This window comes from Mercenaria mercenaria, chromosome 11 (genome assembly GCF_021730395.1).
Source record: "Mercenaria mercenaria strain notata chromosome 11, MADL_Memer_1, whole genome shotgun sequence".
Taxonomy (NCBI): Eukaryota; Metazoa; Mollusca; class Bivalvia; order Venerida; family Veneridae; genus Mercenaria; species Mercenaria mercenaria.
Genome location: NC_069371.1, coordinates 51,732,727 through 51,856,986, shown reverse-complemented (window position 1 = coordinate 51,856,986; position 124,260 = coordinate 51,732,727). Strand labels below are relative to the sequence as shown.

Genomic DNA, 124,260 nt, shown 5'->3' with positions numbered 1-124,260 from the left:
GACAAAAAGAATCGGATCTACCAAAGTATAATTTTTTATAGCTCTTTGGATCTACTTATAGTGCAAAAGAACTCAGAAAACCTCTGGAGATAACCTCAAAATTAATGGGAAATATCTGGATTCTTGATGGTTATGTTATATGATACATTAATTTCTAATTTCTATATGAAATTATCCGAAGTTCGCCTGGTAATTGTATAGAATAAGTACCTGTTATAAAACTTTTGATGATTTTATTGATGATTTTATGATTAACTTGCAGATTTTTTTTTCGACAACTAACTATACTTTGGAAAGAAAACCATTTTTTCCAGATATTTTTGTAACATATTCTATCACTCTTGAAAGAAAACCATTTTTTTCAGGTATTTTTGTAACATTATATTTTATCTTCATTTCTGATCTTAAACATAAAGAAACTACAGTCAAACCTGTGTCAAAGACCACCTCTGAACAGAGACCACCTGGCTCTAAAGACCACATGTTTTGTTTCTCATTTTAACCTATACAGTGTATTTTAATCTGCAATTAAACACCACCTCCCAATAAAGGCCACATTTTGGCTCTTTTGGTCTTTATAGATATAGAGAGGTTCAGTGACTGTAAACAAAAACCTTGATTAGTTCTACTCTACAGAAAGACAGCCCAGGATGCTTTAAGAGCTCAAAACAAAGAAGATCCAGCAAATTATTAACTACAGACTTATTTCATTATTCTATGTAAAGTTCTTGTATGTATCGTTTCATCAAACATAGCAACTCACCGCCCGCTTAGCTCAATAGGGAGAGCGCCGATCTACGAATCGCGGGATCGTGAGCTTGATCCTCGGACAGGCCGTAGGTTCTCCGTGACATTTTGATAAAGTACATTGTGTCTGTCACCTCTGATTCATGTAGGGAAGTTGGCAGTTACTTGCGGAGAACAGGTTTGTACTGGTACAGAATCCAGGAACACTGGTTATGTTAACTGCTCACCGTTACATAACTGAAATACTGTTGAATAAACGGTTTTAAACTCAAAACAAACAAACAAAACGCTTTAACAAATACAACACGGTTTTAGGGGACGCCGTTTCTGTGAAACGCAACTTATACTGGTCATCGACAACCTGCAAAATTTGACAGAAGTCCAACATTGATTTTATAGTAATATATTCTTTACAATTACTTTTCAAAATCCTTTGGGATCATTTTAAACAGAATTCCGCTTAAGTCGTTGCTATAGGTGTGATTATGATTATTCGGAGGCATATGTCCCTTTAAAGGTTTTATCTCGGTATTACCCGTGATTTGCATTTAATCAAGAGCTGTTTAATAATATAATCTATAATACAGCTGTTTGGCATTGTCTGTACGTCTCTTGCTTTGCCTAAAATAACTTATTCTAAGAAAGGTATTCGAGCTTATATTCTTATGTTCTTTACGTGGAATAAAGCAGAGTTCCGTTACATACATAAAATAAAAATAACTTATACTAAGAAAAGTATTCGAGCTTATATTCTTTACGTGGAATTAGACGGATTTCCGTTAGGTTATAAAAAACAAAGTACTGGTCAACTTTAGTTCAAGGGCAACCGTATAATTTCTCTTAAAATTATATGAGCCGTGCAGGGAAAACCAAACAGTGGTTTGCGACCAGCATGGATCAGACCAGCTGGCATCCGACCAGTCTGTACAGACTCATGCTGTTCGCTCTTTAAAGCTATGGAATCAGAGAACTGTTAGCGAACAGCATGGATCCTGACCAGACTGCGCGGATGCGCAGGCTGGTCTGGATCCTTGCTGGTCGCAAACCCACTATGTTGGTTTTCCCATGGCACGGCTCATATTATATTGTCATGTTAGAAAGCGAACGCTCATTCAAATGGCTAAAACATATAAAGAGTATTTTTGACACAAGTTGTCAAAGCGGAATATTTAAAAAAAAAAAAATGAAACAATGTGCATTTGTTAATAAAACAATTCCTTATTGACCAGTACATTACAGATTGGCATGGTAGGATGTAGGCATCTAATAAGGGAATTTAGGCATTTTTAAAGAGAAGAATAAGCGTTAACATCCCATTTGCTGGCAGGAAGTGCCTCTTGTACCCAAATGACGAATAAAAATTGTTGTATATATGTAAGATCGGCCGTATAAAAAGCTCATTAGAGTTGGTTGTTTTCTTTGATATCCAACTTGTGACTAAAAATGCATTAGATAACTTCATGTAAATAGACATATCAATATATTATATTATATATAATGTTATATAATGTAGTAATTGTATATATATATATATATTAATTTATTGTTATTGGAAATAATGTTTAACGGTTTTCTTTAGAGGCTCTAACTCTATTCGACAAACTATGTATTTACGGAACAAATTTGCTGTTTTTAATTCTTTTTAGACGAAAAAACTGTCTGTTATACAGATCTATTTTGGAAGTCAAAATTACTAATTTTATATCCTTAGGTAATAAAAATTCTTTATTGATCGGCGGTCGGGTGGATTCACGACGCGGTTTTCTTGATTTGGACTTTTTAAATATTTTAAACTAAAAGCTCAAATTCTAATGTTCACATATGACCAAACTCATTTGAAAGGAAGATATTTTCAGCCAATCTGAGGAATGCTTTAAATGGAAAATCAATGGTCAAATAGCCCGCGCCATACTGATATTCGTTTTTATACGAACTGGTTCTGTGAATATTAGTTTTTTATGCTCCCCTAAGGGAAATCATATAGTCGCCACCTTGTCCGTCCGTCTGTCCGAGCCCACATTTGCATACTTAAGTGGCTATAGGAACAATAGGTAACTGTTTTTTTTCTTTGATGTCATTCATTCCGTAAGTCTTTTATGTGGCTATTTTTCTTTTACGTGGCTAAAAGAACAATAGAGAGAACAAAAGAGAAGCCACATAAATACCCATATGTAGGTACGCTCGGCCGTCCGTCCACCACATTTCTTGTCTGGACCATAACTCAAAAAGTATTGAAGGTACTTAGTTGTAACTTCACACAATGAGCGTTTTGAGAGGAAGAGCAAATCACTGTTTGAGATATAAATCTCGATTATAACACATTATCAACGATTCACCAAATATGTTTGCCTGTTTTGTGTGGGTTTCTTTTCTTGCTCGCCGATATGACGTTCAACGCTGTTCAAGAAATAATATTGTTACGCTCCTGCCCTTGTGCGACGCTTCAGTAATTAAATATTTTTATATGGCCTATATGCTAAGTCAGTGGTCAGTCGCTGCTGCACCTATGCCAATAAATACTGACAGAATCCCTTGGGACTGGACTGGACTTTAATTACTGTTGGTCGGGTATCAAGTACAATATATATGTATATTAATGGTGTTGGCACTTGAGAAGTATAAACCTGAAGCTAAATTCTCATTAATCAATACGCCTTACGATTCACTGAAGTTCGGTAGACGTGATTGGACACACAACAGTCTGCTCAAGGTAGACCGAAACTAAATAGACTGTAGAATGGCCAGCTTGACTGGCACTCTATATGTTACCCACCATGGCTGGAACTATGTAGATTGGACTCTATGGACCGGAATTATAGTAGACTGCTGTAGGCTGCTAACGTGACTGGAACTCTGTAGGTTGCTCGCCGTGACTGGAACTCTGTAGGTTGCTCTCCGTGACTGGACCTCTGTTGGCTGTTCGCCGTGACTGAGCTACGTAGGCTGCTCGCCGTGACAGTAACTATGTAGGTTGCCCAACGTGACCGGACCTCTGTAGACTGTACACTGCTGGGCTGGCGTCGAGTGGTTCTACCCTATAAATATCTAGTGTTTGGACTCCAACATTGTTTTATTTAAGAACAAGAGCTGTCAGGTGACAGCGCGCTCGACTATTCTCAGTGCTTGATAGTATAATATACTGTAAAATCATTTAATTTCGTGGGCATGAAATTCCGTGGTTTTGGTCAAAACGGCAATTTCGTGGGGATTAATTCGTGGATTTCAACATCTGAACATAAAATTAATGGGATTTTTACTTGTTCGTTGGGATTGACTCAACCACGAAAATTAATCCCCCACGAATATAAATGATTTCACAGTAAGTTATGAGTAAAACTTTAACATTAAATAAACATATTCTAAGTCGAAAAGGGGCCATAATTCAGTCAAAATGCTTGATAGAGTTGCCTCGTCCTTTTTACAGACTGGGGTCATGATGGTAAACAAGTATGCAAAATATCAAAGCAATATCTCAATGGATTTTGAAATATTTGGGGTGGTACGCAAACTTCAACATTAGAATAAGCATATTCTAAGTCGAAAAGGGGCCATAATTCAGTCAAAATGCTTGATAGAGTTGCCTCCTCCTTTTTACAGACTGAGGTCATAATGGTAAACAAGTATGCAAAATATGAAAGCAACATCTCAATGAACTTTGAAAATATTTGGGGTGGTACGCAAATTTTAACATTTGTGTGACGCTAACGCTAACGCTTACGCCGACGCCGGGGCGAGTAGGATAGCTCCCCTATTCTTCGAATAGTCGAGCTAAAAATGACCCTTGAGAAATACTTATAACTAGGAAAATACCACAGAAGATTATTAAAGGTTTTCTAAAATTTATTCTGTGTAACCTTAACAACTTCTGTGTAAGATACGGTGAAACTATACGAATAAAACAATTAAAGATGCACGGTAAAAACAGTCGCGATGCAACCACAAGAATGACGCGAACTGTCAGCACCCGAGATAAATTGACTAAGTGGATTACACTAAAATATATACTAAAAGAATATTCTATGTAATTAATTTTTTTTATTTAATAAATTTACTGCCAAAGATGGAAAATAAACCGTTATTTCCATCTTGCAGTAAATTTATTATAAAGAATTATTACATAGATATTTTAGTAGATATGAATGCACACTTTCAGATCTAATTTATAGCAAAACGGTGGCAAGTGCGAATTTTGAAGTTGGAGACCACGACTGAAATCGTGGGAGCCTATTTATACCCCCACAGAATCAGCCCACAACCCACAGCGTGTCTCTGGAAATGAATTACAGACGGTAGAGCGGACATGCCCGACTCCAATACAGGCTTGTATCTATGGGCATTGCAATATTCATTATAATGACCAACAACTTTTGGAGTGATATTGCTACAGCAGCAGTTTCGGAAGCCCCGATATATCCAGGTCAAATTTCAGACTTTGTCTTCTTTTTTCTGTCATGTATTTTCTCATGCTTGACAAGATTACTTTTCGACTTGAACCTCTTCTCACAAATCCTGCACATGTGATCACGCGCATCCGAGTGAAATGTCATGTGACGTTTCACTTCCTGTGGTTTCCTGAAGGAACGGTTGCATATTGTACACGTGTGGGGCTTTTCACCTGCAATTATACACAAACGTTCAAGTTTCTGCAAATACAAAATCAACCTCACCACCACTCCACCTACTCGAACAAATTCCCTCCTGCTCAATTTGATAAGGGTGGAGAAAACCCTCTTTTGAATCTGTTGAACATAAGCTTTAAAATTAAAAAAGATGAACAAAAATGAAAAACAATACAACTGTAAATATAATATTACCGGGACTAGCGAACATTCGGATAAACATGTACAGGAAAAACTGAAACTGGGATTTTGTCCGCCTATGTCAAACAGAGCAGGCTGATTTTGTCCAGGGGGATTTTGTCTGTATCCCGTGAATTCCATCTTCCCAATTTACATATAAGTTAGGGCTAAAAACCTCGCAAATTATTATTCTAGCTAATCAACAGTAATAAACTGAACATTCAAATCCCAGTTATAAAGGAAAGAAAGAATGATATTAAAGTATTTACATCTTGGAGAGTTTTCATAATTATGTATAGGTGACTTTTTCCACAGGTTCAGTTGAGATAAAGTGATAGTAAGGTGATCGATCCCCGCAAAGAAGTATTTATTTTTATAGCTCTTTGATCCCCGTAATAACTGAGAATTTATAAGTAAACTTTGTCACGGAACCTGTGATGTATGCTTGATACGGTGTTTTATAACCATTTTAATCTAATAATTAATCTCGAGGAATCCTGGCCATTCCCTAAGGTTCAGATAAATCAAAGAACTTCCAAGATTAAACAGCCGTTCCTTCAGATTTATGTTAAATTATCAAAAACCTTTAAAACTGATACAAACCGTAACGTATACTAGCTTTCAGTGTCAGAAATCATAAATCAGTAAAATTAATTATCAAATAAGTTTAAGCAAATGTGTTATCGGAATGAGAAAGTATACTATAGTAAAATGCCCTCTGATCTACATATCATTTATATTGCATGAGAAACACTTTAAATATATTTTCTTCAGTAGATTTTACAGACTATATGATTATTTTTGTGTATACTACCCGAATTTTTATATAATACTTAACCAATTGAAACAATACACAAATTTCGAAACGTTTGGCATTAATCCGGTAGCGCGTCTTTTAGACAAAAATGTCACATTTAATGTTCGAAAGGTGGCATACCTGAATGTCTTGATACGTGATCCTTAAGGACATAATTACTTCCGAACATCTTTGGACAAAGCGGACATTTGAGCGTTCTCTCTCTTGTGTGGGATTTGATGTGCTGGCGGAGATTTGGCCCATTGTTGAATTGTTTACCACAGAAATGGCAAATGAGATCCTTCTTTGTCCTATGGTGTAGTTGGTGTCCATGTAAGCTACTTTCTGTTCTGAAAACCTAAAAAATGATCAATTATGAATGGCTGGAAGTGTATGAGGGAGTAATTTAGAGGTCGCAACTATCCAAAGGCTACCAATATTTTTTAACGTAACGTCATCATAAGAAAAACGTGCACCTTCCTCGAAGATGCCTATGGAAAGCATTGCGTTGTGATGTGACGTTGGGCCGTTCGCTCCTCCAACATCCGCCGTTTGTTTAGTTAAGTTAATTGCTGTGAATGTATGCAACATTCGAATGAATAAATCAGTGAGTAAGGAAGGGAAATATGCAGAATGAATTGTGACTATGCTGTTACCATCTGGATGTAAATACATGGGGCTGTTTGAAGTACACATTCTTCAGATGGAAACGCTCTACGGACATGGGTCAGGAATCAAGGGACTGAGAAATGTTAGTCTTTACTGGTAGCTTATATCACAGGTGAAAAAATTTCTAAAAATGAGACTTAAATGCTAATCTGCTTCCTGTAAAAACTTTAACTATGAATTCATACCTTTTGACAAATTTCACATGTAAACTCCTTCGTGGTTGCGTGACTTTGCATATGTCGTTTAAGGTTACGCTTTTTAAACACGTGACCACATATATCACAAGGTACCTGGAAGATAATTATTAACGTATGCAGTTGTTGGAACATAATTTTATTTCAGACACAACTAGAACCTATCAAAAATGGCCAAATTGCTCTTTTTTTCTAAGTTACCATACAGAGCAACCCTACTTCAACAGCTCCCGTGAAAAGTGAAAGGCCTCCAAAGTAAAAGAAAAGCATGAACATGATAAAGATGCGTTGTTGTGCAAGTTGAAAGCAAAGTTAATATTGTGTGGTACTCAATTTAATATGGTAATACATCTGTCAGGGCTAGATCATTTTGCTTTAATTTCCCCCATCCTTTCTTTTAACAATTATTTGGTAATTGTTATTGAATTGACCAAACACTACTTTACCTTTCAAAGAGTACGGCATATACATATATTTAACTTTGTTAGTGGAAAAAAAGCATTAGTGCCTACCTTAACAGCCAAATAATGTTACGAAAGGAAGGCAAATATAAGGGTTTACAAATGCTTTAATAAACGTAGCATATCAGCAAATAGTATGTCCAAACCTTTATATTACTCGATAGCAATTTACCACGTTTCAGTCCTTCTGTGTCCTTCATTTTCTTTGTTGTGCGACTATCTGTAGACAAAATAAAACACTTTAATGAAATGCAATAAACAATGAGAAGTTAGCTTTCGTGTAATATCTTTAAAAGCGACTAGCAAGTTTTTCTTTGAATACCTAATGGAGTCAACAATCGATATGTCATAATTGTTACAATTCGACTCATTTTAACATGTAACATTTCTAATCTCAATCAAGTATAACAGCTAAATATGGGAACAGTGAATGCAATTCCATCGGTGTCTTTTCACTTGGAGTATATGTTTTTTTTTTTTTACAAATTACTGATATCATATTTAATGATCTAGATAATTTAGACTTGGATTTTCGAAAAGGCAGTGGCTAGGGGTCCAGTAACCAGGCAGAGTCTGCGGAATTATGTTTGAATTTTACACAATTACAAACGATAATGAAAGGATATGCAGCAGCAGTGTATAAAAGTCACCCCTCTACCTTGCTTAATTTTAGAATTAATTCTTTATATTAAAAACATATTGGCATGAGTACATTTAATTTGAATGTACGCGTACCAGTATGTCCAAAACTGTCTGACAGAGTTTGTCGACAGAAGATGTGCTCGCCATGACTCTGAAAGGACTGAAGGATACACACAAAGATAGAGGACATTCAGAGAAAGTGTAGTACACAGTAAATGTTCTCAATTTTACTTAAGCACATAAGGCCTTCACCGAGAAACACATCTCTGTCTGTCAGCTGACATTTATCTTATTTGGCCTCAAGTCCATCCAAGGTCTTTCATCTCACAGAATTTCTACTTAACAGTGCAAGAATATTGATTACCGGACCTAGAGGTCCGGTTACCGGATCCCTCCCTAGCCACTTCGAAAAAGTACCTTTATAACTGGACTCTTCATTACATTGTCCCTCTGCGGAAGCTGGCCATTCATTACCTTCTGAAATAGTTTCATCATCTGCGTCATGCTTTGCTTGTTGATCGACATTATCAATGTACAAATGGTCTTTGATACTGCTGACACTGCGAGATATTTCTTCCGGGTTTACCACGCGGGTGTTTTTGCTAGTTTTCTCTAATTCATCGCGGTATTCAAGTGGCGAAACAGTATCAGGAACAAAAGAATTATCATCATCAGTAGATCCATCCACTTTGTGTAAATCCAAACATCTTTCTGTGATTTCTGAGTTAGCCTCTCCGATTTCAATGTATTGTTTTGATACAATTTCTGCTTTACAAGATCCTACATCAATTAAATACTTACGCACATTTTTATCTTTTATGAAATGTATATGAAGAGAACATACACACGAGAACTGAATATTACAACAACTGCACGTAATCTGGACATTACACACACTGCTACACGGCTTTCTCATTTTCCCGAGCAAAAATACCTCTCCGATATACAAATTGTATAATGTAAACAGAAACACTACAAATGGCGTTCACTATATAAAGGGAGACAACTCTTCTATTTTGTAGACTTTTAATAACATAAAACAAAATAAATGAATATATTTTAAAACACTACAGGTAGACATAAAGATATAATTTATTGAAAACATAAAACTCAGTTCAAGACAGAGCATTTACACTCTAAATTTTAGATGATTTTCCAGCCATTGTGCCTACCGGAATTTCTTTTCTTTTTTTTACGAAAAATATAACGTTTAGAACAAAAAGAAAAAAAATCAAGAAAACATTCTGTTCAGCCATATAATAGAGATAAATGATTTTTTGATATCAAAACAAAGGAACATGATATTCAGAAATTGTTATTGCAGGATCATTATTAGTAATCTTCTTCTTCTTCTCCTTCACATTATTATTAGTATAATTATTATTACTATTATTATTATTATTATTATTTGTTGTTGTTGTTGCTGTCGTTGTTGTCAAACTACCTCGACACAGTTCAGGTAACATGGCGACCTTCGAACTTTACATGTTGGCGACAGACTCCTGATACTCCTCCGGACATATTTTCAGGTACGGGAGGGCACCTGGACAGCACGGCCGACCTTTCAGCGGACTGCACTGCAGACGTGTTCTGTCTGAAGTCGGTCCCGATGGTCATATCGTTTAATCCTGATGTGACAAGATCACTGCCGGATATCTTATTTCTTACGGCTTGAATCTGTAAAAATAGGCAAACACAGTTAATTGTATTTAATTTCGACGAAATGTTACGTACGACATGTGATGACCTAGGGATATACGCATTAAAAGGGCTTTGAAGGTGGTAAATTAGGGCTCTGTCACGAAGTGGATAATTCAAAACTTTAACATCTTGTCGTTTACACTTACTTTTGTTCAAAGATTGCTAAATACGTGTTAGTTTTTCACTGGAGATATTTTTAAAATTTGATTTTCCTACCCTAGATGGTTGCTCAAGCAAGATAGAAATATTTGAGCACAAGTATAATTCAACAAACATGCTTTGTCTTAGGGTTAATATAATTATAAGAACTATAGAGACTTCCTTTCACGAAAAACGTATGTCTCCCAGACATTTTAAAATGCCAAACCAGAAATCATAAACTAATTCACGTCATATAAACAGCAATCCGCAACAGCACATTTTTTATACACGGTATAAAGTAACTAGCACTAGACGAAAAACATCCATATTCCTTTGAAAATCAATTCTAGGACAAAGCCATCTATCAAGATTTCACACAGACTGATTGAATAACTTTTCCGCACATCAGGAAAACATCTTCTCTCCTATGTCGTACAGTATCCTTATCATTATGACAACCATAGATGTATCTTTCAGATTTTCATCTACGCATACAATACTGAGAAGGAATTCATTCTGATAAATTCAATAAGGACCTCATTGTTAAATCCGCTACCAGTGGTCTCAATAAATGCATAAACATGTACAGTAAACATGATCTTCAGTAAGCGCAGTCTGACATGAGATACAAACAAAGAGTTGTAAATTTCGGATGTACAGACTATATATGACACGAATAGTGCCGTCATACATCACATAAAATTAAAAAGATTCAAGTCTAGAGTATCTAGGTATAAAATATAAGGCATTGTTGTTTCAGTAATGAAAATCTGAACGAGTGAATACAAACAAATTTTCACATGCGTCCTTGGTGAAATGTAATATGTTCATAGTGAAACAATTTCTTTTATCAGTTTGATAATTTTATCCATTTTCTAGTTTCTTACGAGTGAAAAATATATTTGATATTTTTCAATGTGAAAGTACCGGATGTATTTCACTATAATATTTCAACAATTCACTGAAAATATGTAATAAAACGAGATAACAAGCGTACATCCTGCTAGAGAGACATATATAAGCATTGAATATTCACCCATGAATGATATACATTTATGTATATATATTCGTCCGTATACCTTAGGTATGAAAATCACCAGTTGCGTAAGCAAGGTTCCAATGATGAGAAAGCTTGACGTTACACCATACATCACAACTTCTTCATCTTCTAAAGCCAAGGATAGGGTAAGACCAACCACGCTTAGAATAACAACATTGTACACGGAAAGTCCTATCTGTCGTGAATCATTGAGAGCTTGAATTGTAACCTGTAAGAAAATATAAGCTTCTTTTGTTTGATTTTAGTCACAGCTATACAATTAATGTCACGTGGTGACTTTTTATCTTTGTTTTTAGAAGAATACCACAGGCAGTTATCCGGGCATTATTTCGGGCAAAGGCGGGTATATGGGTAGAACCATTAAAATTCTTTATGCCAGCTTGATGGTTTCATTACAACAAAGTATTTCATATCCATCGCGGTGTTTCGAACCCAAAGTGATGAAGGGCAAGTGATCCGACCGTGACCACTCAGCCACGGATGCCTCTAAATATGACTTAAAGATATGAATTATATTTGTTACATTATTTTCAAGAACATTTACAATTTATGCGTGATTTTGAATTGGTAAGCAATATTCTCTGGACAGTCTTTTTCACATGCTAGCAAACTGACTTAGGTCTGAAAAGAACTGTTTTGTATAAGTATATATTGCATTTAATTCACTTTTTACTATCTTTTTATCTTTTAAGGACTTTTTCATATCATGATCTTTTGAGAATTGATATCATTAAATAATTAATAATCAATGTACATGTTATATAAGCGAAACAAAGTATTGTGTAACTTCTGTTTTTGACACACCCGTAATAAATCTCGGTAATGTCCGTGTGTAAACGTATTCTCGTACGCTGCTCCGGCACTCTTCGGCTGCTAAAATTAGCCAACACCATTCTCATCCACCAGTTGTCCTTCATAATCCCGAGACGTCCGTTCAAAGACTATTGAATCATGGTAAACATCTTGAATGCGAGAATGAGTCCTGACAAGCATGTGACTTTCAATGCCTGCCGGAGACTGCCGGGGAATGCCGAGGAATGCCGAAATCGCAAACGGAGAAAACGACTTCGGACGGAAATAGCCGACATCATTACAAAGAAATATAAAGAACGCTAAAACACATAAAAGAGAGTTACGGTAAAAAGATACTAACATTTCTTGTCTCCCAAGCCAGAAATGCGCCAAAACACAACAAAACTCCCTCAGTAATGAACAGTGACCATCCGAAATACATGGAGTAATCCGACTTGCAAACTCGTACATACGGACGAACTTCAGCATCATTTCCATTCATATATATCTGTAACCGGAGAATGAAGTTAAAATACAAGGTAATGTTGTTTATGGACATGAAAACAGTACATATAGCACATATTTTCCTTAATTAAAGGGCATTTCACATATACATCGAGACCGAAACTACACAGAACGGAAAAATATGCATTGCGCCCAATGGGCCATTTCATATAATATAGCCTATGCAGAAACCGAAAACATCTTTCTACAAGACCGTTTCACATATACGCGAAACCGTTTTTGTTGTTCCGGAATCGGCTAGTGCGTTCACATTTAAATGCCGAATTATACTGAATTTCCTCCATCGAAGAATAAGATGGGTACAAGTAAACAAGGAGAGCAAGAATACGGAGAACACCACGACTTTGCTGCGGACTGACTGGCGATCCTGATACTTGTTGCATTACTGGTTGCCGACCCAGATTTGGACAATTTTATATCATTTTCATCTGTCATAATTTTTAATTCAAGATCCATGACATGATACCTGAATCAGGTTCAGTTCTTTGGTGTCGCTAAACACAAATTTGTTTGTATATAAAAATAAACTGAACACGTCACTGAGGCCCGAAAGAGGGTACGTAAATTTAACGTTTTCAGCGTGTTGCAGGACCCAGAAATCGGACAGTAGGAAAGTACTAATTATCATCACTTCTGTTTAGCAGAATCACGTATAGGTCGGTTTTAATGATAAAAAGACATTTTTAGTATCGTTTTACCTTGTTTACATTCAACTGTAAATGTTTTATGCTGTTGAGAGTTTGAAAAATCCAGCTGGCCTACATACGACACAAAATGTTACGTAAAACAGTTTGGTTTAAACGCATTTAACTCGTGGTGTTAATGGGAAAACACTGATACTTGTTTTATAACACGCAATTTTCTCGTCGGCATTTAGCAGATTGTAGATGAATTCCCCTTGAATAATGTTGGGGCCCCAAAACATGTATGCACATGCATATGTATACTGAAAGCACATGCAGTTTCCCCCAGCGAGAGCTGTCACAACATTTCGTGAAGAAATGTAAATATTCCATTTTTGAAAGTTTAACTTACTGATTTGCAACTATTGCAGATGATGTTGCACATAATGCAAACATCTATGTACTTGTCAAGAAATGATAAAAAATTACGCCAAAATAAGCGTTTACGCGACTGTTCGATTTTCTGGGTCGTCCGAAATTCTGGGTCGCCAACCCTTATCAAAATGAAAAGTTTGCGGCAAATTTGCCGCAACGTTGCGGTGCCGCAAACATTTTAGTTCACCAGAACAAAGTAATTAATGTTTGCAGGAGTTCGCCGGTAGCGGCGACCTTTCGGCAAACGTTTCGGTGACTTTGCTGCAAACTCACCACAGACTTAACTGAATTAAGAGTTTGCCATAACATCGCCAGAAATTTTTTTACATGATTTTGTTCACCAAAACGTCACCAGAATCTTTTATCTATATTTTCTTCTCCAAAACATTCGCCATATGATCTTTTAATTATCTGACCAGATGTGAAAGTTCGCCAGAGGATTGCCAGAACAGTATCACATGACTTCTTCTTTGTTTTTACTGGCTGCATAGAGTTTGGCTCCATTTTCAAGCTGCCAAACAGTAACTGAACATCGATGTATTAACATGAATTATTTATGTTTCTTTACTAAACAAAAACTTCCACAAAAGGATGGACAAATCACCGAAGTATACTGTGTTTAATTCCGTGGATAAATGTTGCGATGTAAGGTTAGTTTTCACATTATTACGCATGCAAAACCTGTATGATTTTTATACGGTTAGCCTTTGATTATTTCAGACATGTGTCACCTAAATACCATTAGATAAATAGATAGCAATAAATAATTTAGTTAATCTGCAAATTTATTAAGACATTTGCACACAGAGGAAATTTTTGCAAATCAGTTATCAGCTTTCACAACGGTTCCTTTGAAATATTTAAAGAGTTTCAAACCCATGTAAGCATAAAATATATTTACTACCGACATACTTTATCATAATGATCTCGTGCATTTGTATTTTTCTTTATAATTTTTTAGAAAGAAAAATCATTATTAGCAGATGATATTTTGCTAATTAAATAGACCTTTCTTACTTTTCTTGAAAATATATCCTTTGTTCTTCAAAAACAAAAGGTCTGTTACTTTAGCGCCAAAAGTTTGCAGCAAATTTGCGGCAAACGAATTTGCATAATTGTTTGCTGCAAAGTCACCGCAAACTAATTTGCATAAATAGTTTGCCAAAAGCTCGCCAGAACATTGCCAGAAGTTCGCCAGAAAGGTTTTGGCGAATATGCGGCAAACTTTTACCATGCAAATTTGGTTTGCCGCAAATTTGCTGCAAACTTCATTTGCATATCCGTTTGCAAAAATTGTTTGCGGCAAATTTGCCGCAAACTAATTTGCATGGTGAAAGTTTGCCAAAAGAAAGTTTGCGGCAAATTCACCAAAACGTTTGCGGCAAATTTGCCGCAACGTTTGCCGGAAGCCTGATATTTTGGTAAGGGAACCTGTAGCAACGAAACTTTTGATAAACATGTTGAAGAAACGTGACATTTTCTTTTTACTTTTTTTCTGACTGAATTCGCTAACTCATTTGTGTAAGTTGTCGTGTAAGTTTCATTTCCATTTCTGTTTCTGTTTCGGCGTATATGTGAAAACTCTAGTTCGTTGTAAAACGTTCCAATAGTTTTCGATATTTCGTTTCGAGTCTGGAGTATTTGTGAAATGGTCTTTGATTTACAAACAGAGAAATTAGTTTCAAGAACGCCACAAACTTGTTGAGGACCTGCATAAGAATATTAGAGAAGTTGTTGACATATTTTGTTCAAATTTGCAAGGTAAATTCGACTAACTTGTGGAACAGATGACACCAGTCACCCTTTCCAAACTGAAAACGCACTTTAGTCACCTATAGCTTTTATTTTGGAAATTATCTTCAACAATTAAGTATGCGCAGGTTACTCTTTTTACAAAATGGAAAGAGCGTTCCTATGCTTTTCAAATCTGCAATACTAGTTTCAGAACTGCAGACACTCAGAGACAGATGTTTTCATCTACTTGGTCTATAGGCCGGAATATTAATTGCCATTGACATTCTAGAATGGTAAGGAGAAGTATACCATCAGCTTCTTCGTTTAAGGTAATGAACCTGTGATGACAATCTGCCTTTTCCATTTGTTTATATAATCTCCACATGCCATTTCGGTAGACTTCGGCTGTTATGAAAAAGGAGTTATCGATAAGGGCCGAAGGAAGCCGAAATAACATGCCAGAATACGAAATAGCACGGAAATTACCGATTGTCATCACGGGTTTACTACCTGAAATGTGCCTTACCTCTTTTTCTAGGTATTTGGTTTCAATTCTGTGTGGCCCGACTGATTCCCAAATAACTAATACAACGACAACAATTGCTACCATACCGCCAACAATCGCAAACAGCTGCCTGTCCTTGATAGTCTAAATTGGAGAAATATTTGGTTTATTAAAGAGTAAAAGGTTTAGTAAACGTGAGCCTAAAATGCCCATACAACCTTTATAAAGAAGACTGCATATACTTTTGGCTACTTATACAAAATATATCTTTTTCCAGTTATTTCCTGTTTCGGTTGTATTTTAAAAAAAATTCTATGACTAGTTTGAGTATTTGATCAATACATTGGATTAAGAATAATTAAATCTATTCTATTTGCTGTAATTGTTTTTTCGTTACAGTTCTCACTGTATAAATTCATGTATAACGTTATAAAATAGCAAGAATTTGTTTTTAGAACTACGAGGGTATTCATAATGTCTTTTTGAACAATTCATTTATATCTATATAAGCATTATGGAACATTTAAATATTTACACAATTTTATGGTTTGTGAACGTGAAAATATACACACGATAAAAGAAAACAAATTTACAACTGCACGAATATCTCGTGTTGTGAAATATTCAAAACGTTCGTACTTGGTACTAGGTTAAGACGTTAATGACTGATACTTAGTAGCATATTGTGTTTCATCATTGTATTGTTTCAATGTTGGTAACCTTAATGTAAGTATATCTCTCTTAAAATCAACTCACGAATCTTAGCAGCTTTTTGTTGGTGAAAATACGGTAAACTCTCCAAGTCTTAGAAAACAGCGCACCAAATGCTGACGTGAAACCCAGGCTGAAGCAAACTATTCTTGCCTGTAACGACAAAAGCAACAGCGAATTGATTTCTCTTGCCACATCTTGTAAAATAAGTATATGAAATAAAATTACTGTACCGTTCTACATGTAACTATGCAAGGCAGACGTACACTCAAAAGCTTTATTTGTCAAAAATTCAAGTTGTCGGAACATTACTTATGTCGTTTTTTAAAATGCATCTTTACTACAGATATTTACATATTAGTATAATTTATTTCAAGCAAAGTTTCTTTAAAAAACTCAATTAAAGTAATAAAGATGTCAGAGCAAATTGAAAATAGACCATTTAAAAGTAAACGCATTGATCATTCGGAATACGGATCCTAAAAGGTGGTAATCTACTCGTACTTTGGTAATTTTGAGGATAATTATGTATACATGGTATTATAAAAGGACAGAAAATCATATCTATTGATACATCGTGTACCTAAATCACATACAAACAATCAAAGTTACAATCAAAATAGTGCCAAGGATCTGAAAACAGCCTTCAATGAAAATTTATACTAATTCATTCCCTTACAGAAAATCTTACAGAAAGAATTCAATAAACCGACCAACCGACAGGTCCACCGACCGACCAACCGGCCGATCCGTCGATCGATCGATCCAGCGGGCCAGCCCGCCCGCCGACCAGCCAGCCAGCCAACAAGTCAGTCAGTCAGTCAGTCAGTCAGTCAAACTTACCTTACAAATAACGTCACTGGTGATTCCAGTTGTTTTAAAGAAAACAGTGCAGTAACACAATACACATCCAAGTAATAAAACATTGTTGATGTTTGGTGAGGACATCTTCACATAGCTGGAGAATAAATATGCTTATCTATTATATGTGTCACTTTATACATGTAACGCTTGGGATATATTTCTGATGCATTATTCTACAGAACATTATTTTTGACAAATGTAAGTCATAAATGTCAAACTATTACGTTTACATTTTTATTTTATGTAGCTAAACATAAATGGGGAATTATTTCATTTACGATTTTACTTTCCATAACTAGAGAATAAACGTAGAATTATTGCATTTGAAATTTTATTTTTATTTCGCTAAAGGATATATGTTGGGCTATGACAATTACAACATTATTTTATATATAGTTAGAGAATAACTTTTACAACATTGTCTTATGCAATTTTGATTATATACAAAAAGTCCTAAAATCATATCGAAGAAAAGTTCTCAAATAATCGAAGTCGCGAGTCCTCAAATCGTGTCATATAGAAGAGAGGTCCTCAATTTTTCGACAAGGTCCTAAAACTATTTTCGAGAGCTTTATTCGAGTTATCGGCTTATATATGCATAAACTGGCACACTACGGACACCCTCCGTGTTTACCATTAATGTTATCAGCAGTTTAAATCCATTAAAATTTGTACTTGTAGCGTTATTTTCGTTTACCTGTTTTTCCTGTAGAGGACATTGAACGCAAAGAAAGCTAAAGTAAGACAATTTCCACACACCGCTAATACTATCATAGACACGCTCAGCACCAGTGGTATTTGGATTTCTTCGTAAGTAATCAGTGTCGAGTCTCTTGGTATAGCGTTATCTATAAAGCACAAATAGCTATATATAAAACAGACATGAAACTCTCATCAGAAAATGAAGCTCGCCCAATCTCGTGATAAGTAAAGGTCTTGTGAAATAACATACCTTTCCATATAATACCATCTTGAAATCACTCAGCTAAAGATACGTGGAACAGCACACCTTTCTATCTAATACCATCTTGAAACCACTCAGCTGAAGTGAAATAGCATATCTTTCCATCTAGTACCATCTTGAAACCATTCAGCTAAAGATAGCTTTCCATCTAATACCATCTTGAAACCACTCAGCTAAAGATACCTTTCCTTCTAGTACCATGTTTAAACCATTCAGCTAAAGATACCTTTCCATCTAATACCATCTTGAAACCACTCAGCTAAAGATACGTGAAATAGCATACCTTTCCATTTTATACCATCGTGAAGCCACTCGAAGTACACAGGATTTTTGTCTAGTCTGTAGAAACCAATATGTACTCTCTTGCCATCTGTTGTATAAAACAAGTATTTTGTTTACAACAAAACTGGGAAAATATAACCACATGATCTTCGGTTGTTCACTATTTATACTAACGTTATCATATCATGTTGTATTGTATTGTACAGTATTGAATTGCACTGCACTGCACTGCACTGCACTGCACTGCACTGTACTGTACTGCACTGTACTGTACTGTACTGTACTGTACTGTACTGCACTGTACTGTACTACATTATCTTTACTGCTACTGTATTCTATTTTCAATTATTACCAAGGCTATATTCCTTTGACTTTCAGAACAATGTTCTAAAAACTTTAGAGCAATCTTCTAGTTATTGCCAAAGAAATGAAACAGTACACTCTTCTGATCTAGTATCTTGCTAGGTTGAGATTATCCAAAAGTGATAGGAACCAAGGCGGCTTTCCGCTGTTGTAAATATTTATCACGTGTCTGTTCTGTATGCACCAGGATTTGTTTAGAACAGTCCGCACACGTTCTACACATTTGGGAACACTATTCTTTTTTCGTTTCATTCACTTAGGGAGTGTTTGCAGAATGTTCGGAGTAGCCAAAGGAATATGACCCATTTCATATGACACAATTACGTGTTCAAGGTTTGAGTACGGCCGTCACAATTTAATATGACAAGTTCAATTTAGTTCTAATAACAATAGAGGCGTTCTATTTTCTCTATTTTCAGATTCCATTGAGTCTGTTCTACTTACCTTGAATACGTTCTAATTTGATCATTTTGTCAGGATCTCCTTTTTCAAACACAACATTTCCACTTACGCCCGTATATGTTGTGTTTTCTAAGCAATCAAATAATATGTCGTTTATGTCACCATCCGCGTATGTGAAACTGTCCAAAGTTTTTTGATGGCCTGTAAAACGACGTAAAACATGAAATGTAAAGGTAGACGCAAATGTAAGCTTTATTCTAATGCCGCATTATGTACCATATTCAGCATACAACGTGAGCTTAAAAACTCTTCTGCGACAAAATAGATATGCAGTAACAAATACATTTTCCTATTTTACCTTCTGGTAAAGCCATTTAAATTCTAAGTGCCAAGCAAGGGAACTATCAGTACCAGTTTTGCGTTGAACTCCCGTTTAAATTATCTGCGGATATACTCAATTTCAAAAATAACACAAAATTAATTTACATACATTGGGAGGGGCCTCCGTAGCTAAGCTGTTTCGGAACACTCCCGCCCGCTTAGCTCAGTAGGGAGAGTGTTGGTCTACGGATCGCGGGGTCGCGAGTTCGGACCCCGGGCGGGGCGTATGTTCTCCGTGGCGATTTGATAAAGACATTGTGTCTGAACTCATTCGTCCTCCACCTCTGATAATTCATGTGGGGGAGTTGGCAGTTACTTTCGGAGAACAGGTTTGTACTGGTACAGAATCTAGGAACACTGGTTAGGTTAACTGCCCGCCGTTACATGACTGAAATACTGTTGAAAAACGGCGTTAAGCCCAAAACAAACAAACAAACAAACAAACATATTTTTCACTGGGTTACGTGGGTTAGAAACCTACGTAGGGGTGTGTAGAATGCTTTAATGCATGAGATATGATATCACAGTTTAGAATAAAATACATAAAAACATAGTCGTGTTTAAAGTATTAATGTTTGTGGGTTAATAACAAAAATATGCCTTATTTACAGGTTATAAGTCCCTTAAGGCGATATTTGCCGCCCACCCCCTCACCAATCTCCCCGGGTTTTGAGCTGCACCATTATAGATCCGTCAACGGCAGTCATAATAACCGTACTTTTTATAGTAATGTATAAGATAATTTTAACCCAACATACCGAGTTTTTGCATATTCTGAACAGTACAATCCAGTGCAGCTGCTGCAACCCACATTGTGTCATAGCATTGTGGAGCGATAAAATCAAAGTTATTCGTATCCATGTTATATTCTGGATGACTGAAGTACGCGTCATCAAATTCGTTTGCTGAAAAATTATTTTTCAATATCTTAACAACTACGATAATATTAATGCAATTCATTTCAGCTATGTATTTAGAACAGTCGTCACACTTTGCAGTAACAGTTAAAACGGCGAATGTTGTGAACAACTTCCTGTTAGAATCAAAGGAGGAATGCTTTTCAAAGCGACACATACATTACACTGACGTTTGTATGCGCTAAAACTTATATTCTGGTATCAAAATCCCTTAAAATTTAAAGGATATGGAAGTTACATTGACATTTGTTTAGGCTTCCAGTTTTTGTTTTTGGAATATGCGAGATTAGTACTGATTGTCGTTTAATTTCATTTATTTTCAAGAGAATTTACTAACTCATAACTAAATTCGTCTGCTCTCCTGACAATGTCTCGTACACTGATTGAAAAAAGAAGCAATCCTTTTATGAGATCTGGAGCTTCAGAAAACGAACTGCCAGTTTGTTATTCTATACATTTGTTTTATTTTACCTTAAACTATGGTTTGTACTAATTTATTTTCGCTGCTATAAAGCTAATTTGAATCACTCTCGAGTCTGCTTTCTGGAAAAAAAAACAGTACTAGTGTCTTATGAGAAGGGGTGGTCGTGATCCCACTGGGGATCGAACCACCGATGTACGGGTTGAGCAGACGACACCCTCACCACTATATGAACGCTTTCCGTGTATGTATATTTTCCAAAGAATCTATGGCTTAAATCTTATAAAGGCGATGTCTAACACCCCCACGCTTTTTCTTGTATTCGTTCAGATTAACCACGTCTTGGGTCTCTGTCATTAATGGTCTCATTGTCCGTAACAGTGACCCATTTTCAAAAGTGTATGGATTTTTTGGCTAATACTCTACGATAATTGCGTAGAGGTAAATTATCTTCATCACTTTGGCTTCAAAGATTCTCTTTCACGGCATGCCTGGTGACATGCCGTGGGTATGTACTCTTGCATAGCGTAATGCTATACTGTGCCTGACATAGCAGAAGGACCCTTAATCAAATTTAAAGACTGATTGAGCGATGCATTTTTTCACTTGAGAGACTGAAATCATTTCACCTTCTGCTACGGTTATTATGTCATAATGATAGCTATGTTAGGAGTACCTGTGATGTTTGCAATGCCTTTTTCATCAGTGGGGTTTCGAATTACTCCCCTTGAAAGAAATGCGCCTTCAACAGCCAGTACCATTTCTTTCTCTGTACAATCGATATTCTCGAGTTTTTCCTTCCAAAAGTTCTGAGAATACCATCCAGTAAATATCCAGACGATCTTAGGTCCATACAGTCCAACTTTAAAAGCCTTTCGTCATGAAAAAACAAAACAAAAACGCTTACATATTTGTTATTCTGCCTAAAACTTGTTTAACTGATGATAAATATTAGGAAAATACAAGGACTTAATTAAATACAGGTTTTTTAAAAATTAAATTCGAGAACTCTTAAAACCAAATTATTTTAAATAGCGATTGCAAAGCTACACATTTACACTGACAATTCAAGCATAATATACGTAAAACTCGAATATATCACGCTAGCATGTATATTACGTACCCCCATCTTGTTTCAAAATCTCGGGAAAAATGCTTACATTGGAATATATCACGCACCGAAAAATCAGCCAAAACGTTGTTTACAAAGTCGAAATCGGCCATAAGCGGCATGCGTAAAAACGATTTCTCGTGAAAATCGCAATTGCTGCATAATCGGTTACAGACAACAGTGACAATAACTGACAGACAAATTCCTTCTATAGTATTTGAGAACTTTCTCAAGCTGTCAACACCTTGGTACACTTTAACAGACATGCGAACAATCTCATAATTATGGCACATCAAACGAGAAAATCGCGGCTAATTAGCGTGTTTGTTAAACAATGTACGAGCTGCTGTATTGATCAGTAATAATTTGCTGGAAATAAAGAAATAACAATCGATCTGTTTTAATTGCAATTTATTTGAGCATCCTTGAAAGATAATGATTTTAATGATCAAACACCTACAACCCGGAACCGCGAAATTTTGTATTTTGCCTAATTACTAAACTGACACATTATCCGGTGCTCTGGATATGTACGATACTTATTAATTAAATTTACAAATACAAACAATTTAAACTCACAAGTAAAATCAACTTTACCATATATCATCAGAGGTTCTGTTCCGTACGTGTTTTTAGACCCACCGAATAAAACGCTCTTCAAGAGGAGGTTAAAATAGCACGGCCCAAAATGTAAACACATGGCAGTTAACAAAATTGTCCGATTTTCGCCGATAATTTCGGGTTTTCAAACTGGAAAAAACTGTTTGAAGCTCTACCTTGGTATATATTACGCATCCCTTTGAGAAAATGAAGAAAAAACGTAAAAAAACTGCGTCATATATTCGAGTTTTTACGGGTACTTAATATATTGTAGAGATAAACTTTAGTAGTAGACGGATCAAATTAAGTAAAAAAATAATAAAAATATTTACTTATATAATTAGTAAAATTTATGATCCTCTGACATGAACATAGACATGTCAAGTCTGCAGGGGTTTTATGGACCCTTATTAGACTTGACCGTACAGGATCCTGTTTACTGGGGATTAAAATGTATGGCATTTATAGGGGTTAGAGGTTGGGGGTCTTTGCCTTTAAAGCCAAATTTGTAGAATTTGCTTAAATATTAAAAATATAGTTTACTTACGGCACAGAGAAGTGCACGGGCTTTATCTTCGTACATTGCTGTTACTATAATTCTTGCATCATGGTCCTGTGAAAACAATAGATTAAGGTCAACATTTACACCACTTCTCACACAAATTATCACCATTTTGTTTTATCTTATTACTATTTAGTTTAGTTTTTGCGCTAACACCATCAAAGAAGCTTGTTTACCAAAAATTATACGTTATAAACGTTTGCATGCAAAAAGCACGGTTTTATCAAAAGGAAATATAAGTAGACATTTGGAGCAGCATGCCTCCAGATTTGGCTAAAAAATAATCTTTCTTCCAAATTGAAGTTTGATCATATTATGAACATTAGAATATGAATTTTTGTTTCTAACATATGTTAAAAGTTCCAAATAAAGAAAAAAAGATAACCGCGTCGGGAATCGAACCCGGGACCGCCGCGGCAATAAAAGCATTTTCCCGCCGTGTTAACCAATGGCGCTATAGCTGAAGTAGTGAATACTGTCTTCAAAATATAGATATTTATAATCGAGACAGTTTACCTGGAAAAGCATGACAAACGCTTTACAATTTTTATCGTAAAAAGTAGTAAAAACAGCAAGTTCTCAAGTGTTTCCGTAACAGAAAGTTTGTAAGTAATTAAGTTTTAAAGCCTTCTTAAGAAATATAGCATTTATTTCAAGATATCTTATAAAAAATTAACGAACGATCTGGAGGCATGCTGCTTTAACATGTAACATCACAAATGACCGATTTCTATTTTATTACTCGAACGTATTACAACAATGGTTACATACCTTAAGGTTTTGCACCCGTGTCATCGGATCTGCTGTAAATATTTCTTGTGAAAGTATGGTTATGTCTGTTTCATGAACCCTCTTTACAAAGTCTTCTATAACCTGACATGAAAAATGTGCATAAGATTTTCATGAAATGTAAGTGTTTCGAGGTACAAATCGAATAACATTAACTAGAGCTATGACAAAAATGGTTAGCTCATGAAATGCCACCTGGATACAGGGAAGTCAATGGCACTGTACGTCGTCTTCATGAGGTAAATAACTGATGCTGGTTCAAGTGGTTTCGATACGAAATAAAGCTATTTGACATTTGACCTCGGCCTTGACATTGAACGTATTAGCATTGTTTCAAAATATGTTTGAGCAAAACATTGAGCGAAACAACTTTATCTCGTAACATCGTTGTGTATGGTAGTAATATAAAGTATCGTGACATCGTTGTGTACGATAGTAATATAAAGTATCGTAACACCGTTGTGTACAATAGCAATATAAAGTATCGTAACATCGTTCGTATTGTATGATAGTAATATAAAGTATCGGAACATCGTTGTGTGCGATAGTAATGTAAATTATCGTAACATCGTTCTTATTGTATGATAGTAATATAAAGTACCGTGACATCATTGTGTATGATAATAGTGATATAAAGTATCGTAACACCGTTGTGTACGATAGAAATATAAAGTATCGTAACATCGTTCGTACTGTATGATAGTAATATAAAGTATCGTAACATCGTTTTGTACGATAGTAATATAAAGTATCGTAACATTGTTCGTATTGTAAATAGTAATATAAAGTATCGTGACATCGTTGTGTATGATAGTAATATAAAGTATCGTAACACCGTTGTGTACGATAGTAATAAAAAGTATCGTAACATCGTTCGTATTGTATGATAGTAATATAAAGTATCGTAACATCGTTGTGTACGATAGTAATATAAAGTACAATGTATCGTAACATCTTAGAGTATGATAGTAATATAAAGTATCGTAACATCGTTGTAAGCGATAGTAATATAAAGTACAATGTATCGTAACATCTTTGAGTATGATAGTAATATAAAGTATTGTAACATCGTTGTAAGCGATAGTAATATCAAGTACAATGTATCGTAACATCTTTGTGTATGATAGTAATATAAAGTATCGTAACATCGTTGTGCACGATAGTAATATAAAGTACAATGTATCGTTACATCTTTGAGTATGATAGTAATATAAAGTATCGTAACATCGTTGTAAGCGATAGTAATATAAAGTACAATATATCGTAACATCTTTGAGTATGATAGTTATATAAAGTATCGTAACATCGTTGTGTATGATAGTAATATAAAGTATCGTAACACCGTTGTGTACGATAGTAATATAAAGTATCATAACATCGTTGTAAGCGATAGTAATATAAAGTACAATGTATCGTAACATCTTTGTGTATGATAGTAATATAAAGTATCGTAACATCGTTGTGTGCGATAGTAATATAAAGTACAATGTATCGTAACATCTTTGTGTATGACAGTAATATAAAGTATCGTAACATCGTTGTAAGTGATAGTAATATAAAGTACAATGTATCGTAACATCTTTGAGTATGATAGTAATATAAAGTATCGTAACATCGTTGTAAGCGATAGTAATATAAAGTACAATGTATCGTAACATCTTTGTGTATGATAGTAATATAAAGTATCGTAACATCGTTTTGTATGATAGTAATATAAAGTACAATGTATCGTAACATCTTTGAGTATGATAGTAATATAATGTATCGTAACATCGTTGTGTGCGATAGTAATATAAAGTACAATGTATCGTAACATCTTTGAGTATGATAGTAATATAAAGTATCGTAACATCGTTGTAAGCGATAGCAATATAAAGTACAGTGTATCGTAATATCTTTGAGTATGATAGTAATATAAAGTATCGTAACATCGTTGTGTGCGATAGTAATATAAAGTACAATGTATCGTAACATCTTTGAGTATGACAGTAATATAAAGTATCGTAACATCGTTGTAAGCGATAGTAATATAAAGTACAATTTATCGTAACCTCTTTGTGTATGAGAGTAATATAAAGTATCGTAACATCGTTGTGTGCGATAGTAATATAAAGTACACAGTATCGTAACCTCTTTGAGTATGATAATAATATAAAGTATCGTAACATCGTTGTGTGCGATAGTAATATAAAGTACACAGTATCGTAACATCTTTGAGTATGATAGTAATATAAAGTATCGTAACATCGTTGTGTGCGATAGTAATATAAAGTACAATGTATCGTAGCATCTTTGTGTATGATAGTAATATAAAGTATCGTAACATCGTTGTGTGCGATAGTAATATAAAGTACAATGTATCGTTACATCTTTGAGTATGATAGTAATATAAAGTATCGTAACATCGTTGTAAGGGATAGTAATATAAAGTACAATGTATCGTAACATCTTTGTGTATGATAGTAATATAAAGTATCGTAACATCGTTGTGTATGATAGTAATATAAAGTACAATGTATCGTAACATCTTTGTGTATGAATAGTCCACCAATGATGTTTTATATAGTTACAGCATTTATCTTGTAGGATAATGCATATAACATGTAGTTATTTTTAGAATAACAACACAGTTTGTAACATATATGAACAAAAAAGCTATTTTAGCATAACAAACTTTTGTCGTAACATTTTTTGAGTATCTAGTAGTTATAGAAACATACCGCTGAGAAGAAATCTAGGGCCTGGTTAATTGTTGCCACTTTCTTCCAGTTATATTTTTCCATTAGAGCTATCCTTACGGCGTTGTGTTTCTGATCTGGTGTGGACAGACGGAAGAACTTCGGGAACCGTTCTCGATCAGCTAATACAGGTGACACTGAACCGTATGATAGCTGTTTATTGAAAGAAATTACGACAATGTAGTTCATGCAAGCTGTGATAATGCTGTGCAATGTGTAAGAAACATATGACTGAATAACATAGTTTTTGTTTGTTTTTCATGTCTGTTTTAACGACAACTAACAGAAAATTATAGAAAAAAGTTTCTTTTAAGCTGGGATTCAGTATGTGTAGCAAAAGTGATGTAGCTTGCATTTTTATGTAACATTAAAATTATATGAAAGACTTATATGCTTGATTATGTATTGTCACACCAACGCAATCGCGGTCATATGGCAATGTCTTTGGTAGACTCGAGATGCCTCTGTAGACAGTTACTTCAGGCACGAGTGGGAACCATATGACCTGATGTGAGTCAGTAGAATATACCTCACATGAGCATTTCTTCATCTCTAGTCAATTATCGAACTCAAGGCGGCGAGCGGTAAGTGATTAAATCTACATTTGAGCCTCGCCATGAGAAAACCAACATAGTGGGTTGCGACCAGCATGGATCCAGACCAGCCTGCGCATCCGCGCAGTCTGGTCAGGCTCCATGCTGTTCGCTTTTAAAGCCTATTGGAATTGGAGAAACTGTTAGCGAACAGCATGGAGCCTGACCAGACTGCGCGGATGCGCAGGCTGGTCTGGATCCATGCTGGTCGCAAACCCACTATGTTGGTTTTCTCATGGCGCGGCTCATTTTATTTTACTTAACTATATAATTATGACTGTTACCATTGTCAAATGAATGTTAAATCTGAAAATAATATCCATATATATGTAACATAGAATGTCAAGTGAAAAAGATGGATAAATAAACATTTCAACAACGGACCTGGGTAAGGTTCCATAGATGAGTCACTTGTGCCGTGACTTCAGATACAACGGAACAGCCATCACCGATAATCATGACAAAAGCTTGCTCCTCGTTCAGTTTATCAAACATCCGGTAAAGGGCGGTACCTGCGCTGCACTATAGAAGTACAATCATATTAAACTTTGTATTCCCTGGTAGAATATTCGTAAACATTACATTTCCTCATAGATGTTTTGTCTCACAAGTCACATCCTTCACACCACAAATTTGTGACATTTGTGATCCATGCTAGTGTTTTGTATGACACGAAAGGTCACATTAAAAAGTCAAATAAAATGTGCATTTTTTTCAAAAAATGTTTTAGCTGAATCACATTATTTCACAGTTAGTTAGCTTATGGTCCCGAAAATGTTTTAATTTCTGTTGGACGTGTTTACCAGTTGATGCATAAAATAATGCTTTGATTACCTTCTAAACGCAAAATTTCAAGACGCTACTCGAAAGTACGCAAAGTGTCGCGTTCTACCTTAACCTTATTAAATACACTAATTATTGTTTATATGGAACTACATTCTAAATTAAATGTCATGCAATAACAGACGATTGCTAAAAAAAATAATCTACTAGGTTTTAAATGGTAGTACACATTTGTAACGTGTTTACTTATACATGTACTAATGATAGGCCATTTAAAAAGTTGAACTCAGACCCAATTTTTAACAAGGCAACTTATATACAAAAATGTTCGTAAAGGGCTGAAGTTTATCAGGCTGCCAGCATAAACTGGCATAAATGGTGGCGATCTGAGAAACCCAAGATGGCGTCCAAGATGACCGCCACAAAAATAATGATGACTACAATGTTTAAACACACCATCATGTCTACATTTTCATATGAATTTTAATTATTTTGCTGTTTAATATTTTACTACGATATGTCAGATGTATCTTTTTAACATAAATTGCTAAAAATATTTTGCAGATTAAAGGTCAAAAGGTCAAATGATCATAAAACTCAAATATCGGATAGATAAAAGTATTTAGCATATGAATTCAGAACCTTTTTCAGATTTCAAATGTATTTATGCATAAAACATGTCCTTAGGTTCATTCTCAGTAACAGTACTCAGAGTATCGTAAATACTCCTCAGTAAGCAGTACTCACAGTACCATGAACACTACTCAGTGAGAAATACTCATAGTACCGTGAACACTACTCAGTAAGCAGTACTCACAATACCGTGAACACTACTCAGTGATCAGTACTCATAGTACCGTGAACACTACTCAGTAAGCAGTACTCATAGTACCTTGAACACTACTCAGTGAGCAGTACTCAAGGTACCGTGAACACTACTCCGTAAGCAGTACTCACGGCGCCGTGAACACTACTCAATGAGCAGTACTCATAGTACCGTGAACACTACTTAGTGAGCAGTACTCATAGTACCGTGAACACTACTCAGTGAGCAGTACTCATAGTACCGTGAACACTACTCAGTGAGCAGTACTCAAGGTATCGTGAACTTTAAGAAGTACTGACGGCGCTGTGAACACTACTCAATGAGCAGTAATCAAAGTAACGTGAATACCACTCAGTGAGCAGTACTCACGGGGCAATGAAAACTACTTAGTGAACAGTACTCAAGGCGCCGTGAACACTACTCAGTGAAAAGTACTCATAGTGCTGTGAACACTACTCAGTGAGCAGTACTAACGGTGCCGTGAACACTACTCAGTGAGCAGTACTCACAGTACCGTGAATACTACTCAGCGAGCAGTACTCACGGTAATGTGAACACTACTGAGTGAGCAGTACTCACAGTGCCGTGAAGAGTACTCAGTTAGCAGTACTCATAGTACCGTGAACACTACTCATTGAGCAGTACTCACAGTACCGTGAACACTACTCAGTGAGCAGTACTCATAGTACCGTGAACACTACTAAGTGAGCAGTTCCCATAGTACCGTGAACACTACTCAGTAAGCACTACTCATAGTACCGTTAACACTACTCAGTGAGCAGTACTCACGGCGCCATGAACACTACTCAATGAGCAGTACTCAAAGAACCGTGAATACTTCTCAATGAGCAGTACTCACAGTACCGTGAACACTACTTAGTGAGCAGTACTCATAGTACCGTGAACACTACTTAGTGAGCAGTACTCATAGTACCATGTACACTATTCAGTAAGCAGTACTCATAGTACCGTTAACACTGCTCAGTGAGCAGTACTCAAGGTACCGTGGACACAACACCGTAAGCAGTTCTGACGGTGCCGTGAACACTACTCAATAAGCAGTACTCAAGTAACGTGAACACTACTCAGTAAGCAGTGCTCATAGTACCGTGAACACTACTCAGTGAGCAGTACTCAAGGTACCGTGAACACTACTCTGTAAGCAGTACTCACGGCGCCGTGAACACTACTCAATGAACAGTACTCATAGTACCGTGAACACTACTCAGTGAGCAGTACTCATAGTACCGTGAACACTACTCAGTGAGCAGTACTCATAGTACCGTGAACACTACTCAGTAAGCAATACTCATATTACCGTTAACACTACTCAGTGAGCAGTACTCAGGGTATCGTGAACACTCCTCCGTAAGCAGTACTGACGGCGCCGTGAACACTACTCAATGAGCAGTAATCAAAGTAACGTGAATACTACTCAGTGAGCTTTTTTGGCCGAAGCCACCCTACCATAAGTTTGTTAATGAATAGTACTGTTTTAAAATGCAAATAAAGTTAACTTTTATGTTTACACAAACTATATGTAGTAATTATTCATATTTTTCTTTTTTTTTAAATGTGAAATTTTTATACCTTTAAGATTCAATTATCTCTTCTTTCAGAAACTTTTCCGGAAATCAAATATGTATATGTAAATCTCTTAATCCAACCATTCAGGGCCCTTACCTTGGTGTTAATGTAGTCTAACTTCAACTCGAAATCTGTAAGAATATCTTCGCGCGCATTTATATCGTTGAGCGACATCTGGAGGGCTTGTAGACACGGTCCACCTCCACTCCAACCGCCAGTCATTGGCATGAACCCCAAAAGTCTCAGCTCTTTCGCATAAACGTTTTTAAGAGAAAAGTCAACAAAGCACAAAATCGTCAAAGCAAATAATTTCATCCTCGAATCAGCCTTACAGGCATGCACTAACATTAACATTACACTTTTGTAAATATTTGTAAAAAACTCAAATACAAATTACTGAACTGGAATCGCTGGTAAAATGAAACTGTGTATATAATTACATGCGTAACTTTATGCGTAATGGTAGGTTATTACAAGACTCAAATTAATCTTATTGATTTTTCTAGGCAGATTTGTTATCATTTTTAATTAGCAAACATATAGACATCAAATGGTTGCTAATGTGGTTTATCATTTCTGATTTAAGTAGATTTCCCAAGGGTTTGAATCGTGTTTTGACATCATATTTCATAAACAGTCAAGTGAATATGCGAACATTTACCATAACGAGAGGAAAACCTAAACCTTGAGAGGCACAGAATCATATTTATCCCTATCAAATGGGAATCATCCGGGATATTTACAGACGAACTAAACATGTAACAGTTAAAGACTCATAATGTCTCTTTTGATATCGTGGCTGCCACATTTTTTGTTATCAACATGAAATATGAACTTCTTGTTAAATCAAAGGTGTGAATACTTATTAACCTAGAAATAATTTTTTTATTGAAATACATTTTATATCACATCCCTTTTTTTACTAAAATTGTATAAAGTCATGTACAGTATTGAAAGTTTTGTTTTCATGACCAAGAAATTATGAATAATGTCTATTTGGACAGCTGTTTTAACAGTTTTCAACATCAAATACATGTATAAAGCCTTACGGGGCTTTAAAACTGTAGTTCTACAAGCTGTCCCTAAACTTCTAGAAATGCAAACCATCAATTGGCTATTTTGTAAAAAATATTGAAGGACATATATAAGCATATAGTTATCAAGGAAACCGAGAGTAAATTGACTTTGTGGTTTATAATATCAAAATCCCTATGTAATACAGACAACGATATAGTCTGTGGAATTGTGTATATTCCCCCAGAGTACTCTGATTTTTCTATGGAAAATTCTTTTTGTGAAATTCAAAATGAATTGAACATGTTTTCAAGAAAATATGATACCATTTGCTTATTTGGAGATTTTAATTCGAGATCCAAAAGTTTACAGGATTACATAATACTTGATACAGAATTTTTGAAAGTCAAAACTTAGATGAACTCTGCTCTGAATATAATCTAGAGATGAGTATGTTTGATAGGTGTTTAAACGTAAATAAAACACGTATAAATAGCGATAACATTTCTAACAATTATGGAAATTAACTTGTTGATTTCCTAAAACTAAATTACATGTATATTTTAAATGGAAGAACCACTAGGGATATTCCTGGAAAGGTCACGTGTAAAGGAACGAGTGTTGTTGATTACTATGTTTGTACATCAAGTCTCTTTAAAAATGTGTTGTCTCTTCAAGTATTGGAATTTTGTCCTTTACTCTCTGATGTTCATAACCCAGTCGAACTTAATCTACGATTCAATTTAATTGATACCACTCCTGCTCAATCTGATGAACAGCCGTCAGTTAAATTATGGGATAGAAACAAGGCAAATGAATTTATTAATAAGATTGATAGATGTAAAATACAACATTTACAGCATACACTTGAAATTTTTGTACACGATACTAATATTAACCAATAGAGCGTAGATACAGTAGTTAACGATATATCGTCCCTATTTATAAATACCGCAAGTGAAGCCTTTGGCTATACTAAAATTAATAATGAAAAGGAAACCAACAATAGTAAAACAGCCCCCTGGTTCGGGCCGAAGTGTAAAAAGGCAAGGAAAAATTTTCATTCTGCAAAATATCTTTATAAATTAAGAAAAAGTAACGAAACAAAAGAAAATCTTAAACGAAACGCATCTATTTATAAAATCACAATGAAACAGTTTTACAATAAACATAAGCACTCAAACATTAAGAAATTAAGAGATGTTAAAGGTAAAGACCCGAGAAAGTATTGGAAAATCCTAAACGGAAAAAAACACGAATAAAACTGAAGCTGAATTAACGGATCTTTACAATTTTTTCAAAGAAATAAATTACAGTGAGGATAATAATTATAACACTAATAATAATAATATTATTAATAATAATAATGGTAATAATAATAATAATAATAATAATAATAATAATAATTACATTAACGCGGATATAAACAATCCTATTAGTGAAAATGAGATAGAATGGGCAGTGAAATCGTTAAAAAATAACAAAGCCGGTGGGTACGATAAAATAGTAAATGAACAAATAAAAGCATCTTTGCCTTTGATGAAAACTATATACGTTAAGTTGTTTAACTTGATTTTCGATACTGGAATCATTCCTGAACAGTGGACAATAGGAATCATTAACCCAATATATAAAAATAAGTGTGACATTACAAAGCCAGAAAACTATCGACCTATTACATTGTTAAGTTGTTTAGGGAAAGTATTTACGAGTATTTTGAACAAAAGAATAACCGATTATGTTGAATCAAATGATATTTTAAATAATACACAGGCAGGATTCAGAAAAAGTTTTTCAACAACAGATAATCTTTTTATTTTGCAACATATTATTCAATATCTAAATAATAACAGAAAAAAAATGTTTTGTGCATTTATAGATTTAAAAAAAAGCGTTCGATACAATTTGGAGAAATGGCCTCTGGATTAAATTAATAAATGCTAATATAAATGGAAAATGTCTAAAAGTAATAAGAAATATGTATAATGGAATAAAGTCTTGTATAAAAGTAAATTCAAATTTTACAAAGTTTTTCTCGTGCATCATTGGAGTACGTCAAGGTGAAAATTTGTCACCTTTGCTATTTTCATTATATTTAAACGACCTAAGAGACTTTTTTCAGAATAACAGTAATGTACAAGGAATATTATTGCAAAATGAACAAAACACAAATGAGCTTTATAATTTGCTAAAACTTTTTATTTTGCTTTACGCAGACGATACAGTAATAATGGCAGAAACTGCAAAAGATTTACAAGAAGCATTAAATACCTATGGATAATATTGCGATACATGGAAACTTAAGGTAAATACCACAAAAACTAAAATTGTAGTTTTCTCAAAAGGTAGACAACCGAATTATAACTTTACTTATAAAAACGAAACAATAGATGTAGTAAACGAGTATAAATATCTTGGTATTTATTTCAGCAGAAGTGGGTCTTTCTTTAATTGTAAAAAAAACATTGCAAATCAAGCAACTAGGGCAATGTACAGCCTAATAAGAAACTCTAACCGTCTAAACCTCCCAATAGATTTACAAATAGATCTCTTTAACAAAACGATCAAACCGATTCTTCTGTATGGATCCGAAATTTGGGGATTTGGAAATATAGAGATAATAGAAAGGGTCCAACTAAAATTTTTAAAATATGTCCTGAAATTAAAACGGTCTACCGCAAGTTATTTTATTTATGGTGAAACAGGATGTAAGCCATTATCATTAGATATCGAAGAAAGAATGATCTCATTTTGGTCAAAAATGTGTACCATCGAAGAAGGTGATACACCGAAGAAATTGTCGTATTTTGTATATAAAAAGTATTTTTCAATATTCCCAAAATATACCTGATGGTCTTCTCATGGTAAAATTCCCATGGCTTTATAATGTTAAATCAATTTTGACAAAATGTGGTTTCATAAATATATGGAATGAACATACTTTTTCAAATTCAAAATGGTTAAAGTTAGCAGTAAAACAAAAACTAAATGATTTATTTTTGAATAACTGGTATTCTCAAGTAGATAACTCTAGTAACAGTACGTTTTACCGTGTATTCAAAAGATCATTTGGAATCGAACTGTACTTATCAAATTTACAAAACTCTTCACTATATAACATGATTAAATTTAGAACAAGAAATCATAGGTTACCAATAGAAACGGGAAACTGGACAAGAATACCATGAAATGAACGTTTATGTAATTCATGTAGAAACAAAATCGGGGACGAATTTCACTACCTTTTCGAATGTGATCAATTTACAAATGAAAGAAGACAATATATTAAACCTATTTATTATAGACGACCAAACATGTTTAAATTGGAAAAACTTATTTGTACCAAGAATAACTCAGAATTTCAGAAATTGTGTAAGTTTGTCATGATAATATTGCGGAATATAAGAATGTAGCTAAATATATTCATTTTTTCTGTATTCGGTATTATTTGATACATTATTTTCTTAAAATGTTGAAAATGTCCGATTTTTATAAATGAAAACCACATATAAATGTATAAATGTGATTTTGTATTGCAGCCTCGTTTACATGTATTATTGTTGTAAATACCTCATATTGCATGTTTTGTACATGTTTGAGAGAATAAAAGAGATGTTCTGTTCTGTTCTGTTCTGACATTAAACTCAGAAATTATGTTACTGTCGGTCATTTTAGTCAACAACAAAGTAAACAAAGGCACATGTGTTTCAGCATGATATATTCGGTCTTTCTATCTGTTTGTGTCACCCCAGTATTGAAGTACTTCCGGGTCGTTGTATCCTAGGAAGCAGTTCTTTGAAATTGTGATGTCTTCAATTTGAAGCCATCCCTATTGTGATTGCTAACATTTTAAATGTGTTTATTGACATTGTGTACATTTTTTGTAATTTCTGATGTCTGTAATAGTTGTTTCGTCTGTTTTCTACAAGAATACATTTCTATGCGGACGCTTGACCAGATGACCTTGACTGATGTGTATGGAAATGTAAACAGTGATTGTAAACATTGTAGTGTATTAAAAAAGTTCATTGTTTATGACAGTTGTTTTCTAGTCTTGATTGACTTGGATAGTGATAAACGTTAGAAATACAGAGCTGCCGCTGCTGAAATTTTGTTGTGAAATTCACAGTGTATGTCCAAACCTACTTATTCTACTATACAGCAAAGAAGGAGAAATCATACCGGGCCGGTACCTGTGACAAAGAGGGGAATCTGTTTGATTCCGGGTAAGATCGAAATACATTTCATCGGTTGAACTCTAGATGTTTTACATGTTTTACATGTGGCATAGGTACTAGTGAAACTGTTAGAGCTGGTGTTAACGGGTGAAAATAGTAAGAAATACTGAATAAAAATTTAGTCTACGCTTAGAACAATATGCTGTTGATAAGTTTTCACAATTTCAAAAAAATCAAATAATGCTATCATATGAATTCACTCATTTATCAACTTCAACCCTTTTTCAGATCTAATTTAGTTAATTTACCAGACATTTACAAGCTAGGCTATGTATTGGCAACACATATTAGCGGAGTATTAATTTTTAAACTATTGTATAAAAGGTATAAGGGTATATTTCCCAGAAGCATAGAACACCACAAACACAGCTATAGAGCCATGCATGGCAAAGTAAGCCCACAAGACAGACGCATACTTATTTGGCGGGTAAGTTTGATTAAAAATGTCTTTTAATCTAAATTTAAGTTTCGGAAGAGCCTCATCTTGTGTCTTTCCTTCAACATGTCTAATAAATTTGATAATTGTAAGCCAGTAACCTAATACTTCCTATTTATGGAAAACCCGATCAATTCACACATACTACACAAATTCTTTTTTGATATCATTAATTCATTTATAGATACCAAAAAACATTTATCATATTAGATATCATTAAAGCATTATCATGAAATGATTTATAAATACCTGTTATTCGATCATTTGAAATTCACGATATCCTTTGTATCTTAAATTTAATTTTATGATATCAATTAATGAATATTTAAAAAAAGGGTTCAGGATATCATTAAATAGAATTAAGGATATCAATAAATAAATCGATTTTGTTATACTACTAAATCTATTCATTATATCATTAAATAAATTTCAGATATCTTAAATTCTATCTAATGATATTGTAGTAGACGCGGATCACTCATGTGTGTCGCCCGCGAAACTGCTGGCTGACGTAAAGGATGCTGGGATCGCCCTCTGACTTAGGAGGCCGCCATATTGAAAAAACTATTGGCAGAACGTTACACAAATTACTTCATTCTAGAAGGTATTCAGCGCTCGACAAAGTTGGTAAGTTATTATATACTTTATATTAGTCCATTGTAAGGGTTGTAGCGGGTTCAACACTGGTGGCAGCGGTTAAAAAGCTCAGAATCGCCGATCTTCGAAGACGCTACCACGTTCCCTATTGCGCAATACAGCGCAGCACCAGTGCATTCAAAAAAACCCTGTAGTACTTCGAACCTGATTTGGATCGCTCGAGCAGTGTTACAACATCATTGTAGGATTGGTTTCATCGTAGATTTGTCTAAATTAAACGATTTTAGGCAATTTTTGTTTGGTGAAACGTCTGCGCATGCTCACCGGAAACTAACCTTTTTCCGATAGTTTGCATAGTGTAAACATCCGTTTCGTGGAAATACAGCACTTTCAATTGTTTAATTTATTTGTGTAAGTTTACGAATGTCCCTAAACATGGACAATCAGCCTAGTAATCTTCCTTGGGGGCCAGTGGCAATAAACTTTGCTTCTGTGGAACAATTAATACAAATACCTGGTATAAAATTCAAGTTGGCTTCAGCAATTGTTGCTGTACGGGAGAGTAGCGGCAACCTAAATAAAGAGGTATTAGAAACAATTGCCCGTAGGTCTTTTTCAGAAGAGGTATTGAGCCAAATAGATTTTACCAAAAATGCTAAACTAGCCCAAATTAAGGCGGAAAGCTCAGACCTTGAGGATTCTGATGAATTTTCAAGGGGGGAAATGCATGTCCATTCCCGCCGGGGTCTAAAGATACCCCACCCTTTACGGTGATATACTGACAGTTCTCGCTTCAGCCCGTAAACTGTTGAAGGAGGGAAAAGAGGGCATGATGGAAGATTTGTCTAAACAGGCGGGCCCAGAACAGGTAAAAAATCCTGACTGTGAAACCAAACAGGTCTACTCGGCTAAATCCTCTCAATATTACCAACTACCTACTGGCCCGGATAAGGTAAGTGATTTTCCTTCTGATGATTTTACTGAAACTGATCAAAGTAGCTCTGATGATGACAGCTCAAGGAAATTGCACCGATCCAAGCCATCACGCAAACCGAAAACTGAAGGTTCGGTTAAACAAAAGCCGAAACGTTCAGTTGTTACTCTTCCAAAGAATCTAACCTATGATGGGAAAGGTAACTGGAAGGCTTTTAAAATGCAATTTACCAGGTATGCAAAGGCGTATGACTGGACCGAGCAAGAGTGCCTAAACTGCCTCTGCTGGAGCCTAAAGGGAAAAGCGCTTGATTACTATGCGATAATCAGCGATAGGTCAGAACCTTTGACTTTTGGTGCTTTATTGAAAAAGCTGGGAGACCGCTTTGGTGAACGCGAAGTGCCGGCTGCTGCTCAGGTAAGATTTCAGCAAGCCACCCAAAACCAGGGTGAGTCATTGGAAGACTGGGCAGACCGAGTTCTGACTTTGGCTGCCCGAGCGTACAAGGATCTTCCGGATAAGTTCTGCACTGAACAGGCCGTTAATCGTTTTTGCCAGGGTATGGTTGATAAAGATGCAGGGCACCATGTCTGTATGCAAGAACCGCATACCGTGCAACATGCTATCCAGCTGGTCCGTAAGTATCAGCAAGTACACACAGCAATGTACGGTAAGTCTAAGGCTGATCGCCAAAAACGGCGTACCGAATCAGATGATGACCTGTTTACTGTAAACCAAGTTTTTCAAAAACCTTCCAAGCCACCGCAAGAGCCAGAATTTATGAAGGCCCTTAAGGATCTGGAGGAACGTCTCCAGAAAGCAATCCTGGAAAACAGGGGGCGAGGGAGAGGTCGACCATCGCGGTCAAGTGGTTGTTTTTACTGTGGTGAACAAGGTCATTTTAGACGAAATTGCCCAAAACGCAATGTACAGTTAAACTCCAAGGGGTCGGGCAGTACGGCCGAACCCCGACCCAATCCTCAGAATTAGGCCTGTCCAATCCGCTCACATGCCAGGTCCAAGTGTCAGTTAACAGGGAACAGTTAAAAAACAGTACAGTTGAACTTCGGGAGCTTGGTACCCAGGGGACTCATTGCAAAAACCATGCAATGATCATTTTAACAATACGGATACATACGTAGATAATTTTTTTGATACAGTAGCACCTCAACATCATGGCCATCTTGAAAACCAAGGTCAAAAACTAAGTCCTATTCATCTTAACAGCAAGGACACACCAAATCACAACATTTTTTCAGCTACAGTCAACACTCAAGAGTATGGTACCTTCAACAACCAGTGCCAAAAACTTGGCCAAACAGGTTCTCCACCGACTCAAAGTAGTTTGGTATCAGACAATAGCATTCTTAAGAATACAGACAACCCCCGACAGCATGGTACCCAAAGTGATCAATTGCAAAAACAAAGCAATAAGGGAAAACCCGACGACATGGCATCCGAAAATCCGGTTTTGACCAGTACAGTTGATACTCGACACCAGGGTCCCCAACAAAACCAAGTGCCAAAACAGGACTTTTCAGTTCCTAATGGTGGACAAGGGGTAGAAGAAGTACTTGTATGTCAAATAAAGTCAGCATCTGAATTTTCCATGCCAATTCAACTCAACGACCGTCAACTTTCGGCAGTTGTAGATACTGCTGCCCAAGTCACTATAATATCTGACTCTGTTTACAATTCCCTGAAAAATCCTCCACCAAAAATTAAGGTTGTGAAACTTCTAACTGCTGGGAGAGAAATGGCTATGTCTGGTTTCATTGCAGGTCCTTTCAAAATCAGGATAGGGACACGTTGGTACAAAGAGACCTTATACGTAGGTCCCATTGAGCAAGATATGCTATTTGGTATCGACATCTTAAGAAGGGGTCAAGCTGTTCTTGATATGGGTAGGGGTGTGCTGCATTTTGATGGCATGAGGATAGCGCTTGATGAGGCATCATATGGGGACAAGCCCCAGGTTGCTAGAGTTACTGTTGCTAAGCGCGTGGTGGTACCTCCTCATTCTGTAGTACGAGTACAGTGTAAAATGGAAACACCACTACCTGATTATGTCATTGAACCAGATGAAAACTTGGGATTTCTTGCCCCTAGAGTTGTAAGAAATGGAAAATCAGATCCCATGGTATGTTTAATTAATCCGGGAGACAGGTATCGATTAGTCAAAAAGGGAAAGGATTTAGGCAAGGCATATGCCATATCTGACACTCTGGCTGAGGAGTCTGCGGAGGGGGTACGGGTCTATCAGGTAGGTGAGGTCTCAGAAAAAGAGACAGATAAACACCAAGGTGTAGAACAGGATATCAAAACTGGTATCCCAGAGCATTTAAAATCCGTCTGGGAAGAAGCAAGCCAACGCTTAAACAAGGAACAAAGTTCAGAACTTGAGGAAATCCTGACTGAATATCAGGATGTCTTTGCCAAAGACGAATTTGATCTAGGTCATTTTGATGCTATTGAGCACACAATAGATACAGGTGATGCTAAACCTACAAAACAAAGGTTGCGCCGCACACCTGCATGTTTTGCGGGGGAAGAGGAAGCTCACTTGCAAAAAATGCTCAAAGCTGGAGTTATTCAAGAGTCCACATCTGATTGGGCATCGACACCAGTTCTCATCAGAAAGCGCGATGGCTCAGTTCGTTGGTGCCTGGACTTCAGAGCTTTGAATGCATCCTCAACCAAAGATGTCTTCCCATTACCTCTAGTGGATGACTGCCTAGATACGCTGGCTGGTAGTGTTTGGTTTTCTAAACTAGATGCCAATTCTGCGTACTGGCAAGTGCCTATCCGGGAAGAAGACCGGAAGAAAACGGCATTCATCACTAAGTACGGATTGTATGAACATGTGCGTATGGGTTTTGGACTTTGCGGAGCTCCAGCCACATATGCGCGTGTCATGAATCTTGTATTGCGTGGTTTGTCATGGAAGATCGTCTTGGCATTCCTAGATGATATTTTAGTGCTAGGGTCGAGCTTCCAGGATCACCTCCAAAACTTGAGGGAGGTCCTGGAGAGGTTCAAACAGTATGGGTTAACACTAAAACCCAAGAAATGTTCATTGTTTCAGAAGGAGGTTGAGTTTCTGGGGCGTAGAGTTACAGGTGATTCCTTGCAGATGTCCGACACTGACATCCAAGTAGTGAAAGATTGGCCACCTCCAAAATCAGCCAAGGAGGTAGAGAGATTCATGGGGCTGGCCAATTACCACAGGTGATTTGTGAAAAACTTTTCACAAATTGCCGAACCTCTTTATGCTGTCACTCGGAAAAAACAATTCGAGTGGACTGAGAAACAGGCGGAAGCATTTGAGTTTCTAAAACAAGCTCTCATTTCACCACCTGTATTAGCGTTGCCGAATCTCAAAGATGAATTCATTCTAGACACTGATGCCTCTAATTATGCAATCGGAGCTGAACTCATTCAAGTGCAGCAAGGCATGGAAAAAGTCATCGCCTATGGCAGCTTTGCTCTAACAAAGGAGCAACGTCGGTATTGTACAACCAGGAAAGAACTTCTGGCGGTGGTTCGTTTTACAAGACAGTTCAGGCACTATTTACTAGGCAAACCATTTACGGTTAGGACTGAAGAGGACTGGAGACGGTTCAGGGATCGCCTGAATATGCCCGAAGTGGTTGCTCTAGGGGAAGTTGGCTTGGAGCGCAATGAGCCACCAAATCAGTGGTATACCCAGATGTTGAATCTGGAGAAGGCGTTAGATTGCTTAGGACCAAACCATGTCCTAGTGTTACATTGCAGGAGTGTGGGGACGGAATCCGACGAAGCATGGCTGACTATCCTCATGATTCTGAAGGCGCATCGGTCAGTGGGACGGGAACACCTTATCCACTGCCATTGCTTTACGGGCAGTCGCTCACTAGCAGAGAGATGGATTGCGGAGTACCCAAGCACGTACTTCGGTTTCACTTCGGTGGTGTCCAAATATAAGGAGCCTGGGGACCATGACAGGTTGGATTGGATAAGGCATGTTGATCCGGGACGAATTCTCCTAGAGACTGATGCTCCATACTTTCCGGTTCCTGGTGCAGCCCTTCGAAGGTCGACACCAGCTGCCTTGGGGTACACCGCGGCTGAGGTAGCCAAGATCCGCAGTGAGCCATGGAGAGATCTTCTTCAAAGAGCCGCCACCAACACGGAACGGCTCTATGTCAGAAAGATGCCTCCAGAGTTGGCCTAAGCAGGGCCTAATATCGACTAGGCTTCACCTAAACTGTGAAGGCTGGTTCCTGGTCAAGGAAGGTGCGGCCTTGCCGGGAGACTGCAGGTTGCCCAGGGTAGAAAAAATATGCGGACAACCTAGTGCTAGTACTGGTTTGAACCCAGGACATCCAACCTACAACGTTTGGTTGGAACATCAAACATGGCAGGCTCAGACATTTCCGAGAGGCTGATACAGTTGACATAGAGGCACTCCCTTATAGGGTTGGGAGGAGTGTTGTAGACGCGGATCACTCATGTGTGTCGCCCGCGAAACTGCTGGCTGACGTAAAGGATGCTGGGATCGCCCTCTGACTTAGGAGGCCGCCATATTGAAAAAACTATTGGCAGAACGTTACACAAATTACTTCATTCTAGAAGGTATTCAGCGCTCGACAAAGTTGGTAAGTTATTATATACTTTATATTAGTCCATTGTAAGGGTTGTAGCGGGTTCAACAATATCATTAAATAAGTAAATGTCATATGTTAGTTCTATACTATGATATCCGTAATTCAAATGTAGGTTATCGTAATATCACATGACTTGTATTATGAGATATTTTTAAATGATTTATTGGTATGATTAAAAACATTTTCAGGGGCCACTACAGCAAAAATAAATTCTTGCAAAAAACTACATTTTACTACTTTTTTTACTGGATCCGCCCGTTCATTAACGGGAAAATCGTTTATAAACAGGGCGAATCGAGTGATTTTATTTTTGAAATGCCTTTCCCGGGGCCGGACATTCATCCTTGCGCAGACAGAAATCTGGTATCCATGATACCTCTTTTCGTAGCATAAAAGATGCAATCTAATCCATAGTATGTTTTGCTGTATCAGGTACCAAGTCAAAACGCACTGCCCCCTGTACTTACTAGCTTATTCCTCTGTTTACCCCCTTTTTAAAATTCAGCGTTGTTCAATTTTGTCGATAACCGTGGATGGGTGGAAATGCGTGTAACTTGTGCGATTTAGGAATCATATCAATGATTTTGGAAGTATTAGTCGGTATGTTTTGATCTAATTTCTAGCAGAATCCATATAAATCTTGAAAGTTGTTCACCACACTCGTACTCATCCTTACTTGAAATGTGTTTGTTCTCAAAATAACTCGAATGAAATATGCATCTTTTAGTTATTATTCTTAATACCCCAGTCACACATACGGCGCGGAAAGCTACGTTTAGCCACGGATAAAAACGTAGTAATTCGTATCTATCCCTATTGATACGTACCTGAGACGTACCTTAACGTAGTAATCCGTATCAATTCGTACCAATCCGTACGGCTCAGATACGGATCGATACGGGTAACTACGTTTCTATCCGTAGCTAGACGTAGCTATTTGCGCCGTATGTGTGACTGTGGTATAAAATTGTGTTCCTTCCTGTTTACAAAAGTGATATGCAAAATTATGTGTAATGTTATTAACACACTTGTCCTATATTCATTAATGTCTATCTTATAAACAACAAAATTTCTATTTTCCATACAGATTTTAACAAAGTACTTTTACTGATGAAATTTTACATGGATTTTTTTTTGGTGTAGTAGGTACTAAACTCATGTCAAGTTTCCTTAAAACACGTGCAAAATTTAGGGAAATATACAACAAAGAAGACTGAAACTGCGTAGTATTACACACACACACACACACACACACACACACACACACACACACACAGATCATACGTCACAATTATCACGCCAAACGTCACAGCAGTGCGATGGAATAGAAAACCACACAAAAACTGGCAAAAATATTTGGTGAATATCTTCAAAGATGTAGATAATAACCCTTAATAACGTCTTAGAATCAAAATAATGCAACTTAAATAGCAATTTGCTATTGAATAAAATCATCGTTTGACGTTCAGATGTGTATTGTTATATTACTGGGGCTGCGCACACATGATATCATTTCTTTGCGTCTGAACCCCAAACAATGATTTTATTCAACGACAAATCAATAAATGACATACTAGTATATCATTTCTTAGACACGTATCAGTTATTTCAGATACATGGCCACGTGTGTTGTCAATATATTATTTTTTTTCTATGGAAACAAACATTCTTCTAAATCAACTGCGAATATTTTAACGTAGTGTTCAGGTCATCTGCGGGTAAGATGCTTTCAATCTAATTGCTCTCAATGTTTTGTGAAATGGATCTTGGTTTATTTGCGTCAAGCTCTGAAGTCTGATTTCCACCCACTGTTGTGATTCTTGTAGACATGGCTTGGTCATCACTCGATACTTTATTAGTCCTTACAGCTTGTACCTGCAACAGATCGTCATGGTTAGTCTGAATGTAGTTTTCAATTATGAATTATTGTTAACATTTATAAAATGTTATCTATATCATACAAAAAACAAAAAAACAACAACAAAAAACCCAAACAAAACGTTACTACGCCGGATATACTATAACATGTAGTGACACCATTCGTTTCGAATGTAAAAATGTTACCTTTGGTATGAAAACCACAAGTTGTGTTACGGTTGTGCCAATTATTATGCACGTGGATGTTATTCCATACATTAAGATTTCTTGATCTTCTAGGATAAGAGAAAGTGCCAGACCAACCGCACTCAAAACGACGACATTATATATACATACTCCTATCTGCTGCGAGTCATTCAAAGCTTGAATCTTCACCTGGTTATAAGATAATTGCGTGAGATTTGAAAAGAGTCTTAGATATTTGTTTGTTTAAGACAGTATTGTTCTAACTAGAGATTTAACTTTAGTGATTTTTTATACCTGTGTTGTTAGCTAAAAATCTAAACCTTGTTATTATTTTCTTATGTCTTTTATGTTTATTGAACGAAATACGTACTTTGAAGCGAAATACTTATTTTAGTAGCTAAAGTATACACATTGGAGTTTTTTTTTTTAAAATATTTCTTTACATAACCTGTTATTTTAGTTAGTAACACTGCAGTAATAGAATGATTATCAAGATTATTTCATGAACTATGCAACCGTTTATTCATAGAGTAATACTGCGCATCTCTGCTCTGCTGAAATCATGTTTGCAGAATTATTTTGTGTGAAATATACAGATATAGATGTCATTTCATACATAGATGTCCGGTCTTTCGAGCAAAAAGTTTCCAAAATGCTAACAGCATTCCTTCAATTATGTATAATACGAGTATTTAATAGGTGCGTTAATTGATGAAAATATATCCCGATCAATTTGTACAGTTTCCAGTAATTTTATCTTTTTAATTTGAAATCCTCAAAGTCAAGTCCCCACGAAATGTTCATTTTTTTTTGTCGAAACCACAGAATGTTAGGTACAAAATTAAATGATTTTACAGATTGAATATTTGGAAAAGGAAAACACAGGCATAATCTTATCAGAATGAAGTGCACAATTCTTTCAAATATTTTTGCTTACCAGTAATTTCATTTACATACATACATGTCTAGTTTCCCAAGCAAGAAATGCACCAAACGTTAATAACATTCCTTCAATTATGTACAATATCCAAGCAAAATATTCCGAATATTCGGATAGGCAAACGCGAACGTACGGATAAACCTCGGCGTCATTACCAATCAAATAAATCTGAAAACAAAAACAACAAAGACAAATAAAAAAGGTATTGACACATGTGACAGGAATACTCGGCACAATCCGATTTTGGTTTTAGCCTGATATTTCTCGAATTCAAATAGCACATGAACGTATAAAAACACGACGTGCTCTTGAAAACTTGAAATGGGGCTACTACATATTTTTACAAATTATGTCTGCCAAGTACAAAATCAAGTATAATCAAGGTTAAAATTATTTTTTTTATCTGACTGCAAATAAAAGCAGAAATGATCACTCAATTTTAGGCATTTCTAGAATTTGAAAGCAGATTATAAATGATTTTAAACGTCACCAGCGTGACACTCAAATGTTCGAACTATAAAGAGAGGAAAAGTGTACAACCAGGACACATTATGAATCAATGCAGTATATGTAAGAGTTGTGTACATCTTTTGGAAGGTATTTCGTTTCCACCATGTGAGGTCCTATTGTTTCCCAAACAATCAATACAACCAATACGACAGCTACAACAGCCCCGATTATAGCCAACAACTGGTAGTCTTTTATAGTCTGAAACATTTCAACACAATGTTTGTTTCATCCTATTTATTGTTTTTATAATGAATCGATGAAAGACAAAAAGCCGTGACCTAATACTTCTTTGCCATGAATTGTTAATATAACAATCTAGCCCACCAAACTTAACTGTTTAAAGTTAAAAATTGCGTATGTACGTTTAAGTTAACGTTATTCCAATAAACATAAACGCGTTGAGGAACACACCTTGTGTTTCAAAATTTTGAAGCAAGATCTTCCATCAAGGTTTACTGATACACATTGCTATGAATAAAGAAGAAACATTATTTTATGCCATACCCTTTTGAGAAGTTTCTTGTTGGTGAAAATACGATAAACTCGCCACGTCTTTGAAAATAAGGCACCAAACGTCATCGTGAACCCGAGTGAGAAGAGGATTACTCTGACCTGCAATTTAAAAGATAATTGCTACATTTCCTGAAACGACAAAGAAACCTCGTTAATGGTGTTCCCATTGTGTTTCCTTTATGTGTTCATTTTGTCCTTGTGTATTTGCTGTGTATGTGCGTGCAATTCTATACATGCAGGAAATGTCACAAAATACAGTACTGTATTTTGTGACATTTCCTGCATGTATAGAATTGCCATGCAGAAGCTACAGGAACGTGTGAAAATCGACAGTAGTCTGACAAAAATGTTGGCCGTTATGCATGACGTGGTGATGTCAGTTGATTCAATATTGTTGTTTTATAATTAACAAGCACAAATATTTTCAAACTTACTGTAGATGCAACGGAAGCAGCTAACATAGATACTGACCTTGCAGAGAGTTCCACTAGAAGTTTCTGTGACTTTGAAAAAGACTGTGCAATATGACAGGATGCAGCCCAATAGCAGGACGTTGTTGATATTCGGTGATGACATTTTTACATATCTGTCAAAATAAGTTTGATTGATTTTTGACACAAATATATCAATGAAAGTTTTTGGTAACATGACAATGTTAAAAAATTATGGTCTTTGGTAAGATTTGATTTTAAAACACTTTTCGCAATACACTACAGGCTAGAATTAACCAGATCAAATCATTTGAACACCAAGTGGCTTTTTCGAAAATAAATATTGATGCAACAAAATACTGTTAAATTCTTACTTGCGTCACTCACTGATAAATACACAGGTTTTGATGTGAAAATACTGCGCGGCTTTTTATCACATACGCTTATACTCTCAAAACTATTTTACAAATTATTTTGTTCTTTTGACTGCAGTGATCGTTTAATGAACTTTTTAACGCGACGACACAAATTAAACTAATGTCATAAATTTAACGCATGAAATATGAAATAGAACGTCAGTATGGGGAAAAACATTGACGATTGATATTTTATTGTAACCTAACATCATTTGTGATTATGTACCTGACAGAAAGATAAATATGACTGAAAAGCTATGATATACAAATACCCACGAAGGCTCTAGGCTTATCATAGCGGTGTTGGGAAGAGATGTTACACTGGGAATAACTTCATATATAAAGCCTATACCAAACCCAATGGCAACATTATACTATTTAGTATTGCACATTTTGAAAAGTTGATAAACAAAAAATTAGGATTTACCTATTATTTCTATAAATGATATTAAATGTAAGGAATGACAAGGCCAGAGCCGAACCAAGTCCTGCCAATGACGTCATTGTTATAAACAGGGTAGGAGGAATTCCTATTTCTTCGTATCTGACATAGGTTGAGTCTCGAGGTATAATTCCATCTGAATAGAAACAAAATAAATATTCTTAAAATGTCTTGATATTTCGTAAAAGAAAAACTTAAAATCCCTATTACTAATCATTTGCATCATACATTTAAGAAACAGAAATATGTTCAAATTTATCTCTTTTTTTAAATTTAACAGCATCAAGTGAGAATTTTGCAATTTTAAAAAACATTTTTGAAGACATAAAAGAGACAAATATTTGATGGCTGGCCATGATACATGGCAAACATATTTCTGACAAATATTTCGCATCTGGAACAACACAGCAAAACGTGACATTCTGATTCAATTAAATTACTGGTCATAATTTGCACAAACGGTTTTGTCTGATACAGTTACATTACTGGTACATAATTTGCACAAACGGTTTTGTCTGATTCAATCATATTACTAGTACACAATTTGCACAAACAGTTTTGTTTTCCTTATACCTGCAAATCTCTTAAAAATTCAAGTTTAAACTCTGCGAACAAACATAAAGTATATCTAGATATGTTTCAAATAAGAGCCTTAAAGCAGCATTAATAGCCAAGCTTAGCTAAACTTTGGATCGATGCAATTTAATCGTGTAAAGGGTCCAAATTGCTTTCGTTAATAATGTCGCTGTCATATTTGTTGCACTAGTAATGCAAAGAATATTCTCGACTGCCGACATAACCTTCGTCATACTTTCTTGACTGCCGATATAATTAAATATGCACTTCATATTTAATTAGACATTTGCATTTTGGAATAATGTTGAATCTGCGCCGTTTGGAAACTTAGTGTTAATAAATGTAAAGAAACAGAACGAATGTTCATCTAATAGCATCTTACCTTTCCATCTAATAGCATCTTCAATCCACTCAAAATATGAAGGATCTTTATCCTGTCTATAAAGTCCGACTGGCTCCCGCTTTCCATCTGTAAAGTATTCAGCTCATGATTTGCAGTATTGAACAACACAAATTTTGCACGAGGTGCAATTAGTTTTTTAATGATAAATCAAATCAGGAAAACTGTTCCATCAATGATTGCTGCCTACTTTCTGTTTATATCAATCAAAGGTATTCAGCTACTATCGTTCAAAATAACCTGTCCAATGTTTTGATTGAATAAATAAAAGTCTTTATGTACATACATGTAGAGTTTGATCTAAAAAAGCATATTTTACATGAAAAATAACAAAAGAAGTGACAACTGCCTTAACTATTTGAATATTGGTTAGTAGCATTTTTATTTAATAGCATCGCAGTCGTTATGTTCCCTTTTGTTCTATAGGAGAGTGGGTGCAAGTTAGCGACCGTAACCAGTTGGCCGCGGAAACCCCCTTTCTAGGTAATAAATGCAATGACAAAACATGTTACCAACATCAGGATGTAACAACGGTAATATAAATACCTTGTATTCGTTCTATCTCTATAATCTTGTCTGGGTCACTATCTGTAAACGCAACACTTCCGGAGACGCCGGTCATTGACGTGTTGCTCATGCAGTCAAATATTATATCATTTACGTCCGCGTCAGCGTAGGTAAACATGTCAAGTGTTTTTGCGTAGCCTAAATGAAGGACAAAAATATTTCTATGTGTAGGACAACTATGTCGGCAAAAAACAAAAAATTGATGTGAGTAGAAAAAAAGTTGTCCTTCCCTAAAGATGTGTACTCTAAATAGCAAATATTTTGTCTCGCGGGTCGCGTGACGTCATCGCACGCGCTTGTATAGATACTTCTCCATTAAAAAAAATAGCTTTAAGCGTTTGTCAAGCGGGTGATGACACATATGCGTTCTCAAGCATCTGGCTCGAAAAAAAAGCTTTAAAGTGGGTGGCCGAATATTTACGACCTGGCCGAATTTACGACTCGAACCAGTATGGTAGTTGAATGCTACATCTGTTAGGCATAGGTTAGAACTAGATCTACCTTTTCTAAACTACGGAAGTGAAGTAACGGGGTTAAATCCAAATAAATCTGTAGAACGATTACATATGTAATTTTGAAAACGTTTTATAGGTGTAAAGCAAAATAAGAAAATGATTTTATATGGTGAGTTGCAAAATATATTAAATTTTGGATAAAGTTGGATAAATGGAAACGAGACAGCCCATCAGTACAGCAAAATAAGCTAACCTCGCTGATCCATTTCCCTCACGGTGCAGTCCAGTGCCAACGCGACAACCCATATTGTATCATAGCAAGTATGAGCAACAAAATTGTAACTCTCGTATTTACGATCATATGCATGATAGTTGTAAAACCTGTGTTCAAACTCACTTGCTGAAAGGATACAGAAATAATACATGAACTTTTAAAGCAATTGTTGATGTGTCCGAATAACTTTATAACTTTTGCAATGCATCAATTTTTTGTCAATTGTTTTAAATACCGATATTCGAAAACAAACAATGTAAACAAAATGATATTTCAATAATAGCGGTATTGGTAACGACAGCTGAAAACTTCTTTATTGCCGCGGCGGTCCGGGTTCGATTCCTGACGCGGTCATCTTATTTTCTTGATTTGGCATTTTTAAAATAGTTCAAAAACAAAAACTCATATTCTAATGTTCATAATAATACCAAACTTCGATTTGAAAGAAAAATCATTTTTTAGTCAAAATCTGGAGGTCAGTGCCTTTAATTTTACGTGAATATATAAATATATCCAAATGTAGCTAAGATACCAGTCATGTTCGCTATTCCTCTTTCTTCTTTTGGGTTTTTATATGCTTCTTCAGTAATGAAAGAACCGTCCACAACCGCACTCATTTCTTCTTCCCCACAGTCAAATCCTTGAAGATTATTCCGCCAAAATGTTTGGGAATACCATCCAAAAAAGATCCAGACAATTTTCGGCCCATACAATCCAACTTTATACGCCTGTAAAACATGGTTTCAATAAAAAAGCTTCGTAAAATAGTGACATGACAAAAATATGTAAGATATACCAAAACATTTGGGAGAGTCTGGAGATTTCCAGACTGCCGACGTAAAATACCAAATTTTTGTGTTGGTGGATGAAAATTACGATGGTGGTTTGAAATTATCTATGATTATCATAAGCAAAAAACAAATCACTATTCTTTCCTCCTAGATTCATTCATAAAGCTTTGAATATAATAAGCGAAAACCGATCACTATAGAGTCAAAATAGAATAATTCATTCAAATAGCACTGGACATACAAGCAAAAGCAATCATCACACAGTCAGCATAGATACATTTAGAGAGCACAGGACATAAAACGCGAAAAATTATCACACAGTCAGTACAGTTACTTACAGAAAGCTCTGAGCATAACACGTAAAATGTAATTTCACAGTCGACATAGAAAGACAGCATTTGACATAACACGCGGAAACCAGTCATAACACAGTCAGCATAAATACAGCTAGAGCACATTTGACATAACACGCGGAATTCATTCTTCACACAGTCAGTATAGATACATTTAGAGAGCTTTGGAGATTACTATTACAGAGAGCACTGGACATAACACATGAAAAAGTAATTATCATGCAGTCAGCATAGATACATCCAGACAGCATTGGACATAACACGCGGAAACCAGTCTTCACACAGTCAGTATAGGTACATTCAGAGAGCATTGGAGATAACACATGAAAAAGTAATTATCATGCAGTCAGCATAGATACATCCAGACAGCATTTGACATAACACGCGGAAACCAGTCATGACACAGTCAGCATAAATACAGCTAGAGCACATTTGACATAACACGCGGAAACCATTCTTCACACAGTCAGTATAGATACATTTAGAGAGCTTTGGAGATTACTATTACAGAGAGCACTGGACATAACACATGAAAAAGTAATTATCATGCAGTCAGCATAGATACATCCAGACAGCATTGGACATAACACGCGGAAACCAGTCTTCACACAGTCAGTATAGGTACATTCAGAGAGCATTGGAGATAACCATTACAGAGAGCACTGGACATAACACATGAAAAAGTAATTATCATGCAGGAGGCATAGATACATCCAGACAGCATTTGACATAACACGCGGAAACCAGTCATGACACAGTCAGCATAAATACAGCTAGAGCACATTTGACATAACACGTGGAATTCATTCTTCACACAGCCGGTATAGATACATTCAGAGAGCATTGGAGTTAACCATTACAGACAGCACTGGACATAACACATGAAAAAGTAATTATCATGCAGTCAGCATAGATACATCCAGACAGCCTTTGACATAACACGCGGAAACCAGTCATCACACAGTCAGCGTAAATACAGCTAGAGAACATTTGACATAGCACGCGGAAACCAGTCATCACACAGTCAGAATAGATACATTCAGAGAGCATTGGAGAGAATCATCACAGGCGCATTGGACATAACACGCGAGAAAGTAATCATGCAGTCAGCACTGATATATCCAGAGAGCCTTGTGCATAATCAGCAAAATCCTGTCATTTCACCCGAAGTCTATGTACATTCTGCAAGCACTTGGCATTACCAGCGTAAACCTTTTATTCCACCTTAAGCATATACGTCCGTAATGGTCAAAATGTAAACTTTACCTAGATATGGCTTCGCGCTATTTAAGTTAGCAATTCCTGCAGCGAAGTTTATTATTCGTAAAACAAGTTACCCTCGAAACGCGAAAGTTTGTAGTTTTTATCTGCTGCCAGCCTCAATATTTCCCCCCGATGCATATATATTTGTTAAAAATGATCTTTCATCATTAATATATACCGATTTAACAATTTTCTTACCCGTTACCAAAGTAACCAGTGAAAACCAATTATCACACTCTCAGCATTCATACAAGATATTACACGAGTGTCTTTTCATATTGAACTATTGCTGAGCATTTTATCAGCCAGAGCAGTCAGAGTAGCCAGTGTAGCCAGGGTTAGCGTTAGGGTTGATTTCTGGCTACACTGGCTATTCTTGTTGCTCTGGCTAAATTCCCACACAAACTCTTAGCATAGAAACATACTTAGCCTAAGATTTTAAAAATAACCAACCGAAACCAATCATCACACAGCCCCCATAGATATAGCCAGAGAGCATTGGATATCCGCGGAGAATTGGACATATTAAGCAAAATTCAATAAATGTATCAGCATAGAGACATCACCAGTGAAAACCAACTTTCTCACTCTCAGAATGGAAACATAAAAACATCTTTTCACATCAAAGGAACCGAAGTTTCAAATGATGATTGATAACACAATTATACAGAAGTTACAAAATACCACAATAGAATAAATGTAAGGTACAAGTATGATGCTGATAGGTCTAATTCTTACCGCGCAAATCACAGCCCTTGCCTTGTCTTCGTATGCAGCGACTATAATAATCCTAGCATCTCGGCTCTGAAAAAGGAACTATTTCACAAGGTTCTGTATGCAACTTTTAAGGTAGTGAACCCGTGATGACAATCGGCAATCTCGATTCTTATTAGGGGTCCACTACCTTTAATTGTCTAATTACAATGCAAGGTTTTGGAAGTATTGAATCTGCTTAGATGATATGAAATCTTAGCCTGGCAGTAATCAACAAGACTATTGCCGAGAAATAAAAGTCTGAATAAGTTTTTTTGCTGTAACACCAGACGTTTAGATATGGCAAATTAGTGAAAACTATATGCATAATTGTTTTTTCATATTGCTGACTGACTGAATACCTAGCAGGCTCGCGGGCGGGCGGATGGACATAGGATTGGACGAAGACGAACATGCATACAAGTACAAAATAACAATATTCTACGAAATTATTTCTATCTATGAACAGGTTGTCATAAAACATATCTTATATTTTTGATGTTATGGTAGAGCTGACAGACGAACAGCCATACAGACGGGAAAGTGGACATACAACCGGATAAAGTAAAATGAACTTGGACTTCCTAGGCCGAGTTGTTGAGGCCGCTGACTTTAAATTACTCCCCCCTCACTGTTGTGGATTCGAAACCTCGTTAGGGGTGTAGAATTCTCTCTTATAAGGAAACCATCCATCTGGCTTCCAGAGGGGCAATGGTTCTACCTAGATACCCGCTCTCATCATGGGCTCTTCCTCAACCATCAAGAAAGTTCTCCACATGATATATATCTTTGCTAGTGCTACGTTAAACCTAAAAATAATCATCATTATTCAGGGAGAAGCAAATGAAAATTAAATGCATTAAATTTTCAGGTCGCTTCGCTCGGATTTCTTCATTAGTATCATTTAGCTAACAGAGCAAAACATTCAACATTTCGCGTCTCCTTACATTTCACACAAAAAAAGAACCAAATGTCCACGACCCCTTACCCAATATCCTGTATCCAACCCTGTGTTTACTGTAACATTCAATCTTTTGTTTAAATACTGTAACATTCAATCTTTCAATTTTGACAAAATGGCTACCACATTTTAATTCTTTATAAGAGTACACTTTATGAACGTGCTTGATGTAAAGTAATGCTAACTTAATTGCATTGACCTCCCAGCTTCATTTTAAGATAACTGTTATCTGATAATAACAATATATTGCTTCTGCTAATTTCTGCTAATGAACGAAAACTTCCATAAAAGATAATCTTTCTTTACTTATTGCCATACGTTAAAACCAATTGTATTCTACCCCTGTGGCGTGATCGGGTCAGTAATACATGTTTGTAAAACGGGGATGAATTAGCGATAAGAGCATTCCCTGAAGTCGGAAGTCGAGATATTGAAATCAGAGAAATACAGAGAAAATATTAAAGGAACTGGAGTAATATTAATTTAACAGAATAAACTTATAAGAAATGGAACGACAGGATTGGTTTCTAGAACAACTTTGAAACGCCACCAAACACGGAAGTAGAAAAACAATTATACTAACGTTCAATGCTGAAATGGTACACAAATTAATAAATTCTGACTTCTGATTTCAAATATAAAGGCAAAAAAGGTTAAAAATCGTAATGCAGAAAAATACCGACCATTGGCGTTCTTTATCAACTTTAAGTATGATTGTTTTTTGCTGTAAACGTTTGAAGTCACATGATGAACAATAAAAAGTCACATTGATTCGTATGCGTAGCCAAAAACACCTTAATTTCCAGCAGCGAAGACATAATGGTAAAGTCATGCATAGTTTAAGAAAAAAAAAGACCAATTCATAGCACTACTTTTATAATATCAACTAAAATTCAAATTATTTTAACAGTTTTGTTTAAAAGAAAAATATTGATTACTGTGACGTCAAAGGTTTCAGGGGAAGCGGTGGTCAAGTGGTTAAGATGTCAGCCGCTCAATCCGGAGTTCGTGGTACAAACCCCACTGACGTCACGAACATGCCTTTCATATGACGTAAGTACAGGAACCGCTTTCTATAATTATTCAAATAAGCAAATAATTTCGTATACACTAATCTCTAGTTATGCCCCATTATATGACTACCACAGTTACCTTTAGATTCTTTACTCTTGTAAGAGGGTCATTTTCAAATATCTCTTGTGATATTACGGTTATTTCAGTATTTTGGACTTCACGTACAAAATCATCTATTACCTAAAATGAAGCAAAAATATATATTATCTATCTTATTTGCTTAAATATGAAACAATAAAGTTTAACATGAAAAATATAAAGGCATTGATTTATCACAACAGTTTACTTAATTTTGAACTAATATGGATTTTTAGGACAAAAACCTTTGATTTGCATAACAATAAGTATAACACTATCAAACCATTGTGACATTTTCATCTTTTATATAAGTCAGTTTCTGTTGTTGTTTTTACTGTGGACTAATACTTAATATTTTGGTAGCATTGTCAGGCAGATTATTTTTGCATTTATAGAAATATATTAAACAAAACTTATTACACACATGTTCATACCCAAACTTTAGAGGTCGAATATACATGACTCCTACTTTTCTTTATGTTTTCATTTATGGACACAGGATAAATTAGTCTTGGCTATGTGCGACAGCTCTCAGAGGATTGTTTATTTTATATATAACATATTTTGATGAATACCAGTAAGGCTTGATGAATGTTTGGAATGTGAAACGAAACCCCATAAAATACACCTTTCTTGTTGACTTAAACAACAGATAACAAAGTCAAAAACTCATTTCAGAAAAACACTGTTTAAGTATTCTCAATGACGTTTGATATTTCAATTTATCCGTTTGAAAGGTTTAACAATATTTCGCTTAAAAAAGAAAAACATACCGCTGAAAAGAATTCCAACGCTTGGTTGATAGTTGCCACTTTCTTCCAATCAAATGCTCTCATCAAATCTATTCTTGCTGTCTTATGCTTTTGGTCGGGTAAGGTTATCCGGAAAAATCTCGGAAATCTCTTGCGATCTGACAAAACCGGGGAGGATGATCCACATGAAAACTAATTGAAAAAAATGCCATTTTGAATTATTCAACTTATTATGTCAAAAGAAGAAAATGTCAGCTATTGTTGCTTTCCGACCGAACGGGGAAGCTGGTATTTGATATATCTTGTTTCGCCTTCGGGGAGTGATGCCATGACGGGGTCGTTTAAATGAAACAAGTCAGTATAATGATTTTACTTAACGTAAGTGGAAACAAGTTACTAAATTAAGTAACATCTAAATCTAAAAACACATGGTCCCAACTTCATACATGATATATTGCATAAATTTAGATATGTTTATACGGTAAATAGCTATCTGAAGTCAATGTTTCCTCGTTGTAGGCGAAAGATATAATTTTTTAAAATCATGATCGTCTGAGAGAGTATCAAACCTGAGTAAGGTTCCAAAGGTATGTTACTTCAGCCGTTGCCTCTGATGCAACCGAGCACATTCCACCAAGAACCATAACATAGGGCGGATCCACATTCAAAGATTCAAACATCCGGAATATAGCCATCCCTGAAGTACACTATAAGAAACTACCTTAGTACACAATTTATAAGCTTAGAAAAATGATAATTTATTTCGGAATATATGACGTTTTACATTGTATATCACAGACAGGTGAAACCAATAGAAGCAATGAAATTCTTTTTTTTTCACGAAGCACAATGTTTACAAATGATACAAATTATAGTTGGTCAAATAAATAGATTAAATGATAAGTAGGACCATGTCAAACGCACTCATGCCAAGATAACACAATAGAGGAACCCACTTATTTCTATTGTTGTCCTGTTTTAATAAGTGATTGACATAGAGAGGCAAAATGAGATAAAAAAATACTAGATGGTCTACATGGCACCAAACAAGTAGAGTTTCATCTGAGTTTTAAATGTATTTAGCCGGGTCTTGTTCCTGAGACTTGTAGAAAGGCCGTCCCAAAGGCTGCATCCTTTATAAGAAAAGGACTTCTTTCCAAACTTTTAAGGTAAGATTCAACTTTATCATAAACCGCCCTTTCAAATATTTTAGAGAGAACACTTAAAATAGATACTTGTCGATTGTCTCCAACTTTTGTATCATTTTACTTACACAGTGGAACATCACGTGCTGACTTAAAGTCATCGGGAACAGCACGTGTTAATGGACCAGCACAATTAAAGGAGAACTGTCTACAATAACTCAAGTAGGGATGCCATCCAAACAAGTACTTTTATTAATGTTAAGTTTATTCAAATTCTAAGCACTTTTTTCTATTAGAAGAGAAAAAAAGCCATCCTCGGATACACCTTTGGTAGCATAAAAATTAAAATAAAATGTTTACCAAAGTCTTAAAGGCACTGACCCCAAAATCGTACGAGAACAAAAAAGGAAATCTTAAGATATCCGAAAAATATTGCTATATTTCTTAAGAAGGCTTTACAACTACTGACAGATTAAATGTTATGGAAACACCAAAGACTTAGTAGTTCTTATTATTTTTTTCTAGATTGAAAAGCGTTTGTAACGGGGTACCAGAGGTAAACTGCCTTAATAATAGAGCTTTATACTTAACGGCCCTTAAATGCGTATTCTTCCTTTGGGCATTAGTCAAGAATGCAGGAAAATTTTTATTGCCGCGGCGGTCCGTGTTCGATACCCGGGCATGTTTTTTCTTCTTCTTGATTTGGCATTTTAAGACAGTTTAGAAATAAAAACTCATGTTCATGATATGAGCAAACTTCAGTTTTAAAGAAAGATCATTTTAGCCCAAATTTGGAGATCAATAGTATAAATATTATTGAACTTTTCAGCTACTTTCATTTTATCAAACCATAATTAACCATAATCAATCTTAAGGCCTATACTCGGGCAGGAAGAGGATTTATTTTTCTTAGTAGACATACCAACCCCCTAAAAATGATTCCGTAAAGGTTTTGAATCATTTTTATTTTCTTCAAGAGTGTGTGTAAAACAGTCTGTTTAGCTTTGTGAATAATAGATTGTGTTTTATTTCTCAGTTTGTTGAAATTTTCATTGTTAATGTCAGACTTTTCTTTATTTGTAACAATAAATTGCTTCGTCACGTTCCGTAATACTTTGAAATATTTCTGTGTTTATCCATGGTTCAGTGCGCTGCTTGGTTCGATTTTTTAGCAGGAGCTCGAGTCCTGTTTATTTACTGGATATTTTGCACTAAAACATCACACCTATTAAGCCAATCTTACAACCTGGTTTGACGATAACGGCGATTTTTTGAAAAAGTTTTAGTTTTTTTTCCGTCCGATATACAATGGATAAGTCATGTTTTAAAATCGTATCCCTACACATATTTGTATTTATGGATGTGATGTACACATTACTAAAATGTACCCGCAAATAATATTATATCGACAAAGCAAAACCTACATTCAACGAGAGCAAAAGAAGCAAATAAGGGAACACAGTGTGGCACCGCTTTGGAACGGCCAGATCGGGTAACATCTATATTAGCAGATAAGGAGTTAGTAAGTCTTATTTAGAAAACCTATAAAGTCCTTTTTAGTGATACTAACAGAAGTTACCGAGTCCTAATTAAAAGAAATACACATGTCCTAATTATTAGGAGTTACTTAGTTTGATACACAGTATAATCAGTCGTCAGATGTAGAATAAGAAATCGAAACGACCAAATAGAAGTAAACACAAACGTTAAAACGCCCAGTTACCAGAATAAAAGCAGCGGCGTAGTGCAGTCGAAATCTTGATCTGAAAAAGGTAATGTGTAAATCATTTCTTAATGCTACATTTTCTGACTAACATTGGGCTAATTACCAACCAAAAAGTACGTGTTTGTAATGTGTATACATACCTCTGTGTCTACATATTTAAAAGTCAAATTGTAGTCTTGCAGGATGTTGCTCTGAGCATTTACATCTTCGAGCGCCATCTGCACGGCCGGCAAACAGGATCGACCACCATTCCAGCTTTCACCATTCAAGGGAAGTAATCCTAGTAATCTTAGAATTCGAGTATCAGCCCTTGTTCCAAAACTCATTGCCATTTCTTCCAGAAAAATTAGTTTCAGTAAAACTAAAATCAATTGCATTGTTTTTTTTTAAAAAAAAATCAAAGTAGAAATAATTTTATTTTAGAAATCGTAGTTCTCATGCATAATTGGTAATACCTTTTTGATAATTAATTTATTTGCATAATTTCAATTAACTGTCGTTTTAAAAATATCAAATGATGTTATTTTGATTATGTAAGATTCCAACGCAGTTTGAATTTCCAAATTATTCAAATGTTAAATTGTTTGCACATTATGTTCAGAAAGATTAAAGAAAGTGAAACTATATATGCTCATTTGAAACGTTGACTGCAATCAAATAAAAACGTCCCTTGAGCCAGCAGGCAACTTTCGATCAGACAATTATAGATATAATGTAGATACTTCTTCTTTTAAGTGTGCGCTTAATGAAGTTTTACTGCGCATTGGAAGTCACAATTATAACGTGACGTGACTTCTACGTATAAATCAATATCTCATTTCATGATGATTTTACTAGGTAGACAGCTGACATTGGTTTTAGTGCAAGACTAATATATATATTTCGTGGACTGAATATTAGATGCAATATTTTCACGAATTGCGAAGCCTTAAGAGAAGATTTAAAATCGAAAATTTATGGGTGAAAGATATAATTGAATTAACATGTAAAACAAACCATTTTTTTTTTATTTCATGTATTTTCGATGATTTTATTCAACGTTACGTGCATATCATCATAACGTCTAATTGTCATGACATCACTATATCTATTGCGAAATAGTATTAAATAGTTTTGTGAGGTTTCTACATTGCTTTTACATCTTGAAACGATGGAGCGATTAGACCATATAAATTTTCATTCTTGCAGATATTTATGTACATCTGCATCTTTTTTTTGAAATTTGTATTTTTGATAGCATTTTTGATTATTTACCATTCTTATTCTTTCACGTGTAGTTCCTTACCAGTGAAAAATAAAGTCGATATTAACTAAAAAAAATGAAAAAAAAAAAAAAAAAAAAAAAAAAAAAAAAAAAAAAAAAGTAACAATGTAGGATTGTATAAAAAAAAATTGACATATGAAATGATTTTAAATAATGTTACCCAAAATCAGTTTGCACTTTTGGATACATTTTTTTAACTCGGAAAAATGTCTGAAAATAAGCATCTTGCATAAACATATTTTATTTGCCCACACGAAGAAAATAAGATTTTTTTCCAATTGTGAAACATTTCATTACAATCTACATAGTAGATTTCCTCTGTACGTAAAAATACCAATAAAGACATTCTTACAAGTTTCCAAATGATTTCCCTTTAGGGTAATTTTCGGGCCAAATTCAAGCATTTTGTCCTAAAGTTTTAAATTGACCCTTTTGTATTGTTAAGTTATAAATGATAGTATATCAAAACACAGCTTCACCAGACCCGCAGCTCACAGCACATGGGCGGACGGACGGACGGACGCACGCACACACGCACGCACGCACGCACGCACGCACGCACGCACACTTGGGAGCTTTAACCGGATTATGGTGCATCTAACCACACTCTCACCCCCACAATGTTCCATGTCACAAGACAATGTAAATAAAATTTATCCTTGCAAGGGGAATCCCTAACACACGAATGGTAACAGAAGACATGTTATGTACAACACAGAAATGCTCTTGTAAATTTATATAAAAAGAAAGCTGAAGAACGCATGTACTCAATGCATTTACAGATGACAAAGCATCAAGAGAAACACCCTTTAGGGCCCGACGAAACAGCCAGAAGACAGATATCAAAAGAAGTTTAGTCCCCGTCGGATTTATGAACTACTTATTATAAAGCTTATTATATAGTTCTTCGCCTGTTCCGTCAGACACAATCAAAGAGGAAATATCGTACCGTCCAGCTGTAAAAGTGCTAAACATCAAACACGCGGTGTATGTCAAAACAGTTGGGTTAAAAGCTCTTTCAATAAAACGTTGTAATACTTTACCAAGTACAACTGAAAAATTGCCATGACCCATAATCTTACGAAATTTGTAAACCACATCCCAATAACAATCGGGTTTTGATAAACTTTCTCGCAGAAGTGTCTTTAAATTACTATTAAATTTTAAAACCAACGTTGAATTTAGCAATGCATATACGTAGTTTATAACAACGGTACCGTTGCTGAAGAGGCTTATATGTAAAAATAGATTACGTTAATAAATCCTCAACATTACTACATGCTTTGGCAAAACGAATTAAATGCGAAATATATATCACATAAGATGTTGCCTTGGGTAAATCCCTATTCAAACCGTGGCAAGTTTCAATAATACCCCAGTCACACATACGGCGCGGAAAGCTACGTCTAGCCACGGATAAAAACGTAGTAATCCGTATCGACCTGTATTGAAACGTACCTGAGACGTACCTTAATGTAGTAAGCCGTATCAGTTCGTACCAATTCGTACGGCTCAGGTACGGATCGATACGGGTTACTACGTTTCTATCCGTAGCTCGACGTAGCTATTTGCGCCGTATGTGTGACTGTGGTATTACAAAATGAAAATCATCCCTCTTACCGTCAGTTTGGGTATGTATAATATTTTCATGAAAAGAGATATCTAAATCTAAAAATAGAAGTATCCGAATTTTATTTAACTGGAGCTAAAAAACAAAAACAAAAACAAACAACAACAACAACCCCCTCCCTCCCCCACCAAAAAAAAAAAGATGTTATCCATAAGAGTGATGTATTTTTAAATGCAGTAATAATGTCTGCCTGCGTATCTGGAGAGAAGCTCAGTCAAAGTAAAATATTTTTAAACCAATATAAAACATATCTGTGACAAGGGGTCCACAATTTATTCCCATGTGAATATCCATTCCTTGTCCAAAAACCCCATTCCCAAACCTTGCGTGAATATTGTTCAGTAGAAAAGGAAGCTTTACAAAGTTTGTCACTGGTCCACATAGTAATTTTAACAATGCAACTAGTAAAAAAAGCTTTATCGAAATTGCCAGCGAGAAATATTGCCTTCTCCCTGGCAAAAGTCTTTTGAATTGGGACAGTTAGTTGTCATTTATCAAATTATGTGGTAAAGTGGTATACAGAATAGAAAAATCGTATGTATTAACTTAAGACACCTTGTATTTATTAATTTTAAACTTACCTAGAATTTCGCTAGAATTTTTTCACCGATCAAAATAAGTGTTTAACAGATGTTTTCACGACGGCTTTACAGCAGTAGGACATGATGCAAACAACTTAGAATTTCCTTTTTTCCTAAAAAGTACTTTTCAGACACTCAAACAACGAAATTCTTTAGACTCTAGAGTGTTTTTTTTAAAAGCATTTATCAATTAAGAAATTCAATAATTTAAGTAATTTGATTAATCCCATGGACTATTCTGTATCTTACCTTATTGAATAAGAGATTTGGTTGCAAATGTAATATCTGAAGATGATTTCGTCTGTACGTGTATTCATATACCTTTTTCCCTGTAAACTCTCAGTAAATTGACATCTTAATTGACGTCGTAGAAATTTAGCGATAAGCAGTTTGAACGGAAACTCCTACTGAAACTGGTAATCATGGAAACTAGAATGATTATTAACGGTTAATGAAGTTACGGAATAACTTGATAAATATAACTGGAATATTCAACGGTATATTACATCAAAGTACAACGATTCCAATTAAATGAATTATTAAAAAAATGCTGTTAGATCTAGGCTATAATTTTCGATATAATTATATCTACATTGTGTATTAATAATCAATTTCAAGGATTATAAAATGTGTCTTCAAGGCTATTGGAAAGCTCCAGTATAAAAAGAATAAACTTTGAACCTGGACAGTAAATTATCTAATTTGTCTTTAAAGACAATACATAATTTATATTAGTATTTTGGCTGACACAATGTCACAGCATTTGGCAGCAAGGCAGCCACGGAGAGCAAAGTACTTACTTCTGTTCATTGTTGTAGCAAGCTACTTTAAAATGTAACTTTAAGGATGGAATGCTATTTGTTATGCGTCTAGACGGGTATAAACCACCTTGGGATTTTTACAAATCGTCCAAGAATCGTTAGCGCGATTCATGTATTTGCAAGAAGTCTCTATAAAGATCTCATATGACTGCCAGTGTAAGACAGGGTTCATTATCCATGCTGTCCCGAGGGTTGAGAAACACCTTCCTATACTCAGGCACACATGTTAGGATCACTTCCTTTGCATGTAGTTACTCTATTAAAACATTTTCAGATATTATAATCTCACTCAAATTATGACGTCAGTACCTTTGGAAAAGGTAAGATAAAGCGATCTCCTATCCGGTTAAACTTGTCTTTTCCAGCTAGGCAGGCAATAAAATGTGGTTTATACTTGTTTAAATGCACGAAAATGTCATTTTATTCTTAACTTAAAGGGAATTCCTATAGTTTTTTATGCGCATCTTTCTGCGCAGCCGACACTTTCTCTGGAAAACTGAACTGAAGTCAACATTTGTCGAAACATGTTACAGACAATCTTGAAATAACATTTTTTGATAAGTTTTATCAGTAATCAAATGTTGATACTGGTTTATGTTGTATTGACAAGTATCATGCCTGACAGATATCTTGCTATTTTGTGGTTGTGTTTCACATCGCATTTTAGTACAAAGACAGTGTTGTTCATATAATGTAAGATAATTGACTTAGTACTGATAAGTCAATATCACCTTTCAGATTATTTAGTATTCAATTATAGAAAGAATTAAGAATTTGTAAAACTTTTTTTAACTTCTAGCGCACATACATGTAATCAATTTGGTCAGGTTCGCGCCACTTTCCGTCCTAACAGGTGTTGTATTCTAGCGGTCTTAACATAAAATTTAGCCTGGTGACCCATACATTTTTAGCCATTTTTATGTTCACAATACAATTATCTATACACAAGAAAAACAGATAAAATTCTATGAAAGAGTTTTTTCAAAATTTAAAAAAATATTCTTCACTATGTGTATTTTTCATTGAAAAAAGTTCACAAAAGTAAATATGAAACAATATTTTTTTTTTCATTTGTACCAATTACTTTAAGGATAGTGTATTACAAATATGGCTATAATATAAAATAAGTATATAATAAAATTTGTAAAAAGGAAAAAACCTTATTGTGCTGTCTTGATTTATATTTTGGTTGGTATTTATAAAAAAGCAGAAAATTATGAAAATGTTGAAAAATCGCTGGCAGTTTCAGCAACAGTGGGTGTGTTCAAAACAATTTTTCACAAAAACGAGCCTGGTGACCTATTGTTTTTATTTGTTCACTGTTTTCAGCACAAAATTTCATATCATATATGTGAATTTAAAAAAATTCTATGAAAGGAAAAAAACTATAGGAATTCTCTTTAAATACATGGAAATAGATAAATCAAACAAATAAACTTCATAGGCTTTATTACAAAGTAGGTAATTATGTAAATATGTATTTTCTTTGTACATTTTTGATTAAAATCAATAAATGCGTGAATGCACGTTTGTCTTTTCTAAACCTCATAGCATGGCTGCTTATAAATATTAGATAAAGTGCAAGCTTTGCAGAGTATAAACAAGAGGACCATGATGGCCCTTACTTACTTGCCTTTAATTTCACAATTCGTACATACAACAGTTTTGGTTAAGAGTCATTGACAATTTACTTTGAGTCAAGTTTTCCTTAGAGTCATATAGAGAAAACTATCTTGCGGCCCCTGGTAGCCACTTTTTTACAAATCAAGAGTGCTTGAAAATATGTAAGAGTGAGGTAAGGTGCACCATAAACCTGTTTAAACTTCCCAGTGGTTGTTTTGCCACTGACTGTTCCAAGGCGGTCCTTTATTTGTTCGTTTTGTCCTAGTGTGTTTGCTTTGTGTGAGAGTGTGAGTGTGCTGGTCTTGTGCGCGTCCGCGTGCTGGGTTAACGTTTTGGGAGGCTGCGTTTTTTGAACGTGGCTTTCCCTGTTGGATATTTATTCTTGTTCATTTGACGAATCGAAATTGTTAGAACAATAGATCAAATAAATGTCATGAAAATATTTGTGTTAATTTATTATTAAATCGTACAAGCAGTTTCTGACAAAAGGATTGTAAGGTTCCCAAAATATATGTATAGGGGAAAGTAACCATGCTCGCTGATGGCCATGTTTTTGACGAATTAGAACAATTTCTTAAATGTTGGTAGATGACCAACCATGAAAAATATGTATGAAAGCATTTCAAAATTGGACAGCTTGTTTAGGCGGAGATATCGCTTCAATACTTTCAAATTTTTAACTCTAGTGGCCAAATTTTAATGAAACAAGTCTGAATATTAACAAGAAATGTCTTTAAAAAGACAAACGGCGTAGAGGTAATAATGTTTGGCGCATGAAAAATTCAAATTAAACAGTGTGTGCAGACAGAAAATATTTGGATATGCTTATACGAACACATTATTCATTTGCAAACATTTCAATTAAGCAGCAAATTTAAATGATCAAGAGGTATCCTTTCAGTGATAGAAGGTCAAAATGATTTGACGTCCTGGCCTGATTCTGAAATAATTTCGTGTTGGTTCAGAATCCCCCATAAGTAACCCACTAGCACAATATGTCGACCAGCGTACAATTAGTTGGACTGGGAAAGGCTAAAGCAGTTGACATGCAAATAAAACCATAGCTTTTAAACAACTAGTAATGACCCCCATAACTCTAATTACTTGATTAAGTTCTCATTTAAAAAAAACTTAAAGCAAAAAATCAAACATTTGCAGATTGGGATAACTTCAATAAATGTTGAAATCATTTTTATTTGGGTAAAGTAATAGGTAAATACTTACATAATATATGATGGAATAGTGATTTTTAAATTAATTTGCACATTGTTGTTGTTCGCATAGTCATTATTTTCATGAAATTTAAAAATTTTCAGCTGACCTCCATTGGTGTTGTTATTCTTTTTGTCTGCACTTGCCAGAGCGAGGCTCCAGTGGGGAAAGACCCCTAGTGTCAAATTATGTAGGGAATAACTCAGTTTCGTGAAATAATAACAAAGAATTGTTAAATTTTCTGCTTTATTTTCACGAAGAACTTGAATTTGCCGTGTGTGCGAAACCGCGTAAGTCCGACACCGGGTACACTGACTCTACAGTTACAACCAGCCACAACTCATTCATCCATAAGCGAGGCACGCAACGGGGGAAGAAGATTACTTTCGATTTCTCTAGCGGTGATAAATTACTAAAAACTTAAAATTAGAATATATAATTTAAGTTTAGGGTAACAAAACTACTAAATATGTGCCTTCTGATAATCAATGTCATTTAAAGAGAATTCCTATAGTTTTTTTTCCTTTCATAGATTTTTTTTAGATTCACATATATGATAGGAAAATTTGTGCTGAAAACAATGAACAAATAAAAACAATAGGTCACCAGGCTTGTTTTTGTGAAAAATTGTTTTGAACACACCCACTGTTGCTGAAACTGCCAGCGAGTTTTCAACATTTTCATAATTTTCTGCTTTTTTATAAATACCAACCAAAATATACATCCAGGCAGCACAATACAGTTATTTTCATTTTACAGATTTTATTATATACTTATTTGATATCATAGTCATATTTGTAATACCCTATCCTTACAATAATGGGTACAAATGAAAAAAATATTGTTTCATATTTACTTTTGTGAACTTATTTCAATGAAAAATACCCATAGTGAAGAATATATCTTTTTTTAATTTTGAAAAAACTCTTTCATAGAATTTTTTCTTTTTCTTCTTGTGTATAGATAACTGTATTGGGAGCATAAAAATGGCTAAAAATGTATGGGTCACCAGGCTAAATTTTATGTTAAGACCGCTAGAATACAACACCTGTTCGGACGGAAATGGCGCGAACCTGGCCAAATTGATTACATGTATGTCTGCTAAAAGTTAAAATTTGTTTTAAAAATTCTTAATTCTTTCTATAATTGAATACTAAATAATCTGAAAGGTGATAGTGTCTTATCAGTACTAAGCCAATTATCTTACATTATATGAACAACACTGTCTTTGTACTAAAATGCAATGTGAAAACACAACCACAAAAATAGCAAGATACCTGTCAGGCATGATACTTGTCAATACAACATAAATCAGTATCAACATTTGATTACTGATATAACTTATCAAAAATGTTATTTCATTCAAATTCCTCATATTTAAGATTGTCTGTAACATGTTTCAACAAATGTTGACTTCAGTTCAGTTTTCCATGGAAAGTGTTGGCTGCGCAGAAAGATGCGCATAAAAAAAACTATAGGAATTCCCTTTAAGACTTAATAAATGGTTTATCTTCTCAGCGCGCACCTGTTCCGTGTCCCGATTATTACAGAATCTAGGTCAAAATCCATGTTATTCAGCTAACGCCGAAAAAATAATAGTGGTATAGGATCACAATAGGAACATCTGGCTAACAGTTTCTGGCAAGAAAATATCTTAAAAATGTTCCACTAAATTCATATGGAAAAGTTACCACGCTTTACGGTGATCATATTTTTTTAAGTCACAGGTCGGAGCCGGGCTGGTGACTACATTTGATAGGCTCTAGCATGTTGCTCATTGTAGAATGATCTCTAAACAAGAAAGATGCAGGAAAACATTTAATAGGATTATATTGCGAAGCATAATTCCTTTCAATACGAATCAACAATAATTACTTGTTAGGACTACCTTAACTTTCGTATGACTGCAATGTTCATTATGTAAGAATATTTGAAAGCAGTATTTGACGTGCTCGTAATACCCTTCATGTACGCCATTCAATCAGATTTAAATATCAGTTAGCCCTTATTTTTTCCAGTTTTCTCATAATCCCTCGCCGACGGCGGAGGGACATTGTTTTGACGTTGTCTGTCCAGCATTTCGGCCATCCGTCCGTGCGTTCGTCCGAAATTAAAAATACTTATAACTCAAAAAGTATTTTGGCTAGATTCACCAAACTTCAATTAATTATTTATAAGCAAATTGCCTTTGCTTTTACGTACATATTATCCCCCTTGACCCAGTAAAAGCAGAGTTTTCCCCATAGATTTGGTAAAAAAAAAAGAAAATGATTATAATTAAATAAAAATTATTTTAGCTAGAATCACAAAACCTCTCATCATTATTAATTAGTGCATGAAATTTGAACAGATATAGTATCATCCCCCCTTGACCCAATAAAAGCAGAATTTTCCCTCTTGATTTGAAATGCTTATAATTAAAAGAAAAAACGTTTTACTAATCATCATATCATTATCAATCAGCAGGCCTTCATGAAAATTAACATAAATGTAGATCACTACAGGGCACTGGTGCATTCACATCTAACATTAGGATCTCTTCAGTTACTGCAGAGTTATTGCCCTATTAATTGTTTAAAAATTCATTAATCCCACAAAACAAAGTAACCAAATGATGGATCTTCATAAAACTTAATACAAAATTTATTATTAAATAAATGTATTTATGGATGCTTTCTTATTAACTTCTTCAGAGCTGTGTCGAAAAGGCACTGGGTCGAAATATACGTTGGACGAAGGCACAGTATTGTGTGTAAGTCCGATTAGTTGTGGTGGGGTTGGGGAGGGGGGGGGGGGGGGGGTTGTGTTCCACAATCTGTAGCCTAATTTTGGGACCCAATCTTTGATAATTTTCATGTTTTAGGTTGGTATAATATTATATTGCCCTTTAGTAGTCATAGGTATATACATTTTTGTATAATTTGTTTTGTTGTATTTTGAAAAATGTTGTTTACATGTTTCTGTCATTTAATATTAAATGGCCAAGTCAATTTTCAGAGTGCATTTGTTGTTTCTTCAAATTATCAAACTTAGAAATCTTCTATCATATTACATTGGAAACTAATTAGACATAAATATACATCCCTACAGAGCAAGGTTTTTCACTTCGATTTAATAACAAGTATGAACAAACAAACCATGGCACAATCCTATTATACATAACTTATGTATATCTGGAAATTAAATATATTTCAAAATATAGCCCCCTCATTTACAAAGTGGGGGATATAAATTCACTGAATTTGCTTTTAAAATAGATTTATCCGAGCCATAAAACTCACGCTTCTTCATTCTGAAATAAAATATGGTGGATTTCACAGAGAAGAGAGAAATTTGTTATTTCTAAGTCAACTTGTTTTCCGCGCCTTTGATGCATAAAATCCTACTTGTAAAAAATGAAGTAATTTGAAAGTCTTGTTAGATGGTCAGCAAAAATCTTTCGAGTGAATTTGTGTTTAATCTGGCCATAAGTTTCTGACAAGAAGAGATTTCTATCATAGACATATATATGGAGAGCTGAATGCACTCTAGGGCAGCCATGTTTTGACGAATCGGAATAATTTGAAAATTCTTGCTAGAGGGTCTTCAAAGAAACATTTGAATGTATCTATTTCCAATTTGCAACTGGGCGTGCAGTTTCTGAAAAGGTGTTCCACTCAATCGTATTAGGAAATGTCATCCGCTGACCGCCGCCGTTGTGTGCTAGAAAATCACTGGTCAGAACTAGGGACACCAGGTATTCGCGAGAGAGTAGACTGATGATGCGATTTACTGTTTGTATGCACATATAGGCATATACTACAAACAAACAAATTTCATTTCCAGTTTCTAGATGGATTAAAGTCACTGAGTGATAGTATTAATTTCCTTGACAGTACTTATGGATTGAAATCCAATGTATACACTGGTATACACCACACTGGAACTTCTGGCAAATCCATGAACCACACTAGTATTTATTGGATAAAATATTTACATTTTTACAGTACCTTGCAACAAAAAAGTAGGTGGTTTATCTCTACGAGTATCAGAAAATCATAATAAATGTCAGAATAATCGAACTTCACAACCTTTTATATAGAACAGCCAAAAGTACACGCCCACGTTAAAATGCAAATCATCTTCTGATGGTAATACATTTCCCGATTTGAACTTCACATCATCCTGTTAATTCAGTTTTGATCTCTACCGTCAGAAAAAATAGTTTGAGCTATATTTGAATATTGTTTTTTTTTTAAATTTTGATTGCCAGTTTCGAAAGACTTTTTCCAAAAGACGCCATTTTGTTGTGACGTAATTTCGTGACTGACGTCATATTTTGCTTGCAAATTCCCATTCATATAATTGAACCAGTGTTGTTCATACGAAATAGACGTTTTCTTCTTTCCATATAAAAACATAGTGGATGTAAATGTAATAAAGTGATTGATAACAATGCAAGACGACACAAAAAGAACTAAACATCATGCTTATGTCATAGAATGACATTCTAAATTGATTATTCATTCGACTACCGCTCGTTCATTTTACACACATTTATTTGATCTCTGTTGTGATGAAAGCTTCAAGCTTATTTGAACCAATCTCGAGTTCGCTTCCTGGAAAAACCAGTACTGGCGCCATTTCAACATTTGATAAAATGCGCAAGTACATATATTCATCGCAACATTTTTACATCGCCTGGCAACGTTGTCTGTCAACAATTGCTTCAAAGAAATCTCCATTAAAGCATTTGGCTGCCTTTCACGAAACTTCACTAGAATATTTCTCAGATGATTTTCTTTCAAAATGTAAAAAAAAACCTGGTTGCAATTTTACAAATAAATTACTTAGGTAACCGTCTTCCAAGATTGTTCAAGTTGCACCGATTCGTTTGAACCGTGGCAGTCATGGAGAATGGTGACATTTCCTAATACTATAGAGTGGTACATCTTTTTTTCAGGAAACGCACAAATTGAAATTAATACACTCAAACGCTTCTTTGAAGATCATCGAGCAAAAATTTGCAATTATTCCGATTCGTTAAAACATTACAATTTAACGCTTGAATACAATTCCTGGACAGATAACGACTTTTCCAGAAAGTCAACGAGTCATCATATATCACTCGAGTGCAATTACCATGCTTAAAAATCCTTCGTTTGATATTTATTTTATTCTATTATTTGTTGAATATGGCATGCAAGAAAATGATTCTGTCACTGGCTGTCGGGTAACTGTTCATCTTTACCGTCTAAACAGTTACCCTCAAGCAGGATATTCCAAGCATCATCTTCAACCAGTGTAAATAATTAATATATATTTTTACACGCCAGTCTGGCATTTCCGGTGACTTTACACATGCCGGGAAACTCCTTCTTGTACATCAGACTGGCGTTTCTGGTGACATTACCAGTGCCGGCTGAATCTTTCTTGCACATCAAACTGGCGTCTCTTGTGACATTACCCATGCCGGCAAAATCCTTCTTGCACATCAGACTTTGCGTTTCTGGTGACTAAAACAAATGCCGGCCAAATTGTTCTTGCACACCAAACTTGCGTGTCTGGTGACTTTAACAAATGAACGCAAAATCCTTTTTGCACACCAGACTGGCGTTTCCAGTGACTTCATCATAACTGTAAAGTCCATCTGGCAACCCATGCCAAATGACTCTCATGCTGTCAATGACAACTAACCACTTTTCCATTGATTATATATCTATATTGTTTATGTACAATTGGATAACATTCAAATACTTTGAAAGCTGTTCCTTGTCCGTTACAGTATATTTCACGAATCAATGAAAAAATACGGAAAAAATACGTTTCGCTACAAAACTAAACTGGAACTGTGTTGTGCATCTTCTTCTAATAATATTATAGGGCGTTATGAATTTCTTTTTATGTAATAGCAGAGCTACCGACGCCGCACAGCGGCGCCGACAACGTCGCATTACGGTTAAACGTGTGAAAAAAAATAAATATCGTGTATACTATCGAGTTGAAAATTCGTGGTATTTTTTGAATCGGTGTTGTTCGGGTTTCTTCCTGCAGACTATATGCGCATAGTAATTAATGGGGTCAGTAGACGCTTGCTGTTTATGGATGATAAAAGCGTCACACTTACTGATTTGAACATTGAATAACAGTGCAAATATAGAGAAATGAGAAATTAGTGCCTAATATATTTTCTACGTAGAAAAAAAAACCTGTAATACAATATTTTCAATGTGAAACGATTTTCGTCACGCTGCCGTAACTGAAGTTCATTATATACACATTTGTTTGGAAGGTATGACGTCATAGTTCCACTGTGGTCTAATGGTTAACGTGTTCGCTTTGCAATCGAGAGGTCGGGATTTCGATCCCAAACAGAATCAGACATTTTTTTCTTTTTGTTTTTAAATTTCACTAGGTCAATATTGTAACAAAAGTCATTCATGTGAAAATTTAACAAGCGGTTTGTTTTGATGTCAGGTTTAAGTGTACTGCCAGCAGTTCAGTAAATTAAACAGGGATTTTCGAGAATTTCGGCAAACAGTGTTTTTTTCTGAGTAAAATTCTGATTATTAACTTTTAAAAATGGTTTGTCTTTTGAATTTAAAACAAGCATTGTACATGTAAATGGTTGTTTGTAATTCTCTCATACCAGACGTCTATCATAGCAGAATTTTTGCCCGAAATTTGGTCCAATTCTTCCTTCCAAAAAAAGAACGTAATTTGACAATAATGACATTAAAAAGAATTACAACAGTCATTGTCTACGATCCCAGGATTACGTAAATTCTGATTTCTGTAAACTTTGGAATTGGAACATAAAATATTTACATTAAGTCCTCATTTCCAAACATTCACACGAAAAAAGACACAATTTCTTAGGCTATAGGCCTAATGAAATTTTGTTAGGTTTAAAACATTCACCGTATTTTCTTTTGTTTAGAATATTTATCGAGTTTTCACATGTTGAGATTTAATCTTAATGCAGTCTAAGACATAACAAACTTATAGTATTGCATACAGAAATCATGAATTATCACGTCTATCTTAGCAGTATTTTTGCCTGAAAGTTGGACCCATTCTTCCTTTTAAAAAATACCGTAACTGGACAATTTAATGACATTAAAAAGAATTACAAGTATAGTCATTGTCTACGATCCCAGGATTACGTAAATTCTGATCTCTATAAACTTTGGAATTGGAACATGAACTATTTACTCATTTCCAAACATTCACACGAAAAGAGACACAATTTCTTAGGCTATAGGCCTAATGAGATTCTGTTAGGTTTAAAAAATTCACAGTCCAAGCTTTTCAATTCGAAGAAGTTATCATTTGTGACTGGTTTCTATGATAATAATTTATGTAAAATTGTTGATGCAGTAAGTTTTAATATGAATAACATAAATTATTCAAATACGTTTTTTCTCTTAATTTTGGTGCAGATGTAAATCTATACCGTACTTTCTTTTGTTTAGAATATTTGTCGAGTTTTCACATGTCGAGATTTAATCTTAATGCAGTCTAAGACATAACAAACTTATATTGCATTCAGAAATCATGAATTATCATTAATACAAATAATTGTAATAGATCTAATAGAACATAAACTTCCTAAAACGGTTCCATAATTCCAGATATTTGCAGCCACTACAATAACACCACTCCTCTAATTTTTTATGGGGCACTGGTGACTTTTCAAGGGAGCTCTGCCTTTTAGGTAGCACCTAATTTCATATTAGAAAATGGAAGAACAACTTCAAACTGTTATTAAATTTAAAGGTACCAGAATATGATTTAGAGACATCCGCAGAATCCAGTATGGTATTAGATATAAAGAAATTCATAACGCCCTATAAACAAACTAAACGCTTTCAAAACTACCAATGAAAAAACACGAAAAAAAACCCATAAAATTTCATTGGTAGTTTTGAAAGCGTTTAGTTTGTTTAAAGAAAAAGCGTTTAGTTTGTTTAAAGATTAAGAACAGACTTAAACATAATGTTCTTCGTAACCCCTTACCAGACAACGTTCAACATTCAAGAAAGTTTTCACACGGAATTTAATAGTGTAGTCTATGGTAACTTAAATGGAATTAATCGTCGCTGGTTCGAATTGTAGTGCAGACCATGCACTGATGCATTGATTGGACAATGAATACCAGTAGTTTCTAAATTCAATGAAGCGCAGAAACCGAGGTTAACGATACGCACGTTCCGCATCAAGCGTTCCTAGGATTGAACTTAAATACGTCCAAAATGACCAGTATTAGCTCTTTCATAAAGGTACATCCTTGAAGTTTACATGCATGCTGACAATAAAAGTTAATTTGATACACATTTTGACACTTGTTTACTCCTTTTACTTACTGTCATCAGTAACTACAGATCGTGCCCGATAACAAAATACATGCATTATGAAGATAAAAGTATTTGGCAATTATTTGTACATAGATAAGTCTTTGATTGATAGGGTGAATCCAATGCGTCAACAGCATTTAACTTGATATTTATGCTGTCTTAATCAGGGACGTTTATATATTTATGTCAATCGTCTGCAGAAGTTACCTGTGTGCAGAAACTGTAAATATTCTGTCTTTTGAATAATCAAACACAAACGATTCATAGCAAAAACATCTTGAAAGGATTTCAGTAACTGTAGAAACTTCTGTCAAATTTCTTAGATTTAGAAAACATTTTAATATCTTTCAGAAAATCGAATATCTGGCAATAGAAGCGAAGTAACTTTTACTTTAAGCCTCCAACAGCGACGTTAACATATGTTATGTCCCTGTATATCTTACTATATTACAAAAGCGCGACTCTTTATTCATATGTAACTATTTCAAATTTCCATCATGAATATATATATATATATATATAATATATATAATATATATATATATATATAAATTTAAACACACATGATATATAATGCAAAAAGGGCTGGATAAAAAGTTATTGGAGTTGGAGGTTTGATTCACCTTTCCAATAGCATGATGTTTCTTTGATTCCTCTTTAAATATAAGACAATACAATTTATATTTTTATACCATTCTAAAGAATTATAAAGGTGGTAATACTAGTCCAGGAAATTCTTGAAATAATTGTGCACTTCCTGTGAAAAGTATGAAACTTGGCATGATTGTAGATTGATGTATTGTCCATCATTTTTGACTGGGAAGCAGGTTGTAGATATTCAAAAAATGGCCGCCAAAATTCAAGATGGCCGCCAAAATGCACATTTTTGTAAATGCTCTAGCATTGCATGGCGAAACAAAATGTTTAAAAAAAGTAGCAGAAAGTATTCTTTACCTAGAGATTAGCTCTATATGCTTACAGAAAAAAGTCAATTATGGCGGCCTAATCTAAGATGGCCGCCATAATATCATTTTTTTCCATGAAGAATTCTCTTCAAACGGACGAACTAAAAGAAAAGGATGCAATGTTGCAACGTACATGTAGAATGTATTTGCAAAGTACACTCCTCAAACAATTATACACTAACAGTGGATAAATAAATTCAATATGGCCTACAAAATTCAAAATGGCTAACACAAAATATTTCTTTTCATGAAAAATGTGCATCATTTAGTCATAGTAGAACTGACATTGAATACAAAATTCACTATGGCCAATAAAATTTAAGATGGCCGCCATAAAAATTTCTATGAAATATTCAGTTGAGCATATTGTGGGAATATTGTAAACTTTGCACGATGATATATAGATTTGTAAAATATGCTAATAAAAATTTAACACTTGCATTTGGTAAATAAGTACATGAATGTGACCAATGAAATCCAAGATGACCGCGAAAAAATCAGAAAGAATGGATTTATGCACACATGACCTCATATATCTACAACAGGTCACAGTAATTGCCATTGGATTAATTATCTATATACAGTTCCGATTGCTTATGTTGTATATGTTGTTATTCTGTCATTCTGACCCTTGGTTTTACCTGCCCTTTTAGTTTAAACATGTTTAATGCCATCAATTAATGAAACATTTATAAAATAAAAATTGACGGACAAATAACAATGCTTAGTACCCCTCTCAATGTATGTAGCATTAAGACGGCCAATGTAGACAAATCCGCTGTCCCTTATGTGCTAACAGCTCCATTATAGCAGCATTGACACAATAATTATGTTGCACATACGAAAGGACAACATACCATTAAACTACCCGTATAAGGACAATAAAACATTATCCTGGGAAATCGCACATGCCACACTGTAAGCCCCAATGTTAATGTTGCTTTCAAGGGAAGTGTTGGTTTCTTACATTTTTTACAATAGAAGAATGGGTTCTGATCACAATGAGCTTTGAGAGTATTTTAAACTAGATTTCAAATACGAAGTCACACCTGTTGAGAACTCTACATGTATGGTTGAAAATACCTATGGTGAATCCTGGGACCGGTTTTCAGTCTGTTAAAACTGCAGCCCATCCAATAACACTGCATTAATTATGGATGCTTCAGTTGATGCGACACTCGTAGACAGATGTTAAAGTGTTGGCAGTAGTTCTAGTATTATTTCTTATCGCAAATTACCCAACGTGGAGAAAACCAGAAATGAATTTTAGTTTTTCAGTTAAATGGGAAAGATGTAGAAAATTTACACACCTTGTCAGGATACTTTTCTGAAAGGATGCCAACGCCTAAGATGTAACTGGGCAGCTTTCATGACAGTTGAGTGAGGTCAAATGTAGTAATATGAGCCACATGATTCAGATGACAAACTGTTCCTAAAATATAACAAAGTAGGTCAGTAGGTCACATTCATGGTCACTGGAAGGCAGTTTTAAGATCTGTGTGCTTAACTTTATGTGTCATCCAAATTTCAAGGCTGTATCTTAAAAAGCAAGAAAGTAGGTCAGTACGTCCAAGTCACAGTCAGGTGACCCCTAATCACTTGGAGTCATCAGGTAATTATAATTAAACAGTCTAGGAACTATGATATAATAATCTTTAAGTACTTTTCCCTGTATAACTCATATAACAAGTGACCCCCAGGGCGGGGAGTCTTTTCATCCCATGGGTATCCTTTGAACAATTTTGGTAGAGAACCACAAGGCAATGCAAATACCAAATATCAAAAGCCTAGGCCTTGCAGTTTCAGACAAGAAGATTTTTTAAAGCATTTCCTATATAAGTCTATGTTAAACTTGAGACCACCCGGGGCAGGGCCTTTTTTCACTCCAGGGTAATGATTTGAACACTTTTGGTAGAGGACCACAAGACAATGCTACAAACCAAATATCAAATGCCCGAGTGTTGTGGTTTTGGACAAGTAGATTTTTAAAGTTTTTCCTTTCGGTTGCCATGACAACCAGAGTTCTGCATGGTATCAATTCTTTGAACAATCTTGAAAAGGGACCACCCAAGGATTATTCCTGTGAAGTTTGGTGTAATTCTGCATTGTGGTTTTCACGAAGAAGATTTTTTAGAAAATGTTGACGGACGGACGACGCACGACGCCCGACGGACATTGAGCGGTCACAAAAGCTCACCATGAGCGTTTGGCTCAGGTGAGCTAAGAAAACAGTGTGCCTACTGATTCAGAGTCTGAACGTGTAGTGTGCAATCCATCTTCTATTGTCTAGCAGGTCACAAATAGGCTTCCATGCGGATATTTTTATATATAATCCACTCAATGATCAAAACCTTATTTACGCCATATGTAATTGGCCTAGTCCGCGTTTTTTTGTATTTTTGTTTCGCGATAGCATACGTATGCCGTAACTAGAGGCTTGTGAAGACTGTGGCGGTGGGCAGTAGTCTTGATAATGTACATTGAGTGGTATAACGCCTCTCTAAAGTCTGCAGTTTTCAGGACATTGCAGTGGATGTTTGGCAGTTTCTGGACATATAGGACAAAGCCTTATTTTAATATTCTATTTATCTGTTGATCTTATATTTGGCATGTTTTTTTTTATTTGTAGAAGCACAGCATTATATAGATATTAATGTTTCCTTGGTTTGACTTAGTCTGTTCATGAGAGGTAATGGATAGTGCAACTCCCGCACGCCACCTAGCATTCGCTTTAGCTTAATCCTATATGTATTGAATTGATTCCGTGATCCTAAAGAACCATAGAATATAACAACACAGAACTAGCCATATTATTACTATTGTGTTATGCTGAAAGAAAATGCAAACAGTTCTATGCTATGGTAATATAACAATACATAACAGCAGGTTTGTATGTTGTTTACAAATTAATGGGTACGTAAGTAGAAACAAATAAAGAGTGCTTATACACAGAACAATAAATTAACAATAGCATAATATTTTGTAAACCTATATGGTTTTGAAATCAATTTCTGAGCTTTGTCCTTTGATATTTAATGTTACTGTTTTGACTTATGGCTTCATTAAAACAAAGGGGTGGGCGGGACAAATTTCATATATAATTTTGCATATAAACAAAAGAAACTTTTATACGCAACTGTTTAGTATCAACGAATACAAGTAACATAGGATAAGATTATATGTATTTTCAGTCCGGACAATATATATACATGGCTTGAATACCTTAGAAAAGACAATCGAGTGTCAGTAGTGAATCTGTAAATAGATTTATAAACTTGCTTGCCATCTTGGAATATAATAACCTTAATAGTTTTTGTCTTGATTACATAAGGGTATATATCTTATATGATTGTTCCAAGTCACATCTATTTGCGTGATGTAATCAATTATTTCGCCATTTTAAAATAAGAGGTGAGTTTTGGCGGCCATCTTGGATTTTGGCGGCCATTTTGACTTTTCAATATAAATTGCAAATTTATTCGAAGCGTAGTATATATTCCATTATTATGACAAAGCTTTTTTTAAAGGATACCAACACTTGTTTCGTCATTTTCTTTGTATACTGAATTATGGCGGCCATCTTGGATTTTGGCGGCCATCTTGGATTTCCACAACCGCTTCCCAGTCTTAAATAAAGCGTATAATATTTATCTACTACTATGCCGAGTTTCATGCTTTTCACAGAAGGTGCACAATTCGCCCCTTCTTATGCACGGATTTCTTGGACTATACCATCAACTTTTTCAGGCTTTCCAAATATCTTGAAACGTTTAGGATTTAATCGTTATTAACGTTTTCAGTCATTTTGGCACTGATTTCTTTAATGTTTCATTTATGGCCATCCGCCTTTATGAATTGTCATAAAACTTTCAGTTATATCGAAGTTAGCATAGAAGCAACATTTCGTAGTATAATATTTGTAAAATGTTTCATTAAACTATATTTCACACAGGGAGAATACATTTTGGTCATTTAACTGACGTTTATTTAAATTATCTTTACAACTTCCTTCTAACAACTTCCTTTGAGACCTTTAAAATGATGCAGAACTCAAATATAGAGTCGAAATATACGAAAACTAGTGTTATGGATTCGATTGATCCATATCCATGTCTATGTGTTTTTTTTTTGACAAATGTTGGCTATTTTTGCACCTTCACTACTGATAACATTTATTCACAATTTCTGATTCCACACATCGTTGTATACTATTCGCCTCCCTGATGAGTCGAAGAAGGGTTAAAACCCGTATTTATTCCAGTTGCAGTCCTACCATCCGTACCACTGACCTTATTTCTAACCGCTTGTATCTGTTAAATAAATCATACACTCGTTATAGACTGGGATATATGAATACTTATTTTTCTTTCTTATCTCGGTTGTAAAGAAATAGTCTTTATTCTGATGATAGTCAGTAATAGGACCACCCGCTATTTAGACTTTTTTTTCGGATACAACCATTTGTGATTTTCATAGCGAAAATTCCGCTCTATAACAATTTAAATGACAAACCTATATGTATTTTAAAATATATACAGGAGTTAAAGAAGCCTACATCAGGCTTTGGTTGACTCAAATATTTCCATTATACACTGTTGAATTCCTCTACTGTATAAAACTGCGTGGTCTTCAGTATGATAAACCATACATACATATGTAAACACTAAATACTCGTTTCTATGTTGTTGTCAAAGTGAAAGAAAATGATAAAGAAAATACTAAGTTTCCAGAAATGTATATATGTGACAAAAAATTCTTACTGGAAATAACGAGAATGCATTGCCGCAAAATATAATCATATTGCAGCGCTAATTAGTAGTCAAATAAGAACTTCTGACAAATTACGACCAAAGATCACAATTTTATGACCTGTATTGAAATGACATTATTTATATATACAGAACATATACCACATGAAGCCTAAAAATTGTCATAATTAATTGCATCTAGTCGTATTTCCCAAGTATCTAATACAAGAAAGAGTTCAAATCATAAATGAAACAATCGGTATCAAATCAATTCAAGGTCCTTGTTTAAAGGTAGTTTTAAGCAAAGGGTTGACTTTAAAACATCTCAATGTATCAATTATAAGTGGTGTGTATAACCCGTTGACAACAAACCTTTGGTATAAATATGACCGCTTGTGTCAAAAACGTTCCGATGATAAGAAAGCCTGCTGTTATTCCATACATAAGAACCTCTTGGTCCTTCAGTAGCAACGACAAGGTCAAGCCAACGGCGCTGAGAATAACCACGTTGTAGATACACACTCCGATCTCGTGAGAATCATTCAGAGCTTGAATCTTTACCTAACATGTAATATGAGAAAAACGTGTATTATTACAAACTATCAGCTTGTCCATGTCAATGTTTATCAGGGCTGATATTCAAAAAGCATCGGAGAACTGGACGTAAATTTTGCATATTAACATTTACCTATTTTATGGATTATTTATTATACGAATAGTAAGATGTAAGATGGAATATCAACCTATCGATCATCTACGTATTTTAAAAGGATATGTAAACAAAGTTAAAACGCGTCATAAGATTTATGACAAGAGCGCCGCCAAGCGGGGCAATATACGCCCGAAGGGTTACATCAGAGGATGGGAGCAAAATTTAAAGAACTTGACTGTTGAAGCCCAAAGGACAGAAACAACAACAACAACAACAACAAAAAAAAAAAGAAATTCCCCCCCCCCCCAAAAAAAAAAAAAACAAATATCCAAGTCCAAGAAAAAATTCTTACTAGGTGAAGGTACGTCAAAATACATCTAAAAATTGGATGTACTATCCATGTTGTACCACAGAAAAGTGGTCTCAGTTTTTCCGAACTGCCAATAATAAAAAAGTTTCAAAATAAGCTATTTATAGGCTATTTATAGTAACAAAAAAGGGAAGTAATTAAAAAAATATTGTAAGAAAACAAAAAGGTATTTTGTCAAATAAAAACAAGAGCGCTGCAATGCAGAGCAATATACACAAAGCAAAGTCATTTATGACCTTTGACCCCTACGTGTGACCTTGACCTTGGAGCGAGTCATCCAAAACATGCGCTCTGCACGTCGCCTCAGTGTGGTAAACATTTGTGTCAAGTTTCTTTGAAATCCTTCAAGCAGTTCAAGTGTTACAGATTGGACACAGCAAAGTCATATATGACTTTTCACTCCTAAGTGTGACCTTGACCTTGAAGGTAGTCGTCCGAAACAAGAGCTCTGCACGTCGTCTCAGTGTGGAGAACATTTGTGCCAAGTTTCTTTGAAAGCCTTCAAGCAGTTCAAGAGTTACAGAGCGGACACGAAACAGACTCATATGGCTTTTGACCCCTAAGTGTGACCTTGACCTTGAAGCTAGTCATCCGAAACATGCGCTCTGCACGTTGTCTTGGTGTGGTGAACATTTGTGTCAAGTTTCTTTGAAATCCTTCAAGGGGTTAAAGAGATACAGAGCGGACACGAAATTGCTAACGGACGGACGGACATTCTAACGAAACGGTATTTACGTGACACCCCCATTGTTCTCTCTATTGTTCTAACAGTCACATAAAAAGAAAAAGGTCACATAAACAGAACGGAATGAATGACATTAAAGAGAAAGTACCGTTATGCAGTCACTTAACCATCATTTCGCTGGCACGGACGGACAGACAGACGGACACCAGGACCATAACATAACACGTCCGTTCGGGCGTATAAAAATGGGCTCGAAAATTTTTCAATTTCTATTGATATAAATTAAAAACAGTTTTACGAAGTCATCACAACGTTTATATAGAAATCGCCTAAGAGGTCACAATTAAAGCATTTTTTTAGTATTTATTTCCATGAGACTGACTTTATTCAACAAGCAATTAGTCAAATCACTACAAGTGTGGAAAATGGCGATAACGGATTTACACTGACTTTTCTAGTTTCCCAAGCGAGAAAGGCTCCAAATGTTAGCAGGCCGCCTTCCACAACATATAATGGCCATTCAAAATAGTCCGAATATTCCGACTGGCAAACACGTACAAATGGTATCACTTCCGCATCATTTCCAATCATGTATACCTGTAAAAAGTAGATCAAATAATCACGAACAATACTTATCGACATTTACATCGTTTATAACAAATACGCAAAATAAACGACAGTTACAGTGAAGAAAACAAATTCAAATATTCTAATAAATGACGGGTTCTACTATGGACAAAAAGACGTTAAATCTAAAGTAAGCAATAAATAACATTAGATAAATTCATAATCAACGTCTGCTGTACACACTTGAAATTCGTTTGGTTGTGAATGAAGACCTAAGAGGTCTTAATCGTACATTATTTCAGAAACGCGTGGATACCTGGGTAGAATCATCGATTTCGCGTAATGGATGTGTACATGTCAACATTGTAAGAAAACCATATTATGCCTCAGATGCGAACTTCGATTCCTCCAGATATGCAAGCACACTTGTTTTCAAATATCAAGGAAAAGAAGAAGACAAATTAAACCTGTGTTTATACAATATGCACAAAATTCTTTAAAGAATAAATTTTACACTATTTTGAAAAATCAATAACGATGAACATACCTCCTTTGATAAGTACTTGGTTACAATTCTATGGGGTCCCATATATTCCCAAATAATTAAAAGTACCAAAACAATCCCTACAAATACACCAATTATTGCCAGAAGCTGGTAGTCTTTGATCGTCTGAAATTTATAGTATACAGCTTTGATCCTCTCAAGCCTTTCATAGTGAAAATATACACTGACTTCATTGGTTGTTTAAGCAGAGACATTTATATTTCAATAATTCTTTCGTTATCTATATGATGTGAAAAGCAGCCATACATGTACATTGCTTCTGCATTCACAATGGTTAACCTACAACTTTTATTAAGTTTACATGAATATGGCGTCACACTAAGGCGAAACATTTTAGAACTTACAAGGCTTGAATGTCTATTTTTGTGCATACGAGCATTTTATACTGCAATGTGTACATCGTATAATGAAAAGGAAACAAATGGAATCCGAGAACGTGGATGATCCGAATCACACAAAGGAAGCTTTAAACACGTATAAGCAGCGTCAACGTCTTACTCTACTGAAATTTGACATGAAATGTAATATGATTCATTATATGAATGTGTAAGCTTTAAACACGAAGCACTTATATCATTCTGACTATTGTTTCCGAAATTAAAGTTCGAATGAATGTTTCTGATTAATTACATGGCATTGCGGTATCTCATTCATCAGACGTGATTAGTATAATACGTTACTGATCGAAAGTATAGGTATGAGGTAGTTTAAAACATGATATTTCATGTAAAAAAGAAACAAGTGAGTGAACACACCATGTACAAATCACAGAGATTCTGGCACCGTATACTTAATCATCAGTCGTAAATAAAGAGACAATGCTAGTAATCAGCTTACATGATGTTGGATGACATGGAATCTATGAAATATAACAAAATCTACACAATATGAAAACGTTATTTTTCATTATGCGACGCATACCGTGGAAATTTTGAACTTTAAATGATACTGTGTCCCTATTTTACAAGCAAAGGTGCCTTTAATCTAAGGATAGTTCTATCTCATTACACTTTAATTAAGTAATTACAACATAAGACATGGAGCACAGATTTCTTTGTATAAAGACCATTCACTCTGGTAAATGGTATAAACCTGCTTTCATTAATAGCTTCCTGTGATAAAAATAAGTTCTTTCACGATTATACGATAATTATATGTTTCATGTTCGGTCTCTATATATGAGACAAGCTAATACATTCTAGTAATTGGTAGGATAGTTTTTCAAACACTTATTTTCAAATTAATGGTATTTTGGCAATAACTAAACATTTACGGAAACGCAAAAAAAAAAAAAAAAAAAAATCCTATACCTAACCTGGCAGTAAACAAGACTACTATAATTTTTCATTTAGGCCCTAGTGAGGAGTAAAATTCAATGAAGAAATAATTCCAGTTTAAGGTTTTTTTGTTTTCATTCCCAAAATGGCAGCAAGCATTTAATGTTGTTTATGTTTTCACACGGTTCATTGGCTTATTGTATTTTAAGGAAATTTAAAATGAAGTTTTGCGTAGTGATCGCGGTCGATCACTCTTACAATTCCCGCAAACCAGCTGGTTGCTTTTATGTCAACATTGTAAGAAAACCAAACAATGTCTCCGGTGCAAATTCTGATTCCTCCAATAGTGCAACACACTTTTTACAAATATCAAGGAAACCATAGAGACAAATTAAACCTGTGTTTGTATAGTATGCACACAATTATTTAGAGAATCAATTTTGTCATTTTACACTATTTTAAAAGATCAACAAGCTTAATATACCTCCTTTGATTTAATGTTGTCAATGTTTTTACACGGTTACATTAGCCTATTTATTTAAAATTTCAGTGGCGTTTTAAAATGTGTATATTAAGTTTATAAATGACATGTGTGAATGAGTACTGTTTTTGTAGGATGAGCAACGCCACATTTCATTTACCGGAAATTGCTTTATATAATTTGGCTAAACCCTAGATGGAATTAATTTCTATGACTGCTAAAACTGGTAGAAAAAAAGACTTTATCATACACGTTTTAGAAGTTTCTTGTTGGTAAAAATGCGGTACACCCTCCATGTTTTCGAGAACAATGCACCAAAAGTCACTGTAAACCCAAGGCTGAAACACACTAACCGACTCTGCAAATAAAAGACAATCATTACATTATTGAAACAATGCAAATGAACGACAAGTAAATAATAACAAATAAAGAACACAATGCTAAAAATAAAATGCATTTGAGTACACCATTCCATACGGTTTGCTTTAATGAGTACACCATTCCATCCGGTTTGCTTTAACGAGTACACTATTCTATCCGGTTTGCTTTAATGAGTACACCATTCCATCCGGTTTGCTTTATAAGCCCTGTTTACGTGAGGTACAACTCCACTGCCTATAGTCTTTTTTTCAATTGAAAGTACTTCTTCATTTCAAATACTGATACATACAAACAATTTGTTCAACCTGTTAATAATGTAGATAAACACTCTAAAGTGTGTGTCAGTTAATGTTGGGAAACTATGCCCTTAGTTTTTAAGAATTTGAAATGTATCAGGTCATTCTGATGACATTATCGTTTAAAACTGAAAATTTATAATTTCTAAACTACAGTGTACAAATCTGTTTTGGTATTTCATATTTTAAACGTTTCAGCCATTCATTAACAGAAGTTCCAGGCACAATGGAATTAATAACTTTATTTTAAAAAAAGAACAATATTTGAAACATGCCCGTGCAATTTAAAAACACAAATGCAAACTGAAGAAAGACTTAAACCACACAGTCTCTCTCTTTATAAGCCGTCTTGAAGAAAACTAACTTTCTTTAGACGATGACCTCAGTCTGTGTAGAATAGGGTTGAAAGAAGACTTACCTTACATATGACGTCACTCTCTGTAGAGGCGGTTCTAAAGAAAACTGTGCAATAACAAAGAACGTTTCCCAGTAACAGGACGTTATTTATATTTGGAGAGGACAGCTTCACATAACTAAAATGTAAAAAAGGCTGTAACTGGTGCATAATTAACAAATTAAACATCCGATAAACAGGACGTCATTAACAGAAATTGAATGCAAAGATATTCAATCGCCATCTTTCACTAAGATTATTCATCTTTAAATATTTACTTGAAATGAATAAAATCCTAATCAAATGTATTTAACTTTAATAAATAACAAAATTAGGTTTTTACATTTTACATCCATAATTTAATGCCACGCAGTAAAAGTCGATTGTTTAAAAACTAGTGCCAATACACATTTATAATGTGTTTATCAGTACACATATACAATGTGTACAATTTTAAAGCGTATGCATAGTGCTGTTAATACACATAAACTTTAAATTTTATGTTAGCATTAACTATATGAAGTAATTATTTATGTTTTAATTATGAAATTTGGGTCTTTTATACCTTTAAGCGGCAATTAAAGTCCCCTTCCCTAAGGGAAACAAACACTTTATTTTTTCTGAAAGTATTTAGTTAGAGCTATGGTTTCTGAAGGTCTGCCGTCTTACGATCGAGTACTTTGTGCGTTATATCCCGTTTTATACTTACCATTTATATTTTTTCGCCGACACTACTACATGTAATTGTTATTCTTCTTTAAGGGTATACGGACTACAAAGTATTTTAAGCATACTGATCAAGTAGGTAAATTTTAACGTTATAAAGCGTACGTTACCAAATACTTTTTTTTTTATTAAACTATAAAAATACAGACATAGCAATACTTCTACCATGTTTAAAGACCAAAACTGATAACATTACAGTTATTGTCAGATCCGAAGTCACAGTATTGCTAATCTTACTGGTGAAATATTCTTAAAATACTTTGGAAAGGTACAATTAAGCATCAATAGACATCTAATTATGTACAGAGTTTTTTTTATACGTACACAAACATAACGTAGTCAGAGTACCCGGTTTCGCACCCAAAGCATTCCTTCCTATTTAGCTAAAATGATTAAAATTTGAATTTACCTCTACATGTTTTAATTAACACACTTATTTCGTTTTAAAACACGCTATTTTCACTTCCCGCTACAATGACGTCATACCTCTTGGTCTGCTTGATTCGGATAACATAATTTGACCAGTTGTTGCACTTTAGTGTACCCGGTTTCACACACCCTGCTATTTATAGAATTCAATTATAATAATGCAGTTACCCAACAGAAAAATATTAATTAACTTTTTAACCATTTATCTAATTCAATTCAAACATGTTTTTCCAATAAAATATCTGAAAGCGAAATTTAAAAGCAGTTATGAATGTGAAAACCAGGTACCAAAACCATGTTTTACTTCTAAAAGCAGAAAAGGCTATACCTGAAACAAAGATAAATCATAGAAGCTCTGTTGAATCACCAGTGACCCCCACACGTCTAATTATTCGATTAAGTTCTCTGTTTTAATACAAACTTAAAGCAAACAATCAAATTGAAGTCATTTTGCAGGTTGGGAGAACTTCAATAACTGTTGAAATATTGTTGTTGTTTTTTGTAAAGTAATAGGTAAATGTTTTACGCATAGACATTATTTTCATGAAATTTGATATATTCAGCTGACCTACTGGCCTCCATTGGTATTGTTATTGTTTTCGTCTGCACTTACCAGAACGAGGCTCCAGTGGGGAACGATCCCTTGTGTCAAATTATGTAGGGAATAAGTCAGTTTCGTGAAATAATAACAAAGAATTGTTAATTTTTCTGCTTTATTCTCACAAAGGACATAAATTTGCTGGGTGTGTGAAACCGCGTACAGTGCGAAACCGGGTACACTGACTCTAATATCTCAGGAATAAGGAGTAAGGTACAAGCTTTTGTTGAAACATGTTTCCACTACATTTGGCCTTCAATGAACCGTTGTTTTACTGGTCTTGACGGAATCAGCACATTTTGTCGCAGGAAAAATACAAATGACTGAAATTAGTAAAGAAACGCTGGGAGTATGTTGCAACATAAGCCAAAATAGGTTATAGGTCTCACTGCTCTGGTGCCTTCTAGAGTAACGTAGAGAGACCTGTTTTCACAATATAAGGGCACAAGCAGCATACAGCGGCAACAAAAAAGTAAGGCATAACATGAAAAGTATCAACATGAGAGCATTATCATCATGCCAGTTGTCAAATAAAAACACTTAAACGTAAGTATCATCATTTTAGCTACCAATTTTCACCAAAATTGGACGAATGAGGATTGAAATTGGACCTGTTTGTGTTGTGACTACTGTGAAGATAATATAACATGAAATTCATTGTGACCTGTATGAGTGAAACTATATTATGAAACTGACAGAAATTGTGATGCCATTTCACTGAAGTTATCAAACCGATAACACATTTGACAGTAGATATATGTTAATGGTTCATTTAAATGTAGAGCAAGAATGTCGTACGTTACAACCTGATAGTTTGCCATCACATAACCTTAGGACGGCCAGCACATATTTATGCAATCTCGCCAGGCACATGTATATTTTTGACAACACAGAAAATGATGTCACTCGACCTTCAGCTATTTCCGGAAGTAAATAAAATGAAAGTAGAAATGCTAAACTTGAAAACGAAAGCCGCATTTTGATTCGTAGATAGTCAGGGGTCACGCGCAGGGGTCACCCCGTCTAAATGTATGCGCGTGGACTTCTTTTATTTATTTTTTTTGTTGCTATCGGGGAGCCAATTTTCAGCACTTTATTACGAATTGAAATTACCTGGGCTTTAGTACAGCATGTCAGCTTTTAATCTATGAAAAAATAGTTGAGCTCTGGATAAACAGAAATCCCACAGGGGTCCGTAACGGACCAAGGGTACATCGATAATTTTGGAACTTCATCAAATCGCTCAAAATGTCATTTTTGATGTTGTCTGAGAGTGTCAGTATATGACGTAGATGTAAGATATAACCGTATTTGAGAGTTGCAGACCTAGACATTTCGGAAATATTTTCAAAATAAGTTTCGTGTAATAAATGTTGTTTCTACGGAAGCGTGAAAGGGCCATCAGACGCTAATACGTTTTAGTGTGTTAAGGCTGCGGAAAGGATATACAGATTTCCTAAAATGCACTTTAGTTTAGCCATTTTTGTCTCAAACGTCAGTTTTCGTACAGACGTGTTAAAAAATGTCGAAAAGGCACTGATTTTTAGATAAAAAATGATTTCTCTAATAACCTTATTACGGCCAGCACATATTTATGCAATCTCGCCAGGCACATGTATATTTTTGACAACACAGAAAATGATGTCACTCGAGCTTCAGCTATTTCCGGAAGTAAATAAAATGAAAGTAGAAATGCTAAACTTGAAAACGAAAGCCGCATTTTGATTCGTAGATAGTCAGGGGTCACGCGCAGGGGTCACCCCGTCTAAATGTATGCACGTGGACTTCTTTTTTTTTTTTTTTTTTTGCTATCGGGGAGCCAATTTTCAGCACTTTATTACGAATTTAAATTACCTTGGCTTTAGTACAGCATGTCAGCTTTTAATCTATGAAAAAATAGTTGAGCTCTGGATAAACAGAAATCCCACAGGGGTCCGTAACGGACCAAGGGTACATCGATAATTTTGGAACTTCATCAAATCGCTCAAAATGTCATTTTTGATGTTGTCTAAGAGTGTCAGTATATGACTCAGATATAAGATATAACCGTATTTGAGAGTTGCAGACCTAGACATTTCGGAAATATTTTCAAAATAAGTTTCGTGTAATAAATGTTGTTTCTACGGAAGCGTGAAAGGGCCATCAGACGCTAATACGTTTTAGTACGTTAAGGCTGCGGAAAGGATATATTTATTATGTATGTAAGGTGATGTACAAAATACCAAGAAACTGAAATATCTTAAGATTTTGAATATATATTCCTTGCACATCGGGCTGGCGTTTCTGATGATTTTACCCATGCCGGCAAAACCCATCTGGCACCCCATGCATCATGTGCTGTAAATGACAACTAATATCCATTTAGGTACGGGTTTCGCATGTGATACGTGTGCACGTTTAGTACTTTAAAGTCCGAGCTGCGTCGTACAAACTCTGTAACAAAGATCAAAATCTAATGCATCTTTAATACAAGGTTTAGTTAATGAACTCAAATCAGTAAAATGACGATAAGAGTCCCTAAGATATATCATCGACATGAAAATAGATGAGGTTAAAAGGTGCTCAATTAGCCAGAGAAAAAAGAATGGAGATAATGATGTTTATGTAAGCGGTATTCATAAGATAACATAGCATTAGCTTAAAGGAGACAATCACTGTATCACGATTCATTTGAAGCGTTTAAGGAAGTAGTATACCATAAACATGAATGTGCGAATGTTCAACCGGAAGTAAATGGAAAATTTAGGACAATATTAAGACAAACACTAAATGTTTGAATCTTCATTCTTCTGGACAATTACAATAACGTGTCTCCGACTTGATGCCGAGTTGTTGAATTATAATGAATACAAAACATTATGATTTAAAATGACGTCAAAGACATCTGACACCGCACAACACTTGTATCTTTAATCTTAGAAGTACGTGATTTTAGAGGATTTCTATAATTTCAGATAACTTTAAAAGGCCACTTCTTTGCAGAAATATGTTCCACATCTCTACCGTTAGTAATTCTGATAATTTTTTGCTGTTTTTAGTTACTTGTAACGAAATGTCGTGCGGAATAAAAGAAAATGGGTTTAATGGCTAATTTTATTGGTGACTGCAAAAATACGATGTCACGGCCATTTTCAAATACATTTTGAATTTTGATCTGCAATATGTATTTTTATCTTTTTAATTGAAACATTGGTATTTATATACTGAACCTATATTGATATTCTCCATACCTCAGTAGAAATTGCAGTATCTTGAAATTAACTGTTATTACCATAGAAACGGACAACGTGTTCTAACTTTAAAACTCCTAGGCTTTTACACTGTCCTATTTAAGAGCTGTTTCTGCTTTTAAACTGAATCTCAAAATGATCCACGAAAATGATTTCAAGCACACAAAAGGTCAGACGAGGAGTATTGCTGTAAGTTTCTTAAGCCTTGATACTTGTTTGAATAAAAGAACATAAATATTTATATACAACTTACACCAATATTGTTTTGTTGCTACATGAAACAGAAAAGAAAAACGTATTTAAATTACAAAAAAGCAAGATATTGTGTATGCCAAACATCTTTGTTGCCATGATTATTTTAACTTTAATGTATAATACGGTACCACTTTAATATTCTGCTCATTGTTCATCTCCAATTTTCCATTAAGAAAATTGAAGTGACTTAAAAATTAAGAAAAAATGCGTTACCATCGAACCACGAGCCCTGCGACAAGAATATTTAAAGCTTATATCAGAAAGCTAATGCATACACCCATAAAATCATCAGCTACACAGATTTTTACGTAAAAGAGGAAAAAACCGAAATAAACTGAAAAGTGTTAGATATCAATTTCAATATAAAAGTCATTTAGAAGGTCCTGTACTTCATACTCGGATAAAAATATTTCTTGACAGCGAAAAACAAACATGAGATTTTAGCAGCTAAAACATTTATTTACACACGAAGTATAATGAGTTGTTAGAGTTTGATAAACGTGAGACAGGGTATACTACATCCTCAACTCAGTTACAGATAAAAAAAATCAGAAAAGCTTTATTTTTCAGATAAAAATATTATCTATTAATAGGTGACAATTTGAGGTAAATTAACATTTTTATCAACAGGCGATAAACAGCTGTCACAGTTAGTTGCTACAAGTAAAGAAAAACGATAGAAAAGTGATACATTTTATCATTATCTTAAGAAATATTGTATGAGTCACCAAATCTTGATTAAAGATACAAACATGTACGTACCATGACATAAATAATTTTTTTCTGACCAGGGATCAAATTCTTACGTTTACACTTTAAAATGCTTAGTTTTCAAGTTGCCCGGTTTTAATTCAATAAAGAGCCCTTATTCACCTTGCTTAATGTCTAATCATACCAGAAAGGTTTGCACATTTCAGAGTGGTATCGATGCATTTTCAAAAAAGTGACATAATGAAAATTGAATTTCAGCGTACTTAGTTTAAGACTTAGAACCATTTGTTGGGAGTTTACTGTTAATAAGAAATGAATCTATTCGGAGTTCATGCTAAATGAACTACAAAATAGGATCGGCAACACGAATCGCACTATTTTTCGCATGACTCCCGAAAATATTAATTCATTTCTTGTATTTACATTATATTTCCTTTGCGTTTATAAACACGGTTATATTTATTATTAACTGTAGACATCTTATTGCATTTAACGATAAAATCAGCTTCCAAGCCATTCTGTTCACCATACTGAACACCTGCGACGACATCTAAGGAACGTTCTCCCTGACTATACCTGGCCGTCGTCAAAACAGCGGCCCGTTCTCACAAAGCAGCGTTATCGTAACTTTAGTGCCGTTCCTTTTGCTATTCATACAAAATGAACGTCACAATTTTAAATGGAAAAGAATAGGGAGAATGTAAATATTGTTCCGTGTTAGCCTGTATTCTTCCTAGGACATAATATATATCCCATACAAGGCATGTCGCTTTATCTCGCCGACAAACACCATTTACACTTCGTGTTTGCTGAATATATAAAACCTTTACATTTTAAAAAATAAAATACACGTTGGATGAACGATAACTCAATATTGATTTCCTTATCAGATCAGCACGTAACATTTCTTGACCCATACAAATACAGGGAACTCGTGCAAAGCATATTAGAATAAGTATATATTACCTATTTTGGCGGTACATGACGTTAAACACGAAGAAAGCAACAGCAATACAGATTCCAGTGCTAGCCAATGACGTCATTGTTATGTAAAGGGCAATAGGTATTTCCTTTTCCTCATACGTAATATACGTTGAATCTCTTGGGATAACGTTATCTAAAATATTAAAAGTATGTTACATATTAAGGTAGTTTTTTGATTTATGTTCTACTATGCAGAATTTGAATAAACCCAGAATTAAAAAAAAATACTAACAATTTTCAGCAAATAAAAAATAAGGTCACGTGGACTTTTATGCTAGAATTAATATTAAAAAGATTGGACTTCGCACAAGTTTCGTCATGTGAGTCTACGGTGTAATTGGAAATCAAAATTTTGATTACTTTTTCGAAAATAGAAATACTTCTGCACTGTAGATTTTGATGAAACTTGTCGCAACTGTAAATAAACCATCTTGTTCTACTATGCAGAATTTGAATAAACCCAGAATTAAAAAAAAATACTAACAATTTTCAGCAAATAAAAAATAAGGTCACGTGCACTTTTATGCTAGAATTAATATTAAAAAGATTGGACTTCGCACAAGTTTCGTCATGTGAGTCTATGGAGTGATGGGAAATCAAAATTTTGATTACTTTTTCTAAAAATAGAATTACTTCTGCATTGTAGATTTTGACGAAACTTGTAAATAAACCATCTTATCTTTTAAATAGTCTGATAAGATGTTCAAGTTCGTGTGCGTACTGTTTTGGATACTTGCCCGTGATTTAAGGGAGCTGCGAATTTCAAGCAAATTTAAAAAATATGTGAATTGATGCACCTGTGAACATTTTTTTATTTATCAATGATCATTTAACATTTCTGAAGAAAATGAATAAGGCTGTCGTATTTAAAGGAAAGGACAGTCTGTAATGTTGTCAGAACTTCTTGTCCGACCCTTTTGCCCGTTTATTATATATGTTGAAATTGTTATTGTAGTAACTTTATATCAAAGAGTAATAAAAATGATTAGTGTTTGAAAATATTTTTTGTCCAATGGCATTGCAGTTCTTTTCAAATTTTCGGGAAATTTATTTTAGTAAATCAGCATTAACTTGCAGTCGCTTATTAATCAGGTTAATCAGGTGTATAGAAAGGACAAGAGGTAAGTTATTGATTTTATTCGCTCTGACGTCATCCAGAAACAAAAACTAATTTCAAACACTAAATAGGTAAAGTGTTTATTAAACTCCAGATCGTTCGACAACAAAAAATATTTTTTTAAATATCTTGAAATAAATGCTATATTTCTTAAGAAGGCTTTAAAACTTAATTATTGACAAACTTTATGTTACGAAAACACATGAGAATTTGCTGTTTTTGCTACTTTTTATGATGAAAATCGAAAAGCGTTTGTCACGCTTTTACTCCAGGTAAACTATCTCGATTATAGATATCTGTATTTAGAAGTTCAGCTATAGCGCTATTGTTTACGACGACGGGAAAATGCCTTTATTGCCGCGGCGGTCCGGGGTTCGATTCCCGACGCGGTCATCTTTTTTCTTCATTTGGAATTTTTAAAATATTTTGGAAACAAAAAATTCATATTCTAATGTTCATAATATGACCAAACTTAAATTTGAAAGAAAGATTATTTTTTAGCCAAATCTGGAGGTCAGTGCCTTTAATGTATTAATGTGCATTTAGAAAACTTAATCAGCCTCGCGGCTGCGCCGCTTCTAGCTGATTAAACTTTTAAAATACAAATTAATAAACACTAACCTATACTTAAAGCAAAAACCTGTGAATAAAGACCATGGCTGTAGAAAGGCCATTATTTTTAATTTACAAACATGGTCTTTATATTAGTGAACAGGAACCAAATTATTTTACTCTCTCAGCTAGCCAGCTGAATGGTTATCTCATATGTTTTTATACATACGGAGTAGAATGACAAGCTGTTTTAAAGTTGACAATTAACACCTTAAAACTATTTTTTATGATAAAATGTTGTTAGTCCTCTTGAAACGGAGAAAATAATAACAAAAATAAAACCGAAATATTCATATTATGCGTCATTTATGACGGCCATTCATATCAAAGGACGTGAAACAGTCATGTCATATATCTAAATAGTTTTTGTCTAATATTGTGCCTTATCATGTTGAAAAAGAATCAAAGGAAAATTGCCATGTCTAATTTGCAACAAAACTACTAAAATCAAGATACATCAAAGCTCATCTAAAATTACATATATTTCCTATTACAAAGGTTAAGGAGACCGACTACCAAGTATATGTATCAACAAGGAACTTTAAAAAGTAAAACAAATGTTTTCAAAGGTAGTGTATTCGAGTAACTTGTCTGCTATAACTTTCCGAGAGTGAAGCAACGTCTTTTAGACAATGATAGCTGTATTCTTGGATTGACGATGTTTACAGAGTTGTCAGAGTTGAAGAATAAGTTAGATCTGACAGACATGAGAAACTGCAAGTGTAGATCACAAATTAAGCTCATATCATGAACAACTGTAAAAAAATATTTTTTATGAATATATACTATAGACTTTATTCAGAAACAGAATAGCGCTACCTTTCCATATAATTGCTCCTTCTATCCATTCAAAATATTTTGGATTTTTGTCCTGTCTATAGAGGCCGACTGTCTGCCTGGCACCACCTTAAACATTAAAAAAATACATCAATGTAACACAAATCAAATAACTACGACATGCTTATTACTGACAAACCAGTCTTCAACTCAAACAACCTTAAACAGCATAATACTTTTAAATTTTCAAGCTCTGTGTTGGTATCCTATTTCATAGAATTCATAATGAAATGGCGATAAAATACAGTTTGTTTTCTCTCTGGTTAATTTGATAGATTTTTCTTGAAAATCTCTGGCTAAAGTCTTCAACTTCAACTTCAACCGTCTACTGCCGAACAATCGTCTAGCTGTTTACATTTTGATGGTTTTCAGTGAAATATTTATTTTCAAACAAGATATTGCTGTTGGTACTTTCTATGAATTTAATCTGATCTGAAATACGCTTGCTTGCAAAAATATACCTCAGGGTATATAATTTTCATATCTCTAACCAATAGTGGTTGTATATAGATAGCAACAGTAGCACTTGCAGGTTCAGATCGTACTAGGTTTTGTAATAGTTATCGATCATTCTATTAAAACTGTAAAGTAGCCATTAAAATCATACTCTTGTCGTTTATATTGCAGATTCCGTTGAAATAATTAGAAAATTGTTTCTTACACTGTCTGGAACAACAAAACACTTCGTTATAATTTTACTGGGGTATTCGACTGGAGCACTTCGAAAAATATATTTTACCCTTTTTAATGAAAAGTTTGAGTTAACATACAACAAAAATTGCAAGTAAAATTTAATGTTTAAATAAATTCAAAATTTAATTTTCCTAGAAGAACTTCATCAATTATTAAATGAATATCTTAGGTCTGATTTAAATAATCACAGCTCTGGTATTTTCCAATGGGAAACCAATGCATTAGCACATTAGCGTCTGTAAAATGCTGAGAGATAGACTAGAAGCATCTTCCATTCATTCACTAACCCACGTTTTATGAAAGCAAACTTGAAACAGTTCATTTTGCGAATGTCTATTTTCATTCCCTATGCTGAGATATTTTGAAAATATTCAGTTTAGCTCTAATACTTTTGAATTACAATGTAGTTACCAAATATACAAATGTACACTAAAACTTGACTTCTTTCACATTTGTAGTCTAATATGCACTGTTTAACTTGATTATTGACAATTCTGAGAACATATTAACTGATGTGTATTTTTAAATTATTTTAAATTTGTCGCAAAATATACACTATGCTTTGAATTAGTTTAAATGATTTGTCAGATATACTCTTTACCTTGGATTCTTTCAATTTTAACAATTCGATTTGGATCAGCTCCTGATGTGAACGATACTCTACCAGAAACGCCGATTAAAGATGTGTTTCCTATACACTGAAATATTATCTCGTTAATATCCGAATCTATATATTCGAACATATCCAGTGTTTTCGCATGACCTGAAAATGATTGAAAATGGCATTAAGGTATTGGCCGCGTCGTAGCAGTTGGTTGCTTCCGTGATTTCATATTACTTTCTGTTATTTCGGCATTCTTCGGCCGTAAATGTAGCTTATTCGAGCAATGATTTCGGTGCGGTGACAACCAGAAAATGATGAAATCAGATAATAAGCTAACAGAAATTATCAATTGTCCTTGCGGCTCCACTGCCTTAAAAATTTAACAAATATTGTTCAATTAAGTATGTATACTACAAAGTATTGACAAAGTAGAGTAGCATGTAAAAATACATTTAACGTTTAGACTGTCCTCACACATTGTAACTAGCCTATTAATTTCAATTAATTACTGAAAAATATTGTTAATTTTTAATTCATTGCATTGAAGCAATTCGTTTTTGAATATCAAAGAAGTGCCGAAAACTGAAAATGATGACACGGACAAACAACTTTGCAATCGCATTGACGTACAACTTTAACTCTAAAGAAATTTATGGCTATCTTTTCCTTAACGGAAGCAGAGACTAAATCATAACTAACAAATACTCACCCATTTCTTCAAGTCTAAGATTCGTGCATTTAAGAGCCATGGCAACAACCCAAATATGGTCGTAACACTGGTAGGCAAATGAATCGTAATTCTTTGATTCCGCTTTGTAAGACGGATGCATGTAATAACGGTCTGCAAACTCCTTTGCTTCAAATATGAGTAAAAAGAAAACGAAACATATATTTTGTTGATTATCAATTATTGGTCTTGTTGATATACACTACACAATGTTACAGTGCAAAATTCACAAAACAAGCTAAAATCACATCAAATCGTATCGAATTGTATTATACAGATGTATTTCCACACCTTTAAACAACTGAATTGTGCAAGATTCTGGTAAAAGCTAGAAATGCTTACTAAAGATCATATGGCGAATATCGGACAATGCCGGGTTATCCAGGGTTCCGTTAAATCGGTCCCTATTAAAAGAGTTTTATTTAAAGAGTTTATTATATAAATGTTGAGAGACATGCCCTATCTTGGTGCTCAACTATTTACTGTTGGACGTTACGCGTTCCACTTTGATCAAGTTGTTTCTTACGGAACAGTTGGAGGAATATGTCAAGGTACGATAAATTATGACATAGAAAAAATTTGAAACGAAATTCACCCGAATTGCATAAGTGCTTACTTAAAGTCTGAGGTAAACAGTGTCTTAGTATGTCAATAATACATAATTTCATCTTGATATCCAATTTGAACACATATATGCAATAAAAGAATTCACAAGAAAAGGTGTCACTGTTTACAGTGGTTTTGATAAAAATGACAGTCTTTCTAAATAGAATGATCAAGGCCAAACTAATGTGTCAGTCAGTGTATTCACGCTTGAATGTCTTCAACAAGAATGACAATACCTGGATAAAATTGAATTATTCATAAGGAATAGACTTGAGTGTTGTTTATTGTTAAAACTGAACAAGTCTTTTTCACCGATACAATGTGCTTTCTGTTTCTATTGTTCTTAGAATTAGTGAATATATATTTTTCATTCCGTTACAGATAAATCGTGTTTATATTGATTATTTGTGTATTGACAATTCTGAATACTTTTTATCACGAACATATTTGTCCATGTGTACTTTTAAAATGTTGAAGTTTCTTTTCAATGAAGTTCCCGATTGATCTCCACTTAAAGCTACTGGTCTCGGTAAAGCTGACACAATCCAACCGCAGTTTAATCCTACTTTACAAATATTGGCAGGTATAATTCATAGATAAGAAATTTCATTAAGCTTCTAAATGACCCAACGTCAAAGCTTTACTAAAATGATATAAATTGATACAGGATATGCGATGAATAAATTATGCAAGAACTATATCTTTATAACTTCCAGAGAATTTTGCACTTACACTTAAAAGACGTCAATGGCTGATATGTACGAGGGTTGATCCAAAATTAATGTCATTGGGCCATATAAACGTGTGTAATGAAAATAAAAAACAAAATTTCATATCCTGGTACATTAATTTATTTGCAATATTTTCCGAAAAAAAAAACACAAAAATATTTTGCATACTTATATTAAGATATCGACTTCAATTGTGACCATGGTAACGGCAAACGCCGCAATCCACTGACGTTATTAATGTCAGAAAGCGGCGATTAGGTCATCAAGCAATAACAACATGCGAAGACACTACTGAAGTGTTATCGGCAGACGGCAGGGAGACGTTACTTCACATCATTACGATATCATATGATTTTGCTAGTTATTCTCAGGTTAGCTGATGGGTAACTTTGTTCTTTAAATACAAACATTAATTTTGCGTGCCCAAAATGGCGTAGGTTGCATGCTTTTGAATCTCTATCTATTTGGAATGAAACGACCCTAGACATTAATATTTTCCCATTTAATCAGGATTGAAAAAGCTTGATATATATAATTTTCATAATGATACAACAATGAATATCTGAAAGCAGTGAGATTACTAGCCAGTTTTATTACCAACACATGAAATAACGAACAGATCGACATTTTATTCCATTAAACATGTGTCTCCTATAAAATAGGAAATAGAACTACTTTAAAGTTAAAACTTTAAACTTTATAACCGTTGATGAATTTCCTACACATGTCATGATACAGGCCAAACCTGGTTTAACCTAGCCAATTAACCCCGAACATGTTTTAAGCAATGTTCTAAAATATACCAACCTGTTAAGTTTGCTATTCCTCTTTCTTCAATTGGATTTGAATAAACAGGTCCTGTAATAAACGAACCTTCAGCAGCCATGGACATTTCTTCTTCTGAACATTCCAAATTATCAAGGCTTCTTTTCCAGAAGGTTGTAGAAAACCAACCAACAAACACCCATACGATCTTAGGACCATACAGTCCGACTTTGTATGCCTGTCGATATAAAATATAGTGCTGTATGAACAACGTATTTGTGTAACTGTGACCCACATACATTTCTGTGTCTCCCATATTTTTGTGATGCTGGTTGAGGTACAGTTTTAAAATTTACCCTTGCTTGTTTGTCCGTACGACCGTCCGTCGGTCCGAGATTTTGTTGTGCATATCTCAAAAAGTATTTGATCTAGAATCACAAATCTTATAGGACTGCTTTTTTAACGTGAATATTTGTGCACCTCGAGCTTGTTTTAGATTTCACACAGCTATACCCAAGCTATGGTTCTTGACAATGAAAAGGCCGAAAGTTTGTGTCGCAAGTATCTCATGAAGTGGTTGACCTAGAGTCAAGAATTATAGGAATGTTGTTCAGCATGTGAAGTTGTGCACCTAGATCTAGATCTAGAGTAATGAAACATTACTGGATTGTTATTCAGCATACGAAGTTGTGGAACTTGGGTGTCTGGGAATTTCATTCAGTCAGACAAGACTTAGGGCCCTTGACCTACTAAAAAATGTTTATAAAAGGTTTAAATTATGTGTCAAGAATTATAGGAATATCGTTCAGAATGTGAAGTTGTTCGCCTGTTTTTCGGGTGGGGGGAGGGACTCCACTCTGGAAGACCAGAGTTACAGTCCCGGACATGGTGAAAATTATGCATTAAATTTGGGATTGAATGTCCTCTTTTTCCACCCATTCCAATCAAGAATGCTTTTACTCTGTAAGTTTCTTTCATCTTGTGTTTCTTGATGAAGTTTTATAGTATCAATACTTGCTCCCCACCACCTCTGTATCCCCAACCAAAGGAAATATAAGAGTCTTCAATTGTCAACGAGTAAAACACAACTGTACAGTAACAGGAAGTGAGGGCACCAGTGTCCTATGAATACACATCAAGTATCTTATCTACAAATCATTTCGAGAAGGAACGTGTTTGGTGATAAACATTCTATTTAGAATCAATTACCTTTTTTAATATTGTGTCTGTCTACAATCATGAAAAAAGATTTAACAAAACAAATCAGAAAGTATTCTAATTTATGTTCTTCTAAATGCACTGTGTACTAGGTCTAACTTGTTTTAAATTTAAATATGAACTTGCATTCATTTATGCATCTGAAGTAAAAATGACTTTGCAAATATCTCTGTTCATTCTGATACAAATTTCATTTCGAATCGATCGACAGAACAACCACCCAACCCCTTACTGACCCCACCTGTGGAGTAATTGGTTACCAGTTACCCGCCTGCGGTTGTAATGTTCTGAGGGCCATCTTTGGTCTTCCTGTATCGTTAAAATTGAAAACCGTCGCATGACCTTAATTACATCGAAAGAATAAAGAAGCTAACAAATTATAGAAAACTTAGATACAGACCGCACACAGAAGTTCCCTGGCTTTGTCCTCATACATGGCAGTCATTATTATTCTTGCGTCCCGACTCTGAAGTTATATAAAGTTTTAACAATAAGGGAAGAAATTAAATAAATATCTCCATGTAATATGATAACTAACCATAACTGGACAGATAAGATTGGACAGATAAGATGGTACAGCTGAAATTTTTACATGATGAAATAGAATGAAAAAAGTAACAAGAAACAGAACCAACACACGACAGATTCGACTTTTTAAAGCAGATCACCAGACAAGCCAATCAACCAACATGAATCACACAAACTACCATAGAACAACATGGACAGTCCAGAAAACCCCACTTGAACGAAACAAAAATCCCTCGGGGTACCTCCGTCAAATGATCTACAGCAAAAAGCTACTTGGGTTCGGGTACTCAAACTCACTCTTGTCAGCAGTAATGTTTAAATCACTTATTACATACAAGTTTGTTCATTAAGGTGACGTAAAGGCTTTCTAAAACTTAGCAGAAGAAATGATTCCAATGGAACAAGTGCACACATACCTTGTTTTGTAAATTCAATGTAAAATAAACAAATTTATTTTACTGGTCTTTGCACATTTTGCACACTTCTAGCAATATATGAAGACTCAGAAGAATTCATTATCCAACTGATCAAACATTACCTTTTAGTCGCCATATGACCTATAATTGTGTCAGTGTGACGTTTAATTAACTTAACCCCACCAAACCTAACTAAACCAAACATTACCTTTAAGTTCCTGACCCTGCTCATTGGATTGTGCGTAAAGATTTCCTGCGATATGATGGTGATATTTGTTTTCTGGACACTTTTGACAAAGTCATCCATTACCTGTTTGTAAAAAAATATATAGATGCATTTAATTATCAATATACCTCCGACATTTTCAAAGAGCGATAGCACCACAGCGACAAAAAGTAACCGTTAAATTAGACTGTTCACACAATAGTGATACCATACAATGGTATTTATCATCTTTAATAATTATATGACGAATATAAATAAGGCCAATTTTTATGACCGGCTTTAAAAATAACGAGTATTCAACTTTTCGCCCTCAACGAGACGAACCAAGCTGTAATTAAATTACAAAAGATATATATATATATATTCTTAACTATCTAAACAACTGAAACATCAAAGGTACTGGATTCTATTTTCTTTTTACAAATAATAATGACTGATTATAAAATCCGCGTACCTATCATATATTACCCCGGTGTTTTGTGCTGTAAAAGCATTCATTTGAATGTTTTAGGACAACCCGTGATATGGAACTGTGTCCGAGGAGTAATACTTAACAGACAAAATCTTATTTAATATTTTCTAACACACTACACTGAATTTAGTTTAATCGTGTTTTATTGCAATTATCACACAAGACATGATAGTAACTGTACATCAAGATATGAATATGCAGATACATCAGCAAACTAACAGATCAAGACATAATTATAATACTAAAGTACATCAAAATACTTTCAGTGTGATAATACAAATGGGTTTAACCACACGTTTTACCAAAATTAGAAATCGGTCCGTCCGTGGGTGTCAATTTAATATTAGATTAAACTAAATGGCGGATTTTTGTTTGGACTAGAATAGAAAAAAGTGCTTAACAAAATATAATTTTCAGATATAAATTTACATATATAGTAGAAAAGTTAAGATAACAAGATAGAAGAGAGAGAGAGAGAGAGAGAGAGAGAGAGAGAGAGAGAGGGAGAGAGAGTAAAAAAACCGATTCGGAAAAAGAACAACATACGCAATCAAGCGCAAAATGATTCAATGCAACCTCATCACACCTGCCTGCATCCCCACGCCGTGTCCAACTCAGAGTTCTCAATCAGATATACAGGCAGACGATCAGGAGGCAGTGCCAGAGAAGCGATGTGTATTTTTTTATATATGTTTGTACTTCTAAACACAAAGTTTTGTTCTCCACATCAGTTAGTGAATCAATTCCGTGAAGTAATTTATGAGTACTAAGTGGATGGAATCTACGAGTATTGATAAATAACAAGCGACGGACATTGACATAATTGCTACATTTAAAAAAGAAATATTCCGCATACTTTGCTCTTCAATTCATACAATGAATGTATGGATCGCATAAATTTAGAATGAAAGCATGTAGCTATAAAGATTGTAAAATCCACCATTCTTGCTACAACTGAATATCGTTGATGGCTCATCATTTGATATATTATAGAATATAGACTTGCCATATATTTACAACGTGGCTCACCCTGGCTAGGACTCGCTTCATTTTAAAGGAAATCAAAACCAGACATTTTGACTGGCTCAAAGTCTTATCACTTATAAAAAAGCCCAACTTTTTCTGTTGTGCGTTGTGATTGAGAAGTTATCGCTTCCAGATATGGGTGTGAGGTGAAATTTATTTCGAAATATTACAAGGGTACATTAATAAGTAAACGCGGCTGTGAAATATATGTACAACAAATTATGTAAATCACATGCATACATATGTATATTGTGCTATGTTACTGTGCTATTTAAAGTAAGGTTATTATGAAGTATATGACCAGCCACTTATATTTTGAATTAATTTAAAGGCCTAGATCTTGGCAGTGGGCCAATGGATTTCTGTCTTCATTAGCCCAGTTGGGGCTATAATGACCTTCACAGTAAGGTTCCAACAAACATGGGTCATTGTTTATTGGAAAGACTGTCTACCTTATAACTGTATCAATAAGTGAGAAGATGAAACAGCGTATTTTATCATTTTTTTAATAAATATGTTATAACTTAAAACATTATACCTATTTTGAGCATTTCTTTATTAAAAGAAAAATGTTTGTTGTTCAATAGAAACCTATTTATGAATGTATTACAAATTTCACCATGTTATTAGGAAGAAAAGGCAGTTCTTTTTTTTCTCAAGTTCTATCTGGAGATGTGCACACATTAAAATTTGATATTTAAGAAAATTTGACATTCACTCTTCTGAAGTTTTATTTTACTAGACAGATAGATAGAGTGCTCCTCGGTATAGATGGAACAAAATAATTTGATTTTATCCTTTCACATTACATACCAATAATGATGATTGCACGTATAAAAGAAAATCATTTTCCCATTTCTTTTTGTATTGTATATAAATATAATGGTAAGATGTTTTATGATATTAGCAGATATTGTTTGTCAATACAAAGAAATTATTGGGTTTTCAATATACATGTGTTTTATCATTATCACTATTATTATTATAATATTTTATTACTATCATTAATAATAATAATAATAATAATAATAATGATGATACAAATGCTCAAAATTTTATCATTATCAATATTATTATTATTTTACATTCACTAATGGAAACTAAATTTCTTTCAACTCCACTGCACACATCTTTATGGTCTAGTGGGGACCCCTGTTGTGCTAATTGCCCCCCTATATTTAGCTACTGTTACATAATCGGTGATAAGCAGCAGATAAGACTGGAGTTGTTTATAGGACTTTGGATAAGGGGAGGGGGCACTTATATAGTATTGGATCTAGGCCTTTAAAGACATAGGCTACATTTAGACTGGCTAGCAGGGACGGAGACTTTTTTAGGCATACAATGGGACTATTCTATGGATTAAAATGTTTTTGCTATGTACATGTGATGTTGCTATGTACATGTGATGTGTGTAACTGACATTATGATAAATCTATTTATATGTTAAATGTGTAAAGTACATCACACCAATCGTGTATATAAACTCAACACATACACAATGCCTTACTTACAGAGGAAAAGAATTCCAACGCTTGGTTAATAGTTGCTACTTTATTCCAGTTAAACTCCTTCATTAGGTCTATCCTGGCCGGATTATGTTTCTGGTCCGGCAGCGACAGGCGGAAAAACTTTGGGAAACGTTTTCGGTCCGAGAGGATTGGTGAAGATGATCCATAGGAAAACTATATATGAGAATAGAACGGCATTTACTGAATCTTCTGACTGCTGCATTTTTATCACATTGAAATCAAACGATAATTATAATTTAGCTTAATCCTGACATTTACGACAGAAATCTCAAAAAGTCTAGTATTAAATTTCTCTGACTTATTTCAAAAATAATTCTGCACAGTGTAGCAGTTTACCCTGTAAACATTTGTGTCCACTGGTTGACAATATCACATTATTCATACAGGTCTGAAAATTCCGCTGCTTTCGCCGAAGCTTGAAAGAAAACGTAGTGCGCTGTAAATGACGTCATTTTTGACATACCTATGATCGAGTGCGCATTAGGCTACTTAAAGGAAATAAAGTGTTCTCTTTTTAAAGTTCATATTTATGTTTCTTGTCATTTGTAAAATACGGTATGCAAGAAAAAAAATCTACCGCTGGTTGAGGTGCGGATGGATGGAATGGTCGGTATTGTTACCTGCGTTAGATTCCAAAGGTAAGACACCTGAGATGTACCTTCAGACTCCACGGAACACCCGGCACCTAGAACCATGTGATAAGTCGGATCCTCGTGCAAAGACTCAAACATTTTGTAAACAGCCAGACCTTCATTACACTGCAAAGTTAATCGAAAGATGATACGGTACATTTTTTACAAAACAGATGTTATGTTAATTTTATGTCACGTGTTGAAAAAAATATGCACACAAATACTGCTTTAAAAAAACCCTAAAAGCAACAACAACAAAAACAGGCACTTCTTACGGCAATTTAAGTAATTGTGAAAGACCAATCTGTCACTTGATAAAAAGAAAACATTGTATTATGATACCCTAAGTGGACGAACTCGCCCCAAGAATTTTAAATCTAACGCACTGAATAAGAAGACAAGTTGCTAATTAATAGAAGATAAAAATTAATCCTTTTGTCCTTCAACTATCTGTTAAATACGTCCTCAAAATCATGTCATACTGGAACATTATCAGAATTATTGTGTTAAGCTATGATTACCTGCCGCAAAGCTAAGCTTGGAAATTATAGACTTGTGTTACGTTTATTAGTATAGTCAGGAATGAGAAGGTATAACTACATTCATTTGTTTTTGCATATCTCGACGCCGTTTGTTTACAATTTCTGAAGAACCCGCACGTATCGCTTGGTTGCTAAGCCCTCTACAGACGGTAGGCTTTTGTTGTACAACACTAATTATCTCAAAGATTTTGAAATTGTACATTTTTCACATACAGACAGTGTTCCATTCCCATATAAATCACAGAGATTTACCTAGTAAGCATAGTGCATTAGGTGCTGAAAAGAATGTAAGTTAAACCATTAATAATAAAAAATGACATTCACCTTTTTATGTCCCATGAATTTGATTACGCATGACACAAATGAGCCATGCCATGAGAAAACCAACATAGTGGCTTTGCGACCAACATAGATGCAGACCAGCCTGATCAATGATGTTTACTTTCAAAGTCTATTGCAATAAGAGAAACCGTCAGCGAACAGCATCGTCCAGACTGCGCGGATGCTGGTCGGAAACGCACTATGTTGGTTTTCTCATGGCGCGGCTCAAATCATTTAACTTTTCAGTGTCATCCTTTTTCCATTATGCATTAGAAGCCATTTTATATTCAGATTTGTGTTTATTTTTTGGGCAATTGTTTCTGGAATTTCGTTCACTTGCCTCTTATCAACTAATTATTTACCATTTTGTTGCTTGTCAACGTGGGTGGTACGTAAGGCAAAACTTACGAAATAGAACATGTCCTAATCTGTAAGTCAAGACTTAAGATTTACGAAATTAAGGAATAGCATCATGCACACGATAATATTAGGCTGTACATCTTGAATTTAATTGGTGTTGTACAACAAAAACCTACCGTCTGTAGAGGGCTTAACATATGGTATGTCGTAATATGAGATACGTACAGTTTACTTGACGTTACCGTTAGAAATCGTTTGTTGTGACGCAACTTTGGAACGTTTACTATGCCGACAGTCACCGTTGAAGGTTTTTGTCTTTTAAGTATTTTATATTTTCCAAAAGTGTGTTATATATTAAATAAAAAAATTCTAATGTGAAAGAAAGAAGAAAAAGTTAATTGTAAATATACAATGGAAAAAGCTGAAAGTATTATTTCAAGATTTGATAATCACGATGCAACAGTATGTCATTTAGTTAGCTTTTTGGCATCGTATTACCGTACTGTTGGGTCATGTTGTTGTGCTTTCTCATCGTGCTTCATGGTGTTTCGATATGTCCGCCGTTCTGTCGACCTCTGCAGAGGTAATGGCAACAAAATGCGATATCACAATAAAACGATGCGATAACACAACAGCACGACATTAATATCACGTTATTCCATGACCTTGTCGTGTTATCGAATCGTGTTTCGCCGCCGACAGTGCAACATAGATATCACGTATTGCATCGCTAATGCAAGCCAGAACATATCATTCACCTATCACTCATTAAGTTACTTAATCAAACAAACAAGTCCTTTGTGACCTATTTGCTGTTAAAAGGATTGACATTAATGAAACCAAATGAAGCTTTTGATTTATTTATTTATACTTACGGATATTTAACATTTATCTAATGAATAAAAAGACTGATAATTGATCCGTGCCATGAGAAAACCAACATAGTGGCTTTGCGTGCATTAGGTGCTGGTTTCTCTAATTGCAATAGACAATGAAAGTGAACAGCATGGCTCCTGACCAGACTGCGTGGATGCGCAGGCTGGTCTGGATCCATGCTGGTCACAAAGCCACTATGTTGGTTTTCTCATGGCATGGCTCAATTGATCATTTTTGTTTCGAAGATGCCTAAAACATAGTTAAGCAGATGTATACGACTAAATGTTAGAGATAATTAAAAGGTACTACACGTAAAATACAGGAAGAGAACACGATATTGTAATTATTGTGCAATTATATTGCTTTTCCTCTTTAACTGAAGGTGATTTATAGCAAAACGTCAAATGCCAAAAGAAAAAATGAGCATACTAATATACCCCTTACTAACACTTTGATTGATGCAAACGCTTTATGATTTTAGCGAAAATATTTTACTGCTCGTGTCAAAGTTTTAAGGTATATGAACATATACATTTTTAGACAGTCAAAAAGCTTATCAAACAGCTTACAAGAAAAATATTGATGCAATGCATCAAAAACGTTTGTCTGATAATATGCAAATTAATGGTACAGTTTTTGTTATTTATTAAAGATATCAACTGCCTATCTTCCACTTAAGTATTTTAGTTTTAGGTACTCAAATGTAGAAAGTCCCCATTAACTGTGTTTAACTTTACTACATATATAAATAAATTGTGTATGTAGAGCTGTGTTCATCTTAAAATGTCCCGCAGTAAGACTTCTAGTATTCCAGTGAAGTACACATTTTACTACCTTATGCATAGGACTCTTAATACACATAAACATGTTATTTTATGTTTACATAAAATGTGTGTAGTAATTGTTCATATTTTTTTCAAAGGTGAAATTTGATTCTAATATACCTTTAAGGAGGTAGGTTACCTTAATATTTGTATGTGCGCATGCCCAACTGGAAGCTAACGTGACGATTTACGACGACGTTTACGACAAACGAAATGTGTTTGTATATCCATTCTTCTGAAAAAAAATCTGAACCTGTCTCCGATCTGATGCTTAATGGTTTAATAAGGTAGAAATAATGAATAAATTCCCGCAGAAACGCTTCAAAACATTGTTGCCTTAAAATGACATCACTGACGTCATGACGTTACGTGTCAGTCACCGCGCAAAAATTTATAGCTTTTATTTTGAAAGTAAGTGATTCTGTGCATTTTCTTTATTTGAAATATTTTTAAACAGCCATTATTTGCTGAGTCTTTCGCCCTGAATAATGATCAATATTGTGCTTCTTTTATGTAGTTATATTGAAATGTTATGCGGAATGTAAGAAAATGGAGGATGATAACTAATTATTGGGAATATAGTTGGGTGAAAGGTTACTTATTACGGCCATTTTCAAATAAAAATTGGACAGTTTGATTTGTAATACATATTTTTAAGTTTCCTTTGATAATCTATTACTTATATACCAAAAACTAAGGTCTGAAATTGTTCAAATTTCAGTAGAAAATTGTGGTTTCTTGAATTAAATTGATGTTACCATGGAAACGAAGCCCGTTACCTATACATCTAAATGTAAAATTCAAAAGCGTTGACACTGGTCTATTTAAGGAACACAGCTTCGGCTTTTTAATGACATTTCAACAATATCCATGAGAATAATAGGAGCGTGCAGAACGATTTTTTCATAAAAATGTCAGACGAGGGGTACTGCTGTAAGTATTTTAAGCTTTAAATTTGTTTAAATATGTGCAAATAACACGAAAATAGTACTTATGTTAGAAATGAGATGTTTTAAGCTACATTAACAAGAAAGATAATTCTATTTAATAATTTTATACGAAATTACGATAAAAATTAGGATATAAGCTATTTCAAACATCTCTGTTGCCATGGTTACCTTTAAGAAAAATAGGGTACCATGTAAAGTGCTTGGTATTTTACTAATAATATTACCCAAATATTCCATGTTGGTCATTAACAGAATGGCACGTCGAAAAACCCGTTTTCATACACAGTTGTTTAAAAAGTGAGAGAAAATGTTTTACCATGGGAACACGAGCCCCGCGACATATACATTTTAAGCTTATATTAGAAAGCTAACGCGTATATAAGTAAAATTATCAATTATCAAACTTCTACGGAATGAAACCAAAATACACTGAAAAGTGTTAAATATCCGTATTTTCCTTCTTCTTTCAATATAAAATACCTTTGGAGGGTTATGTACTTTAAACCTTGATACAAATTGTACTTGAAGGGACAGAGATAAACGAAATTGAGATTGTAGCAGTTAAAACATTATATTACACGAAATACATAAAATTGCTGCGGTTCAACTATTTTGAATTTACCCTGGTAACAAGGTAACCTAGCTCCTTAAAAGACATTGTTTCACTAAAATACTTATCAGGAATTCATAAAATATGAATATCTCTTCTAGCAGTGGTCAAACTACTACTAGCAAAAATCATAGTGCGACAGGTAACAGATTTCTTCGTAATACAAAAATAAACGAGATGGTTATACTTCAGTAGAAAATTGTGAAATGAATGAAAATAAAACGAATAACAGATGTATTTTGGTGTATAAATCATATGCTAGAACATGTTCAAAGTGAGAGAAAATGTGTTACCATGGAAACACGAGCCCCGCGACATATACATTTTAAGCTTATATTACATGTTCTCAATTTGAATTTTTATGAAATGTTCCCCGTTAGCAGTGATACCACAGAGGTAATGAAATCGCTAATTAATCACTTCCGGCCGGAAGTGTATACACGACTTTTAATGCAGGTCTTTACGTCAATGACAGCGTCGCGTGCTAAGACATGACAAATCTAGATCTATCTTCAAAATACATTAAAATCAGTGACAGCAGCTTTTAGCGATCTATATTACATTGAATCTAAAGTACAGATAGGTTAATCATAATGGGAACCTCCTGACCCAGACGGTTGCCGTGCCTTTTACTTGAACAATGCTTTACCTCTCAGTTCACCTGCAATTACGCTTGGGATGTAGACTTTTTCATGATTGGACGCCTACGGAAGTATCTGCTTAAATGTACATCTGTGCCTGTCAAGAAGAGCACCAGGTGCATGTATTTACTAGTAATGGTTGTATATATAATTAGTCACCATATATATATATATATACTACTTTTGGACTCTATGTTGTTATATTCTGGATGCTTCGGGATCGTGGAGCCCATTCGTTTCTGGCTTCAGCAGGTACTAGGGTTCGAGTGGGGTGTTGCACAATTTATTACTACACACAAACTCAAATAGTTTTTTTTTTATATACCCCAAATATTTATAATTGTATTAAAAATTTTCAGCATAAGCGTTAAATGTCATTTCTTTTTCTACAAATATATTGGCATATGTTATATTTCTATCGTTGCATGAAATCTGTAATAATGGTTAATACTACTAAAGATTTAATTTATTAATCTTTGGCATGTCAATCAACTTCAGTCGTGCATGACACAAATGCAAGATTGAAATATTGCAACAATAGACGAATCACCTTCCAGAAATTTACGGTTCTGTTTTAAATTTCAAAAAAACATCTTTATATGCGTTCTCCTTTAACGACCCATATTCGAACTTGACCTAGATTTCATCAAGGCAATCATTGTGACCAAATTTCATGAAGATTAATTGAAAAATACAGCCTCTACTGCATACAGAAGGGTTTTCTTTGATTTGACCTAGTGACCTACTTTTTGACCCCAGCTGACCCATAATCAAAATCAATGTAGATTTTATCAAGGCAATCATTCTGATTAAATAACATGAAAATCAATTGAAAAATACAGCCTCTATCGCATACACAAGGTTTTTCTTTGATTTGATCTAGTGACCTACTTTTTGACCCAAGATGACCCATATTCAAACTTGACCTAGATTTCATCAAGGCTATTATTCTTACCTAATTTCAGGAAGATCAATTGAAAAATATAGCCTCTATCGCATACATAACGTTTTTCTTTGATTTAACCTAGTGACCTAATTTTTGATCCCAGAAGACCCATATTCAAATTTGACCTAGATTTTATCAATGCAATCATTCGTTCCAAACTTCATGAAGATCAATTGAAAAATACAGCCTCTATCGCATACACAAGGTTTTTCTTTGATTTGACCTAGTGACCTAGTTTTTGACCCCAGATAACCCGTTTTCAAACTCGGATTAGATTTCATTGAGGTTAACATTTTGACTTAACTTCAGGAAGATCAATTGAAAAATACAGCCTCTATCGCATATACAAATTTTTCCTTTGATTTGACCTAGTGACCTACTTTTTGATCCCAGATGACCCATATTGGAATTTGGCCTAGATTTCATTAAGGCAATCATTCTGACCAAAATGTATGAAGATTAATTGAAAAAATACAGCCTCTATCGCATACACAAGGTTTTTCTTTGATTTGACCTAGTTTTTGACTCCAGATGACCCTTTTTCAGACTCGGCCTAGATTTTATCAAGGTTATCATTCTGACCAAAATTCATGAAGATTAACTGGAAAATACAGCCTCTATTGCATACACAAGGTTTTCCTTTGATTTAACCTAGTGACCTAGGTTTTGACCCTTGATACTCCATTTTCGAACTCGGCCTAGATTTCATCAAGGTTATTATTCTGACCAAAATTCATGAAGATCAATTGAAAAATACAGCCTCTATCGCATACACAAGGTTTTTCTTTGATTTGACCTAGTGACCTAGTTTTTGACCCCAGATGACCCATTTTCAAACTCGCCTACATTTCATCAAGGTAATCATTCTGACCAAATTTCATGAAGATCAGTTGAAAAATACAGCCTCTATCGCATACACAAGCTAAATATTGACAGACGACAGACAGACGACAGACGACGGACGCCGGACATCGAACGATCAGAAAAACTCACCTGAGCAAGGTGAGAGCATTGCTCAGGTGAGCTAAAAAGGAACATGTTCTAGCATATGATTTATACACCAAAACGTATCTTTTATTCGTTTTATTTTCATTTTTGACTGGTACATGTACTGTCACCTTGGTAAAAGACTGTGAAGACCGTGTATGGTCAAATTACGCGACTTCTGAATAACGCTGCACAGCTTCAATACTGTGTCTGTTTATTATTATAACACTTGAATTTGGGTTTCAGTTTTTATCCAAAAGATATTTTAAGTCAATTACTGTCACTTTAAGGTAATGACAAAACACACATACCTTGGTATCTATCCATTTATATGTCAAGTTATAATTCACCAGAATGTTGCCATTTGTGTTAACGTCATCAAGCGCCATCTGGACAGCCGGCAAGCAGGACACACCTCCACTCCAGCCATCCCCCGTCATGGGTAGCAGCCCTAACAATCGAAGCTCCTTTGTGTTTGAGGTGGGCAGGCAAACAATCAGCAACAACAACAAACACCGTTGCTTTGACATTTTAACTGCAAAAGAGAACCAAGTATTAACAAAATAAGACCAGCAAAGCATGTTCATTATATGTAAATATGTAAATTCCTAAAATAATATGTCAGCGGATTTACAGACAAATGATGTTAACTAGAGAATGTAATACTATACTATTTAAGAAGAGATCTGTAAAATTGTGAATATAATAAGGTTTGTTTTCAAATAAGGATTCTGCAAAAAGATATTATCACATAACAACACAAGCCCGTGACAAATTGACAATATTTCGTCAAACCTATGAACTTCTAAAAAAAGTTTGGGCAAAGTATTACATTCACTGAATATGTCTGAAGAATATGCACTACTGAATTAAAGTATTGCAAAAATAAATTTAAAATTGTTGCAGTCAAATTAGTATATAAGTTATATCAGCTTTCAAAAATAATTTGTGCTAATGAATTGTGTTGCTTTAGAAATACAAAATTTGGAAAATATTGTCTAAATTTTTTTTTTCAGGATAAAATTGCAATATAATTCAGTTCTAAAGTAGTCACTACTTAATTTGGTTTTTGCAATATTATGTGCTAATGAATAAGGATTCTGCAAAAGTAAGTACTACTGAATAACGTTCTTGAACAATATGAGTTTTTAAATGAAGTTATTTCATAAACATATCCAGCTAAATCTGCGCACATATGTTAATACATATCTGCGAAACCAAGTTTCTGCGAAACATATACAACTGACTAAGACTTTTTGTTAAAATGTAAGCTAAAATATATGAGTTATTATGGTTCCTATAAACAGCTGTCAAAACAGAGAATGTGTAATTACTTGGTTTAAAACGTACTACTTTTAATGTTTCACAATATTGTATTCAACCTTTTGACAAAAATACGAGAAGAAAATACCGAAAATATTAAAGAACAGGAAAATATTCCTCTTTATTATATTCATATAAAAATGTGACAACCACATGATAACCAAGTCATCGACTTGTGAAAGGGTTACAATGATTAAAATAAATTTTCTGTAAAATACACTTACCGATACGTTCGTGTCTGTTAACAATATTCAATTTAAGAATTGACATACTGAAAATATGTACGATTAATCAAACACTTTTAAATGTTATCTAAAAAATACAAATTATTAAAATCAATAACAATATCCAGTAGGAATGGCTACATTTCCTCCAGCAGTGTAGACAAGTGTTTGAAAACATTCCGATACGAGAGTAGTTTTTATTTGGTTCTATGATATCGCCATCGCTACGCTGAAAGATTTATGACGTGCATTTGGTGATTACATGAATGTTGATTCGACAGTAATAGTTCCTAATTAACATTTATTCTACGATATGTTTTTAAATATATTTTCGCTGGAAGGCCTCATGTTTTACTACTTAAATCCCCCTTGCCCTACAATAAATAAATAAATAAATAAATAAAAATAAATAAAAATTCAAAACATGTAGTAAATATTTGCCTTAATCCTTAAGCGGGTATTATATATAAATGACTACCGTAAAATATTTGGGAAACAACGGAAACAAATTAAGGTCCGAATAATGGTGTTGAGCAGTGGTCTACGTCAGTTCCTTAAATCGCTTAATTCACTAAAAAAGTCTTCTAACACAAAACTCAGAATTAGTTATAGAGTATATGCTTGCATCAGAAAAAAAAGTGAAGCTAATTACAGCAGAACTGAATGACGAAATCTAATCACCTTATTCCTTTCAAGATATCGCACTGTTTCAAAGTCACAAAAATGAAAATGAAATGTTTAAACAAGAGAAGTTGAAGCAGACATTTCAGTTCCGGTCATGTATAACTGTCAAAGGGGCTGGGATAGAAGTGTTGTCCGTAGCGTTCAAATTTAAGCGGGAGTGGAGGGGTGGGGGTGTTCTTCACTCACATTCTTTATCTGTTGACCATGATCTCTAAATACAGAGGACTCTGAAAACGAAATTGATGGTCCGTTTATTACTGAACAACAGAAGAGATTAATATGGCAATTCTGAAGCTGAAATATTAAAAGCTATTAAATCTCTTAAAGGTCCAATACTAAGGAAAGTGAACATTTTAATTTCTTTTAAAAAGCACAGAAACTATTTCATTTTATTGGAAAATGAAAGTTGGTATGTAGAAATTCGAAATAAATCGCAGTATATGTACAATTATTTTTCTATGAAGTATGAAGAAAGTTAAAAAGACCTGGGGGGTCATTCTGTCGATTCATTGAAATTTCAACATAATACACACACATTTCTTCGAGTTCCAAAGACCTTCTGTAAATTTTGACCTGCCAATCTTCATTATTTAGTGTCTTGCAGAAGTCTATGCACTGGCTATGAAAAAAAATGCCAACTCACTTTCCCTTAGTAATGGACCTTTAAAAATGGCAAAGCTCCAGGTATTGACAATATTGTTGATGAACAGATCAAAACATCTTATAATATTATGCTTCCATTATATTGTAAATTGTTTAATGTTGTACTTGATACTGGAGTATCTGCAGTTGCGAGCTGCATTTTCGAGTACCTGCCAGTTTCCACTTGGGTATAACGAAGTATATTTACAATGAACATATAGTGACTTTAGAAATAAATATCACACTATTTTAGATATCAAATTAAGATTTTTCGTGGCACATGACCCAGATGATGCTACAAACAACAAAACTTTGAAGATTTATTGAAATATTATATCAATTTAATATCTTTATTTTAGTTAAGTTTTAGATTTTACACAGGGAGTCTATGATAAAGTCCGAGTAAAATGTAATCAATACCCAAGTGAAATTAGTATCATTCCGAAATGTTTTGGACATGTTAAAATTATGAATATACTTGAACCTATTGATTAACTTATATGCAGATGATACTGTGATATTTACAGAATCATAAAACGATTTACAAAATGCCTTAAATGTATTTAAATCATATTGTGACCAGTGGAAATTGAAAATTATTGTTTATCAAACAAAAATACTCATTTTTGGTAGAGGTAGAACCAGGCGAAATTTGAATTTTTATATTGGAAACAGTCAGGTAGAAATCGTCATGGATTACAAGTACCTTGACATTTATTTTACCAAGGGTGGATCCTTTCTTACAACAAAGAAATATATAGCGGACCAGGGAAATAAAGCATTGTTTACTTTTTTGAAAAAATTAAACCCCTTACTTTGTCGTATGAACTGCAAACGGATCTCTTTAATAAAGTGGTAAAACCAGTAATACTGTATTGTTGTGAAATTTGCGGTTTTGGAAATGTTGATTGTATTGAAATAGTTCAGTTGAAATTTTACATATATATTTTTAACTTAAGAAGTCAACACCGTCATATATGATATATGGTGAACTTGTTATCCTTCTAGTATGTATTGATATCTATAGAAGAGTTATATCGTTTTGGACAAAACTTATTAAATGTTCTAATGAAAATACTGAAAAATTGTCTTGTAAAGTTTCACAATGATATATGAAATTAATATTTCAGCCTCAGGTACTGTAAGGTCCCAGTGGATCGACATTGTCAAGTCAGAGTGTTTTAAATGACAAATGGTTGATTGAGTCAATTTGTCAAAAACTTAGAGACAACTTTATACAGAAATGGAATTCTGATTTACAAATTACATCAAGCGCTAATATTTACAATGCTATTAGAATTAGTTTTCAAAGAAGTGCTTACATCAATAATTGGTCATCTAGACTTAGTCTATCGAATATGCGTTTTTTTACTAGCAACCATAGATTACCCGTGGAAATGGGAAGATGGTAGGGAATACCATCTTCTGGAAGAAACTGTACTTTTTGTAATAATGATGTAGGAGATGAAAATCACTGTATTTTTATATGCCAAAAATTTGATAATGAAAGAAAAAAGTATTTGAAACGCTATTACTATGTTAACCAGAACTTTTTCAAATTGGAAGAATTGTTTTCTAGCACAAATATAACTGTACTGAACAAATTAAGTATATCTGTCAAAGTAATCATTAAGAACTTTTAACGCTAATATATTTATTGGAACATTAGTAGAACACATTATCACCATTTGATATGCTTTGTAGCATTATGTACATTTATCAGACTGCTATATATATTATGTTTGTCGTTCTCTATTAAACTGCAATTTGTTAATATGATATGCCACCATTATTCACTGTATGACTATGTAAATGATGCTTATGTTGTTTACTTGATGTAAACCTAAGTTGGAAAATAAAGTTAATTTTTTTGTGGGTTTCGGACCAAAATAAAGAAACAAGAGGGCCATGAAGGCCCTGTATAGCTCACCTGACCTATTGACCAAAAGATCAAGTTTCATTAAGATATCGTCATAAATGTGGTCTCTAAAGTGTTAACTAGCTTTTCCTTTGATTTGACCCGGTGACCTAGTTTTTGACCCCACATAACCCAGATTCGAACTTGACCTAAAGATCATCAAGATTAACATTCTGACTAAGTTTCATGAAGATATAGTCTTAAATGTGGCCTCTTGAGTGTTAACAAGCTTTTCCTTTGATTTGACCCAGTGACCTTTTTTTTGACCCCACCTGACCCAGATTTGAACTTGACCTATAGATCATCAAGATAAACATTCTGATCAAGTTTCATGTAGATATGGTCATAAATGTGGCCTCTACAGTGTTAACTAGCTTTTCCTTTGATTTGACCTGGTGACCTAGTTTTTGATCCTACATGACCCAGATTCAAACTGGACCTTGAGACTATCAAGATTAACATTTTGACCAAGATTCATGAAGATACAGTCATAAATGTGGCCTCTACAGTTTTAACAAGCTTTTCCTTTGATTTTACCCGTTGACCTAGTTTTTGACCCCAGATGACCCAATATCTAACTCGTCCAAGATTTTATTAAAGGTAACATTCTGACCAAGTTTCATTAAGATTGGACCAAAATTGTGACCTCTGGAGTGTTAACAAGCTTTTCCTTCGATTTTACCTGGTGACCTAGTTTTTAACCCCAGATGACCCAATAGCAAACTCGTCCAAGGTTTTATTGAGGGTAACATTCTGACCATGTTTCATTAAGACTGAACCAAACTTGTGCCTCTAGAGTGTTAACAAGCTTTTCCTTTGATTTGACTTAGTTTTTAACCCCAGATGACCCAATATTGAACTCGTTCATGATTTTATTAAGGGACACATTCTGACCAAGTTTCATTACAATTGGGCCAAAATTGTGACCTCTAGAGTGTTAACAAGCTTTTCCTTTGATTTGACCTGGTGACCTAGTTTTTGACCCCAGATAACCCAATATCGAACTCGTCCAAGATTTTATTGAGAGTAACATTCTGATTAAGTTTCATTAAGATTGGGCCAAAAATTGTGACCTCTAGCGTGTTAACAAGCTTTTCCTTTGATTTAACCTGGTGACCTAGTTTTTGACCCCAGATGGCCCAATAGCAAACTCGTCCAAGATTTTATAGAGAGTAACATTCTGATTAAGTTTCATTAAGATTGAGCCAAAATTGTGACCTCTAGAGTGTTAACAAGCTTTTCCTTTGATTTGACCTGGTGACCTAGTTTGTGACCCCAGATAACCCAATATCGAACTCGTCCAAGATTTTATTGAGGGTAACATTCTGACCAAGTTTCATTAAGATTGGGCCAAAATTGTGACCTCTAGAGTGTTAACAGTCAAATTGTTGACGACGGACAACGGACACAGGGCGATCACAAAAGATCACCTTTGAGCACTTCGTGCTCAGGTGAGCTAAAATACGAAACCTCAGGTAAAATATCTTTTTTAACATGTATCTCTTTCATCTAGGTATACTGTACAATACATTGCGTGATCAATATCTTTTTTATTGTTGCAGTACAATTCATAATGTAATGATGATTTTATATAGGTTTACTGTTGAGCAATCTTTTTGCCACACGCAAAAGCGCATGTGCATAATATCAAAACATCCGGTTAAACCGCACGGCAAGCAACGGCGTTATAAATTCGTCTACACAAAATTGCAAATGTATACAAATATATTTGCATGACATCAAACGTTGCGATAGAAGATAATTTTAACTGTAAACACAAAAAAGAACTGCAGCATAGAGCAGTGTTTTGTGAAGAATATGCAAAAATCCGTACATAAAATATCAGAGGATTTAAAGCTACCAAAAGAAGGAAATATCAAAATTACCTTACACAAAATTATTTTTGTTATGTTTTACTGGATATAAAAAGCACATAATGTAGAAAAAATGAATCATACATGTTATTGATCATCTACAAAAGCTTCTAACGACTTAAGAGTCAACTTAAAGTAAAGTTGTAAACAATCGAATCTAATTCCCTGATGTACAGATTATATATTTACATCTTAAAAACACCTGTTTGTATCACCACTGTGGGGAATCACATGACCAAAATAATCTCTGAACCAAAATAACTTTATGAATAATATGGGATAATATTGAAGCAACCTTAACTGTAAATCTCAAATACAGCCTATCATATGGCAACATAGATGTATCCTAAAACTATACAGATTTCAATTACAGTCACCTTCTGATTATCTGGAACACTTCAAGAAACTGAGACTTCTTATTTTCCTTAGTGTATGTAATTAAAGGATATCTATCATTATTGTCAACTACATAATAATTTAACAACTTTCATTGGTCATATGTTAGGCTGTTTAAACTTCATATCTTATCATGGCAGGAAATTTATTCATGTTCTTCAAAATGTAACTTTTGTTTAGAGATTATTTTGATCATGTGATTCCCCACAGTGATCACAGACGTCAATGTAAAAATATGCAAAGCATTTTCAAAACCCTAAGCTATTGTGGCATATTTCTGCATTCACTTTTTCGCAAAAATTCGTACAGTTTTCGTGAAAATTAAAAAAACTTTTCACGAAAAGATTATCTTGTTCTAAGTGGAAAAAAAATCTCGATTGTGCCAACTACTGCAAACGATAACAGATACGGAATGAACAGAAATAATAAAGGGAGTTAAAAAATACGTTGATTTTGTAACCCATCTGAATGTTATTATTAAATATCTATCAGTTTAAGACACTCATGCAGTTCAGGGCACTATTTTGACGTATTGTCTCGATAACCAGATACTATTTTCACGAAAACTTTCTCCTACTTTCACGAAAGTTTATTCAATTTTTCACGAAAAGTATTGTTTTTTCGCGAAAGTTCATAAACTTTTCATGGAAACTTTATGATTATCGTATGCAGAAATATGCAACCATACTAAGCAAAGTAAAACTATTTTTATAAATTATAGATAAAATTTAAACATGTAAGACAACAATAGACGTTGCTTCTTTGAAATACATATTTTAAACATTGAGGGTTGAACGGAAAACGGTCGTAGTTGTTCTTTATATTTAGTGAGTTACGACAGTTTTCCATTCAGTCATCAATGCTTTTCTTGGCAATAGTCTCTTTGTAGATTATGAAAAGCAATAAATTGCAGTCATCGGTAGCAACTCGAGCGGTAAAAGCGATTGTGTCCACTAATAGCACCTGTTTTGATAGTTAAAGACTAACCTGATATTATATGCCACTGATGCGTTTGTTATACACGCAAATCTTAACAAAAACGGTACTGAGCAAGTCCTACGCTATCGCTTTATATCTTGCAATAGCAACAGTTAACTCACTGAAGAAATCTTAGTTCTCTGAGAAATTATGTTATAAATGGATTTTTGTTAATCGTTGAATTATAAGGCAAACGCAATTGTTTGTACATGCATTTATGATTTCTCTAATTTCCCGAAGGATTTATCACATGAATCATTAAAATCACAATTTATCTATTCTTGATCAAAGCCTGTTAGATCTACGTAGATAGATACACTTAACTTATTATATATATAAAAGTTTCGCTGACAAGGCCATAAAACACCATTAAATCCACATAAATGAATAAAACAACGAATTAGTACATAACGAAATTATTTTTTTTTTATAAAGAACGTACTTTTTCTATTACAACTAACAGAAAGTAGTCCACAAACACAAAAAAAGGGTTCGGCAAATAAGTTATTACAACACAGATAAGAATGATATGACGCATTTTACTTGGTGAAAGTGCATGCGTTATAAAGGATCCATGCCAACTGCAACTCACATAGCGGATGACACACAGCATAGAAAAAAAACCCAACTCTTTTTCATAATTGTAATTGGAATAACAATATAAAAGACTGAAATTATCCTTCAGTTTGCAATATAGACTTCGACTGTTTTACCTCCACGAGTTTAATCCGTTAATGTTAAGCTTTGTACTCGGAACATAATACACAAGATGCAAGCATTTTATGGAACAGAAATGTTTTTTTTTGTAGAAAGTATATAGCAGTTGTCCTTTAGTTCCTGTTTTAACTTACACTGATCGCAGAGGCGAAACTTTTCTAACGCCGCTGATAGGGTTTTGTGGCGCTTCATTACAGATGTCACATCGTCACGTTTGTTATTCCTATAATTTAAAAATAATATTCACGGGCGAATTTATTAATTTAAAGCAATCGAAATGTCATTTCTCCTTTTATAAGCTAGTTATATTCGAGATGTTCAGAGAAAATGAAAAAAGAGGACTCAAAACTTTGAATAAAAGAAATCAAATGTCTGCTTTAATCGGTTGTTTTCGCAGATTCACAGCCAATGTTATTCATACATATATAACTCTCATTTAAAAAATCACGAAGGTAACGGATATAATTGCAACTGCAATCACGGTAGTTTTATGGCGTAGATGTAAATGTTTTGTTAAAAATGTTTTTTCCCGATTTCATGTAACAGTGGCAATACGAGGGTTATTCAATAAATTCTGTCATTGGTCTTTGTATGTCAAAATTATCAATCAGATCAAGACAATTTTAACGGTATCCCTTCAAAGAATTCACCCTGCACAGAAGCACACATTTGGCGTCTTTCCAACTGCAGAGTAGTCTCCCCTCGGTAAACTGGGTCGCTGAAAAACTTGAAAACCAAAGCCATTTTAGTGGCATAAGGTTTACATTCGATCATTTACTTTAGCTACTTTAGCAAAGGAAATAAGAAGTCACAGGGATTTAGGTTAGGAATATACGGAAGGTGCTCACCCCGAGTATCCTTTTCTTGTTCTAAGAAAGTCTGTAAGGTGCGACTTCTGTGGGCATGAAGAAACTTTTACCTTTCACTTTACTTGGGCGTTTATTGTGAAGGAATGGTTTGACAGCTGTAAGAAGTTTGTTTTTGTTGAACCTGCCTGTGATGGTTTTATCCTCATATGTCATATAAACCTTCTTGTTATTTTGTTTTGTCCTAATAGCAATGTCAAGTCTTGCCTTGTCAAGCCTACTTTTACTAAACCACTGTTTGTTATATGTACGTCGCATGGGCTCCAAATATTAAAGTTTCATCCTTAGTGTGCAGCTCAGAAATCTTTGGATTACAACAGTTATTTTTTAGCAGTACTTACCGTAGAGCAGTCTAAACGCTTGGACATTTGGTTTGCTGTCTTTAATTCCAAATGGTCGATCAGAATATGATGCCCCTTTTCAAATGTCTTTTTAGGTAATATAATATCGACTATCTTCTTCTTCTATACATCTCTCTGCAGCAGGTTTTTTGTTTATATAACAGACCTGACTGCATGGTTATTGTCTTGAAGACATTTTTTACTCTGAAATCATTTTAACCCTACAAAAGTTCTTAATATCACTACAGAACTAACATGGATCCAACACAATTCAAAGACTTTTTTTTGGAGATACCCGCAAAGTAATCCTGGCATTATTTCTATTTCTTCACATTTCATTTTAAAGTTGCGTACGCCATTGCATATGTGTGTGAATAATGCAACAATGAATAACTTGATCAATTGTAACTGGATTAAAGTGTATGTTTAGTAAACATCTGTAATCAAACACATGAATGTCGTGTTGTTAGGCACAATGGTTTCTACAGAAGACCATTCGTGACATAATTTATTGAATCACCCTCGTAATCCGTATGTGCATGATAAAGAGATGGAAAACTCGATTGCAGTAGTCATAAGGGTATTAATCACACTTAAACAAAGCATATCATCTCCCTTGATGTTTGCATATTACGCAGACCACCACTTTTTTTTTACATCAGTTCAATAAACGTTAATGTATCGACTAAATACATGATAGTAAGGGATAAGATCTAACAATTCATGAACTGATTCGCCAGCCATTCATATTTGATGCTACCTTTTAGATTAAATTTAGACTCTGATATTGTTTACATTGCTGTAGGAATATAAATATGTAATTACTTGTGACTTTTAAGTTGCGCAATATTATTGATAATTTATTGAAAGTTGCTTACGTATGCGTATAAACTTTATTGTGGGCCCACTTTTTCTACATATTATATATCCTTTATACTTGTACTCGTACTTATTGAATGGTGTTTCCTCGAGCAATACTTAATCTTTTTGTGTAGAAATGTAGATATCCAAGTAAATGACTAATGTTTATTTGTTCGGGGTAATTTCCAATATACTAAGTAATTATCACTTTGATCCACCATTTATGTAAGGCTTTTAAGAATATTTCCTCTTATATCAAACATTACATTATACAATATAATTTTGCATGACTCCTATAGTGCATATTTTCTGACCTGGCGGAGATATTTATAGAAAGGTCATAAATGGGCCATTCTATCATTTAGTTTAGGGTTATCAGCTACATCGTTAGATTTGGTTTCATTCCGTACGAATAAATCCGATATGCACAAGGTACCTATTGTTTTTAATGGTAAAGTCAGTACTAAAAATATCTTCGCCAGGTCAGAAAATATGCACTATAATATAAATTGCCTGTTAATCATAGTTTGTACTGTTGATCGGTCTTTCGTTCAATACTGAATTTTTGTATAAAAATGTATTTCTGATGTCATGTTATAAACTAGAAATACATTCTGCATGTCCACGGGCAGAATGTCGAGCCGCCACATCTTGGCTCTAAGTGTGACCTTGACCTTAGACCAATGGACTTTCTTGCGCAAGACACTCGTCTCATATGGTGAACATCATGCAAGTTACATCAAAATCACCATGCAAGAGAAGAATGCTCCGGCAAACTTCAATTTGACC

General features: G+C 34.5%; 6 protein-coding genes across 8 annotated transcripts; 1 reads left to right on the top strand and 5 right to left on the bottom strand.

The window, feature by feature from the left end:
- Positions 1 to 4,921: 4,921 nt before the first annotated feature.
- LOC123531701 (zinc finger and BTB domain-containing protein 24-like) lies at positions 4,922 to 9,310 on the bottom strand. Of its 3 annotated transcripts, XM_053517428.1 has the most exons (6): positions 9,110 to 9,310; positions 8,726 to 9,073; positions 7,813 to 7,886; positions 7,197 to 7,301; positions 6,484 to 6,700; positions 4,922 to 5,362 (listed from the first exon to the last, which is right to left on the bottom strand). In XM_053517428.1, the coding sequence occupies exons 1-6, from the start codon at positions 9,222 to 9,224 to the stop codon at positions 5,166 to 5,168; spliced, it is 1,056 nt and encodes a 351-aa protein (XP_053373403.1). In that variant the 5' UTR covers positions 9,225 to 9,310; the 3' UTR covers positions 4,922 to 5,165. The 3 variants fall into 3 exon arrangements, with proteins under 3 accessions (XP_053373403.1, XP_053373402.1, XP_045168831.2); XM_053517427.1 differs by having other exon boundaries at positions 8,726 to 9,307; XM_045312896.2 differs by having other exon boundaries at positions 8,783 to 9,306.
- A 6,714-nt stretch (positions 9,311 to 16,024) lies between these two features.
- LOC123530982 (gamma-aminobutyric acid type B receptor subunit 1-like) lies at positions 16,025 to 30,940 on the bottom strand. The gene is made up of 12 exons (XM_053518103.1): positions 30,815 to 30,940; positions 27,907 to 28,044; positions 26,912 to 27,082; positions 24,174 to 24,275; positions 23,388 to 23,453; positions 21,806 to 22,001; positions 20,550 to 20,696; positions 19,453 to 19,611; positions 18,647 to 18,733; positions 18,097 to 18,247; positions 17,379 to 17,493; positions 16,025 to 16,042 (listed from the first exon to the last, which is right to left on the bottom strand). The coding sequence occupies exons 1-12, from the start codon at positions 30,938 to 30,940 to the stop codon at positions 16,025 to 16,027; spliced, it is 1,476 nt and encodes a 491-aa protein (XP_053374078.1).
- Positions 30,941 to 41,391: 10,451 nt separating this feature from the next.
- On the top strand, positions 41,392 to 42,150 carry LOC123555782 (putative deoxyribonuclease TATDN2). The gene has a single exon (XM_045346372.2). It carries the CDS (start codon positions 41,392 to 41,394, stop codon positions 42,148 to 42,150), a length of 759 nt encoding a protein of 252 aa, XP_045202307.2.
- Positions 42,151 to 44,317: 2,167 nt separating this feature from the next.
- Positions 44,318 to 59,399, bottom strand: LOC123530981 (gamma-aminobutyric acid type B receptor subunit 2-like). Its single transcript, XM_053518101.1, has 14 exons — positions 59,208 to 59,399; positions 56,766 to 56,903; positions 56,218 to 56,388; positions 55,445 to 55,546; positions 50,704 to 50,899; positions 50,151 to 50,297; positions 49,422 to 49,580; positions 48,858 to 48,944; positions 47,885 to 48,035; positions 47,082 to 47,196; positions 46,602 to 46,709; positions 46,173 to 46,295; positions 45,609 to 45,755; positions 44,318 to 44,458 (listed from the first exon to the last, which is right to left on the bottom strand). The coding sequence occupies exons 1-14, from the start codon at positions 59,397 to 59,399 to the stop codon at positions 44,318 to 44,320; spliced, it is 1,977 nt and encodes a 658-aa protein (XP_053374076.1).
- Positions 59,400 to 78,424: 19,025 nt separating this feature from the next.
- Positions 78,425 to 92,977, bottom strand: LOC123532639 (gamma-aminobutyric acid type B receptor subunit 2-like). Its single transcript, XM_045314110.2, has 7 exons — positions 92,831 to 92,977; positions 85,940 to 86,054; positions 85,095 to 85,202; positions 83,069 to 83,191; positions 82,405 to 82,551; positions 80,620 to 80,808; positions 78,425 to 79,809 (listed from the first exon to the last, which is right to left on the bottom strand). Exons 1-7 carry the CDS (start codon positions 92,905 to 92,907, stop codon positions 79,708 to 79,710), a joined length of 861 nt encoding a protein of 286 aa, XP_045170045.2. The 5' UTR covers positions 92,908 to 92,977; the 3' UTR covers positions 78,425 to 79,707.
- Positions 92,978 to 95,171: 2,194 nt separating this feature from the next.
- Positions 95,172 to 101,220, bottom strand: LOC123530980 (gamma-aminobutyric acid type B receptor subunit 1-like). The gene is made up of 6 exons (XM_053518100.1): positions 101,159 to 101,220; positions 99,583 to 99,778; positions 97,421 to 97,567; positions 96,709 to 96,870; positions 96,076 to 96,080; positions 95,172 to 95,291 (listed from the first exon to the last, which is right to left on the bottom strand). The coding sequence occupies exons 1-6, from the start codon at positions 101,201 to 101,203 to the stop codon at positions 95,172 to 95,174; spliced, it is 675 nt and encodes a 224-aa protein (XP_053374075.1). The 5' UTR covers positions 101,204 to 101,220.
- Positions 101,221 to 124,260: the final 23,040 nt, after the last annotated feature.

What these genes read in the sequence shown, in the direction of transcription:
- LOC123531701 (XM_053517427.1), bottom strand. Translation starts at nt 9,224, where the DNA reads ATGAGAAAGCCGTGTAGCAGTGTGTGTAATGTCCAGATTACGTGCAGT. An exon ending in TGCTATCGAGTAATATAAAG is followed by an intron (nt 7,302 to 7,812) that starts GTTTGGACATAC and finishes ATTATCTTCCAG; the next exon opens with GTACCTTGTGATATATGTGG. An exon ending in CATGTGAAATTTGTCAAAAG is followed by an intron (nt 6,701 to 7,196) that starts GTATGAATTCAT and finishes ATCATTTTTTAG; the next exon opens with GTTTTCAGAACAGAAAGTAG.
- LOC123530982 (XM_053518103.1), bottom strand. Translation starts at nt 30,940, where the DNA reads ATGACTGGCGGTTGGAGTGGAGGTGGACCGTGTCTACAAGCCCTCCAG. An exon ending in AGGCATTGCAAACATCACAG is followed by an intron (nt 20,697 to 21,805) that starts GTACTCCTAACA and finishes ATAATTTTTCAG; the next exon opens with CAAACGAATTTGATGACGCG. An exon ending in GTCCTCTACAGGAAAAACAG is followed by an intron (nt 17,494 to 18,096) that starts GTAAACGAAAAT and finishes TTTATTCTCCAG; the next exon opens with CTATGTGAAGATGTCCTCAC.
- LOC123555782 (XM_045346372.2), top strand. Translation starts at nt 41,392, where the DNA reads ATGGAAAAAGTCATCGCCTATGGCAGCTTTGCTCTAACAAAGGAGCAA.
- LOC123530981 (XM_053518101.1), bottom strand. Translation starts at nt 59,399, where the DNA reads ATGGCAATGAGTTTTGGAACAAGGGCTGATACTCGAATTCTAAGATTA. An exon ending in CTAGTGGAACTCTCTGCAAG is followed by an intron (nt 46,710 to 47,081) that starts GTCAGTATCTAT and finishes TTTAAATTGCAG; the next exon opens with GTCAGAGTAATCCTCTTCTC. An exon ending in CGAAATACCTTCCAAAAGAT is followed by an intron (nt 45,756 to 46,172) that starts GTACACAACTCT and finishes TTTTGTTTTCAG; the next exon opens with ATTTATTTGATTGGTAATGA.
- LOC123532639 (XM_045314110.2), bottom strand. Translation starts at nt 92,907, where the DNA reads ATGACGTCATTGGCTAGCACTGGAATCTGTATTGCTGTTGCTTTCTTC. An exon ending in GTCATGTACCGCCAAAATAG is followed by an intron (nt 86,055 to 92,830) that starts GTAATATATACT and finishes TTTACATTTTAG; the next exon opens with TTATGTGAAGCTGTCCTCTC. An exon ending in CCAAGTACTTATCAAAGGAG is followed by an intron (nt 82,552 to 83,068) that starts GTATGTTCATCG and finishes TACTTTTTACAG; the next exon opens with GTATACATGATTGGAAATGA.
- LOC123530980 (XM_053518100.1), bottom strand. Translation starts at nt 101,203, where the DNA reads ATGACTGCCATGTATGAGGACAAAGCCAGGGAACTTCTGTGTGCG. An exon ending in AGGAATAGCAAACTTAACAG is followed by an intron (nt 97,568 to 99,582) that starts GTTGGTATATTT and finishes TCATATTTGAAG; the next exon opens with CAAAGGAGTTTGCAGACCGT. An exon ending in TCTTAGACTTGAAGAAATGG is followed by an intron (nt 96,871 to 97,420) that starts GTGAGTATTTGT and finishes AATCATTTTCAG; the next exon opens with GTCATGCGAAAACACTGGAT.